Source organism: Aythya ferina (genome assembly GCF_964211825.1).
Source record: "Aythya ferina genome assembly, chromosome: 1".
NCBI classification, from domain to species: Eukaryota; Metazoa; Chordata; class Aves; order Anseriformes; family Anatidae; genus Aythya; species Aythya ferina.
Genome location: NC_140296.1, coordinates 3,183,737 through 3,325,874, shown reverse-complemented (window position 1 = coordinate 3,325,874; position 142,138 = coordinate 3,183,737). Strand labels below are relative to the sequence as shown.

The 142,138-nt window shown below is 46.8% G+C and overlaps 3 protein-coding genes and 4 long non-coding RNA genes across 9 annotated transcripts in view; 3 read left to right on the top strand and 4 right to left on the bottom strand.

Moving 5' to 3' along the window:
- Positions 1 to 22,491: 22,491 nt before the first annotated feature.
- Positions 22,492 to 64,409, bottom strand: CAPN5 (calpain 5). Its single transcript, XM_084505630.1, has 13 exons — positions 64,350 to 64,409; positions 54,284 to 54,460; positions 42,586 to 42,717; positions 33,672 to 33,880; positions 32,739 to 32,931; positions 32,025 to 32,218; positions 31,063 to 31,140; positions 30,116 to 30,311; positions 29,179 to 29,301; positions 28,459 to 28,655; positions 28,000 to 28,121; positions 25,475 to 25,611; positions 22,492 to 25,387 (listed from the first exon to the last, which is right to left on the bottom strand). The coding sequence occupies exons 2-13, from the start codon at positions 54,443 to 54,445 to the stop codon at positions 25,205 to 25,207; spliced, it is 1,926 nt and encodes a 641-aa protein (XP_084361756.1). The 5' UTR covers positions 54,446 to 54,460; positions 64,350 to 64,409; the 3' UTR covers positions 22,492 to 25,204.
- OMP (olfactory marker protein) lies at positions 36,719 to 42,272 on the bottom strand. Its single transcript, XM_084505631.1, has one exon. It carries the CDS (start codon positions 39,541 to 39,543, stop codon positions 38,896 to 38,898), a length of 648 nt encoding a protein of 215 aa, XP_084361757.1. The 5' UTR covers positions 39,544 to 42,272; the 3' UTR covers positions 36,719 to 38,895.
- Positions 64,410 to 68,252: 3,843 nt separating the features above from the next.
- On the bottom strand, positions 68,253 to 71,703 carry LOC311444304. Its single transcript, XR_014697805.1, has 3 exons — positions 70,082 to 71,703; positions 69,643 to 69,738; positions 68,253 to 68,884 (listed from the first exon to the last, which is right to left on the bottom strand). It is a non-coding gene; the product is annotated as an uncharacterized lncRNA (long non-coding RNA).
- A 4,237-nt stretch (positions 71,704 to 75,940) lies between these two features.
- ACER3 (alkaline ceramidase 3) lies at positions 75,941 to 128,639 on the bottom strand. 2 transcript variants are annotated; one of them, XM_084535327.1, is made up of 11 exons: positions 128,414 to 128,639; positions 110,904 to 111,014; positions 104,279 to 104,331; positions 100,894 to 100,946; positions 98,027 to 98,108; positions 96,873 to 96,908; positions 89,539 to 89,597; positions 86,360 to 86,461; positions 83,980 to 84,084; positions 82,545 to 82,590; positions 75,941 to 82,318 (listed from the first exon to the last, which is right to left on the bottom strand). In XM_084535327.1, the coding sequence occupies exons 1-11, from the start codon at positions 128,514 to 128,516 to the stop codon at positions 82,265 to 82,267; spliced, it is 804 nt and encodes a 267-aa protein (XP_084391453.1). In that variant the 5' UTR covers positions 128,517 to 128,639; the 3' UTR covers positions 75,941 to 82,264. The 2 variants fall into 2 exon arrangements, with proteins under 2 accessions (XP_084391453.1, XP_084391454.1); XM_084535328.1 differs by lacking the exon at positions 128,414 to 128,639 and adding an exon at positions 122,843 to 123,013.
- Positions 123,115 to 125,437, top strand: LOC311444310. The gene is made up of 2 exons (XR_014697806.1): positions 123,115 to 124,530; positions 124,994 to 125,437. It is a non-coding gene; the product is annotated as an uncharacterized lncRNA (long non-coding RNA).
- A 49-nt stretch (positions 128,640 to 128,688) lies between the features above and the next one.
- On the top strand, positions 128,689 to 130,388 carry LOC311444299. Its single transcript, XR_014697803.1, has 3 exons — positions 128,689 to 128,935; positions 129,282 to 129,353; positions 129,711 to 130,388. It is a non-coding gene; the product is annotated as an uncharacterized lncRNA (long non-coding RNA).
- Positions 130,389 to 138,236: 7,848 nt separating this feature from the next.
- LOC311433384 overlaps positions 138,237 to 142,138 on the top strand; it is an 11,456-nt gene continuing 7,554 nt past the window's right edge. Inside the window, exons 1-3 of one of the 2 annotated variants that reach the window (XR_014690727.1) lie at positions 138,237 to 139,424; positions 140,010 to 141,272; positions 141,870 to 142,138. The exon at positions 141,870 to 142,138 is cut by the window's right edge and continues 7,554 nt beyond it. This is a non-coding gene — a long non-coding RNA (uncharacterized lncRNA). Of the gene's footprint in view, positions 139,425 to 140,009; positions 141,273 to 141,527 lie in introns of both variants that reach the window. The other variant, XR_014690728.1, reaches the window with a different exon arrangement.

The following is a 142,138-nucleotide window of genomic DNA, read 5'->3' as shown; positions in this document are numbered from 1 at the left end:
CCTGTAGAGATACGGCTTTAAAACACTTTTCCAGCACAAGAATAAGGTGTTCCTAAATTAATTAGGAATTGGGAGTAAGAAATGAGTAGGAATTAGGTTCAGCACAAAGTGATGGAGGTGGATAGGACACCTGGAGAAGTAAGGAGTTTTTATAGGGTCCAGGGAAAACTGGGCAAGTAATTGGAAAAGTGTTGTGCTGGGGACTACTGACCAGGTAAATCACACCAGGGAAAATTCCCAAGCTGTAATGTTGTAGTTGGAGGCCAGGAAATCATCTGAAGGACAGGAACATGCTGGGAGGAGATTATATATCAGATACACTGACTTGTCCCTTGTTCACCAGCAGTTGGATTATGGAGACAGAATGCCCCATATCATACTGAACAAGTACGGGCATTTTATCTATGTTCCCAATTTCTACGCACTGTAACTCGGGAAATTTCTGTTCAGAAACAGAAATCCTCGAAATCCGCAGCTGGTGAAGTTTTCTCCTTTCATGAAATTGCCTAATGGAGGGTGAAATCCTTGTAAGCTGTTAAGATTGACCTTTCCCCAGGGCAGGAAAGCAGCAGCATTCCTCTGCCACTGCCACCTCCCTGCTGCCGACAGCAGCAAGGGTGGTTTGGGATAGGAAGGAGAAGGGGATCGATCCGTGATATCACCTTGTCATGTCCACAAAACTCATACGTAGACGTGGTCAACAAGGAAAAGGCAACTCCCCTCCATCCGTAATGTGACTTGATGTGGAATGTATGATTTTGATAAACTCATTGGACTTCTGTCTTCAAAGTCAACTTTTAAATCCAGTAAAATTATTGTATTTGTTGCCCGTACCATGACAGCTCAGTAGACATTCCCTGTGCTCCCACCTCACCTTATTTCTGAGAAAGAAATTCCGTTTTTCAGCTTGTGCTAGTGAAAAGGTCTGTTATTGCTTTCCTTCCCCTGGGCCCCAGGAGCTTTGCACAGCTTCTTGAATCTGATTGCAGGAAAGCCAGGCTGAAGCTGTCTTCTTTTTTAATGAAAACTGCTGGAAATCGACACTGTGCTAACAAACGCTGCTGCAGCTTGAAAAAATAAATGAATTTTGCACTGGGACAGCCAAATCTTTCACTAGAGTACATCAGCATCACTGATGTCTCTCTGACCCCAAACCCATGAAATATTGAAGGTTTGTTTTCTAATGTCTTGCTGCTGAACGCTTTTGAATTGTGCAAGAGGTATTTGATGAAGAGGAAGGCTGAGCAGGCAGCCATTTGTACCAAAACACATGGAAAGGACAGTCCCATGCCCCATCGGGGCTTGCCATATCACAAACATTTCCTACAGCAGCCTTGTAGGCTTAAATATCCTCCCTTCCCCCAGATCCCTCTGATTTCCAATCCCTATATCCCACCTGAGAACTCATCTTAGTTAAAAATAATAGGAGCATGTAGGGATGGGGATGGGATGGGGATGGGATGGGGACAGGAGCCTCTCACTCTGCTCTGTTGGCACCTCTGGGATGAAGATGCTTTTTCCCATCATGAACAGGAATCAGAGCCTCGATGGCTGGAGCAAGGACTGAGGGAAATCAACCCTCACATTGATCCCTACCCATGGGGTAAAGGGAAATGAAGGATTTCTGGCCTCCTGTCCCACCGTGCCAGCTGATGCCCCACAGCCACACGAGGTTCAAGATTCATTACAGGGCGTTTTCTTTTTATGAAAAGCTTATACAAGCAGTGAGACTTCCTCAGAGTCAGGCTGTGATGAATTGGAAGGCTTAAAAGAAAGAGCTGGCTTAAAGGAGGTGAATTTCTCTCTTCTTGCTTCAGACTCTATGTCTCAACAAGTTAAGTGACATCTTTAGGGGCTCTGACAGACATGGAGAAGTTGCCATCAGGCATGACAAGATATATTTCAAGAGCTGTCCCTGGGGATGTAGCTTTTCCCTGAGGAAACCTAAGCTCCCAATATTAACTCAGGATAAATTCTCTTATGGGGTGCTTCACAATTTCCTATGCCCTCAAACGGAGGTCCCATCAGCTGGGTATTTTGCTATCCCCTCTTGAAAAAGCAAAAGTAAACTCACTCACAGACATAACAGCTCTCCCTCCACGCTTTCCTTGCCTTGAGATCAAACAGAATAAGGTTTCCAGTGCTTATGGTTAGGGAAAGATGGGTGCTGGGAGCTTGTCTGAGTTATCAACAAGCAGGAAGGAGTATGTTCATGCAGGCTCTTGGAGGCTGGCTATCTCCACACCAGGACTGAGACTTTTTGCTGTACCTTTATTTGACATCCTGCGATTTATATTCTGCAGCCATAGCGCTGCGAGAGCATCTCCCTAGCCTGCAGCTTCATTTTCTGCACACATCCACCCGGGCGCTTTAATTGTCCCATAAATCTGACGGAAAGGATTTGATGCAGGGAGCTGTTAAAATGCCAAATGTCTTGAGCACAGCAACTAATGAATGGCTCCCAATGATTCATGTTTCAATCTATATGCAAATGTGCCCTTTGGTTGGCTTGTGCCGGACTTTTCATTGCTGCATTACGGCTATCCAGGGAAGCCTCAGACTCATAGATCAGACAGATACAAGGCATAAATGGGCGAAGACTTAAATTATTCAGTGTTTATGAGAAAAGGAATCCAAGCAGCGGGCTTACACTTTGCTTTTTATAATTACATGATTACAGATCAGCCCCGAGAAGACCTACAATAATGTTTGTTTTCCCCCCCGCCCCCTTCTTGCTATCAAAAAATACGGCACAATGAATCACTTAGAGATGCGAGGCTGAATGTGTGTTATCCGATATTACCCAGGGCCAGAAAAATGTGTGTCAGCTCCCGGAGCAAACAGCACTCGCAGAGCCCAGCTGAGAGATGTTTGTGAATGGATCGAAAGGTTTCAAAATCCCTCTGCTATTCTTCCTTCCAGGAAGGAAAACCATCTCCTGGAGCGTTGCAGGCAGTCTCTGCGAATGCTCTCCATCAGAAAATCTGTTCTTGCTCATTAATGAACTGCATGGATCCCTTTCATCCGCAGTGCTGTGTGCAGTTCTGGTGTTGGGAAGTATTAACTGAACCGGGGTGGGTGCTGAAAGAGCTGCCGCTGGCACAGGAGGGTTGGGAGTTTGTTTTATGAGTTTTAAAAAGCAGATTTTGGAGGATTTCAGTCAATCCCAAGGCTGGCAGGGAAAGTGACTGCTCTCTATCACCACTGGAGAAGTGGCAAGAAGGGGAAAGGGCAATTTTAGACAAAAAATGATGCTGGCACAACAACAGGTATCTGCCAGGAAGCCACATTTACCTTCAGAAAATATAGTTTTCTATGTCAAGGACAGCGTTATTCACGTAGGGCTTGTTTTGTGGGGTTTAAAGCTGGGTGTGGGTACAAGGTCTGGATTGCCAGCTTCCTGTGCCACCACTTTCCTTCTCTGCTGCTTCCCCAAGCTGCTCTAGATCCATTTCATCGCTCTCCAGAGCTCGAAAGCAGTCTCCAGCTCCATCTTCATGTGTCAGGCAAGGCGCTTGGCCTCCCTCAAGGGACCTATATGCTGTTAGAAATTATCAAGGGAACAATATCTGCCCTCCAAAGGTAACCCTGGCCAGACTGGAAAAGGGGAAGACTCAGGAATTCAATGATTCCAAAGGAAACATTAGATGTTTGGCTTCATTTCTTTAAAGTTGGCTTTCAATCCTATCTAAATCAAATCCTACAGTCAAAATGGGACTTTGGACTGAATCTATTCAAACACTTAAATATTAAAGCAAAGGGATCCTCTCAGAGGCCTTTGTGGTGTTGAGATTTCTCTGTTTTGTGCATTTAAGGCCCAGTTCTGGGTTTTATGCTCAAAGAACTGCCAGACCTGGCACCGACTTGGCACGGTGGATGGTTGCAGAGAAACTGGGAGGTTTTGGCATTGCCCCCAGGAACTGCCCACAGGCAGCACTGCTGAACCAGATGTACAGAGCTGAGGTTTCTGACCAAGCTTTTGCTCCTGGAAAGCTTCAGACTAGTTGGAGACACCTTCCCTACATGTCTGTCCCCCTGGTGTCAAACTAAACTAGAGCTTTATAGCAGGAGGCCTTTCCATGGTGCTTGGCCCATCAGGACCTTCATTTATTTCATTTACCTGGTTTTGTTAGGTCTCTGCTGTTTCTTTTTACTCGTAATTCTACTTCTCTGTCTGAAACCCCAAGAGTAGACATGTGGCAAGCAGCAGGTGCTTGCTCTTTGCCATCAGGACTGTCGTGGCCTTGGCAAACCCCTCGTTGAGGAGCAGAGATGTGCTGCTCACCAGGCCATCCGTGCTCCAGGCCACCTCACCCTCCTGGTCTCAGCTCCATCTCTTCTTTAAATAAAAGACAAACCATGCAGGAATGAGCTGCTGCTGTGCTGTGGAGCCAAACAAACTTGTCAGGCTGCCAGGACAGGAATTTGGGAAGCCCTTCTTTTATTTCTTCCCTTTCTTTGTGCATGGAAATGAACTTGCCATCAGTAATTTGCTAGCGACTAAAGCTGATAAGTTTGGCTCCCTGCAGGCCCCTGCTGGGGAACAATATTGGCTTTTCTTCTGAATTACTGAGTGGAAGGCACAGAGAACAGGGTAGGAGCCTTGTCTGTTGCCTTTTCCTTGCTGAGAGCCGTGCACTGTCCTCCACACTCAGCTGTCCAGAGCCAGCCCTCTAAGGGAGACATTCAAAAATCAAAAATCCTGAGTTATAGCTGGGCAAAAAATACCCACTTCAATACATATCTATTGCCTGATATTTGTCAGCAAAAAGCTGCTCAGCATCTGAACCGAAATCAGGGAGAGCTTAGTCTCAAAAATATTGAGAATAGCAGGAAATGGAAGACCTTTTTGAAAATTGCAGGTTGTTTCAAAGGTCTGGGGTTTTTTCTCATTTCGTAATGAGAAGTTGCAATCCTGAAGTAGTGCATCAAAAAGTGCTGATAACTTTTAGGAGTCCAGCTGGGGGTTCCTTATACACCTTCGACATACAGTCCTTGTGAACTAAGATGTTTGCAGGGAAAACAACTGACTATCTGCTCTAAAAAACCCTACAGGAGACTGAACTATCACACTGAATAGTCAGCAAGGCTTTACTATAATAGATTCTTGTAATTCCTACCTGAAGGTGATGGGCTTTGAACACTCAGGTGATACCAACACATCAGTTGCAAATGGCTCCAGGTTTTATTTTCCATCATCCAGCTTTCAGGACAAAGATATCAGCATGTTTTTCCTTTCATTATAAAATCCTATAAATGCTCCGTCACCTCCTGACATAGAGGCAGCATCACTCCTGCTCTGCTCCAGCTTTATTGCTGTACCACTGCAGGTAGGAGAGGTAAAAGCCCAAGAAATCAGCACTGGTTTCACACCAGATCCACTGCTTAGTGAGGTTTTAATGAGGAGCCAAGTCCCTGAATAGATCCCCAGGCTAATTGATGCCTGGTGTGGGGGCTATAAGGCATCAGGTGCCTTGATGATGTTATTGGAGCTGTTACTGCCACCCTTTGCTGTAACTTTCATGATAGCAGAGGGGACAGAAGAAGATAAGGAGGTTCCTGCACCTCAGCTCTCCATTCACAGCTGAGTCCACCTAATTGTCATAGGATAAATGCAGGATAAATGTAGATTTATCCTACAGTAGGAGAGGCAGGAGGGAAAAGACTTCAGAAACACCCCCCTAGACAAGATACCTTGTTTTTAGAGAAGTAGGAAGATAATCTATTTGATTAAAACTCTTCAAAGAGCAAATTTAGACACATACAGAAGACTAGGAGCTAGTAACTGAACCACAGCAGGGTGATCTGCAGCAGGAAGACATTACAGGCAGCCTGGAGTGACACCATCCTGAACAGAACTATTGTAGGGTATTTCTTAGAGCCACAGCTGCTCTTCCGAGCTTTCAGATCAGCATTTCAACTTACTTTGTTTTAATTTCCACACCTGTTTTCTTTGGCATCACAAACTCCATCTGTCTGAGTTTGCGACGTGAGGCCAATGCCTCTGCATCTTTTGGGAGGGGACTGAGCTCCTTATCTCTGATAACTGAAGCAGTCGTGCCCAGATGCAAGGAAAACTACAATCCGAAGCCCTAAATGATATCTTAGTCTACACCAGACTCTCCATGCAACTTAATGCATCAATTCTTTTTAAATGTGAAAAAAAAAAAAAAAACTGTTTTATTCTCCTGCATATCCAGGACTCACATGCAGCTCCTGGGCCACCCCAGATGAGAAAATAGAAGCAGAGCATTGCGTGAGGTTAATCTGGACTACACACACAAAGCAATGATTTCCTCTAAGCCAATCAAGGATTAAGGCTAATGAGTATCCCTGCATCTTGTAACAGTCCTTTTAGAGAAACAGAATGGGATGGAAATAGCTTGATGCGACCCTTCCCCCCAGAGAAGACTTGTATTAGTCCTTGGAGCGTCGGGGTAAAATTAGAAATGCTGAAGAGAGGAATGCTTCACCTACCTGTCGTAGAATGACCATGGTTCCTGTATAAACACATCAGCAATCACCAGGAATGGACCTAAAGCAAAAGAAATTGGTAATTAATGGACTGACAGCCCGACTCATAGACCCCCTCTTGACACCGAGGGGTCAGACCCAGCCCCTCGGTGTGGAGGAAGGATAAGAGCACTTTAACTCCCAACGCTTTCATAATATTAATTCCAGACAGTGTGAGACAATCCTCTAATACACCAGGATTAATGCCTGCACGGTGGTGAATGAGACAGGGACTGGAGGTTGCTTATGCAAGTGGTGTTTTGTAAACGGAGTCCTAGAAAGTTATCCAAAGATTAACTGGCAAACAGGCTGATGCTGATTTCTTGCACGTACCTCCCAAATCCCAGGCTACGAGTTAATGCATGTGAAGAGCTGTCCTGTCCTTACTGCTCACAAGGCTGGACGGACTGATCAACTTCTAAGCAAAACTGCTTTCAGGAGGGGAAAGGAAAGACCAAGCCCTTCACCGTAGCTCACAGATAATATCTGCATTAGGCAGAGCATCTCCACGCTCCGTCCTTGCCTGTTGTACGTGCTGTACCTTTGTGGGATTTGCATGTGCTTTATATAGGAAAATCCTATGTTTGTGCTTCCTGGGGTGTGGTGTCACCTCACAATGCTCCCAGTGTGAAATGGGTCTGGTCTCTGCAAGTGAAAAATGCTTTCAAGGAATTAAATTTCTGCAGCTTTTAATCTCCAAGTCACCCGCACTGCATGGCAATCAGCAATTGTTAAATTTATGATGCGCAACGTTTTCCATAATAGTAAAAACTCTCATGAAACACTCTTAGAAAGTCGGCAAAAAGGCACACTTTCTGAGAGCTGCGAGTCCCACGAGACACGGGGGATGTGAAAGCTGATGAAAGATGATCTTGCAGGACACAAGACATTTCCCTTACGGCGACAGAATGGTCCAGACAAGTCATACAAAACCAAGTATTTTGTATCGGGTTTCAGCCATATATTTATCTTTTGTGCTTTCCCAGCTAAAAGGAGAACATTTATGGGAGGACTGAAGAAAAAATAAACGTCTTTAGGGGGTTGGTCCCGATGATCTCTTGAGGTCCCTTCCAACCCCTACGATTCTGTGTGATTCTGTGTCTTTTCACCCCTCTCAACCATCCCCAGGGGAAACATCCCAAAGAGACACAATATGGGACAGACTCAATCCCACAAAACAAGGAGTTGCTTGGAAAACATCCAGACCAGCTACATGATCCCTCTGCCTTGTCTTTCCCTGGAGAAGGAACTGGTGTCCTGGTGCAGCCAAGGCATCACTGTTCGTCAGGAAATACACACTAGGCAGTTTAGCCAAATTTTGGCGGCAGGCCATATTTAATGAATTAATTTTGCTTTCTCTAGAAGACGGATGACTGGTGGAAAATCACGTGCCCACTTAATATCTGAAAGGTTGTGAGGCAGCTTTCCTAAATCTCTGTTTGAATCTTCTCTGTAGCACTTTAAATTATTCCTCTTTCCAGCAGCTGAGTTCCTAGGTTGTGGGATTTCCCTGTCCAAAAAAACAGAGATCTCACCCCACAAGGTAGCTCATAAGTATTCCAGTCATTACTGATGTGCATGTTAATTAGCCAAATGGCTATGTAAGGGGCAACCAGCTTTCCCCAGCAGGGAAAACCCCAAAAGGGAAGGGCAGGGCACGCAGCAGACTGCCCTCCCTGTTCTTCCCATGGGGGTCAGTAAGAAGGATTGGGCTTGTCTGAGCACCAGGGAGATCAGCAGCCCTCTAATTCATGGTGCAATGAAGCAGCCATCTGGACCCTCCGGCCCTCCCTGGCAGGTGAGGGTAGGGAACATCATTCCCACCCTTATCTCTGTGTATATTTCTCCACGATGGTGACCTCCTCCATGACTTTCTTGATGATTCGGAAGACATCCTGATTGCAAGAGCAAGGGGAACCCAACAGAGCTCAGCTCTGGAGGAGTCTGGACAAAGTTGCTCCCCTGCAATTGCAAAGAAGGGGATCGCTTTTCCAATCTGTTTAACTGGCATTTCTGCTCTCCTTTTTGGCACTTTAGGACCAGAATCCAGCCACATGACTGGCCACACTGCTTGGGGCATCGCTACATGATGCTAATCCTTCAGAGCAAATGAAGGATTAGCACTGGCTAGGAAAAATTCAGGTCTTTCCTTCTAAGTGCAAGTTCTGGTCCTTTCTCCTGAAGTCCCACATCTCACATCATTTTCCCACCTGCAAATGCAAAGAAGAAAATGAATAATGAATTTAAAGGGTTCACTGACGTTCAGTGACAGCCTGTCCTCTGCTCACCCAGCTTGGTGCAAAGCTTGATTTGGGGAACACCCCGGGCACCTAATAGTGTGAAAAGCCAAGAGAATTGGCTGTTGATTCACTGCCTTACTTCTACTTCACTTGACTGGCAGAAGTGTAATGTACCACCCCAGCTGAGCAAAGAGATTTAACACGCCAATGCTCTCTGCACACTGCTCCTTTCACCTCCTGCCCTCCAGCAAGGGATCTGAGAGGGATTAAAGATTTTGCAATGCTTTTTACTGTTCATCTGAGAAATAGTGAATAAAAAGAAGGTCAGACCTATGCCCTTGGAGACAAGTGACCTTGTCCTTACCAAAAGCAGGATTCAGATTGGAAAGAGAAATCATGGCTCTCGAATGAAGTTGAAGTAATAAATCCACCAGTCTGGGGGGTCTATAAGCATTGAGCCCTTCATCAGAACCAGGGCTTTGAGGTCAGAAGATGCTAGACCATGAAATTGAACACAGCAGCCATCCACCTTCTTCTTGGCTAACAAGTGTCTTCCCTGCTAGCTTGATCCAAACACATCAACAGACACAGTCCACCACTTCTCTAAGTAATTAGCTCCAAAGATCAAACCATCCTTTTTGTTTAAAATGAAGTATCTTCTCATTTGTGTCTGGGAAACTCTTCCCAAGAGGTATGTGCCCTTGTTTTGACGACATGCCATGTCCTCTCCGTTGTATGTCCTGTGTCTGTAGGTTGTTCAGAGTGTCAGCACCTGGTCTGTGCTCCTTGTGAAGGCACTTACCTCCTTCTCCCAGCCCTTCTCACTCTGCTTTTCAATGAACTGAACATCAGACTCTCGTAACAAAAACTCTGTGGATTCTGAGCCCACCTTGGATAGAAACTTAGCAACACAGAATGGTATGGGTTGGAAGGGACCTTAAGGATCATCTCATTCCAACCCCATGCCAGGTGCCCTGCCTGGGCACTGCCAGGGCTGGGGCACCCCCAGCTCCTCTGGGCAGCCTGGGCCAGGCCCTCAGCGCCCTCAGAGGGCAGAATTTCTTCCCAAGGCCTCCCCGAAGCCTCCCCCCTGCCAGGCTCCAGCTGCTGCCCCTCGTCCTGGCCCCCCAGCCCTGACCAAGAGTCCCTCCCCAGCTTTCCTGCCCCCGGGGCCTTCTCTTCCCCAGGCCCACCACCCCCAGCTCTCTCAGCCTGGCCCCACAGCAGAGCTGCTCCAGCCCCTGAGCCTCCTGGCTTTGGACTGATATGTTGATGGTAATGGCCATCCACTTATACCTCCCTCTCCCATGACGCAAATATCTTCATCCTCTGGGAGACTCACAAGCACTCCCTGAGCGAGCAAACACGATGAGATAAAACCTTTCTTGTGACGGAGACACGGTGAACAACACCTGGTCAGCAAACCACCTGCCGCCGTGCTGAGAAAGTTCCCTTCTTTGCATCTTAATTGCCGCCTCCGCACGAAGGGATCAGCCCGAGGTCAGGCTGACAGGTGACAAGAGGAATGTGAGGAAACCGTCACCTCAGCAAGGGAGGTCACAGCACCCACAAGGTGCAGAAAACACGGGAATTACCCACCTCACCATCTCACGTGAGCAGTGCATCCCTGATGCAAACTGTCTGCAGGCACTCGCATGCCCTGGGAGATGATTAGCACAGCGTTTCTTACTGGAAAAACCCTGATCCGAGTTCACTGAAAGGAAAAAAAAATGTCTTTCCTACAGATCAGACCTGAAGTGGCCACCAGATTTCCAGTTAACGCAGTAATGCTGATACTGGGAGGCAGAGGAACTGCTGCTTTGAACAAGAGGTGCATTTGGGTGGAAAGAATAAATTCCCCTTCAGTTGTGGGTCCTGCTGCATGGAAAATGGGGAAAAACTGAGGTTCAGACAGAGCTGCAAGGTGACACATGAAGGTCTATGTGACAATGAAGGGTAAAGACCCTTTGTGAAGCCTTGGGTCCCCACAAGGGCTCCCTATGTCTCTCTAGTCATCAGTGCAACATGATGCAACTAAACAACAGGCAGCATGGGCTGCAAGGGCTGTTTTAGGGAACACACAGCTTTTTCTATAGCTGCTTCTGTGGTGCTCAGCATTACAGCACTAAGAGTCACAGGATTAGCTCCTAATTAGATTTCAGGGTGCTCCCGTTGGGCTTCCGTGCTTCTCTTTCTGGTGTGGGTGGATGATGTTCCTAGGGAAGACCTGGTAAGCTTTTTTGTTGTTGTTGTTGTTACAAAAAGAGATGCTTTGGTCATCCCACAAAGATCAAATCTGGGATCTCCAAGCGCAGAAACTTCCAGCTACTAGAAGTAAAAATACCCTCTCTCCAGAGAAGAGAACAGTCTGCTAATCAACTAGCCAAATAACTTAAAGGAGAAAAGACTGCAGACACCAAGGTGGACTATTGCAGTAAAGTAGTCCAAGGGTGCGAGCAGAAGTGATGTATTATTTACATAGATAGTTTCCATTGCTGTAATTTATTTTTATTTTTATTTTTTCTCTTTCTGCAAGTAGCTCAAGAAAGAAAGTGCAAAGCCAATGCACACTGCAGTCTGTCATTCTGCAAGTGCAACTGAAACCCAAGGAAATGATTCTCGTAACTGAAACCACCAAGAAATAGGGTGTAATCTACTCAACACGAGTGACAGAGGGGTGTCAGGGGTTGGGCAGTAGGTAGAATTTCCAGCCAAAGACTTTAACAACCAAAACCAGGACCTGATTTTCAAGAGACTTCAGGCAGAACTGAAAGCTTCTAAAATATTTTGCTTTTCTCTAAAAATGAGCAGTTAAACCATGTCCCGAGCTCTTCACACTGGTTGTAGAATCAGACAATGGTTTGGGTTTGAAGGGACCTTAAAAGATACCTAGTCTGTTCCCCATGCCCTAGCAGGGACATCTTTCGCTGGTTGCCTGAAGGATAAACCTGGTCAGACTAAGGGTCAGCTAAAAATGTAAACAGGGTTGTTTGTGCTGACCCATATAAAAAACTCACTGGGCAGAGCCCCAGCAGTGCAAACTGTCAGAAACACAGTCAACTTCAGAGCAACTGTGTTATTTCCACAAGCTGACAATCAGGGCACCACGAGACACTGAGGTGGTGATATCTGGCTGTGAAGTGATTTAGAAGACAGCAGGTGAAAGGAATGTGATCCTCCGTGCCTTCCTCCACCAGGAGCTGCAGGAATTCATCCCCGCCCGTGACGACGGCTCCAGGCTGTGCCATCCTGTTCACTTCTGCAAAGCATTGAATCAGCGAGCAAAATGTCTGTGGGTGCTCAAATCCAGCTGCAGGACCTCCGAGCCTCCTTGGTGCTCTACATGTCGGTACTGATCTCCTCAGGGAGTTACCCAAACTCTTTCATATTTTGGATTAGTGCAAGCAAAAACATTCCCCAGAAAGCCTTAGATTATACATATGTTCAGCTGTGCTGAGGGGGCATGAGTGCAACACGAAGTTAACACCACATCCTCATAAAACATTTCTCACAGTATTAAAGGAAATAAAACTAATCCAAAGACATGTTTCTAACAGTATTAGAGGAAATAAAACTAATCCGAAGACACTGCAGGCATTAGGATGTGATTTTAAACAGAGCTCAAGACAAAAGCAAATGCTTCCCCTAAGCCAAGTGCCCATCCTATAATGAACTTTCTACCTAGGAATGGTGCAAACCAGTGCCTGAGCATTTCTTTGCCTGCCCCAGGCCATGTGCACAGATCACAAGAGTGCTGGGAACGAATTCTGGTGTCACCAGTGTTTATCCAGATTAGTTTGGGGTCCATCGAGTACAATAAAATCATGCAAAACCAAGAATGGGAGTTCATTAGTACACAGCCATGCCATGGCTTTCTGCACCAAATCAGCACACATCCTCCCCTCTGCTGTGATAATGTTGACATTTAGTTGATTTTGTGGTTCTCAATCTTTTTTTGTGTGTGTATGCTCCAAGTCCCATCTGAGAGCCAAAGGGATCGAGGTGTTTGGATGCTTCACTGCATTTCATCCCATCTGCGGAGATCACCTCCATGGCTATGGAGACAAATGGGTGCTTCCAAGGTCTGATTCACTCAATCTGCTGGAGAAGTCAACATCATTTCTCTCCATAACCTCCAGAGGAAGCCTGAGGCAGCTGGTTTTGTTTGGATGTCCCCTCTTCTGTCCCGTCCCTGTGCTCCCTGAGCATCTGGGAATATGTCAGAAGACATATTGAGCCCTATCACACTTAGCTGACCCTATGGGATTAATGTGGCCTTCAGACCACCACTTGAAGGGTCTCGGTAGCAGTACCCCACAGCAAGACACCTCATCTGAATGAGCCCCAGCCAAAAAAAAGGCTGCTTTAGAGCAAGAAACCAGAAAACTCCCTCCTCTGAAGAGTCAGAGAATCAGTACTCAGTCTCTGTTCTTCTGAGAGCAGTCGGGAAACGGGCATCAATTTTTTAAGCCTCCAGCAGGAAGCTGAATAGATTTGCCATGCATTCAATCCCTCCAACAAGCCCGGCAGGTAGAGGAGCTGAACAAAAGGCCTGACCTTTTCTCCACCCTATGCTTTCAAGAAGCTGGAGCAGAACAATGCCTTGCTGTGGCATCCGATCCCAGCTCGCCCCAGCCTCCCGAGGAGAGCAATTTCCCTTTGTGCACCAGCCTCTACCTGTGACTGAGTATTTTTCAACAGTAATGAATCAAATAAAGTATCCTTTGGCAAGGCAACCAGGTGTAATTTCAGCATAAGCCATTCCTAGCAGACTGGGTGAGTCTAGGCAAAATGCTGCACTTGCAGCTTGGCCTCAGGGTGTTTGCAATTTGTTTTCATCCCTTCTTTACGAACTCCCAGTCTTGCTAGGATCTCTAAGTGGGGCATAGCACTGGCCAAGAAGATATGAAGAATGAAGCCAGTATGTGAGCCTGAGGGTGATTCAGCCCACGAACACACGAGTCCTGCACGGTGCTGGCCCATATGGGAAGTCACAGACTCACACAATCATGAAGGTTGGAAAAGGCCTTCAAGATCATCCAGTCCAGCCACCCCCCTACCATCAATGTCACCACCAAGCCCTGTCCCCAAGCACCACGTCCAACCTCTCCTTGAACACCCCCAGGGACGGGGACTCCCCCACCTCCCTGGGCAACCCGTCCCAAGGCCTGACCGCTCTTGCTGAGCAGAAATGTCTCCTCATTGCCAACCTGAGCCTCCCCTGGCACAACTCGAGGCCGTTCCCTCTGCTCCTGGCCCTGGTTCCCTGTGAGCAGAGGCCGCCCCCCAGCTCCCCACCCCTTCCTTTCAGGCAGTTGCAGAGAGCAATAAGCTCTGTCCTGAGCCTCCTCTTCTCCGGCCCAAACCCCTCCAGGTCCCTCAGCCGCTCCTCACAGGACTTGTGTCCCAGGCCCCTTGCTGGTCCAGAGCACACAGGGACATCTGCAGACATGGTGGAGGTTGACTTCAGGTTATTGTTTATTGACACTGCAATGAACACATGGATCTGGGAGGAGACTCATGCGTAGCACATCCTGGTTTGCACCAGGCTGAGGAGGCAGAAACCTTCAGAGGTGCCTGGGCTCTGCCAACAGCTGAACCACAGCTGTTAGCCCTCAGCTCAAATAAAGGTTTAATCTTTTGGTGACATTGCTCAGGTATGACTAGGCCATGATATGAAGGATGAGAGACTGCATTATCTCCTTGGCCTTCCCAGCTTTACATTTTCGGAATGTGTAAGAGCAGAGGCCTTGCTCCACAACAGAGGGCAGGAGAAGGAGCAGAGCGTGGCAGACTGGCACCAGGGCCCCAGCATAACATTTGTGGGGTCTTAGATGAGTTGTCCTGTGGCACACCAGGAGCTGGTGTAGTTTTGGAGGGGTTTAAGTACTTGGGATCCTTCTAAGTCCCATGAAGTATTCCTTTTTAGAGCAGTCTCTATGTGATCTACCATATGTCAGAGTTAGGAGCTGAACGCCAGACGAATTGCAGTTCAATAATTTAATTACTGACCCACTGCTCTCTCTCTCTCTCTCTTTTTTTTTTTTTTTTTTTTCCTATAGAAAGGTTCATTAAAAAGAGTTTTTACTGCAGCCACTGTTGCAGTAATCACTCCAGCAAGCTGTGTTATTCACTCACAAATCCCAGGCTGTTTACAGAGGAGGAGATGCTGCTGTCCTCATTTCACACGGAGGGAAACTGAGGCACAGAGGGATGACGTGACTGTCCCCAAGGTCACACAGGAGGCCAAGGGCAGACCAGGAAGGCACATCGTGCTTCTTGTAGACGCCAAGTCTGTGCCTCCAACTCCAGATCAAAACGCCTTTAATAAAGGCAGCTTCCCTGCTCTTCTCTGTCCTTAAATTGTCCTAATAAGCTGCCACCTCACTCTTTACTCTTGCTGCTCCCTAAGACCTCCGAGGTCTCCAAGTCCAACCATCAACCTGACCTACTGAGTTTTGCTTGAACAAAGTGTCCAAACCAAGTGGAAACTCTGTTCTGCTCTTTCAGAGCGCCCTTGGTACAACCAACTTCACTAACAGCAATCGCCATCACATCCCTTGGGGCACCGTGAGGCAGCGCTGGAAACATCAGCCCTGTAATAGCCCCGCCGAGATGGGGACAGGAGGTTCCTGACTCATCGGCTGCACACGCAAGATGTCGTGTTCATTTTGCAGCTGGGGAATCTGAGTCACTGGTTTTTGCTCTGTCTTTTGCTCTTCTCATTTGGTGGGGCGTGCAGTCGCTGGCAGTGCTTGGGCACGTGGGCATCACCTGGCTGAGCTGATGCTGTGCTTGGATATCTTGGTCGTAACAAGGTTTAGACGACAAGGCACAAGTGCTAGGTGTCATGAAGGCACGTAGCAAAATTCAGTGCATCCCTGAGCAGCCTGGCTGAGCAAAAGAACTGGAGGCTACAAGACGTGAAGTGACTTTGTCCTATATGAAGTTCCCACATGGTGAAGAACAGAGCCAGAAACACTTCCAGAAGTCCCTCTTCCTGAAGCAGATCTGACAAAGCCTCATTTACAACCATAAAACTCCAATCTATTTTATTTCTTGATGGTCATGCAGGTGGGACATCCAGTTTTCACACCCCACTGGGGCTCTCTGGGTCTGACAAGAGCTGGCATCCCTCTGCAGGGCACCAATTTTCACCCATGCCTGCCTGCAGATTTTCACAAAGTGCCTAGGAACTCTCTTTCCTTGCAGCAGAGCTGTCAAATTTGGAGTGAACTTGGCCAAGAAACTCCCCTGTGATTACGTGACACATGGCAAGAGCCAGGCAGCGTGACCACAGAAGCCTCATTTCCTATGGAAATCAGACTAGATGAGCTAGTCAGCACTAATCAGGGACTTCATTTATTCCCCTTTTAACGAGCTGCTCCATTCCCACCCTTGTTTGCAGTACGTTGAGGTATCCCTTCGAGGAAAGAGGTGGCTGTTACTATTTACTATTTGCTCTCAGCTCCATGTAAGAAGTGGGTGTTGCTGGAGACAAGCCACTGTCCCTGCTCTGAGTTCAACATTTTTACCTAATATCTTCCTGGAGCTCTGTGATGGGAAGTCAGGGTCTGGTTTGCAGTAGTCTGCTACCAAACAGATATAACAGGACACTGGGTGACACCCAGAGGATTATTTCTAAGAGCAACAAGGCTGCTCAGGGGGCTTTCTCCCTCTGCTACCCACCACCCCAAACTATTAACAGGACTCATGACTTGCCCTATTGTGGTATCCCAAGCTCACATGGCTCTCACGGAGATTTGGCCAAGACAACTGGGTGCTTGCACGTCCCCTTTGGGTGCAGGCATGGCATTTAGCCACGGGGACAGCAGCATCCCCGTGCCTTGCTGGATTAACACAGCTCCACTCTTAGAAACTATCCTCAGCCAGCAGATTGGGCTGATCTGCTCATTAATTGTTTATAGGACGCCGTGTATTGCTTTACTGAATTACATAAAAGGTCTAATAGCTCGTGCCAGGGCTCTTGACCCCTGGGAAGGCTGTGCCAAAGCATCCCAAGTGCTCTGAAGTAGTTGCGAGCCCTGAAAGCCTGCAGAAACCAAAGGAATTTGCCCATTTATTATTTTCTGGGGGCTCGAGGTGATGCTGGGAGCTGTCGTGGTAACACTAGTAATTCCAGTGATATGAGCTCCAGGGCAGATGAAGATGGTCTTCTTCACTCCCTTTGTATGCAGCTCCTCAAAGGGGTTGAGAAAGGCTCTTGCATGGGGGTTATAACTAAAATAGCCACCCCATTTATTTCTTGCCCCATTTGTTTATCCAGACCAAAACCTTCTGCAGGCTGTAGGAGAGACAAACCTGGTGCACGCGGGTGCTGGGGCCTGTTTCAGCGCAGGGTAAATCTGCTGGCCTCGATGGCTCCGATCCAGCCAAGCCAAGGGATGAGAGGAAGCAGGACAAAAATAGCAGGGACAGCACAAAGCAGTGGCAGGCACCACTGGTGCTAGAAAACACCCTCAGACTCGGATGAAGGGGCAAAGGTTTGATGAATTTTAGCTGGGCTTGCAGGGCTGCTTCCAAGCAGTATCATTCTATGATACTGGTACCAAAGGGATGAGACTGACAACTGATCTCCTCTGAGACAGCTAGGCACGTGGAGGCAAATATCTCAAACGAATGGTTTCAAGGATCTAAGGGCATGAACAAACCTTTCTGAGTGAGACATGAGCTCAGGAAGCGCTCGCCTATGTAAAATGCCCCTACTGGATCCAGTCTATGGGCTGAATCTGTTGTGTTTCTCTGAGTGTGGCCAACAGAGGATGCCCAGGGCAAAAAATAAATGAAATGAAATGAAATGAAATGAAATGAAATGAAATGAAATGAAATAGAATAAAATAAAATAATAAAATAAAATAAAATAAAATAAAATAAAATAAAATAAAATAAAATAAAATAAAATAAAATTAAATTAAATTAAATTAAATTAAATTAAATTAAATTAAAAAAAAAAACAAACAAACACGCACAAAAAAACAAGGTGTTGATTCACTGGTACTTCTCCCTAATAACCCACCAAACCCTAATAATGCAGCTCAAGAACTTCTGGAGCCAGAGACGGGTGCCTTTTGTTTTTAATGCATATTTCATAGCTTTTGAAGGCCTTTTCACTGATGAATTTGTCCAGCTGCTTTTTAACCCACGAATGCTTTTAGGATCCACAACATCTTGTGTTAAGGACTGCCACAGATGCCGGGTTGGGTAAACTTTTTTTTTTTTTTTTTTTTTTGCTTTCAGCCTGGTCCCTGTTATTTTTTTTTCTGATACTTCCTTCTTTTTATATTACATAGGATCGTTAAGAAAACTAGGGGAAATCCTTCCTTTCTCTAAACCCTCTCTAACCAACCTACATCATTTTGGGAACGGAGGGACGAGAACAGTACTCCATAGTGCAGTGGGCTCACAGGTGCACAACGCCAGCTCACTTTCCATTCCTCTCCTCTACCATCTGATCTGCTTTTTTTTTTTTTTTTTTTAATTTATTATTATTTCTACTAGAAGTGAGATACGTCAACAGAGGAGTGAAATGTGCTCTCTGGATAACATACAACAGCTTGGTCCCACGAGTTGGGCCTTGGTCCCAAGTCTAGCCCAGCCCAGGCAGGGCTCATAGCAGATTTCCCCCATGCCCCAGTACCTTGGGCAGGTGAGTCCCACTCAGCATTTGCAAAGCCCTCTGAGATGGAAGTTATTTCACAGCTGTAACCTGCAAGCCTGACAAGACTAAAGCATAATATTTCTAAAAGTCTTCGTATTTTCTTCTTGTCATTGATGGTTACCTTAATCCAGGTGCTGTAGATACCCACTGCTTTCTGTTTATTCCCTTTTCCCACTCTTTGCCTTGTGCCCATCCTCTCTCCAAGCATCCTAGCTTCATCCTGCCCTTTTCACAGCCAGGAATGGCTTTGCCTCCAGGGGCACAGCTCCCATCACACAACCTGGTGTCCCATCAGGTGGAGAGAGAAGGTTTGTGCTTATGGCAAGACCAGGACTCATGGGTCTCAGCTCTGTTGACACTCAGAACAACTCAGGCACATCCTCCTGCAAGCCTTTCTTCCTCCACACAGCTAAAATTTGGAGGCCAGGCTGCTTGGGCAGCAGCAACAGCAGTGGGAACCTCCACCCAAGGCAACCTATAAAGTCTGCAATCAACTTAAAGCATAATTTTTTACTCCATGCACATGGAAACTGTTTTCAGGTCTTCTGCGCCCTGGCCAAGCACTGGGTTGGTACAGCAGGTTAAACGTGGGGTAGGGGATGGATGGCAGCTGGGAACGAGAAGTTTCCTGGCGTGGGGACCTGACAGTCCCAAAGAAACCATCCTGTCCCATAGCAGGCTCTCCTCTCCCTTGCTGAGCAGAGCATTTCCCAGCACAAAGCTCTCCTCCCCGCCGCCCGCACATCCTGCCAGCCCCTTGGTATGGTGACACTCGTCCCACTGAGCTTCGGGAGCAAGAAACCCGTGGCAGGTTTTAATTTCTTTTATTATTTTTTTAAGGTGAAGAGCGAAAGTCACTGTTTCTCCTTCCACCCTCAAAAAGGACCAGCAGGGATGATCTGTCAGGGAGCCGAGGCAGCAGCTGCTACCTGGCGGCGCGATTTTTGGTGGAGAAAACCAAAAACGTGCCTGGAGCTGCAGCTTCCTCTCCCTCTGCCCCTTTCGGCCGCTCTGCAGCTCCAGGAAAGGCTTTGAAAACAACCTACGGGAGCTGACAATGCCTTCATTAATCACGGCGTAATCCTTTCCATGGCAACCCGAGGATTGCGAAGTCACAAGTTAGCCAGCACAAGAGAGAAACACTGTGCAACAGCCCCTGCTCCACGGAAACTTAAGAGGGGGCAAGAAGGATTGGCTGCATGGGGTGGGGGAGAAATGGGACAGAAATAAGGGTGCCGTGGTAAAGGGGTTCATCCCTCGGCCTCTTTCGGATCTCCTCTAAATTTTGGTGTCAGTGAGGGGATGCTGTAGCTTGATGGGGATATCCAGCTGCACCCCACAAAGCCCCAGAGCAGCCTCTGGCCCTAAATGTCCATCATGTAGAAGCACAAAGCCCTCAGTAAGAGTCAGGCGTGTTAAGCACTGTTTGGACACGTATTTTTGGCAATCAGCAGGCTCAGAAAGTGCGAAGCAACAGGTTAAATCCACTTGAGCATCAGTCAAGGGGAGGGAAGAGCTGTCCTGGTTCTGCCCTGGGTTGTCCCTGCGGGACAGAACTGAGGTGCAGGACAGGGTTTAGGTGCAGAGGGTCTCACGGGGAAGCAGATTGGGGCTGAAGATTTGCCAAAAGCTCCTTCCCATACCTTCACCCCACCACCTCTGGGACCCTGCGGTCCCTCTTCTTATGGGGACGGAGATAAGACCCACAGCATCCTACAGAGCTCCTGATATCTTGAAGCAAGGCACAGATTAACCCCACAAGGCTGGTCCTTGCACATCCTTTCCCCTGGACTATGAAAAGAGGCGCACACAACCTTGGGGCCATGGAAATACCACCCTCAGCTCCTGCAGGACCCTTTTACTATTACAGAGACCACCAGGCAACCTTAAACCCACGGACCTGTTGCCCCTTAAACTCCCCCTGCGTGTTTTTTGGTACCAAACTCAGCCGGTGCAGCCCAGCCCCTGAGTGTCCCAAACCAGGCAGCGAAATGCAAGCTGCTTTGTGGGAATCCCTGTCCCGTGCTGGCTCTCAGTCCTTGCCCAGGGATGGCCCTAAATAATTTAAACACCCTGCAAAGGTGCTTAGCAGCAGCGGTGTGACCCAGGGGACAAAACGCAACCTGGATCTGTGTCGGGCAGCTTCCCGAGCAATTGAAGGGGCTGAGGATGGAAGGGGAGGGTCCTTCGTTCCCCAGCACAGTGGGGAAATAGCCCCCATCCCATGCCCTCGCTCACTGCTAGGTGACCCAAACCCAATTAAGCTGGAAATTAGCGAGGCGCTAATCCATGCTGCAGGAGCCGAGCTGCCGGCCATTCCGGGCAGGTCTGGGGGTTCCCCAGCTACTCCCAGCCCCTTCCCCGGGTTTGATTTGGGTTATGGGGTGGGCTGGCCGCCAAGCGGACCCCTCTGCAGCCCCCCCCCCCCCCCCCCCAGCGCACCCCACCCACCCCATCGCAATCCCAGCCGCGGCATCCCCAACCTTCAGCCGGGTTTCTCCCGGTTGCGCACCTATGGGTGCCCTTCTCCTTACCTTAACGGGGCATGGCCGGGGCCGGGGGTCGCCTTTGGGGCTGGGGAAGGGGCTCGGGTGCGCTACACCGAGCTGCTCTGCCTGCGGGAGGGAGCCAGGGCAGCGGCCGCCCTGCCCGCTGAGCTTCTTAGCAGGGGAGGAGCCGGCTTACAGCCAGCCCCTGGTGTGTGTGTGAGTGCCTACGTGTGTGTGTGGACGTGTGTAAGATCCCTCCAGCTCGGGGAGAAATCCCTGATCACGTTCCCAAGCATCCCCGCATCCCAAACGCGCACCCCGATGAGCCCCTGGGGGCTGCGCCCATCCTGGGGGGGCTACGAGCCTTGCGTCTTGGAGACCTCGATGTGCGGAGCCCTGCTGGATTTTAGGGCAAAGGTGTGGCTGGGAACAGCTCCCAGCCCCATTCTGGGGGCTCAGGGGTGTGCAAAGCAAGAGGACAGCGTCCTGGTCCCCCAGGATGGAGCCAGGAGCTGGCAGGTGCTCTGGTTTGAATGAAAAAGCCTAAATTGTAAATGTGGAAATCAGGAGAGAGAAAATAATAAAGATTGGGAAACGGTGCTGAGGCTCTGCCTGCAAGCTGAACTCTGCCCCTGCCCAAATCTGGGGTAATATCCTTCCCTCCTCCTGCTCAGAAAGATGGGACTGGCTTTTATTTGTGCCATAAAACATCACCAGTGTCCCTTGCTCTGCGTTTTGGCTAGGGGATGTTGCAAAACCACACCTCGGGGTGTTAACACGAGGTGTTTCTAAGCTTTGCCCACCTGGAGCGTGCTTTGGCTTTGCTTTTCCAGAGGTTTGTGTGGGCTTCGGCACAGGAAGGGCTACGGGAGCCTGGAAATTAATCGGGGAGGGGGAGTGATGAGATTTCCTTCCCCAGAAATCTCTTGTTCCAGCCCAAAGTGTGAGAGATAGCACCTGAAACAGCATCTCCTCCTGGGGATAGGGAGAGCCAAATTTTTGGTGATGCTGCAGAAGTAAGGGGTGGTGTGAGGGAGCCTCCGTCCCTAAAGGTGCACCGGGAACTCTGCTGAGAAGGGGGGAAAAGCCACATCACGGCCACCCCATCCCTTCCCCAGCCCTTAGGAACTCCCTGCTGCCTCCTGGCAGGAGCCAGCTCTGACCATATGGCTGGTTGGAAGCCCAGCACCGATGAATTATTTATGGCCACACACCTGGGGCCGTGCCCAGCATCACTCAAGCCCTGCTCGGGGTGTTTGTGGGGTCTGCCTGTGGGTATTGGGGTGGGGAGCTGCAGGAATAGAGGGGAGAAGGGCTCCAGCCCCATCTCGTGGCCATGCTGGGTTGTTCCACCTCCGAGATGCTTTTGCAGGTGAAAAGGAGGCCCTATAATGCGAATTTTGGTAGTTTAATGTTAACAAACAGAAATTCCTAGCAGGTTGCAGTGCAGGAGGGGTGAGGAGATGCTGCAGGACCCTTGGGGAGCCTGGGCTGGGTCCAGTGAAAAAAGTTCATGAATAAAACCCTGCAGGGCCACCTTGCGCCCATCCAAAGGACTCGGAGGCAGGGATTCTGAATAAAATATACCCAATTTATTTATAGGAGGTTTACAGCTGTACAACGTTGGCTTTCTGTTTGGCCCGCTCTCTGCTCTTGTGCAGCGTGACACATCAGTGCCTGTGGAGGTGAAGACAAGTCATAGCCTGGTTTAAGACGCTCACAACACGAAAAATAAAACGGATTTCACGGAGTGCAACGGCAGGCTACTTGCAATCAATGAAATGATTCATAAAAAAAATGGAAGATAAATCAGAGATACGTCCTACGCCATCCCGGGGGGACTGGAAAGTGCTTAGCAGGCTTATTGAGAAACCTTAAATATTTCCATTTGCTTCATTCAAAGAGAAAAGGCATCAACAATCACAATGGCATTTCAGTAAGTGCCCTCCCCAGTCCACTCTGCAAACAAACAAACAAAAAGGTAATTTTTGTCATTCCCTTGGAAATGAAGGGGAAAAGAAGGCTTCTAACTTAATATTTTCAAAAAGAAAAAAAAAAAGAAAAAAAGAACAGAACTATTACTAATATTAAAAAGTTTTGGTCCTGATATGGCATGATGATGATGATGATTTTTTTCTGAAGAAGGTATTAAAAAGCTGCCTTTCTTTATGGCTTGATTCTCTGTAGAAGGAAGGAGACTGGCCATGAATGTCAGGGCAGTGCTGCCCCCCAGCAAGCTTTTTTTTGGGCACCCCGGCCAAAAGGCTGAAGCAATGGGCAGCCTGATTTCCTGAGAAAACGAGGCTCAAGCGGGCACGCCGGCTGTCCCCACTGTCTGCTGATGGTGCAAAGCTCCCGTGATGTTCCCTTGATGTTTTCCTCCAGCTCAGTGGCTCTTCTCCCTCCTCTCCTGGGTATTTCCAGGCATCCCAAATCCTCTCCTAAGACCTAAAGCAGACTTTCTGGCCCCGCAGCGCTGCTTCCACTTATTTTCAGTGATGAATCCCACGCACAATCCCAGGATCAAATCGGAATAACCCTCAATCATGCTGCCCAAAATCCAGTTCGTGCCCTTAGGAGCCTGGCAGCTAATGATGAGGAAAGGAGAACAGCCTTAGAAGCTGGCACCTAACTTGTCTTTGGGAAACAATTTAGCATGTTACAGACTTAGCAGATCTTTAGGGACTTTAAAAAATTACAGCTTTACAGCACAAACACGGGCATTTTGCAGGATAGAAAGAAATCCTACTTGCTGTAGCAATAGAGGGTTTGCTTGTTCACTTGTCCTTGCAGCCAGAGGACTCTGCTCAGGCCAGGATTTATCATGATTGCCTTGTACCTATTTAAAAAAAAAATCCCATTTGCAGGAAGCATTGCATCGTGTGTGTTCCCTTCCCCTTGCATCATGTGTGTTCCCTTCCCCTTGCGCGGAGGTGACTGCAAAAGATCTGCGTGTTAAAAAAATCATGTGAAGTTCACAGAAACACCCTTAACTCTCACCATTTTGAAAGGCACGTAAAAAACCCTACACCTAAACAACAGAAGAAAAAATGCTTTGCAATGTGCCGTGATCAGATGGGGCAGACGAGGGCTTGTTTTCCTTCAGCTGGGATGGTTTAAATGAAGCCGGATTCTGCCACCCAGTGGAACAGGGAAGGTAAACCCAGGGTTCACGGCGAACAGGGGCAGAGCACGATCCTGCACACTGCAGGACCATGCTTAGACCCCTGAAAATGTGTTTGGGTTGTGCTTGTGGGACTGACTTTAGCCCTGTGCAACTCATCCTCCAGGCCAGCAGATGGAAATTAAAGGAGGGAGATGGGCGTTGGTTTGCACGAAATATTTCTAGCATTTTCAGGCTGTGCTGGGAGCAGTGCTCCTCTCCTTTAGCACAAGATAAAATCCCACGGCTTTGAAAAAGAATTTGGGAAAGTGAAGCACTGAGAAATGATGCGATGGAGATCTGTATGCAGCAGTAAAGCTGATGCCCATTGAGCAAAGCTCCTCATCCATCAGACCTGATGCTCTGGTCTTGGGGGGAGCTGTTCTCCTCTTACCTAAATGTTGATATCCGTCAGACAACCCAACCCCACTCAGCCAAAAGCCAAATTCAAGCTCTAGAGACAGGGACTGCACGAAGCAATGGAGACAGCAGGCACCACGGCAGTTTGAGAGGCACACACAGGAGGTGAGACCAGACCGGCTCAAAAACCCTGGCTCTGGAGAACAACTGTCCCACCACGCTCCTTGGCATCTTTGCATCCTTCAGAAACCCGGAAAACAACCCAAAAGCCCCAATCTATTTTTCCACTTCTGCTTTGCTGACGTGGCCTCCTCTTCGGATAAGCGATTAAATGGCAATTCGCAGGGAGAGGACTCCCCGCGCCCTACTCTACACCCAAGCAGAGACACTGAAGAGGCGTTGAAGCGGCTGGTGGCACCACGGCAGCCACACGTGTGCACGGTGGCACGTGCGTGCCAGCCCCGTGTAAACAAAGAGCACCCGGGCATCGTGCTCTGGCTGTCGGGACACGCGGAGATGCCCCGGGGTGCACGGCGGTGATGGGGCTGCAGAGGACGCCGGCAGAAGGATCGTTGCGGTTCCCCCAAAAGGCACCGTTTTGAACACTGAGAACACAAATTTGGCTCCTTTGAGTGGAATGCATGCATCGTTCCTACACACTTGCAGGTGGTAGAGAGGCTGGGTGTATATATATGTGTGTGTGTGCACGTCTGTATATATATATATACATATGTGGCACCAGAGAAGAGTCCCTGAGGGCTCAGACGTTGGTGAGCACGTTGCTGCTGAGCAGCCTCACGGCGATGGTTCCAGGCAGATCATTTGATCTCCTGTTCCCTTTGTCCTGGAGGTGCAGCGTGTGCACGGCCTGCAGGTCGCTGGGGTCTCCCGTGAGTGCCACCTGGCCCAAGAACTCGTCACTTATCAAGTTGTGGTTCCAGATCTGGAGAAAACAGAACAGGTAAGGGAGGATCCTTGAGGGACACAACCAACCTTCCCACGTCGGGGAGGAGAAGGGGTTTGCTGGTACCTGAACTATGATGGGTTGTCCTGGCTTCTTGCGGTAGAAGAGGCCTTTCACATCAAACTCTGGAGACACCGTGTCCTTCTTCACCGGGGAGCGAACCTTTTGCCCTTCGCACTTTATGATCACGTAAGGGTCAGCTCCTGGTGAGAGAAAAGGGAATTTATCCTTTTTATTTTTTATTATTTTTTTGTATCTCCTGCCTTTTCTCAGAGACCTTTTCCAGGGACTGCATGCAGCAATTTTCCTCCACACCCCACCAGAGGAGATGGATATCCTTTGGATATCTCCAAATATGATGTCCATGAAGCTCTGCTGCTGGGCTTGGGGTTTCCCCTGTTAGGATGGTCACCCGATGGGATGGTGACAGACTGCTGTGATGTGGCCACCTCTTCCGTGATCCCATATTCTACTGAAGCCCTCCTTCCTCACTCTGAATGCTCCTTGCCTTTGGGATTAACCTTTCATGGAAGACACTGTCATGCATATGTCTCCCTTAAAGGATTTGCTGAAGGTAGGTGGAAATAAAGCAATGGGGAAGAGAGCTGGGCTCACAGATCTTGTTTCATGCAAGGAGACACCAAGAAGAACCAAAAGTGCCTGCAAAAAACCATTTGCTCCTACTGCAGCTCATTAACTCTGGAACCAGGCTTGGTGTTAATTTAAGGGGAGGACAAGCTAGCTCAGCAGGGCATATGTTTTTCACCTCTGTGCACAAATCATTGGCACATCTTAAATTCCTCCCAGATTGAATGAGACTCAAATGCCTTTCAGGATAAGAACTAATGCTGGGGTAAGAAAAACGCTGGGTGATCAAGGTGATGAGAGACAGCACAAGGCTGGGCCAAAATTACGTGCCAAGATGTGCTAAGCTATGAGATCCAAGAAGGATCTGGGCACTGATGGGGAACCAGTGACAGAATGTGGAGCCTGAGGATGGAAATATATTTAAAAGGTTTTTAAAATGGTGAAGACAGCTCTCAGAGTATTGGTTGTGAGCAAGAATTCCAGGAAAAGATTAAAAGGACAAAAAAAGGAAAGATCGTTGGTGGTAGCAAGAAACATGAGGAAGAGAAAAATTGGGCACTGAGGGGAAAACAGGGAAAATGAGTGGGATCCAGGGGAGATTAAACTGGTGGGTGGGAAGCCAGGAGAGAGATTCATGAAGGATGTGTACCAGGTCAGTGGGAAAGGAAGGTTATGGCAATATCCCAGCTGGAACAAGGCACTCGTGGGGAACAAGTAGGCTACAAAGATGGGGAGAGGAGTTACCAAGTTCAGAGACTACCAGCTCACAGCCTGAGCTTCTAGGAGAAAGGAAGAGTCCCTCATCAGACAACACTTTTCCCTTCTGAAACCAGTGCAGGTTCTGGGAATTTCAGTAGAGATTGAGTTACTGCTGTGGAAATTTAGCTGCCAGATGCATTTTCTCACCATGGGCTTTAGTGGCTATGATGGAAACATAGGCCAGGTGAACGTGTTTTCTTGTCCAAGGGAATGAAGAGAAACAAACCAGCCCCTACTGAGGGCCAGGGATTTAAGAGTCACCTCTTCGATTGCCAGACCACCTCTTCACCTTTTTTCTGTTTGCAAGGTCCCGGCTCCCCTGGTAGGACACAGCTGCTTGATTTCACAGCTGTTTTCCCAAACTGACCTTGCTTTTGGGACATCTCATAAAATCCTTGTATTCCATCATAGCTGGAGCCAAATTCCAGTCTGTAAATCACTGTTTCCAAAGCAGTGTAAAAAGGACTGGGCTGGGAGTTAGGAGAGGTATCATTGCACTGGAAATCACCAAACCAGCCGGCTGCTGGCGGTGGGAGCTGAGCAGCTGGAAGACAGCTGGGAAAAGCCATTCCCAGGGGCATCTTGCTGAAAAAAATGTTTTATGGCTCCATAATCTGCTTATACCCATGTCTGAAGGACTCTTGTTTCTGTGAACAGCTCAGGAACTTTTGGCTGCAGATTTCCCTGCATTGCCACAGGCACACTGCGAGTAAACTGAGAAAAAAAAACAGCCTACTTTGGGTAAAATTCCCTCCCTGAACACTTTTATAGGAATACTTCCTCTGTGTCATGTGATAAATGAGGTGAAGCCTCCCCCAGAACATCAGCCTGTACCATTGCTTGTCTGTTCTTCCTACTAACAGGTCTTTAAACATGATTCCTGACTTTTACAACTGCTTGTACTCAGGAGGAAAGCCTGGAAGATTACAGAACCACCGCCAAGGGCTTGTTTTGGGGAAGCTCTCCCAAGAATCCTAGCCAACAGCTTAAATAAAACAGCTCCCAGATCATGTTGACAGTAAGAAGTGAGATTGATTCTCCATGGAGATTCTCCACGGACTTTCTCTTCCTCTGGCGTCCAAACCAGACAATTTCACTGAAAAATGATGTGAGGATTGTGTATCCCATATGGATATTTAGCCATATCATAAATCCCAGCTACCTCCCACCTGTGTCTTCTCTCCCTGAAACCACCACCTCCCAGCTGCTCTGGGACTACACGACAGGCAGAGAAAGGCCATTACCTCCTTGGGAGTCCTGGTTCTTGAGCCCAGCTGCAGCAAGGACGTGGATCTGGGACACCACCTGCGGGTAGCCGCACATCCCACTCCAGCAGGTGTGTGGTGGCTCATCTAGCGTCAGCTCTCTGTTTTGGAGAAATGTGTAGCCTTTGAGACGTGTCCAGCCTCACCTGATGGCAAAGCCAAGGAGTTGTCTCTAGCAGGATGGAAGGAGTATGAACCAACCACTCTGCTCTCTACTCTGACCTCCCTCTCATCCCAGGGTTGAGAAGCTCTCTCAAGTCATGCTTAGAAGCAGAGTGGGAACTTCTCTGTAAAGAGAGCAGTAAAGATGCCCTTTCTGTTGGCCACCATTGGAAGGAAGCCAAGCAGCAGCTCTGGGCAAGGCTTTGGCCAATTCCTGCTGTAAAAAGCACAAGGCTCTCTCCAAATTGCCAGTTCCTCCCCATCGCTGCTCCTTACCGGCAATCTGAAGGCACATCTGTGAAAACCCTGAGGAGGAACTCGCCCTCGTGCCCAGGGTCAAACGTGGTGGGGATGATAACGTAGCGGCCTTCCTTCAGGTCCGTCCTCAGGAAGACGCTGCGGGAATTGATGTAGATGGAGCTGGCCACCTTCTGCTGCAGGGTGTGCATGCGGTAGTTCCTGTTCAGCTCCACCTGGGCAGAGATCACAGTGGGACAGTCAGCAGGGAAAACATCCCGGTGTCCAACCAAGGGGCAGACAGCAAGGGCTGATCCCACAGGGCTGGAATGGCTGGAATTAAGAGAAACAGCAAAATGGTGCCAAATAACTGGATGGAAAGTAGGCTTTGATATGGCTTTCACAGTTCTCATGGCACATGAACTCATTCTTGTTCATTCCAGCTTGACACTGGAGGCCCAGCAAGCCAAGATCCTTCCAAGAGGATCAGTCTGGCAAATTTCAGCATTCAGAGGTGACAGACTAACCATTGCCTTTAGCACGGAGAACCTTTCTGTGCTGTCACTACTCACTTCTAAAATCTCTTCTAAAATCTCTCACCATCACTGGAGGGGGGCAGGCTGTGCTGAGGACACTCATGGAGGCACACGGAGTAATAATTAAAAATTACACCAGTGCTCATGAAACACTGGGGTAACACTCAGCTACTAACAAATTTACTGAGAGGATTTGGGTTAACATGTAGGATTCATGGTGTACCTTATGAATATCGAAGCCTATGGCCAAGTTCTCTCCTTTGCCTTCTTTGCGACTGGTCCTTTTTGGCTTCTGCTGGATGGAGATCAGCACTTCATCTTCTGCCTTCTTCACATCAAACACGTACTGGAAGCAAAGAGAGGAAGGTGAGGAAGGACACTAAGACAGAAGCACTGGGCATGGGTGGGAGTAAGCCCATCTTTGAATTGTTCAGCAGAATCCAAGGTGTCACAATGAAGTCTTATACCAGAGCATTTCATCCCTTGCAGTCTGCCACAAGTCCTCATACGAGGCATGGAAGCAGGAATTATGTTCACAGAGACCTAAAAGAAAGGTTAATAAAGAGCTAGGGGCTGAAAACAACTCTCTCACATCCTTGATGACAGCTCCTGCAATGGACAACAGCATCCTTTACCTTTGTGTTAGATGAAGGACTTAAAAAGTCTCATGTTGCTAAGAATACCAGTTCAGAGCAGGACAGAAAAGCTTATGCCAGGAGATTAACCACACAGCAGAGACTTTTCTGAAAGCCCAGTTAGAAGAAAGTGGCCATATAGACTGCATCTGTCTGAGGAAATTTAACAGTGCCAAGGTTTGAGGAAAGAAAATGGGATTTGATCATTCAGGCATCCAAACAGTTGGAAAAGGTTCCTGGCCTTGTTTAACTGGCATCAGCTGCCACCACTACCCTGTGGCACAGTTTGCTGGTTGTTTGTGCCAAGCCCTTGGATGTAGCTTCCCTATTAAGAGGGATAAGGTTAAAAGAGTTGGCCTGGATGCTGATCATACTGTGCCCAGGGGTCTCAGCCCCAGAAAGGTCATGAGCACATTAAATCATAAAGGTCTGGCAGCTGTTTTGGCCCCCTAGGTCCCTGTAGGACCTTTCAACCCTTGGAAGCATGTGTGAAAGCTCCAGAAGGTCCAAGGGTACATGACTCACTTGGGGGTTCTGCAAAAAGGTGTTCTTGTGGTTGATACAGCCTCCGCTGCGGTTCTTCAAGGGGTCTTCACTTCTGGTCCACGCCCCACGGAGCACTGCCTCCTCCCAGGTCTTATGGATGCTGAGGTAGGATGTGTTGATGAGACGGCACTTGATGATGTCCGTGAAGTATTTGCAGAAGTCTTCGAAGGTCATCCTAAGTCAGAAAGGACAAAGCTGGGTTGTGCTGCTTTGTTCCCCTCAGCAGTATGCTGCAGGGAGTTTCCTGATCACCTGTTAGAGAGTGTGTGTGGGTAGCCTCGGATGGCTGACACCAACAAAGAGTGGAGATACCTTTCCCCATGCACACAGCAAACAGTTCTTTGGTTCACACAGAGGAATTACATGTTTTGGAGCGGTGGAAGCAGAGCAGTTCTTCCTCCATGGATGGATACACGTGGCATTGAAATGTGTATCTGGTGAGACTGTTATGTTCAACACGTTTAGAGTACCCTACTGAAATTGTTTGGAACCAGCATGGTCACAGCCGCTCAAAGCTAATACCCATGGGCTCATCAGGAGGTCCCACTAAAGATTCTGTGGCTTGGAAGGCCTTTTGCTCTGGATGACTGGTTGCATGGAAATGAAAATTGTGTTCAGCTTTGGGCCCCTCACTCCCAGAAGGACATCGAGGTCCTGGAGCATGGCCAGAGAAGGGCTCCGAAGCTGGGGAAGGGCCTGGGACACAAGTCCTGTGAGGAGCGGCTGAGGGACCTGTGGGGGGTTTGGGCTGGAGAAGAGGAGGCTCAGGGCAGAGCTTATTGCTCTCTGCAACTGCCTGAAAGGAAGGGGTGGGGAGCTGGGGGTCAGCCTCTTCTATGATTTTAAGATTCTGTGACTCAGATGCTTCACGGAGTGGGAGGACTCTGCGAGCATAGCCCATGGCAGTAACCCCAGGAGGGACTCACCAGAACTCTCCATCATCTTCCACTGTCATCCCCATCTTCTCTCTTTCACTTTTGCTCACTTTCTGCCACTCCTCAGAGCTGTGGGACGAGAGCAGAATCATTACTGCGAGGGCAAGGGGACACAGGAATTCAAAGGGCTACTTGGCGTCAGAAGGATCTGAGGGGCACGAAGCATATATAAAGCTCCAGCCATTCAACCAGTCCCCACACTGCTCTGGTTAGCTTGTCTCCCAGATGTGGGGGGAGTGCAGGATGGCTCGGAGAAGCAGAGGACCACAGAATCATTAGGGTTGGAACAGACCCCCAAGATCATCCGGTCCAAACATCACCCTACTACCAATGTCACCCACTGAACCATGGCCCTAAACTTTTACTTCCTTCCTGACGAGTGGAGCTGAATCCAGCTGGGTGAGACTTTGGATAACAAACAAAAAAAAAAAAAAAAAAAAAAAAAAAGGATAACAAAATGGATAACACCAACCACAGTCTAGGGTTACACCAACCCTTAGTTATCCATCCCATCCCATCCCATCCCATCCCATCCCATCCCATCCCATCCCATCCCATCCCATCCCATCCCATCCCCAGACAACACAGCAGTCAGTAGACTGACTCTGCTGGGTGTTAGTTTGGCTGGAACAAGACTGGGAGTGGAAAGGTGAGGTAAAACCATCCTTAACAAGAGTGAAAATGCCAATGATTTCACCACAACACCCATCAGAGCCTCAGTGAGGTCTTCCAAGTTCATCCACCCTCCTCTTGTGCTCTTCAGGGACCTCAGGGCAAAAAATACCACCACCCCATTGAAATAGTAGGTTTAGGACATTGGTTGAAGCAGCATCCCACAGCTGCTTGTACAATATTATGGGTGTAGATATAGCCAAATTGCCTCATGCCTCAGGGCCTACTCTAACCCAGCTTCTACCAACAAAAAAGGTGCTACTGCTGCCTGTCCCACTCACGTGTCACTCCAAGGGCCGTTCCACTCCCGTTCACCCCACGGGTTCCGCATGCGGATCATGTCCAGCTTCTCCGACTTGAAGAAGGAGAGCAGACCATGACCCAGGCGGACCTTCCTCACGTCTGTCACTGCGTACGCGTGGCCCTTCACCAGCCCACAGGCCAGGCGGGCCTCCATGTCAGCCGCCGATGTGGCCTGGGCAGGGGGACACAAGGAGAAGACATCAATGCTCAGGGAGAGAGATAATTGCCTCTGCAGAAGTATCAGATGTTGTGTTAGGTACTAGATCCTTTCTTGTCTTCACCTGTAGTGTGAGGTTTCTGAGCTCCCTTGATGTCAACCAATAAAGCTCATTTTACTGGTTATATTGGGACAACTGGCACCCAGTGTTTGTGGAGAAGTCTGCACACAGACAACAAAATGCTTTTTTTTCTTTTTTTTCTGGAAGTGAATCTTAAATTTAAAGTATTTCATTGGTAATTTAATGGTAAGTATTTAAATGGTAATGGGATAAACCTGGGCTCTTGGACACAGCAATGAGGACTACATATAGTTGGATCCAGTTTTGAGTCTCTTTGTCATCTACAGGAAAAAGTAGGACCCCTTGGCCACAGTTTTTCTGATCTAATTTAGATGTCTCCAACAGGGTAAGACAAACAGCACCCTAAAATACCTATTCCCATGAGAACATGACCATGCAGGCAATGTTGCTTACTTTGATGGAGCAGCTGATGAGGCCTCCCCGGTTGTGCACCTTCAACACACGCTCAAACAGGAGGTTTCGCTTGGCTTCATCGGTGATGTAGTCCCCTTCGGTCAGGTCAATCGGTTCAGAGACCCCACCAGTAAAGTCTACCAGGGCATCTGCTGTGTTGCCTCCATCCAGGGCCTCATAACAGCCTGACAGCCTGAAAGAGGGTGAGAGGAATGGCACAACAGCACTGGCATTTTGAGAGACCTACGACAATTCTTGAGGCAGTGTGAAGAACAGAAATTTGTAGGAAATCTTTCAGTAGGTGGAGACAGCAAAAAAAAAAAAAGAAGAAAAATAGGATCTGTGCTGTTTGCAGTGCTTTTGAAATCCTGGGGATAGGTGTTATTTAATCAAAGTGGAGTTGGAGGATATTTTGCTCTGAGGCTCAATCAAGGCTAGTGAAGGGTTTTTCTTCCAATTTCTGTCTACCTGAGAGATGTCCCACTCCTCCCCAGGAAAGCTGCTGTATTGAAAAGACATCTGTTCCATTTGAGGCTAAAGCAACCTCAAATTGTTAAGTTCTAGATTTTGACTAGACCTTATACACAGAAGGGGAGGGGATGAGGCTGGATGTGGAGACCATGATCACAAATATGCCCTGACAGCCTTTGGTCTGCTTCTGATCTAAAAACTGATACATCCCCTTGAAGAAAATATTAACCTTCAAACAGAAGCAGGAAAAATCACATTGTCACATCTGACACCTTGTTAACTAATGAACCAAACTCAGAGATAACCACCTACAACTCGTAGTTGGCATCTGACACCCATGGAGCCCACAACATTTTGTCACTAGAACCATTTTCCACTGGTATAAGCCAAGTGATGAACGAACTGAGAGGAAAACCATGGTGTGCAGGTCCCAGTTTGCCCTGCAACTGCCCAGGTACCTACTTGGCATAAGCCTTCTCCACCAAGGCACACCAGAACTCATTCCTGGAGTTGGAGTGGCAGTAGATGAGCTGGTTGTGGAGCGTGGGCAGGCGGTCATCTATCACCACGTCCAGCCACTGCCCGAAGCGCCAGAATTGGAAGTGGAAGATCCCTGCGTAGCTCTCCGGTTTCTCAGGGTTCCACTCCTGCTCCTTCCAGTCCGGGATGACCTGCGTTCAGCACGGGGAGGAGACAGAGAGGAGACGTGCACCCAGGTTAATCCCTTTTTTGCTAGGTTTAGTTCCCATCCCACACCTAATGAAGACAATATCAAAGATAAGGAAGAATATGAGGGAGGTGGGCTTGCTTACAGCCCATCTGGGCAAGATTCTGGGCCTGGCTCTTCCAAGGCAGACTAGATTTGCAGCTAAGGATCTCTCACAGCTGTTTCTGTTATACCTCTCCTTGACCTTGTTCTTATCATTTTACCCTGGAAATCTGCTGCCATCTACTGCTGCAGACAGGCTTTTGGAACAGCAACCTTTTTTTGTCCTTGATCTGACTCGCGATGTCTATTCTTGGGAAAGTTTTTACAATAGAATTGAACAGATCAGTTGGAAGGGACCTACAAAGATCATCAAGTCCAACTGCCTGGCCACTTTAGGGCTACCCAAAAGTTAAAGCATACTATTGAGGACATTATCCAGATGCCTCTAGAACATGGACTGGCATGATCTCATTGATGGCTATTCTTATGACTGAATGTTTGTGAATTTTAGTGTCAGAAGGGTACCGTTAAAATTCTTCTTCGGTCCTTTTTCTTGATTCTGGTGTGATTGGACTGTCTCCAAAGCAAGTATTGTACTCATCTACTGGGTGGTAATGAACAGGGAGCATCACTCTTTGTACGTCTGCTCTACTAAAGAAAAGTGGGAGAAAACGAGATCCCCATCACTGTAGGGTCCCCATTCATCCCTGGCAAGAGCTGCCATGGTTATCCAAGCAAGCACAGGGAGATGGCTTGATGAAAGGAGGAAAAGATGGACTGAGGTGACAGAAACACTGAAGCAGTTGAGAGGTTGAGGTAGTACAGGTTTGGTGTCACGGCTATCGGCACTGTCAGTGGGACAAACCAAAAGTGATGGGTAATGGCCATAGTCTTTCATGTCTGTGAGCATCATCAGATGGAAAATCCACCCAAAAGCTGGGCCAGAAATGGATACAACCATGCACAGCTGCTACTTTTCAGAGGAGCTGCATTTTGTTTAAAAACAGGACAGAGGCACACGACAAAGAGTTTTCAGGGAGGGTCAACATAACATGGTCCTACGTCATGGCCAGGGTGGGCTGTGAGGCCCTGTGCATGGGGTCGACAATTAACAAGTAAAGACTGATGCAGGTGTGACCGACTGTCCACTCCTTCACTTTTCGACTTCACAGAATCACAGAATCACAGGATTGTAGGGGTTGGAAGGGCCCTCAAGAGATCATTGGGTCCAACCCCCAACTTAACTGCTTCCCAAGTGTCGTGACCTAAGAGAGGAAAAGCCCCATTGTGCCCATGGGGACAATAATGACCAGGGCATGCTCCAGCATACCTAAATAATCACTGCCTGTCCTGTGGGGACAAGCTGTAAGTGTTGGGGTGGGACAGGACGGGACACAGCTATGGGAAGAGGCTCTTTAGGAAGTCCTGGGCCATGCTGTGACCCCAGCACCAGGCCTTGGCCCTGGTCCAGCTGCTGGAGCCTTGTGCTTTTTGGTGGTTGCTGCCACAAATCTGTAGCACTGCAGAGAGACCTCTCTCTGGACAACCCCCCCAGCTCCTTAAATACCAGAAATGATCCAGCCCAGGCCTTTTATTGCTTCTCGGAATTAAAGACAATTGAAATATTAACGACGCCATCAGCTCCCTGAGCTCACTGGCACTCTTGAGTGGTCTGGATCAATAGAAGCGGAGCAGACAGAGCCATGAAAAAGAGCCGCTTTTGGAGGGTTTGGTGTTTTCCAGGAGTGCTAATAAAAGATGCCCCAGACTCCCCCTGGGATGCTGCCAGGGAAGGTCAGACCATCAGTCCCCATCAATTCCCTCCTGACTGGTGCTCATGCTAATGAATTGTCATAGAGGACCATTGTGCTAATCAACTCGCTATTAATGTGGGCTTAGAAGTGATTACAGCATTGATTAAAGGCAGCTACCGAGCCAAAGCTGGTAGCTGCCACTTCCAGCTGGATGGTTCTGAGGGCTGGCACTGCCATCAGCGGTGGCATGAGATGTCCTCCTCCACCTTCATCTGGGGACAATGCTGAGAGCATTCTCTGCTGCTGGTGGCATCAGGAGCTGTGGTTGCAGTTTTTACGTTGACCAGAGGGATGATGAGGGTCCCTCCATCTCCTCCACCCACTGACAAGGGTGTCTGTGGCCATGGACTGGCACGGTAGGGCAGATATCTCCCCAGATATCTCCATCCTTTCTCAGAGGACTCTGGAGAGCATGGCCTGGACCGCCCACCCAGGGGTCCTGCTGAGTTGTGGTCTCAACCTGAGTTGTGTTGAGGCACTGAAGGTGGCATCTCATTCACAACTGTGCTGCTTTTTGCTTAGGGGCTCCCAAAATCTGGAGCTGTGACACTTTTGTAGGATAAATTTACAGGGAAAGGGCGCAGAGACAGGTAAATTGGGGACCCAGAAATACCAGATTCCAATTTGTAACATTTCCCTACACCGGTTTAGGGTTTTTCTTATTTTTATTAGGAGTGGCTAATTAAAAGAAAAGGCACCTGTGACCCTGGAGAGACATCTGTGACTAGAAGAGGAATTTGTAGATGCTGACTCCTCCAAGCAGGGGTTTTTCTGCTGGGAGCTTAGGGATATGGTTTAGTGGGGACTGCTAGCGTTAGGTCAGAGGTTGGACTCGATGATCTTGAGGTCTCTTCCAACCTAGAAATTCTGTGATTCTGTGATTCTGTGAATTTGCCAGCTGAGGAAGGGGAGGGAGGGACCCTGCTGTGCTGAACAAACCGAGACGAAATTCCCCTAGGAGATGGGACAGAGTGGAGTACCTGAAAGCCTTTACGGGCTGCTGAAACTGTGTGGGGTGAGTTTCAGTGAGTGTTATAACGTGGATCATCTGCCCTATGGGAGAGAGAAATCAGAGTGCCCCACTCACCTCCCACCCTCAGCTCGGGCAGAAAGATGAGATCCACCCGAGGAGCATTTCTCCTCCTCTGCCCAGCTTCAAACCCTTCCAGAGACCAACCACAAAATGCTCCAATAAAGCTCAAAGAAAGAAAAAGGTAAAAGCTCTTTTCACAAGACAAAAAGGTGCTTGGAAATACCAACAGTAACCTGGACATTGGTGAGTTCTGCTTTGCTGCATGCAGGACTGGGGCAGCTACCAAGAAGGGCATGAAGAAAACACACACAGCCTCAGTCCTTGTGGGGAACCCTGTTGACTAGGCTTTTATTTACTCTGGTACATCAATACCAAGCAAGGGACCTGCTGCAGGAACTCTACCCAAGCAACCAGCAACGTAGCAATGGCATGTTTTGAGACCTGGCATGCAAAAACCATTTTGGAGGTTGGCAGTGAGTCCTGTTATTGGGTCTGATGTGGTTTGCAGACAGGAGCTCTGCTCTGGGATGTACGAGGAGGGGTCTCCTGTAAGAAGGTCTTCTGGGACCCCAAAAACTGGGTTTGGCTCGCAGTTTGTCCATGTTATTGCCAAGCAGAGATGGATCCCCTTTTACCTCTCCTCTTTGGGTCCAGCATTTTGGGGTTTAAAAAGCAATATCAGCTCCTCCAGCAGAGCCCATGGCGTGGTTGTGGGATCCAGTGGTTGCTGAACTTTGTCTGCAGGAGAGACTCAAGGCTCCCACCATTTCTCCAGCAAGTAGCTTGCTGAAATCTTCCTGTTTGCCTTCCCCTCTCTGTCTGACACAGCTGGTGCCTACCATTTAATATGCTATCAGTGGGCTGGGGGGCTCAGAAGAAGAGCTCGGACTCTTTTTGGGATGGCCCCCACAAATCAGTAGGGCATGGGTATGAAGCCTTCTCATCCTGGCTTTCCCATCACTGCCCTCTCCTTATACACACCAGGAAAATTTCCGTCCAGACCTTAAGGAGTGCTCGCTCACATTTGGGTGCAATCCTAGCAAAAACTGCTGGAACAATCATAATAACACTTTTTCAAAGCACATTTTCATCTCTAGAAGCTCCACCAAAGTATCCTCCGCTTTCTGGTGGAAGGAAAAAAGGATGTCCAAACTTAGCAGTTCATTCACAGTCACGGGACAAGCCAGGCACATCTCCTGCTCCTAAATTTCCAGAGGTACTCTCTACCTGCTCTGCTCCCACCACCACCCAGGCACCAGTCCCTGCCTTGGCATTCGGAGAGAGGAGGAGGAGATGTGTGCCTTTGGAGGACAGCAGCAGCAGGTTCCTAATTTGTGGTCTGTGAAGCGCTCTGCAGCCTCGCTGCTCTCCATAGATGCTCGAGGATAAATATATTCCTGGGTGTTTTGAGGCCACAACGATGCACAAATTGGCTTTGCTGCAGGCGACTCCCTGCTGGCTCAGACCTACAGCCTGCTCTGAGCTGCTGGCTCGCTTGCCCGGCTCTGCACACACATTCCTGCTCCAACCCTTCCCGTTTCCAAAAATCCCCAGGCAGCACAAGGTGGGCAACAAGATGAATCCCACCTCCCCTCTTGGGCTTGACGGCACGGTGAGCTTCCACAGGACCGGTCTTTGGAGACATTGAGCAGCCACAGCCACTGCAAGCACTCAGCATCCTTGCAAGAAGTTCTCCATCTCCAACAAGCCCCCTCTTTTGGATGGTTGGGGTGGAAACTGGAAGCCAGGGCTCTCTCCAGGTTTGTATCGTGGCAGGTTCTTATTTTTCCATCAGGCTTTTTGTATCCAGGTGCCGTGGTTGGAGAGGTTAGGGAGCCAAATATTTCCAAGCCCTGTCAGTCAGGCTTGGTGAATCCCAGCTGAATTCACTTAGGCAAATACAGCATGGCTCATCCTCCCTCTTCCCCATCGCTCAGACAGGCGGGAGCACATTTTGGGAACGTTTCTCAGGGGTGAGGGGCTCCCCAGGCACCACGCTGTTCTCCGCTTTTTTTGTGACGCCATCCATCAATGAAGAACCCCGTAAAAGCAACGAAGAACTGAACGGAAGAGAGAAAATAAACAAAGACAGAAGCATAGCTGGAGCGAGGAGGGCCAGGCAAAAGGGAGTCAGGCTTTAAAAACGATGGAGCCCTTCAGCTGAGCAGGTTCAAGGCCGTCGGTGAAAGCGAGGAGGAAATACATCACCTTGCGGATCCTGGCCAACTCCACGAGCCGCTCCCCAAACTCCTGGGCATCGGCCTCGTTGCACTCCACTTCCTTGGCCCCTGGCTTCTTCCAGAAGATGCCCACGGGCTCCAGCAGCTGCCGGTTCATGAGGTGGGTGAGATCGGGAGTCCAGTGCTGGGAGGTGCCGGTCACCGTCACCTTCCCACATTTCTCCAGCTGTATGTCCCAGCGGAGGAAGCGCAGGTTGTGCTGCCGGAGGAAATCCACCCGGTAGACGTGCTCGTTGGGCTGCAGCAGCTTCTCGCCGTCCTGGGGCCTGCCTTTTTTCTGCTGCAGGCTCTGGACCCTCAGTCGCATGCAGCGGGTGAGCTGGTCATCGTGGACGAAGGGCACCTTGAGCTCTCCAGCTTCTTCTGCCATCTCCTCCGTGGCTCCTCTGCTCTGTCCCCGGCACTGTTTGGCTCCCAGATAGGACACGCAGGGGGGAAAAAAAATCTGGTGGCCCTTCTCCACGGTCCCAGCGGTGCTAGGCAACCCGGGCTGGTGACGCAAAATGCCCTCGGGGGCTTCCTCTGGGTGCCCTCCCATCTTCCAGCAGGAACCGATGGTGCCGCTGTGCGCGATAATCTATAGGGAAGGGACATCTGATGTCAGCCTCCCTGGCAACCTCCCTGACAACCGCTCCGGCAAGCTGGAGCAAGGCTCGTTAGCCCTAAACGAAGGTGCACAGCCAGGGCAACCATCCTGCAGAGCTCGGTGGCCGTGGCTTTCTCAGAAGACTGATTTATGGGATAATCCGGGGTGTAGAGCCTCTGGAGGGGTCTGGTCCAACCCTCTGCTCAAAGCAAGACTTGGCGGTTAAATCAGTGTCAGACCGTGAGATGCTGGAGATATTTCTTTTTCCCCTTTATTTCTCATAAAGGGAAAATAATAAATATTTCTATTTCCCATGCTACAGCTCATGCTGTTGAGGTGTGCCCTGTGATTGCTCTCTGATCTGGCTCTGCTGGTGGGTCCTCCAGGCAGAGGATGGGATGAAGAGGGGTTCTGGGGAACATGTTCCTCATTGCAGGGTGTCTCCAAGAAGCTGTGGATCCCAAAGAGACTGCAAGCGTGAGGTGGTATCTTTGGGGTAAAATCACTGGTTTAGACTCTCAGAGAGTCCGGGGTTTCAGCACAAAGCTTCAGAGGGAACAATTTATGGTGCTGCATCTTTTGGTTCTCCCCATCCTATTTGTGAGTCGCATTGGCTTCTGCCACAGGATGTGTTTGCAGGGCCCTTTGGAAGCTCAAGCTGTGTTAAATGAACTCCAGGAAAGAGCTTTCCTAAACTATTTTTACGAAAGGCACTGCCACCACTTGGGCTATGTCACATAATTCAACTTCCAGAAGAAGTTCCCCAAAAAGACCATCAGAAGCTGCCCTTGGCCAGAGAAACCCCAGGCACCAAGAACCCAAGGTGGGACATTTTCCTGGGATTTGTCCTGAATTCACCAGTCCCCTATCACTCCTTAAGACCCTGAGAACAGAGACAAGGAAGCTAAGGGTTACTATTTGAAGGGGCAAAAGAGAGGTCTGAGGAAACCAGCCCCTTCTTGCTGCCCTCTGAGCTTTTGCCTCACTTGTTTACGAGCTGTAAAACACCTTCAGCACCAGCTATCGAACCAACCCTTGGGTTTTACAAGTTAAAAATGCCTTCAGGTAATCCTGGAGGCCTTTCTGAGCTGAGGTGCGTGTGGCAGTGCCTCGTGGTCCTCGGTTTGTTGGATCTTTTACCCTCAGATCCAAAACTGCCCTGGAAATATGTGGGAAAGGAGCAGGAGAGCAGGCAAGCTGGTGGAGATGTAGGGTGTCCAAATCGCTTGGTCTGGTTCCTATCCCTCTGCTTTGATTTATTTTTGTAAGAGCTAGATGTCTCTGAAAGACCACAGATGACGTCCAAAACCATGTTGAGGCAGCCAAGGCTCAGGAAATAGAAAACTGCTCGCAATTCACTTCCAGCCCCTAAGTCCCACCCAGTGACTCAAACAGCATGGGCTTGATGGGGAGGAGGGACACTGAGGGAGAATTGGAGTGAAATGGGTGAATAATATCATCTCTTGGTAAACATCGGGATGTGTTGGCTTGTCCTGTTCCCTGGAAGAAATCCTCCCTCCCTGCACTTGCTCACGTTGGGAGGAAGAGTTTCACTGCATGCAGTGGAGCAAGGGACACACAGAGCAAGTTACATCCTGGTGTAAATCAGGATTACATTTTCTAGCAGCAGTGGGAGACCTGGACTGATATTTCAGTGATATTAACACCTGCATCAGCGTCTTTCAGCTCCCCTTGAACTCTGAACCAGAAATATTTTGGTGTCTAATGACAGCTGGAGAATTTAGCGTTTGGCTAAAGGGGTTAATCTGTGCACTTGACTTCTCCCGTTGTGCTCTAAAAGTTGCTGCTGCTGCAGTTTATAGCCACACTCGCTCCTTGCAGGGCAATGCTCATCATGAGCTCTTAAAGCACCTTGAAAAGGATGAGTGAGGGCCCTAACTAATTCAGAAGTAACCAAAACCAGAGCCCTGTAGTGAATGCCACAGCAAAGTGAACATCCCTGGGCTCGGGGAGAGGATGGCAGCTTTTGTTTTTGCTGGAAAACAAACCTTTCTGAAAGAGCGGGATGCAAGGCGGCAGGTAAAGAAGATCCTCTGAGGGTTAAGGGCATGGAAAATGAGAAGTCACAAACACCCACAGCAAAATCACCAAGGGAGGAAGAGCAGTGCTGCCGGCAAACTGAAATAATGAGGTGTCCAAAGGGACCTGGCTCCTGTTTGGTTGGCACCTCCAGGGCTGGAGGTGAATGGTGAGCAGGGAGGACAACCTGCCCTGGGGAGGAACAACCCAAACAAGGCCTCACACCACGCCAGTGCTTATCCAGGAGCTGACAACAGCCATCCTCTTCCCACGTACAGGAAAAACTTGGTTTTAACAGAAAACAGGGATTCTGCAACAAATTCCCAAGGCAGAGCTCACAAAAGCCACCTGCAGCAGCAGAGCCGATGCACGAGGTGGAGGCAAAACCTTTGGGTCTGTTGCAGTAGGAGGCTGTAGGTGACCCTGCCAACCCTACAGGGCTTTGGTGGCTGCCTTTTTTTTTGCAGTAAAAGCTAGGAAAAGGGGCTTGCAACTTGCTGGTCTCTTGTGCTAGGATGAGACTCACCTGTACCAGGGGCTGAGGGCTACGTTTGCTTTCCCTTTCATGGGATTTACTTCTTCTGCCACAGAAGACGTGGTAGAAATGAGCACAGGCTGGCCAAGACGTGGCACTGAGCACCTCCTGATTTATGTATTTATTTATTTTTAGGTTATTCTGGAGCGGAGAGGGTCAGATTTAGGATCTGGAAGGGCAGGACGGGGCTCGATTCTCCCTTGGTGATGGATAAAATGGCCACACGTGTGGCTTAAGTGTGATGTGGCTGCAGTCATGACCACTGAATTCCCCTTGAAAAATACTCTTTTCAGAGAATTTTTTCACCTGAACGGCTTTTCAGGGCCTGAGGAGTTCCCGAAAATGCAGTTTTTGAGCCAGGCAAACACAACACGAGGGTGTTTCAGGCCAGCTTTCCCCTGGCGTGGGGCACCGCTTACCTTCTGCCACAGAGACTCGCGGGACGCCAGGGAGGAGCAGGCGGCCACGAACCAGCAGTTCCCCACCTGGCCCTGGTGTAAGTCGTGGGAGCTGATCCCGTCCACGAAGAGACGGGGATCGTCGCAGATTTCCTGCAGGAAAGGAGAAAAACACGGGGGAAATGAGGAAATGGGGTAATTTGGAGCAAGGATGCCTGGCAGAGGACCTCGTGCTCTCCACAGGACACGGGCGCAGCACCAGACCCCCCTCCCCGGGGTGGTTGTTCTGCTCCAGCATCAGCACATTTCTGCTATAATTATCCGGAAAATTGTACATTTTCACATCATTGCAGCCCTAGTGACCCATCTCCTCCTGTAAGGCCGCTTGTTGTTCCTGCAAACCCTTCAGCGGCTGATGTCCGAGCTTCTTCCCCTCTCATTTTGCTCCGGGGACTTTCTGGTGGAAGGTACTGGGAGCTGAGAGCATCACCCACAGCCATGGTCTCAAACACTAGGGCTTGGGGATCCACCCAAAAATGAACCCCAGCAGAACTAGGGAAGAACCGAGAATTTAGAGGAAGAATTACAATGCCCGACCCAAGCAGTTCACCCAAAAAAAAGCTCAACACAGAGGGTGGGCTCAGCCATGGGACCCAGCCAGCACTGCACACCTTAAAAAATAACTCTATTTTTTAAGATAAAATCTCTGAAAAATAACTCTGGACACGAACTGGGCAGGATCACGCCCAAGGGCTGGTTCCCTCCAGGCTGCAGAGTTGCAGGAGGTTGGGATAAGCACTAGAGGGAGGCAATAGCCAAGAGGCACTTGTGCTTTATTTTTCAGCATCCCTGAATGCAGAGTGGGGTGGGAGAGGAGTGCTGGTGTTTAATATCAGGATTAAGAGGAGTTATCCTGCATTACACCACCGAGGAAGCAGCAGGGGATGCCTCTGCCCTGCCTGATGGTGGTGGGGGTGTCTGGGATCAGCTCTCAGTGGTCCTCAGGGGGCAGAGGCACCACGGCTGAGGACCACGGCTGCTCTCCCCACCCTTGGGTGAATCCGTGGTGTACAAAAAGGGGGTCGTTTGGTGTTGTGTGGGTGGGGAGAACATGAAATTGGGGGAACAGAGGCTGCTTGGCAGACGTGAGCAGAGGGTAAGGGGTGTTGGATGCTCTCCCCCAGGAGCAGAGCTGCCAGCTAGCGGTGATTTCCCCATCGCCAGGCAAGAGATGGCAAATGAAAAGACTCATCCACGGGTCAGCCTCCCTGAAAAACCTCCTGAGGTTTCCCAAATCCCTCAAACCGGAACTTCCCAGCATTAATTCACCTGGGTTTTGGTTTTTCAGTCCCCAGAGAAGCTGCTGAGGTCCCACTCACAACACACGGCCCTGGTCGTGCCCATGTAGCCCGTGACTCATGGGGACCAGCAGGAACTGGGTCAAAAAAAAAAAAAAAAAAAAAACACACAAAAAAAACAGGGCAGGCATTGAACTTTGCTTCCCTGTTCCTGCCGATGAAGCGGAAAGAGATAAAGGGCTTGTCCTGCAGATAGGTGGAAATACAGGGCCTGGCGTTTGTGTGTGCAGAGGGAGGAGAGAGGCAGGGATGCTGTGGCCACAGAAGGTCACCACCTTGCTTTCATCCCCTCCCTTCCTCGCAGGAGGTGGAAACCAGGTGAAGAATAACATTTACACAGGCAGGGGCTTCTCCCAAAAGCAAACACGGAACCCTGAAAAAAACAAGGCAGCACACCCCCACGCGCACCCTGGGGACTGAAATCCATTAGGGGGGAGAAAAAAATCCAGATCATTGCACTTATCTTGCATTTGGTGGTGTAATGTTGCCTCCCACCAAAAAGCATGCGGTTTTTTCCTCTGCTCTCCCTTTTAGTACTATTTCCCCCAAAACAGGCGTTTTCTTTCTGGCTGCAATTAAACCAGAAAATGTAATTCCTGTCTCCAGCTAGCCCAACCCCACAAAAAGGGCAGCAGTGAGCAAATTGCCCTCTAATTGGTTTTATAATTGGCGACTGCCTTATCATAAATGCTTCCTGCTGCAGATTTCTGAGCTTTAGGCTCACTGGGGGTCTGGAGCATGTCAAGCCAGCTGCAGGGAGGGAAAAAAAAAAAAAAATGGGAGGAGGGGATGACAACCAAGTGAGATGCAACATCTGCTGCGCGCCAGGATAGGTTTCTGCTAACGAGATTTTGCAAGGAGCAGCCTAATTGCATTGCAGGGCCGGGGCGAGAGAGGCTGGCTGTGTCGGGAACAATGCTTTCACTCAGACCTGCAAAATCAGCAGGATAATCTATTAGTGTGGCTGTGCTTTCCCCTCCCGGGTGATGGGGAACCAAAGGGACCTTGTGCCACGAGTGTCGCTCCCGCAGCCATCCCGGCACAGCAGGCAGCTGACACTGAGGTCCTTTTGGTTCCCTTCGGGTACCCGTCCTGGGATGTGATTTTTCAAGAGGGCAGTGACAGAGATTCAACAAGACTGGCACCAGGAAAGGGAATGGGGTGAGTTTAGAGCCCCACGAGTCTGTGTTTTCGTAGGGATTATCATTTTCTCAATGGTTCAGCTTCACGCACACCGCAGGGTAGGCTTGGCTGGCAATATTTACACCCCATAAATCTGTTCTGGGGTGGTTTTTACTGCTTCAGTCAGACATCCCTAATCCCCTGGGAGTGTCCGAACCTGTACATATTTGTTATCAGCTCCCACCCCACACGAAGGGAGCACCTGCAGCAAACAGGGACGTGCTTGCCAAGGGAGGCACCAGAACACCGCGCTCCCTGCCAGCCCCATGACTCTGCCCGTGCACCTCTGCTCCGAGCCTTCTGTTCTGGCAACAAAAAGGGTTTCAAACGGGAGCTAAAGGTCAGTTTGCAGGCTTAACAGCCTGGTGGGGCTCCCCAGTGTTTGTTTTTTTTTTCTCAGGATCCAAAGTACAAAGCCAGCAAGGAGATCTCTGTTGAAGCAGGGAGATGCAGAGCGATGCGATGCGCTGTGAGCGTGCCGCCCCTCCCGGGAGCAGATAGAGATGGAGAAGGAGCTCGGTGATGGGAAGGAGACTGAAACAAGTGCAGCATCCTCTGATCCTATTCCTGCCAAGATCCCTCTTGGTCCCTCTGGGTCCCTCTTGGTCCTTCTGGGTCCCTGTTGGTTTCAAGTCCCAGAAAATTTTTGTCCATGGAGAACACACTGGTGGGACATGCTGGTGGGAGGGAGGAAGCAATTCAAGAGAACTTTACTGTGAGAAAACACAAGATTTGGGGAAAAATGATCCAAAAAGGCCCACTCGTTCCAACACTGTTGTGAAATCCTGGGATGAGCTAGTGTGGCCATGAGCTCAGCGGCACCGTTTCTGCCTCCAAGGGACATAATTCTTGTTGGGCACATGTTGTCTGCCCAACCCTATCCTGCCTGAATCCCAGTTGTAGGGACTCACTGAAAGCCCATCCTCTAAAACACTATTTAGAGATCTAAATCACGTAGTTTTTTGTTTTAATTATCTTAAGAGCCAAGAGATGGAAAAAGAGCGAACCCAAAGCTGCAAAGGAAAATTACCTCCGCAGTGGATATCTCAGATCAAAACCTCTTAGTTTTATTTCAGCAGGGACACCTCCCACACTGTCCCAGGGCTAGGAACTGCCCCGTGGTTTGTGGCTGTGTCATTTTTATGAGACCTTGATCCAAGAGCAGGGCTTGATCCCACCACAGTCCAAATGAATCACTAACCGGGGCGATGACGACGAAGGAGGTTATCGCGAGTTGAAGCTATTTAAAGAAGTGATTTCTAGCCCACACCTATTCTGGTTATTCATCCTCTGGGTGTAGCTTTGCAAACACAGAAACCTGCCCCGTGTGAAAGCCATCCTCCAGAAGCACAGACTGTATTTAACGACCCGAGTGACTCAGCAGAGACTTTCCTGCGAGGCCACAGCCAGGTCATGAAACCAGCAGAGTTCGCAGGGCTGCCAAACCCCAGCAAACCTCATCTCCACTCAGCGACACCAGGGTTTTCCTCGCGAGCTGCTCGGTATTCCCAGCGCAGACAACCCAAAGCATTTCCAGGTGAGACTTTGAAGCCACCAGCAGCTCCAAGACCTTGGCCAAGCCCTCCTGGTGATGGGTGAGCCTCCACCCAGCCTCACGCTGGGGTTTACACGGGCTGTAAACGAGCTGAACATGCCTGTGGTTTGACTTTAAGCTGGTTTCTCCCATCATGAAGCACTCTGTTGACATTTTCCACCAGTAATTCTGGTTGTTTACATTTTCCACCAGTAATTCTGGTGTAACTCCTTCGGTGATGTTTGCACCAAGGCACAGCAGAGCTCTGAGCATCCATGATCACTCTCCATTAAGATTTGTGTGTGCTTTTCCTTCTGGAAGGGGAACGGGGAGGAACACACCACCAAATGGGGGCTCCTTGCCAAAAAAAAAAAAAAAAAAAAAAAACAGAAATATGGGAGATGTGAGATGCTTTGTTTGGCAGAAATAAGGCACCAAGCCCCAAACCTGCACGTGGCAGCACGCCAGGTGGGGAAGGATGGGCACTTGGGATGGGCAGCTCCAACCCAAGCAGTCCATCCCCCCTTTGACAGTGTTTCACACAGGTCTAAAGGATTTCCTTGAGCTTGGTACCTTTCCCTGGGACAAAACATCCACCCAACCAAGCTTCCCTGCACTGGACATTTCACTGTTTTAATCCCTGCAGGGCTCTGGGGCAGCGTTTGCAGAGTCTCTGCGATAAATAATGTGTACCAGAGGAGAAACGGTGCCGTGCCACTTACTGACAAATTGTGCCGGGGTTTTATTTTAAAAAGGGACAACTTGGAGACCTCAATCCTCTGCACAAATCATTCAGACGGCGTCAGTCCTTTGGCAGCAAGGGAAGGACAAGCCCTTGCCCTGGGGTGTTGACGGAGACAGATGCTTTTATTCATCCCTGGTCAACCCCTCGATGCTCCTGGATCCAAGAGTCCCGGGTACACTGAGCAAGGCAAGAAGGAGAGATGACGGAGAGAGGGTTTGTACCTGCTTCCTTACGGGCTTAGGTATCCCTCTGCACCGACCACAGATGCTTTACAGGGTTTCCATGAATTAAAACAGGACAGAAATGCAGAAGCATGATTTTCTCAGCACACACAAGACCCGGGGGGTGGCTGCTGAAGCCAACCCACCTCTCACACTCACAGGTTCAAACCCAGAGGTTGGGGCTGGTCTTTACAGCCAGCGACCCTGAGTTGTGGTGTATTTTCTTCTCCTGGAAGTGCTTTAAATAAATCTGGCTGGTGCCCAGAGGAAGCGGCTCTGCTTTAGCTCAGTGGGAAGTTAATTCGAGGAAGTCCCGTGACCTCTCGCCGGGCAGAAATTCAGCCAGCACATCGCCTGCAGGTCCCCCTGGCTCCTTCTCTGCTCCAGCTGCGGGGTTTCATCCTCCCACCCATGCTTCCTTTTATTTGTTTCTCTCTTTAATCGCTTGCAGCAGCAGCTGATGTCAGTTTTGCCGCACCCAGGGTTTGATTTTCCTTCTGCGCTATTCAGCACCAAGCCGCTTTGCAAGGGCTTCAGTGAAAGGGTCAGCAGGACCTGGAGATGGAGCCCCCTGAAGCCCCATCCCCTCCGAGGATGCTCAGAGGAGCAGCAGCAGCTCGTGGAGAGGCTGTGAGCAAGGAATTACCCTCGAGGAGGACAGCAATGGGGGCAAGGGTTGCCGTCAGAGCACAGCATCAGTGCCGAGTGGCTTTGCTCCCCCCTTAGCATCTGCCCGGCTTTGGAAACGCACGATCAGGATGAACTCTGGCATCCAGCTCTGAAGCTGCCTTATCAGCCGCCTGCAAGGCACCAAGGGCTGGTAATTTGAGGAGTTTCATGCATGGATGGAAGCTGGGAGGAGGACGGAGGGGAGATGAATTGGCATCAGCACTGAAGCTACCGCCTGGAAGGGCTCGTGATGCTGGCGGAGGCAGGCTGGGTGGGAACTGTCATGCTCCTCCACACCCTGGTGCTCCAGGATGGTGTTTAGCTACAAAATCTCCCCAGAAAAGCTCCCTGTCCTCTTGCAAGGAGAGCCACCTGCCCTTTGCTGCCCCAAATCCTCAGAAACCAGGCTGGGTGAGGCCTCGAGAGCTCAGCAAACAAGGTCCCCTTCTCCCACGGCTCACCAGCACCTCTGAGCTTGCACCGAGATAAAAAGCTTGGGATTACCCAGGGCACAGCCAGCTCCGTACCTGCTCCACAGACCAAGCGTGCCTTTTGTGCTCCCCAGAGCCAAATCTGCGAGGATTTGCACCATTTCCTCGCAGGGAGCCCAGAGAGGGCAGCAGATGCCCAGGGCTCCTTTCCGTGCCACCCTCTGCTACCGTCCTCTTCTCCATCACAGCTGTGATAACGTCTAGCTTCTGCAGACATGCAATTGCATTAAAATGCAGGCGATGAATCTAATCTACTGATTTTACCATCGGTTTTGCATTTATGACCGCGTCCTTCTGAGGCCGAGGAAGGAGCAGACTCGCTGGCTGCTTTCTTATCGAGCCGGGCAGCTTAGCAGGGGGGCGAAGAGGGGGAGAGCGTTTGTGCAGAGCCCGGCACCACGGGAGGATGTGGTGAGATCTGCTGGAACGGGTCCAGGGTCAGCATCGAGTTCGGAGAGAACTGAGAGCTCTTCATCATAAATAACAGCAGAAATGATCTCAGCCTGCCTCGGCGGAGTCAGCGAACGGCGCTGACTTAAAGCTTACAAAAAAAAAATAAAAAATAAATGAGGGAAGTGCAGAGAGCACATTAAAAGGTGACCAAACCTTTTGCTGGCGTGGAGCAACCAGACTGGCAAGCAGCTCCTGGCTTTACAACCCGCAGCAGATAAATGAACAGGGGAGCAGCTCATAAATCCCTAAGCTGGGAAAGGCAAAGATCTGGAAGGACTCCGGCTCCCGTGATGGGCTGCAGACAGACAGACTCCCAGTGAGAGGAGACGGTGCCTTCACCTGTCTGGTGGCTGTGAGCATCCCCAGCCTCCTTCGGGCAGGACCAAAACTGAATGAGGCAGACCATAAAGCAGCAGAAAGCTGAGCAGAGACGTCCTTTGAGCACCAGTACCTGGGGATAGTATTTTTGGATGGAGGGGGACCGAGAGGGATACAGGAGGCCAAAAGGTTCGTGCTCTGAGTATTTAGTGGCCTCCATGCACCCCATGCCACTGCTTCAGGTGAGCTCTTGGAGAGAAGCACTGCAAGGATTTAACCCCTGGCTTCCCTCTTATCAGCACCCTTGTGCTTTTGACAGCTTCCCAGCCTGTGCTGTGCACCGGGGGAAAGACCTTTTAATGCAGAAACTTGCGGCTGCTCCTGCTTTTAGTGAATCTGTTCATTGTCTCCCATTTCAGGAAAAGCCCGGAGGGATGGGTTGTGTAACCCTCACCCAGCAGCAGAAAGGAGCTAAGTACTTCATAACACAGGGAAGAAGGGGATCTGAGCGATGCTCTTCCCCCCTGCAGCATCTCCTCCTCATCCAAACGCAGGAGCACTGAAGTCAGGAGACAATGGCTAAAACTATACCCAAAATCAAGCAAGATATACGCCAGGCTGACACAGCAGTAGCTACTGAAAAAAACGGTTATTTCCTACTTTACAAAACAAGATTTCTCTTGTCTGGCTGGAAGCAAAACATAAGAATAGAAAGGACTGTGAATGAGAGCATCTCTCCCCGGTGCCAAAGCAGGAGTGAAAATGCCACGGCCCTGCTGCTGCCCAAGCTCCAGCTGCATGTAACCCTGCCCAAAACACCTGAACCCCCCCAAACTAACCTGACTCTCAGCTTTTCTCCTCCAAATATTGCCTGCACTCAGACAATATTGCCGTTTAGCAAGAGCCTGTGCCAGTGCCTGAGCACCCTCATGGTAAAGAAACTTCTGATGTCCAGGCTGAGCCTCCCCTGGCACAGCTCTGTGCCATTCCCACATATCCGGATGGCTGTGCCCAGGGAGCAGAGGCTGGTGCTTTCCCTGGCTCCCAAAAACCTGGGTTATCTCACTCGGTTCACAGACAAACCGCTGCTCCTGTGCTGCACTGCAGCATCCGTGTCTCAAACGGGGAGTGAAGAACTCAGAGCCTGAGGATCAGGCACCACGTGCCCGAATTACAGACATCTCCCTCGCCTTCAGAGCAGGGGGAGGAGGAGCTGTAAGCACTGGGCTCTGTGCTCAGCCCAAACCCCTAAAAAAAAGTTAGATTTCTATCGCAACAGCCAAGGTTTCTGACAAAAATTAAAAAAAAAAAAAAAAAGGAACAAAAGGAACCCCTGATGCTGTCCCAGCCAGCTCCAACATCAGCTTTGTCTCAGTGACGAGCAGCCGGTCCCATTTTCACATGGCTGCACAAAATCAGAGCTCTTTGGGATCCCCTTCCCGGTACACCTTCCCTTTCCCCGCCACATCTGAGCAATTAGCTTTCTGGCTAATTTCTGTGCTGAAAGATGTCCGAAGCCAAAGCCTGATTCGAGGCTCACCCAGCTGTGCACAGAGCTGGCATCCCGAGCAGGGCTGGAAGCCAGGGGGAGCAAGGAGGGAGGGAGGGAGGATGCTCCGCTGGGGAAAAGAAGGCTGAGCCCCTTCCAGGAAACTCTGCAAGGCCAGATGTGGGAGGAAATTGAAGCAAATCTCAGCCTGATTGGGACGGGCTATTCACCAGCTGCTCCAGCAAAAACTTTTTTTTGATTTTTTTTTGGCCAAAGCGGCCCCAGGTTTTTGGGAGGAGACGGAGGAGCAGAAAGGATCTGGGTGCTGGGAAGGAAGGACGTGCACACACGATGGGCTGTTTAGATCACTCCGAGTGCCGTGTAAACACACAGGGATGAGATCCTGCCTCTGCCCAAGTTAATTCCCAGCGAGTTCAGTAGTTCCTTTTCACGCAGGGGTGAAAACTGTGGCTCCTGCGTGTCGCTTCTCTGCACAGATTGTAAGTGCCACCCTTTCTGCGAAAGCAAACAGTTGTTTTTAACAGCTGATGCTTTTTGTTCCCACTCTCCACCCACTCTGCTTTCGCAGCAAAGCCCGGGGCATGGTGAACTCTGGCGCTTTGTCGTACAGCTGTAGCTGAAACTCTCCAAAACAAACCATGGCCACGGTCCTGGGAGATAACAGAGGTGCACACACAGCATCCCTTGCCTGCAGGCAGCGTCCCAGAGACTGGTGGACGTCATTTCTGGGTCAGGAAGTTCCTAAAGCACTCTGCTTGTTTTCTAAATAAGAATTAAAAAAAGATTGCACAAGGAATGATTTGCTGGTTGCGATAGAAAGAGGATACTGGAAGGACTTTTTGGTGCTAAATACCCATTCTGCGCAATCACTGCACGAGCAGGGCAGTCGATTTGACCTTCATGGACATTTTGGACCCTACTAAATGCTGAATTGAATTGGAGAAACCCATGGGTTTCCCTGTGAAGGCTCTACCCCGTCTCTCCCAACCTTTTCTTCATGCTGGGCAGGCAGCAAGACCCATTGCAGTGGGTGTCAGGTTGTTTCAGAGCAAAGTGGGATTTTTTGCTGTGCCATTTGTGCAGTTTCTTACACCTTCTCCCAGCTACCCTGCAAAGCGACAATATCAGTATCAAGATCCCTGACACCCAGACTCATTGAGTTTGCCTTCATGCAGAAGATGCTGACCCTTTTTGCTGGGCTGTCTCCTTTCCAAAGCAGTATGAATTCAGGCAGAATTGGGGCCAGTAATGAGGAACGTCACTTTGCATTGCTTGGCACAAAGCAGTTCTTCTCCCCACAAAATTCAGTCACTTTTCCCAACATGGACAACTGCAAGGAAAAAACTGGAGAAGTGCTTTAGAGAAAGAGGCTTCTGGAAACTTCAGCAGTAGCCAGAGCAGATGTGAGCCCAAATTCTTCATTTTTTAATGCCAACTTTGTGGTCAGGGCAGCTAGTCTGTTCGGATCCTGCCAGACAACGACATCAAGGAGACATTGAGGTTTCTTAGTGTGGGCTTCAAACTTTTTTTTGGTGAAACTCCCTTCATTTGGTGCAAAGGCAGTGAAGGAGGCACCACTGCCTCCTACCTTGCTGGCTGAGCTCACGGCTCCCTCAGCAAGGGTGCTACGAGCCTGGCCACCAAGAGCCGCAAGCGAGCCAAAAGCCAGAAAACCAAGGGAGAAAATTGGGCCACCCATTCAGAAAAGGTCTCCATTCTCCCTGAGAAGAAGCTCCAGCAAGTCTGTGCATTATAAATCCTGAATACCCACAGACATCTGTGGCTCCAGCAACAAGCTCTGAGACACAGATGCTCGGCAAAAGATGTGCTTTGGCCACCTACACCGGCACCCAGCCCTCTGCCATCAGATGTGGGGCAAGCGTCAGACGTTTCCCTTCCCTTTAGTCCCAAAGAAAGTTGTTTAGAAAGACTCGGGCATCACCCATCTGCTATCTCTTTTTACGTGCAAGACGATTTTGTGATTCATTTCGAGTCACCATCCCTAGAGTCAAGACATGTGTAGATGTAGAACTTAGTAGATTGGCTCAGTGGTGGGCTTTAGGACTAGGTTAAAGGCTAGATGAGATGATTTTAGAGATCTTTTCCAACCTGAATGCTTCTGTGATTTTATATTGTCTCCAGCCATGAGACTAAATCATGGTGACCTATCTTCAGAAGGCAGCAGAAGGGTAGAGCAGAGGGAACTGAGATCTTCTATGACGAGCCTTCCTTGGGGGCTCAGCCCTGCCTGCCACACAGAAGGAGCCAGCTCCTCCCGTCACACAAAGCCTTTTTGTCCCCCCTCCGTGTGACTGCCCTCACTCAGACAGACACAGCACTGTCTCATGGAAGGCCAGCTGATATTTCGGGCTGCTGTGTGGACGAGGAGGTCATCGGCTCCTTGGGCAGCCTGTGCCAGGGCTCCGGCACCCACCCAGCCCAGCAGTGCTTCCTGAGGGGCAGAGGGCACCTCCTGGGCTCCAGGCTGGGCCCGGGCCTCTGGGACTGGCCCTGGGCACCCCTGAGCAGAGCCTGGCCTTTCAGATATTTATACACACTGATACCATCCCCCCTTTGAGCCTTCTCGTCTCAAGGCCTTAGGCCTTGCTCAAGTCCTTCATCATCCTTGTAGCCCTTTGCTGGTCTCCCCCCAGCAGCGAGGACACATGAAGGACCTTTTGCAGAGGGCACACAGATGGACGTGGGCTCTGCGTGAGCAGCAGTGGCATGGTTTTGCTCAGGAGAGAAGGGATGGATTTGATTTTGCCCCTACAGCTGTCGCTGTGGGTCCAGGCCTGCGCATCCCTTTCCCCTCCAGCATTTCGGCACTGCCAGATGAAGAGTTAAGGGGAAGGAGGACAGCAGTGCCCAACACCATCGAAAGCTCTGTGGGTGCTGGCAGCTGCTGAGCAACTCACCAGTAGGTCATGGCTGCAGTGAGGACCCAGCATCACTACACTCAGCCCCCAAACCCCACATCCCAAAGACCCCTAAAACACCTCTTTTACCCATCAATATTTTCTTTCCCATTTCTTGGATGAGGAAGAACATTCAAAGACATGTCTTTGCTCTGCCAGAGCCACCAGCCTTCACAGCATCATCCAGTGGTCAGGCTGCAAACCATTTTTTATCCATGGGGAAACTGAGTCACGGAGAAGCCAAGGGGCTCCTTTGCTCCTGGGGCTCATTGAGGGCAGAGCAGCCTGGTGTTATGGGGCAAGGGGACAGGCACACTTACTTTTGGCCGCTTCCACTGGATGCCCTGGATCCTCGACTTGTAGAAGAGAGAGTCATCGTTGGCGGGGAAGAGCGGGTCCTCGAAGAGCTGCTTCCTCCGCAGGCACTCCTTCTTCAGGGAGGCGTAGCGCTGGTTCTCGTACGGCTTCACCGAGGAAAACATCCTTCCCCACCGGCCCTAGGAGGACAGCAGAGCAGGAGTGAGATCTGTAGGGTCTGGCCAGGGACACCCACTTCTCCTGGACCAAAAAGTTATGGCCGGAGACCCAAAAGTGATGGCTAAGCCCAAGTGCACCTTACTGGGTATGGGACTCCCATTTCCCCCAGAGTTGGCCAAACACCACCAAAACACCACCACCAACACCAAAGGAGATGACAACCTGCCTTTTAGTGAATTAAGAACCTATTTAGGAAAAATGCATCCTGTGGGGCTAATGTCCCCAGCGAGCTGGATATGAGCATGTTTTATGGTGGCTGAGCCCCTACCCTGGGCTTCACCAACACAGGTCACATTCTCAGCCCAATGTCAATGTTAATATTAAATATTTAGAATCTTGACTGTCCCCTTCAAAGACTGCAGGAAACAACCCTCTGTTGCCATGAAGCGATGGTCATGTATCTGCTCGGAAAGCAGCAATGAGTGCAGAGCCAGTGCTTCAAGAATCACCTTCTGCCCCCGCCATGCAGCCCCAAATTACACACACACACACACAGTTCATGGCTCCATCAGAGACGCCAGCTTCTCAGTAGACTTGATCGGGTCTGTTTTTAATTAAAAACAGCCTCTTGGCAGCGCACCATGTGTTTTTGGATTAATTATTCTGTCTTGACAAGCGTCTAGCTTCTAGGGCAGAGAGATGAATTTAGCAATCCAGGAGACAGCAGGAAACCATTGCCCAAACGCCTCTGAGAGAGAGCAGCTCCTCTGCATCATCACCCCAACATCTCTGTGGCTTGGTCATTGGGTACCAACCCCTTTGCTCCGGTTTTCATCCCTCTGCCCCACAGGTCGAATCACCTTGGCCCCACAGCAGGTCCAAGGGTAGGAGGACCTCTCTGTTGCTCCCCTCTGCTAAATCACAGACCTTTCAAAGCTACTTCCCTATCCCTACCCCGTATTTATCCATGAATGAGCCGTCTTTCTCCTCAAAATGGGATGCCCTGTTGAATCCATGACAATTAGTGAGCCTAAAGCAATGCACTTTCTGATCAGAGCAATCCTATGAGAGCATCCCTCACCCAGCCAGCCTCCTCTCTCCTGGGCCAGACAAAACCACTTCACCTCTGCAAAACCGAAGAGCAAAACATAGGTTTTAATTATTTATCAGCCTGATTAGCAGTACAAGTGCTCATCACCCAGGGCCTAAGTGAACCCAAATTATCCCCCTTAGTTGTGGTTCCCTGCTACTGAGGAGTGGTTGCTAGAGCATCTTGTGGTGCTTTCCCTCCCATATTTCCCACCCAGCCAGCGACCCACCTACCCCAATGCAGACATAATGAGCATTTAGTGACGATCCTACAGGACTATGGATTTGGGATTTTGTAGTTTATAACATCTTATTTTATGTGCCAAAGACAGGGAGAGGAGTCCCAGCTCTGCCTTTGGTGCAGCGCGTGACCTGCTGTATTTGGAGACCAAGGCTAGGACTCAGCTGCATGGGGTTGGTTAAAAAAAGGATTAATTCATACAAAAGCCTTTGAAGGCAGCCCAGAAAAAGCAGTGGGATGCTGTGGTTAAAGGGCTCCTAGTGACGCTGATGTTTCAGGGAGTTTCTCCTTGCTTTCAGGACAGGCTCCCAGGTGCTACAAAGAGCCCCAGATGCATCACCTGCCCTTAGAAAAGCCTTAAAATAAATGGCCTGGTATCAAGAGCTCAATAGTACACCAGATTTACCCTTTCAGGAGAGCAAACAGCCTCACTGAGCAGGGAATGTGCTCAGAAGACAAAACCTACACCCAGGCTGCCAAGAGGGCCAGGACACAAGCTAGCCTCCAGATCTCCAGCAGAAGAAGGGGATGAGATGGGAGAAAACATGACCTCCCTGGGGACATCCCAACAATGAATGAGCTCCTTTCGAGTGACAACCAGGCAGGACTTTGGCAGTGACAGCACTCAGTGCTGCAGAAAGCCACAGGCCAAGCAGCAGCCCCAGGAGGGGACGGTTGGCAGCCACCTCCTGCACGAAAACTTCGGGCTGGGAGAGAAGGATGCTGCCCATGGAAGGGACATTTCCATGAGAAGCTGTGCAGAAAGAACTTGTGAGATTTAGAAAGGGAACCTGGAGGGAAGTCTGGTGGCTTTTGGAGAGCCAGGATCATGTTAAACCAGGAGCTGCGGGTTTGCTAAAGGTGATGCTGGACGCCACTCCACAGCCTGTCCTGTGGCCAAGGGCTGGCACTTGGCTGCTCCTCCATAAAATTGCTCTGCAACCGCAGCTTGGAGCCACGTTTTTCAAGGCCCCTTGCAGTGCTGACTTCCGTGAGAAGCCCTGAGAGATGTCCATCCCCATGTCCTAGCCCTCTTGGCCAAGGATCCCCAGCTTTCCTGCCATCCAAATTCACTCAGGAGAAGGGGGCTGACTCCTGGCCCTGCTGTCCCACCTCGGGGTGACTGCACCCCTTGGTCGACAGGGTGGAAACAGATTTGAGTTGCTAAGGAAGAGCCTTATGTAAGCTAAATGTAAAAGGATACTGCTCAGGGTCATTTAAAAACCCTGCAAAATAATCAAAAGCAAGGGGGGAGGGAGGCAGGGAGAAGGATGTTCTCGGGGCAGTGTTAAAATTCATTACTGTCTTTAATTTGCAGCATTTCATGCTTACCAGACCGAACCTCAGATCTGCGACTTTAACATGCTCAAGGGCTGCCTAATTACTTCTTGCCTTCTTGCACGAAGCGGGGATGCTCCAGGAGCAGGGGAACCGGGCATTTTCATGCATGAATTAGCAAAACTACAAGCACAGGCATTTGTGTGTTTGGGTAGGGAGCGAAATCCGCGCTTCTGACCCCCTTTGCAGAGCTAAAATTTTGGAAACTGGTCTGAGCCTGACCTTGGATCAGTCACGAAGCAGTTAAGCAGGAAACTGTGATTCGAGGAAGGAGCCAAAGACATGACTCAGGGCTGCTGTGGGCTCCCCCTTCCACCCCCAGCATCGCCCAGGTGTAGAGCTCCCGGCCAGCTGGTAGCGATCACTGCAAGGGGGATAAGTAATGACAGTGCCAGAGCTGGCCAGGACCAAATACTGCCTGAAAGTCTTTTCCTTTCTCTCTCTGAAACCAATTTCTCTCCTTCCCTTCCAGCCCATAGCCTCCGTGCCACAAGCAGCTGGCACGGGCTCGCCGCATCCACGTTATCACAAGGCTGCGCCCCAGCCAGGAGCAAAGGGCTCCTTGCTTGCAGATCCCACAGCTTTTATTTGTCTGCCTCCGAGTCAGACTAAACAGTTTACTCTCAGAGGACGGGATCTGCGTCCTCGCTGAGCAGGAGATATTTGATATCACGTTGCAAAGGTGTGGGATCGGTCAAGGGGAAGATGAGGCGGGGACCTCGTCTTTGGTTGCCCGAATCCCAACCAGGTGAAGTTATGGGCAGCCAGGCTCTGGCTAAAATGTTTATTTAAATCATTATTTTGCCTCCTGGGGTGTTTCTATTGATGTGAAACATTGGGATGGGACAGTGCTGGGGTTGCTCACCCTCCTGCCAACACAAAAATCCATCCCTGCAGAGGAAACGTTGCCGATGCAAGGACAGCTTCATGCACACATTACCTACAACCCGCAAAAGAAGCAATCAAACCATGGATCCCTTTCTATACTAAAGGTGAGATAAGCACTCCACACCTCCTAGCCAAGGTTTCTACAACCAAAAAAGCCTCTAGCCTCAGGCTACAAAGTCTCAGTCCCACTTAAGGGTCATAGGGACTGGCAGTGGAGCTGGCAGCAGGTCCGAGCCGCGATCCCAAACCCTTTTCCCATTCCCACGGGGCCGCCTGCCGTCGCTCTGCTGGACTCCAAGCGGTGTGGCCCAGAGCCAGCAGGACCGCAGAGCATCCTGCCCGCACCCGCCGTGCCCGCAGGGACCGGGAGGCGAAGCCACACCGGCGAAAATCAGAAAACATCAAAGGCATCATCTCCCCGCAAATTGACGGCGGTAAACCGGGGAGGCTAATTCCCATGGGAAGCCGAAGGTTCTTCAGCTCCAGATGTTCCTCAGCTGCTGGGCATCTTTTTTTTTTTTTTTTTTTAAGTAGGTGCTTTAGCTAAAATGCACATTACTGGGAATTTACAGCTGTTAACTCGTTGAAACAAAGCTGGTGAAGAACGGAAGGTTGGACGTCCCTTTTTTGGCATTTATCTAGATAAAAAAGTTTCTCGGTTCTCATCTAACAGCTAAAAGCCCCCCCAGGCTAAAGCTAAAGCAACCCTTTTTACTCTTAATGACATTTTATCCAGCTCTGGCTTTTGTCAGCAGCACAGCTGGGGTCTGGATCCGCACCCCTGAGCACAGCACCTTTTGGTGGTATTAGTTAGGTTTAGTTGTACGTGCCCACACAGGGACAAGCTACCCCCAAAAAAAATGGGTGTAGACAGAGTGGATTTAGTCTTTCCAAAAATTCCTGATGGGATTCAGACTGTCTTTTTGGAGTGAATAAGCTTTTTACAAGCACCTAACTACGGCAAGTGCTCCCTGATGAAACCTCGTGGTGGGACTGGGGCAGGGACCCTGAGAACCCACCGATGGCTTTGCACGGAGCTGCAGCTTCCAGGTCTGGTTTTAATGGGAAAACCTGGGATTAACGGGTCAGGACAACCACCCACAAACACGTGTTTTTCCGCCCTGGTGCCAGCAGGTCATTAGGGTGCACAGCAGTGCAGGGTTGCCCTCTCTTCCTGCAGCACTTTGCAAGCGGTGACTCACCTGGAAAGGAATGAGGAAAGGCGGTCCTGCTGTGAGTGATCCCAGCTCCTGGCTGTCACACCCTGCCTGGTTCCTACAAATAACCATCTGGGGATGCCCCAACCCGTTAACCTGTTGCTGGAGCTCCTCTCTCAGCCCCAGCTTGCTGAGCTGCCACGGTCGAGCTCTGCCTGGCCAGAGATGCTTTTGTGGCCCCGGCCAGCCCAACCCTTCTGCTCACTGCAGACTTTAAGGGCAGATGGGATCAGGACATGCCCAGGCTGCCAGTTTTGTCTGAGGGATGGAGAGAGGAGCAGGAGAAATTCACTGCTCAGGGTGCAGCTCATCCTAACCCACTCGTGGGCTGGGGAGGATGGAGGAGCTCAATTTTGGGTACCCCACCAGGGCCACATGTCCCCAGGAGCCCCACCACTGCTGGCTTTATATCAGGGTTGTGTCCCATGCCACAGCAGGGTTAAAAACCCTCAGAGAGTGGCTAAGGCCAGCACTGAAAGATGAATTCGTGAGTTTTGCCAGTGCCCAGCCCGTGGATGTAGCGATCACCTCGCCACCGAGCTGTGACCCTGGTTAATGATTACTGGGAGCAGCACGAGGAAGGGAAAGGCCACGTCTGAGCTCGCCTGGCACTTCCCAACAAATCCCTGCCAGGGAGCTCCTCCGGGGCCATGTGGAGCATCCTCAGCCCAGGAAGACACAACGGGCATCACCCCACGAGCATGGTGCTGGCCACACGCTGCCCACCCCATCAGGTTACAGGAGCATCCCTTTTCCGCATCCCTTTTGATCACCATTCATTCAAAAATAAGTCAATCCAGGGATGTTTTCTGTGCAGGGCCAGGCTGAATGCATATTTCTATTATTTATTCAGGGCTTCTAATTGAACGTCTGGAGCAGGCTCTTGGAAATCTGCTCACACCGGCTCCCCTGGACGCCGTGCACCGCTACAATACGCTCAGGCCGATTTTCTTGCCAGCTGGACAAAACCGTGGCCCAAGGGCAGACCTGTGCCCCCATCACATCCCTGCAGAGGGAAAGGCAGAGGAGTCACGGGGCATTGCCTGAGGCAGCGCAGCCAGCCTCGTGCTCGGGCGTTCGGGGCCGCAGCGAGGCTTCTTGAAGAGGTTTTGGGGAAATTCATTCAGAAAACCCATCATTAAGCACAGATAAAATGCGGCACGTCTCCACGCAAATGCTCAGCCTTCAATTGCTTCTGCAGCCGCTGGGATAATTAAAGCAATTGAACTCCGAGCGATGCAGAGACGCGTGCCCGAGAAGCAGGAGAGATAACGGGACTGCAGCTGCTCCAACAGAGCTGGAGGGAGGCAGGCGGGTGCTACGGGATCAGCCCCGGCACAGAAACACCACGGCACTCTGCCTTCCTCCCCCTTGGTGCCCCTCTTTTTGTTTTTCCCCTTCCATAGGGTCTTAATCCCCTCGGGAGCCCCTTCCTGAGCCCCATCCTACAAATCCCCAAACCCCAGAGCGCAGCTGGGTGCTGCCTGACTGCAGAAGGGCATTCCCCTTGACCTCCCCAAAATGCAGGACATCTCCATCCACCAAGAGGACGTAACCTTTTGTAGGGTCTCCTGCCCAAATGCAGCACTCATCCTCGGTCGCTTTGGCTTCCCAGCAGAAGCCACAAGCCCAAACAGGGAGCCCGAGCCCCTGCTCCTCAAGCTGCGAGTCCCACCTCCTGCGTGGGGGTGAAATCCCAAATCCTCGCCCCTCTAAGAGCATCCACCCCCATGAATACCCCCCATGGACATTCAGCAGCATCACCAGGAGAGACCCTACACAGACTGGGTAGAAAGGAGCCACCCATCCAGCTCTAAAGGCTCCTTCTGGAGGAGGATTTTTCCTCTCCAGATGCTGGGATGGGGACCAAGCCCCTGCCTCCTCCCCCAGAGCCAGCAGGGAAACACCACAGGAACACTGAAGGGCTGATCCCATTGGTAAATCCAGGGGAAATGCCACTTTTAGGGGCACTGCGGCACCAAATGTGGGACATCAGGCACAGGGGCTAGGAAAGGAGGCTGCAGGTACGCGGCGCTTGGCTCCCCTGACCGCGAGCCACCAGCAGAGCACCGATATCCATCTGGGCGGATTAAAACCTTGCTCTCCCAACCCAAAAACCCTCCCAAAGTCCCTTTATGCTGCTGGGAGTCCTTGAAATCCTTGGAAGAGCTTCGCTTCCCAGCAAGAAACCCGCTGTCGGCTGCAGGCGCAATAACTCCTCCCGCGCAAGGAGCTCCGACGCAAGAGCTGGCACCTGGCGGCTTGCACAAGGAGGGTTGGCGGCTTCACCTTTTATCCGTGCGAGATTTCCCTTGGTTTTCACCCCAGGAATCACCCCGGAGCGATCCTTGCAGTGTTTAAGCAAGCTCGGGTGGCAGGACCGGCTTTGCAGGGCTTCGGGAGCTGCCAGCCTGCCAAGACTCAGTGGGAAGCTCTCGCTTTACCAAGGTGTGGCTTCCAAAAATAAATAATAAATATTTTTTTTTAAAACAAAACAACCAAACAGGCACGATTCCTTCTTCTCTGTGTGAGCAGGGGAAAAGGGAGCAGCTCGGACAGCCCAGAAGGACTGACACCAAGGGCAAACCGAGGGGCAAGGAGCTTTTTTTCCGTGCCGGAGAGTATTTTAAGGTGAAATGTGTCAAAGCACCGCTGATCTGGGCCATACCCCATCAAACACATGAAAGCTGCCCACGGGATGCACAAACAGGTCCAGCCCCCTCAGAAGGGCTGGATGAGGCTCAGAGGGGCTAGATCCCTGCCCTACAAGCCCCAAAACCTGAGGCTCCCAGCAAGGATCTGCATCTGCCACGTCTCCGGCACAGCCCCGGAGCACAAAGCTCTGCAATTGCGCTGCTGAGCACGGAAAATAAAGGTTTTATTTTACCTAGAAAAGGCAAAAAGCTCAGTGGCACCATTTCCACTGGCCCCTCAAGGAGCTACCTCTACGCTGAGGCACTAAGCGGGGTCTCTTCCACCCCACAAACCCATTTAGCACAAGCAACCCGTGGATGGAAAGGCTCCAGGGTGCTGGGGGGAGACCCGAGAGCAGGGGAAGGGTTAACATTGGGGCCAGGCAGCCACCCCGCTGGTGCACAGCAGAGCAGCCCCGATGAAGGCGATGGGTTTGTGTCCATTTTATGGCCGAGCTCGGCCCTTTCTCCCTGGGTAATCAGCTGGAAGCGAGCAGAGCCGGAGCAACGCGCCCGGCCCCATCCGTGCTGCTGCCCCTGGGGATGGAGCAGGGACGGGAGGTGGAGGGGCATCACCTGGCCCCGCACATGAAACAGGTCAATGAAAACCTGTTCTTGAGCTTTTGTGCTCCAAAAGAGGCTCAGAAGAGTGGGTGAAGGCTCAGCCCTGAAGATATCAGCAAATAAACTGTGTCCAAGGGTGTCCCACCACGGGTAAAGGAGGAGCAGGCACCTCCCCAGAGGCCAAGGAGCTGCCATCTCAAGGGACTTGTGAGGAGGAGGAGGGAAAGGGCCTGATCCCAGAACCCCAGGATCCCAAATCTCCAAGTATCTGGTGGTGTTGGGCAGCTGTGGGTCCCTGTGGTGCCAGCCCTGCTCCAGCAGGGCCACCCCGAGCAGGGGGCCCAGCCCCATGGCCCCAGCCCTCAGGTGCATCCTTCTCAAATGAGCCTGCTTGGACTAAGCCAGGAAAGGGATTTTGGCACCTCTGGACCAGCCAGAAGCACTTGGTGATGAGTTCACAAGCATGAGCAGCTTTAGAGGATGCTCCCATTCTTAGCATCACCAGCCTCGAGCACAAACACTGTCTAAATCTGCTCTTGGGATCAGGTCCAAAGCCTTCTTAAAGCATCGATGCTTTGTTATTAATCTGTGCAGCAAGCAGGCAAGGGAGACCAGGATTTATTTTTTCCTTTTTTTCCCTTTTTTTTTTTTTTTTTCTTTTTTTTTTTCTTTTTATTGTTTTGTGGCATAATCGAGGAGGTTCCCCTGACCAGTTCTGGTTCCCTGATTTCGCTCTTCACCCCGTCCCCGATGGGAAGCCATCACCAAGCCTCTGGAGAAGTCTCCCCATCTCAACTGCCCTGGGATGAATTCACCCCCATTTTTCTCACTTCCAACCCCGTCCCCTGGATCAGGTATCTCCCCATGTTCACCCCTCGGATGTCCTTAGCAGCAATCCCATCCCCTCTCCGCCTTTGCTGGGCTTTTACAGCCTCCATACAACATCTCAGCCAGCCTCGCAGCCCTGCTCCAGGCTCCCCAAACACTACGTGGGGCCAGATGGAGGAGACCTGTAGCGTCTCCTCTCCCTAAAATCCTCCAGTCCCTGCTGGGGAGGGACCAGCAATGGATGAGGAAAGGGGAAAGCCTCGATCCGCAGCGATGCTGCCACCAGGCTGAGCCCAGGAGGAGGAACCAGCACCTGGGGCAAGAGGTGGGAGTGGATGGAGGGGAAAAACTGCAGCCTGGTCCTTGAGGGAGAAAAGGATCGTGCCTCCTGCTAGTGGGATACGGGAAATCCAAGCTCAAATCCCTGCTCGGGAAGGCGGGGAACATCAGCTCCCTTCTTCCCAGCAGCCTGGGCTGCCCGAGCTCTCTCGCCCTAACTTTCCACGCGACTTCCTAAAAGCCTTTGGGTTTGTCCCAAAAAAACGGAACAAAGCACAATACCGAAACCTCCAATTTTTTTTTTTTTTTTTTTTTTTTTTTCTCCCAGCGCAAAAATCCTGCTCTCCAGCCAGCGGCGAGGCCTCGCTGCTCAAACTTTGTGCCGGCAGCAGGCAGCGAGGGGAGCAGCTGCGGGGTTTCGCCCTCCCCCTCCCCAACTTTCGGGCACCCCAAAACTTGCCGCAAACCCCCCCAAAATCTCAGCCTCCCCCAGCGCTTTGCCGACACCGCTCGCTACCCACACGGACAGCGGGATGCTCCTCCCAAAGAGGGTCTGCGTGCCTTAATTACCCCAAAAACAATCCTTCCCTCACCCCCCAGCACCGCGCCACCCTCCCCAGCGCCCTTCCCAAAGCCACAGGTGCCCGGAGCATCCCCCGAGGGGGCGGCAGCTCCTCGGGGCTGGGCTCCGAGCTGCGGCCCTGAGGTGGGGGTGACAGCTCGGGGGGGACAAGGAGAAGCCCCCCCAGGTTGTCCCGGGGTTTATTTTTACCTGCTCGGTGCCCGGTGCCCGGTGCACGATCGCGCTCCGCCGCCCGCTGCGCTCCGCGTCCCCAAGCGCCGCCCCGACGGGGCGGGCAGCGGCCGCGCCTGCGCTGGGGCCCCGGGATCGGGCAGCGGGGAACTGGGAAAAGAGCCTTTTTTTTACTGGGGTGGACTGGTCCCGAGCTGGGCTTGCCGGCTGGGAGCTGGGGGTTTGGGGAAGGGGGTGAGGGTGAAGCCGGAGATGGGAAAGGGGAGCGGGGATGGGCGCTGGGGGCGCGCAGGGTGCGGGTCCCGAGGGGTTGGGTGACCCGCTGTAGGGTCAGCCAGGCACGGGGCGGTGTGGGATTGGGGTAGCTGTCCCCTAAAAGTGAGGGATCATCCTGAAGGAGCCGCGTTTACCAGCCCCGGAGCCCCTGCTCGGTTTTGCAGGAGGGAAACTGAGGCAGCGAGGAGGGGGCTTGGAGTTTGGTGGGGGGGTTTTGGTGATCCCCCTGTGCCATGGGGACCGGGCAGCCCCCCCCCGTTGTGACCCCACAGTGGAAAACAATAAGACTAACCCAAAAATGGGCAAAAGGAGTACATCCCATCCCAAATCACGTCCCCATGAGGGGAAAGGAGCTGGGGGCTTTATGGGTTTGTCCTGGGGGCTCCAAGCTGGCACGGACACGCTTGTGGGGTGAGCTGTAACTTGGGACAAAAAGGGGAGACCCCTTCAAGACAACACTTATAAACAGGGAATCCTGGTCTTTCCATATCTGGGATTGTTTTATTTCCCTGTTAATGTCACATTAATTTCATTATGAATTCAAACCGGGCAGTATTTGTGTTACAGCTCCTTCATTTGTTTGCCAGAGCCTCTGGTTCCACGCGTGGTGGTTTCTCCTTCAGCAAAAGCCATTTCTTCATGTTCTCCTCCCCATTTCTTCATGTTCTCCTCCTCCTCCTTTCCCTTTCTGCCCTGCAGGCCTGGGGGCTGCCAGTGTCTGGCTGTGCTCAGAACCAGGTCAGTGGAATGACCCCATTCCGTGCCATTTCCTTCCCTTACCCCAACAAAAATTGCAGAGGGAAAACGTAGAGGGGAAAAAAAAAAAACCTATTTAGGATCCCATATTAGGTCCAGAGCCTGAGCACTGCCCCCCAGTGTGGCAGAAAACTCAGCACCAAAAGGATTAAAATAAAATAAATAAATAAATAAATACAAATAAATAAAAATAATATAAAAAATAAAGGTGAAAGCTATTTCTGAAGGCTTGAGACCCTTACATGGAATAGACCCTATGTACATCTCCAACCCCAAATCTTCAGTAATGGCCCTAAAACCAGGGCAGGGAGATAATGAAGCCCATCCTGACTTGCGATGTGCTTTAATTGGCACCCATCAGTGTTAATTGGTGGGGGGCATTCCAACATTAATTAACTGCATTATGATCCCAGTGCTGTGCCCAGCTCCTGCCCCGTCACCTTGTTGTAATGGCAGTGGAGGCAAAGAGGCATTTTTCACCTCTTTAACCCCAAATAGTGGTTCTAGGGTTTCGATTAAGGGGTTATAGGATCAGGGATCAGTGGGGACAGGGGAGCCAGGGGACGCTGTACGAAGGGAAGGAATAAAGAATCAGCAACAGAAGAGCGAGGGGAAAAAAATAAATGAGAGAACAGGGACTCTCCTGGGACAAGTCAGCAACAGGAGCCGGGTTTTTATTCTGTTAAGAGGCTGGAAAGCTTTAGGGAAAAACTCCTGCGCCGAATTAGGGTCCCCAAGCGCTCCCTTCTCCTCCCCCCAGGGACGAGGAGCCCGAGCCTGCTCTTGTCGCCACCCCGAGCTCGCCGAGGGTTCAGCTGTGCTTTCAATTTCAGCCTCAGCAGGGGAAGGAAAATGATGTAAAGAACAATTAATGGCAACGCACGAGGCTGTGGGGTGAGGGATGTGCGAGGGGGAAGGAAGAAATGCCCAGGCTTTAAAATTAAAGGAAGAATAAGGAAAAGGCAAAGCGCAGCCAGAGGTTCCTTCAGTGTGCAGAGGCATCGCCCGGTCCCTGTGGGATCCCAAAGCAGGCTGATTAATGAGGTTTTCTGCCCTTCTGGGAAGGGGTTGTCGCACACCCCGTGGTCCTGGGGTGGGTTAGGGCGAGGGTCTGCCCACCCTGTAGTGGAAGGTGGGTCAGGGCTTGTGCTTCCCCCTGCCCCAGGGGCACATCTTAGGGAGAAAAGGGAGAAAAGAGTGGCAGGGGCAGGCAGCTGGCACCCTTATCCTCATTTTCACCCTATAAAAAAGCAGGGAGAGGCTTCTGTAAGCCCCAGCCCCTGTGCAGGAGCTGCTGGTGAGGGCGAGCCGAGCATCTTCTCCTCTCTGAAGGCACCAACACGACTCCTCCAGCGGTCCAGGAGCATTTGGATGAAGCAGCATCCTTCCGAATTTGCCAACGCCGCTCACCGCCTCTGGAATGCCAGTAATGTATTCTCTCCTTTTCCCCTCCACATGATTGCAGCATCATCTCCTCCTCACTTGATTTATTTAAGCAGGCCTTCAGATGCTCCAGTAATGGGAGTCATTTAGGTCCCTCTGCAGATATGTATTTATTTATTGCTGTTCGTTGACACTGCAGAGCCAGTTGGCAGGAGAGAGACAAGGCCGGGGTCACGAGGACGTTCAATTATTCGCTCGTCGAAAAGAGCTGGTCGAGAAAAGTTGAATTAAGCAAGGTCGTTCAAGGTCACACTCCATCACTGGTGGGAGGAGAAGGGTGTTAATTAGCTGCTTTATTTATGGGGGTCAGCGGGACCAAAGGGTTGGTGGCAAAAAAAGGGGAAACTCCAGCAGCTCCTCTTGCTTTTTGGCACGGGCAGCCCCTGGGGTTTGAAGCCAGATTGCTGTCCTTGCCCGGGATGGAAACGTGCAGCCTAATTCAAGTCTGGTTTGGGAGTGAATTTGGTGATGCCTCTTCCATGAAGATGCTCCTGGGGTGGCTGGGGAGGTGCTCAGCAGAGGGAGGAAGAGCAGTGAACTGGATATGTAAAACCTGCAGGGAGTGGGAGCCAACAAACCTTGTACTTACTGCAGGGCCCTCCATAGGAAAGCAGAACCACGACGACCAGATCTTCAGTGCCAGGCCAGAAAAAACCTTTCCATCCAAGGATCCGTGTCAAAAAGATGTTTTTTTCCCTGTTCTTTCTGCAAAAAGTGAAAGGTAGAAAGCGTAACACGTGGAAAACTCTGCTGAAACCCACCCCCCTGCCTCGCTGCCCCATCAAAGGCATCGGCCGTGACTTCTGGTGGTGCTGGCTGGAAACGAGCTGGTGCTAATTGGGATCTCTGCCGGGAAATCCACACCACTGTGTTCAGCTCTCACTTGTCCATATCGGTGCAACCCCAAGGGAAAGGAGCGTGTGGTTTTATCTACAGAAGGTGAGTCAGGTAGCACAAACCCAGCATGGGGCTGCTGGAGCATTTACTCTCACCCTAAATCCCAAATCCTGGTGGGTGAAACCATATCCCACAAGCGTGGGGAGCCAGGCTCAGGTCCCCAGCCCTGTGCCCTGGCTGTCTGAGCAGCTTTTTGCTCAGCAGGGTGTAATTAGAGGAGAGCTGGGCTTGCTCTAACAGCTTTCCTACCCGGCATCGATCTGATCTCCTGATCAAGCGCTCGCCTGCTTATGAATAAGCCACCTCAGGAGAAAAAAACCCGAGTGCTGAAAAAAAAAAAAAAAAAAAAAAAGGTGGCGTTGCAAAGCCTGGTCTAGGGACGTGCTGCAATATTAGCAGATAAAGGCTGAGAAACCACCTTGCTGGGGTTTCTCAGGGCACAAGCACTGAGAAGCCAATGCCATCTCCTGGCCACAAACCCTCCAGGACTTTGGCAGGGCCGGACCTCTGCAGGGGAGCAGACAGCGTTATAAGAAGGGCTCCAGGCAATGACCTTGATTTTTTATTTTATTTTTTTTCCATGGGGTTTTCCATGCCGAGAAACAAGACAGTCTGGAAAACGAGCGGCTTGCCAACAAGCCCATGTTCCTTGGAGCAGAGGAAGGAAAGGAGCAAACGGCACCGCTGCGCTTTTTATGGCAGGCCAGAAGCAGCCCCAACAAATGCTGACTCCAAACGGTCCTGCCAAGAGCTTTTGAGGCAATTTTCCTGCTGAGTCTCTTCACCCCAGAGCCAAAAAACATTGAGTTGTGATTTTTTTTTTCCCTTTGCCATCTCTGCCTTCAGCTCTGAGCAGGCAGATGTCTGAGGATGCCATTTCCAGCAGCTCCCAAAAGAATGCGGAGAGCTGACAAAGGCAGAGCTCTTGGCATCAGGGGATGCCAACTTTGGATGTACGCTGGCATAACTGAGTCCAAACTCTTCCTTGGTAGCAGCATCCTTCTGCTTCAAGTCATTTGGAGATATATCAAGCACTACCTGGTAGTAGAGACTTTGTCCTTCCACGTGGTGACCCTCAGGAAGCACTTGTGGGTTGTCCTCCGTGCCCAAATCCTTGCTGTCGTGCACGTAGAGCAAAGCTCCTGGAAGAAGACGGGGATGAAGATAACTCAGAGGATCCCCTGCAACACAAGACAGTGAGCTGAGTAGCCAGTGGCTCCGAAAGGACACATTTCCCCAGGGGTTTACTCATTTTCTTCAATGTATTTCTGACCTAGCTACCTCTAACACCCACCAGGGTGTTGGCCACTTGCATCTGTTGCATTTCCATCATGCTCACCCCACAAGAACTCGTCATTTGGGATTTTCCTCCCCATTTCCGAAGGGGATGGTTTTACAGAATGAGGTATTTTTTCAAGAAGCACTTCTAGGACGTCTCCTGGAGGCTCCTAGGGCATCTCCTCGTACCCTGTCAGCCCAACATCAGCACGTACAGCCCCAGCACTCATGCTGACTCCTGCACTCGGTGAGGAAGCCAGCTCCAACCTCTCTTCCCGGGGCCTGTCTAGGATTACAGAGCTCAGGGGCAGGTTGCCTGGGTGTTAATTAGAGAGGTCACCTCTACATCTCAGCCTCATCAGCTTAGCTGCAAACAGGAGGCGAGCATAAAAGCGTTAGCGCAATCGAGATTGATGTGCTGCAGCCAGGCTGGCTGCGAAGGTGGAGCCCAGGGTGTGGGGAAAGCTACAGCGATGTGATTCTTATATCCTCATATCCACATATCCTCAGCTCAGCACCCTCATCTGACCCCTCAGCAGGAATTGTAAGGACCTGGGAGCCTCCCCGAGCCTTGCCTTGGGTTCAGCCCCCAAATGCACACTCAGAAATCCTGCTGTGTCTACAAATTGGCTTCTGCCCTGTGCTCCTCCACGAGTCTTACCTTTTAGGGGAAAATACTGCACTGAAGCCAACATGAGCATGTAGATGTTCCCGAATGTACTTTTGCAGAGATCTTTGACATGGCAGTTTCTCATTGCTACCTGTTTGGGAAACAGACACGAACATCATTTTAAGAGCTCAAAAGACACTGAAAGCCTGGAGATGAGGCCCCTAAACCTTCAGAGAGTCCCTGGGAAGGTTTCTCCAACAACCTCCAGACTAAGACGTGCTCCATGCCTGAGCTCCAGCAGACCCTGCTGAATTAGCTCTGTTTTTCAGAAGCCTTCTCATGTACTCAGCACTTCAGACAGCTTTCCCCTCTCTTTTTCACAACACGACTGCATTAGTCAAGTAAATGAATAATGATACAGCTTCTGAGCAGCCTGTGGCGCTGCCAGGAAGCTGTTGCCTCATTAAATCTGTGTCATATCCACTTTCACTCGCACAAGGACGCATGTCGTGGCTGCCGGGCAGTGGACACGAGGTGAGAATTTGGCCTTTTTGGGGTTTCAGTTTCATTAAGGGAGGCTGGTTCACAGCTCACTGGCAGAACAACGGGCAAGGAACCCTCTGATCCTGTAAAAAACATAAAAATAAAAATTGTTAATTGGCATAAAGAGGAAAATATCACCTGGTTGCAGGCAGCATTTCCTGCTTTGCAATGTGGAAGGAAGAGCAGTTACTCGAACTCTCTCCCGACTCTGCAACCCTCCCTGGCTCGTGCTGCAATTAAGCCTGATCACATTAACGAGACGCTGCCAGAGCTGGCTGGGATTTGGAGAGGAGATCTAGGGAAAAGGCAGGTGTTGCAAGAAGTGGCAGGGCTGATTCAGAGCTTGGCTACCTTCCCTCTGAATCAGCATGAAAATAATTAATATCCCAGGCTAGCAGTAGGGGACAGCAGCCAGCTAGCTAATTATATGGTCCTCCTTATAATCCCAAATCCTCCCCACTTTTAATAATTCAAGTGATCTCGCTCATTTGCCAGCCGAAAAGAAAGGGCTGGATTAATTAGCAAACAAGTGCGTAGGGCAGAGCACTCGGTAAGGGAAAGCTGAGACAAAATGATTAGCTTTGCCTTAAATTCTCGGAAAAAAAGGGAAAAAAGAAGAGAGAAAAAACAGACCCAGCAGTGCTCCCACAGCACAGAAAGTCCCGTTGCTGTGTCTGATGCTGAGAAATCATCCTGCCCAAGGATATAAATCCACCCCAAGGATGTAATCCATCCCAATGCATCCAAATTGTTTCCTCCCTGCACATGGCGTTTTATTAGGGCTAGTAATGGATTCGGCCCATGAAATGTCTTTTCATCACTATCCGTCTGTGCCAGCAAGAGGCCACAGGTGCCAAAAAGAGAGGGTAAAAAGGGTTTCAGAAGTGCAGAGCTGGTTTCACTTTGAAGACAGGAAAAAAACACAACAAATCCAGTTCAGTGACACTGATAGTTTAGGGAAAAATAAAGAGAAAATCTCTTAGAGCTCAGCTTCTTACAAGGAGAGAAGCTTCAGGACTTGTAACTAACTCAGATATTGGGGACAACTTCCCAAATCTAGCTTTGGAGCATGCAGCTGGAGGAGACTGTGGCAACCTGGAGGTTTCAGGCCTCATCCTGGGAAGGCTGTGTTGTGCTAGGGCATGGCAGCTTGGGGGCTGCGGCTGGGGAATGGGGCATCGTGCTGGCCTGAAGAGGCTCAACCCTATATATGGCCGAGGGGACACCTAGTCTGTGTCCCTCTTGTTAGCAGGGGAACAAGCAGGGCCCTGTTATCACCCATTTTTGGTACTCCTGCTGTATGCCTGAGATCTTCCAAAGCATTACCAGCTCTGAAAGCATCCCTGTGTGGTGCAGCTCATGGAAGAAGAGGGATTCCCTTGCTCGCTGTCCCCATTCCCACCCCTGCCCCAAAAGCAAAGCAGCCTGGGCTCGACCTTTCAGCCAAAGTCACAGGCAACCTTTGTGAAACGAATCCCAAAGGCTCCCGCTTGCCTGCTGCAGTTGTGCTGATATGCAGGAGGTGGCAGCATCCTTCCAAAACGCAGCACTGCAGCTAACAGAGCCTGGTGGCAGCCAGAGCCCGGTTTTTACCTGGAGGGTGAGTTAATTGTGAAACAGCTCGGTTTGGGACGCAGGGCTCGAATCGATGAGGTGTTGCTCCAGTTGTAGATGAGGATTTGGTGTCAAACCAGGCTCTGCTGGGGGGAATCCCACAGCCTAATATCTGGGGCAGGGCAGGCGACTGCAGAAATTGCATCTCCAGTGCTTCTCAGCAGCCTAGAAAACAAGAAGCGAGGCCTTTAATGCGAATGCAGCAGGGTTACACGCTTCCCATCGACAGGGACCAGAGCTTCACAGCTCGTATAGATGCACATTTCTTTCTGAGAGCAACGTGTGAGGCTTCCAACCACTGTCACACCTCTGGTGGGTAACACTCGAGGTTCCTTCTGCTCTCCCTAATTTGCTGACTCCTGATTTCAAGCTGCTCGCAACAGGAACAATCTCTGATCTCATCAGGCTCTTTCTACACATGTATTTAAGATACAGCTTGGCTGTCAGTGAGTGTTTTCCTATGTTGCTCTCTCCCTGAGCCCAGATCTCGAAGCTCAAACAGCCAGGCTGGGCATGGATTCAGGCAGAACACCATTTAGGGACGCTCTCCACCACCTCCAGCCTTCCCACTTGAGGATGTTTCTGCTCCAGATACTCAGCACCACCCCTGCACAAAGTTCTTGCTTCCACCACTCTGTCCACAACTGGTAAATCTGCTCAAGGCAAGAACGGCCAGGTCTGTTCACCCAGATGATTAAATCAGCCAGACCTTGAGCTGGCAGAGCAAGGTCGTGCTCATAAGCATCAGTTTGCTCTGGAAACACCTCTCTGCAGTCTCACAGCTCCTTGTTCTCAACCCCAGATCCCTCAGGAGACCCCAGGCATAAAATTATCATAGAGTCACCGAACAGTTTGGGTTGGAAAGGACTTTAAAGCCCATCCAGTTCCAACATCCTGCCATAGGCAGGGATGCCACCCACTATTTCAGGTTGCCCAGAGCTTCATCTAACCTGACCCTGAACACCTCCAGGGATGGGGCACCCACAACCTTTCTGGGCAACCCAATCCAGTGCCTCACCACCCTCTGAGTGAAGAAATTCCTCCTGACCTGTAATCTAAATCTCCCCTCGTTCAGTTTAAAACCATTCCCCCTTGTCCTATCATTGTCTGCCTGAGCAAAAAGTTACTCTCTCTTTTCCATGATCCCCTTTCAAGTACTGAAAAGCTGCAATAAGGTCACCCCAAAACCTTCTCTTCTTCAGGCTGAAGGTGGCACCCCAATCACTGCACATTTTTTCCATCCCTTGTCTACAAGGTGCTGTTTCTAAATGCTTTTCTACACTGATTTGGGGTCCTCTTGTTAAAGAGACGTCCTGAGTGCTGTTTAAACACTGATTTTGCCAAAGACCTGGTCTGTACCAGGATTTCAGTGCGGGGTTGGGCTGGAGTGGCTGTGATGGGCGTACAGACCTGATGTGGAGCTGCTGACCTGTCACGTGCTGGTAGCTGATGAGGATGAGTCCTCTTGGTCCGTGGTCCACAAAAGGGGCTTCCACTCCATCCTGACCACGAACACCACGGGATGTGAGCGTATGGACAAACCCACTGAGCTGTACAGCAGCTGCAAAGCAAATTGAGAGCAAACAGTCAAAAATTCAGGCGAATGTGGCAGAGAGATCTTCAGCAGCAAGCCGTTAATCAGCCCTCCCACTTCAATTAATGCCAGCAGCACGAAAACCCAGCTGGAGTTTGTTTGCTTTTCAAATAAGCTGTATAAAAATATCCCTCCTGCGACAGCTCTGCTTTGCTGTCGGGGCTCGCAGGTTCATTGCTGGTTTTAATCTTCTAACTAGCTCTTAATCTTGTTTTCATTCCAGCCTAGGCGGGATGTTAAAAACAAGAAGATTAGAGAAAAGCCTTGAACAAATAGGAAAAAAAAATAAAAGGAAACAGCAACAACAAAAAAACTTGAAGACTTCAGACTAACAAAATGCTGTTAAGCAGTGACTCATGGGTGCCAGGACAGGTCTGCCCAGGTGCAGAGTGGATTTGGCTGCGGTGTTTGCTGCTTCTCTTACCGGAGAAATTGGACTTGTCCCCAGGTTTACACAACGCTGTGATATTTTAACCAATTTCCTCCGTTCCGCTGCCCGGCAGTGAGTCAACACGGCAGCTACGAGGAAAAAAGCACTGCTAAAGTTAGGCATCCCCATAAATCACCGCAGCAACGATGCTCTGCAGCCGGCCTATAAATATTAGGGGTCTGACATCAGTTTACATCAGCAGGGTAACTCAATTAATTCCGTTTCTGCAGGTTTGTGCGAGCTGTTGCTCATTAACATTCACCCACCTGAGCTCGGTGATGAGGAGCCACTGAATCAGAGCCCTCGGTGGCTCAAGTGTCACCGGGTGCTGTGCTGTGGGTGCACGGTCCCCCGGAGCCGCATGCACCGAGCTCTGGTGGTGTTAATTACTGCTAATTCCATTAAGCCAGCGTGTGCCTCCCGCATGCAAATTAGGGAGCCCGTCTCAGAGTGAAGCAGGTTAATCAGGGTGGGTGTTTTTCAGTGGTTTACTTGGATTACAGAGGGTGTTGTGTGGGAGCCAGGTGAGAAACCCAGTGTGCAGAACCCAAAATCCTGGCAAAGATTTAGGAACCAGGGTGCTGGCTGAACTGGGCTGCTTGCAAAATGGGTCCACGGTAAATTTGGGAGGTTTCTGCTTGTAGGTCGGGATGTTTTCTCCATCACACGTGGTGCTCCACATGCTATCAGTTCCCTGTTGCTGAACGTGGGGTCCCATCATGGGCACAAGGTGAACGACGATGACTTCCCAGCCCTGCTCCTGCTCTGGGTGCAAAGAGCCTCCCACCACTTCAGGCAACTTAACTCCTATCAGCCTCAACATCACCATCCACAGAGCACCAAAAGTCCCCTGCCAAGCTGGCAGTGACCATCTCCATCGTGAGCCCCTGGTTAGGAGCACAGGGGTTGAAGTATTGCAAATAAATAGCTTCAATTTTAGCATTTTAACAGGCTGAGTAAAGAGAAGCAAGGGGAAAAAAAAAAAAGAGGGGGGGTTGAACATTAAGAAAGCTGCAAGTAAATTTGCAGGTTTGTAAGCGAATTGTCAAGCTTGAAATTGAATATTCTGGCTGGGAGGAGGTCTTTGATAGAACCACGATGTTCTTTTTTTTCCCCAGGGAAATTTCAAAGTACTTCCCAGTTCTGGGCTAGTGCAAAACTGTGCTTCACCCAGGCTGGCACTCAGGCAAAGTTGGGCTTTATTTTGGATGCGCACCAATGAAGCAAAGCCAAGGTGACCCATCCAACACGGTTCCTGGTCTATGTCAGATCTGCTAATCGGATGGGTTGCAGGAGAAATATTGGAGCTCCAAAGGCTGGGACAAAAAACTTAAAAGGCAGAATTCACACCTGGAGATTTGGGGCACGCACCTCCAATCCTCCAGGCTCTCTATGCTCTGAACTGCAGGGAGCAGTGTCATGGGAAGCGAGGTTCCCCATGGCATTTACCCCACTGCTATGAGGTTTCCTGCTCTGTGGTTTGACCCCCAAGTATCTAATTCAAGGCTGTTCCTAAAAGAGACGCAGCTGCAGAGATGTGAGCAGGAAGAAATGGGTCCTCTGAGTAGGATGGGCCAGAATTGGGGGAAATATCCCAAATCTGTACCTGATTCTGGCTGCTGGGCTGTGCTGTCTTGCTGGTAAGTGCTACTGGTCCACGACTTCTGCTTGGAGAGGTCCTGCCGTGCTGCGATTCTCCTCCTCTGCCACTGAAAAAGAAAGAGGAAAAGGGTGAGGTTGAGGAGTGCCCTGCATCAGCCAAAATGTGAGCTCTAAGCTGCCAACACATTCGCCTGCCTCCCATCTCCTGCTCTCCCACCCGTGTCAGGCACCTGAAATCCCCTTTTAATGGGTTGGGTTTTGAGGGAGAGAAGGTTCTGTACTGCCCGCAGGCAGCACCACGCCTCCGAGCAAGGTGCTGTGCTTTTATTTGTGCGTTTTATTTCTGCACCACGGGAGCAGAACTGCCAAAAACGAGCTGGCATAACCACAGAGATGAGCTAACGTTAACTGGGGCTTTGTGAAAAATGTAATTTTTTTTTCATTGGACATACAAAAGAGGATGCTTGGTGGGGGCTTCCAATCTAACCCGAGGCACCCGGCCACCCACCAGCATCCAACCAACCAGCCCCGCATAACCCAAAAGCCAAAAAACCACCCAGGACAAGTTGTATTTAAAACAAATTTCTTTAATAATTTTGAACTATAAAGACACAAATTAGTGCTCGACTGCAGCATGAGTAACAAATGAAACACATTAAATATCCAAAGCTACCGTGTTCGCAAAACAAGACGGGCTGATACAGAGAAGCCTAACGTTAGTTACCCAGTTGCTCTGGTACAAAGAAGCAGTTCAGGATTATCAAAATTGTCAATAAACGTTGCTGGATGCAGCTGTGTTTTACCAGCCAACTGCTCTTCACCTCTCACAGTGTATTTCTCCATCTCGGCAACGATATGCTGAATTTCGGGACAAAAATATCACAGCTGATAGTGTCGACGTTAAAAAGTTTGGTCACATAACGCGCCGGGAATTTCTCATTCTCTTAGAGGCGGGCAGATGTTATGTGCTACAACAGTACACAAGGCATCAGTGCACAAAGCTGAGCTCAATGGTCAACATCAGAGAGTCAATGTCAGTTTGGAAGATCAAGAGGAGAAAAAAAAAAAACAGTTCCTGATCAGTCTGAGGAGTAACTACTGCTTATGCTACTTGCAATTCTCTTCCAGAGCCCAGGGAGTAATATTTAGTCTTCTGCAGGGATTGACCAAGGCGTTAATTTAGCAAATCATGCTACCGAAGTGATTTCTATGAGCACATTTCTATGAGCCCATCTCTATACAATGTTGGTTTTAAGAAATAGATCTACGTTGTTCCAGGGCTTTGGGGAAAGAAGGGTGAACCTCGGATTGTGCTTACAGCTTTTCCCATGTCCTGGTGAGGAAGGACGAGCAATGGGAAAAGCCTTTGGTCAAGATTTATTCACAAAATCTCAACCACCTGCTCTGAGCACATGGACTCAACCTGTGCGAGGTGTGCGCTCAATGTTGTGCAGGCACTGGTTTAGGGTCATGCAGCAGCTGGGTTCTCACCTTGATTTGTCTTAAATCTGCCCTCAGGTGCTTACTCCAAGCTAGATGCCTTCAGCACCTGTAAATGGAGAGGTCTGAAGGAAAGCGTGAGATTCAGGCACCGATCCTGCCCTCAAAATTGTCAGGCAGGGAGCTCCAGTAAGCAAATGGGGCGCTGCATAAAGCGCTCATTTGACTGCCGTGCCTTCACGTTGCCTGTCAGTGATGTAAAATGAAGGGGCAGCTGTGGGGCTAAATCCAGCAGGCAGCTTTCAGAGTAGGGAATGAGCCACCAGCATCAGGGACATGGGGATGGGAGGCACGTGGTGGCAGCCAGGAAGGGCAGAGCTACGTTTCTGCAAAGCAATTAGAAATAGGAGCACTCCGACTCCTGCATTAGAAGAGTATTTCATGAAATACAAACCTACCAAGGACCTTGTCTGCAGACCCTGGGGAAAAACACAGCCTCAGCTCTCGGACAAGACTTGCAAAAGAGAGGTCAGGCACTTGGCAACAGCAGGCAGCGGCTGGGCGAGAAAAACCAACAAACCCCAACTCCATCTTAATGGTTACCCAGTTTGAGCTCTGCAGTTACCTTACAGGATCCCAAAACAAAAAGCATTTTCGTTCGTGTTTGAAACAACTCGTGTCACGTTCCAGCCTCATAAAGCAGCTGAAAAATCTCTAACAAACTGAATGTAACATCATTCCATCACCTCTGCAGCAAGGACTGCAGGCAGCATGAAGAGCTACATGTAAAAACAGCAAAACATTCGAGCTTGTTACACAAGTGTCTAAAGTGCAGATACCAAGAGGGTGGTTGACGTAATACTATGGGATTCTGTGCTTAATCTTTTGTTATTCTCTTTCCACGCACAATTTCTTAATCTCCTTCTGGCTTTCGCTTCTCCTGGGTAATAAAGTCTCCATCATTTATCCCTTTTCCTAAGAAAGCCTCACAGTTAATCAGTGCTTTGCAGTTAAAGCCTCCCATTGCCTACTTGAAACGTGCAGATGGGAAGATCAGGTTTCTTTAAGGGAAAGTAACTTTTTTTTTTACCTGGATATGTCAATTAAAATTATGGGGCACACAGCCCACTGAAGTGCTAGCGTGCTCCTGGCTTCTGAGGTGTCCTGGAGGAAAACAGCAGTGCTGCTTCACTACAGCTTGTCTTCCACTCCCAGGCATTACACTCAATTGTTACCACCTGATATTAAATTAAAAAAAAAAAAAAAAAAAACAAACACTGGGAGAAATAGGTTTTAAAAAGTTGTATTACTGGAATTTTGGAAAACAAGCTAAAAAACGTGGTGGTGGCAGTGAGAAACACAAGTTGATACTGGAAGGACACTCTTGTTATGAGTTTCAGATGGATGAATTTGCTGAAAAACTCCTTCAGCTGCTAGAAACCAGGTGCAGGGAGCAAACTACGGCCAAAGAATCAAACATTTTGAGTCACACAGTTTCCCTTCAGCCAAACAAGGCAGGCTGGGGATGAACACAGCCCAATATCAGATTAGAAGAGAATTAAAACTAATTACAGAACAGTATTTCCTATCACATCTCTTCCAAAGTCACGCCGAAGAAGTTGTACACGTTATTTTAGCTTGAAGCGTAACAATACGGTGCCAAAAAGGTTTCACTTCACCTGTCTGCACTGAAGTCCTCCTACTCACATCCCCTTCTAAACCAGACTCCTGGGAGCAGAGGCAGAGCAGACAGAGCAAAACCTCGGAGCCTGACAGCCACCAAATGTGTCAGGACATCTCTGCAGTGTGAGCAGGCAGCCACAGATCCACAAAACACTGCTGCAAGCCTCAGGGACCCCAGGCTGCTCGAGCACCTGCACTGTCAGGCAGGCATAATTAAGGGCACAGGCATTGAACAATACACCACAGAGGTAGATTGGCAAGTGACAGACTGCATAATCCAATTCTGACTACGGGGTAGTCTTCGAAACACTTGCTGGTAGCACAACTTCCTTGTGCTAAAAGGAAAAGCAACAGGATGAGGTCCGGAGATGACTAATACTGCGAGCCAGCTTCAAAAACCACCTCCAAAACGCAGACAAGGTGCCTCCTGGTGGCAGATTTCTCTTTCTCACGTCTCCTCTTTAGAGCTGGATCCAGAGAACCTTGATTCCCAGCAACAAGCATGGAGTTGATCTGTATTGGGAGAGTTATTTTGACATTTTTCTACTACTTGCAAGGAAGAAGTTCTCAGCTGCTAATCTGTGCCAAGCTGATGGTCTCAAGGCGATAATTTCCTGGTTCTTCATAGATGCTGAAGAACTGAGGAGTTTATCACTGTCATTAAGTCTGTCCAACACAGCCTGCACGATTCATTTTAAAGCCACCTGCTATTTCTGCAATCCCCTTTAAAGTAGCTGCTGTCTGAATCCTCCTCAAAAGGCCAGGATCAAAGCTGACCCACCTTTTAAGTTGTAGTGCAAGAAAAGTTTGGGATATGCTGCTCTTAAGACTGTAGGGAAAAAAAACTCAGCATGTAATACAAGTGATGGAAATAAAAAGCAGCCTAACAGACATCTAACAAGTGACAGTCGTGAAGACTTCTGTCTTTCCAGGCACTAGAAAAGTTATTCTGAGTTGCAGTGACACAAAGCTAGAACTGGCTTGCCGTTTTCAACATCACAATAAGGCAGTCAACCCAAAGCACCCATAATTTTAGATTACTTATGCTCAGAAGGATATGCATATAAATTACATTCTTCAGGGTCTAACAGAACCTGAAAGAAAGGCTACTGGGAGGGGGTGGCCCTCGGTCATTTGGAATGAAAGAAGAACACAATTTGCACAAGCTTTTAAGATAAAAACCATCCGTGACAAAGGATATCTGAATGAAAAGCTAACAGCAGCATAAAATTAAGAGCTTTTCCATTTATTCTTTTTTGTTTTTTTTAATCCTAACAATTCAACAGGACCTGAAAAAAAAAACCATCACTGTATACTTCCTTGTTCCGAGCGTGTGGGAGAATCCACAAATTTTTTTAAAATATGCCATAAGAGAGATGCCTCATCACTAAGAAAGTGGCTTTTTAGAAGACTGTGACTTCTGCAGTTATGAAAAAGTTAAAAGCAGAGCCCCTCAGATCCTCCAAAAACAAAACTAAGGGCGATAAAATACAGGTTTTGTTCATTGTCTTAAAAATAATACCGCGTCGAGCAGATGTCACTTGTGATTGCTGATGCATCTAGTTGCTGCACCGCTCCTTTTACAGGATGTTTTCCCTAATTTATGGGAGCACGTAAACATACTAAACAAGAAAATAAGATACAGGGTGCAGAAACACGCTTGAAAGAGCCTGGAGGTGGAAAGGCAGGCACTTATTTTTAAGCTACGTTTTAGAAATGGCTCTCAAATCTCTTTACAACAAAAAAAAAAAGCCTGCTGGGTAATTACAGACACCTGGTCCAAACCAGCATTTTCCTCCCTCTGTGCTAGTTGTTCTTCAAACCTTTTGGTTTGAAGACCCCTCAAATTTCCTAGCGCTGATGTGAGCCTCATCTACGGAGCTGGAGCCTACTGACAACAGATTTGTTTAAAAATTTTGTTCAGGAATTTTATAGCGGTTTGCTGATTACAGGTTGCAAATATACTGCTTTCAGCATGTGCTTAAACCTTGCTGAAGCCATTCAAGGTCTTGTTCCAGCCCTGAGTTTGGGTCTGCATGATCCCAGGAGTTCAGGGCCAGTCACCAGAACTAAAAGCAATGGTTTTGTTTGGAGACGTGCGCCAGCAGAGGTGCTACTGATGGACACTGAGGATGCAGCTAAGTCACAAGCAGGAAAAAAAAAATATTAAAAGGGAAAAGACTATTTTAGTTATCACTGATTGTACAACACAGATTTCGGTCTCACTTCTTCCACTAGTCAGAGCAAGGAAGCTTACATTAGCCAGAATTTTGTGATCCTGGAGACAGCTTTATAGCTACTGAACCATGCCTTGCTGCTGCCTGCAGGTTTTAAATCAATACCTAACAGGAGGTCCAATCAGTCCGAGCATTTCCCTTTTTCCTTCACGGCAAGAAGGACAAATCCCTCAGAGCATCAGAAATTGCATAGCATGGCAGCCAGGAGGCCTGGAGACAAACTCCAGTCATCGCCCCAAGATCTGGGGAGACAAAACAAGAGCCTCCAGTATGAGGTATATTTCGAGAAACTGTTAGTTCAATGTTTTCTTTATGCTTACTGACGAACTTTGATCAGCTGAGTAGATAAGAGCTGCAGAAATCAGAGGGTTTGTACCCGATTAAGAGCCAAAGGTTGGTTTAAAAAAAGTATTCAACTTCCAAAAAAAAAAAAAAAAAAAAAAGTGTGCTGGAAAGATTAAGAGCAAGCAATCAAAATACTGCCAATTATATTTTGGGGGTTCCTCAATGTAAATCTTGTTCTTTAACTCTTTCTTCATTATTTCTGAATACGAAGATGATTCTGAAAGTCAGACTAATATTTAAGACTCGTTAAATAGGAAAGGCATGAATTCGAAGCTGATCTAGCACACATATGTGGTGCTGGTCAACCTGTATGAAGAACGGAACACAGGGAATGAAAAGCAGGGAGAGAAAAGGAAGGCATGTAAATAATGAAACGTTTTAAAAAGTGTTTCTTGTGGTTATACAGTCATCCTGCAGTCTCCTGATGGATCATTGGTCAACCAAAACAGGATTTCTGTTCCCATACACAAACAAGAACCCTTATAATGCTTCACCACTGTAAGTGTCTTCTCCTGGTCACACCCTGGAACATCCTCCAGGATGCACCTCAGCTGGACTAAAGAGAAAATGGAAACTTGGTACAAAATCACCTAAATGGCACATGTATCCCAACCTTTTCTGCTTAAAACTTAAACAGCAAAGGAGGCTGTGGAGAAGCAAGGCTAGAATAAAGCCAGAAATCAACCATTACAGACTTCATTAATTGTATAAAAGTGCAAGATTAAAGTAGTTCAGGTTAAGCATTCAGCTCACTATAGGCCACACAGATACTTAGCTTGGCCATCAATGACCTGTTTGTTTCTTTTTTTTATCATTCAGTTACTAATATTAGTTTAAACCACAGAAAGAACAACAACTGAATGAAAAACTTACTCAACCCACTCCAAAAATGGTTAGTTTTCTGTGACCAGCACGAAATATTAGCTCAGTATCATCAGCTATACAATATATACAGAAAAATATTGTGTCTTAAACTTTGTTTTAACAACTTAGAATAAAGCTGTACTAAACGTTATCTCCCTAGCGTGCCAGCACCTCGCTCTGCTCTGGCTGGCAGGCCTAGTAACACCGAGAAGTCCTTTGATAGCAACGATACTCGAACAGATCCATGATTTTGACAATCCAGCCATGGCAATTGTTGAATCGCTTTATTCAGGTGGTTGCGTGGGGCTGCCTGGGCCTCGGTCAGAGCTTCTTGGGTGGCTCCACGAGAAGAACAGGCCATATCCCGAACACAAACTGTTAAAAGAAAAACACAAAAAAGTGGAAAGATTTCTTGGAATACCACCTCTCCCAGAACAGAAAGCCAACTGTTAACAATATTTTAGCTGCTTTTCTCAGAATGCAACTAGATATTGAAGACGATACCCTAAAGAGGCACAAAAAGCAAGTCTCAGTGCATGTTCAGGCCCAAGACACCTGAATGCTGCATCTCATGAACAGACACAAAACGCTGGTTGCTTACCTTCACCTTTGGCCTGTGTTTCAGGAAAAGTGTCCTTGTGTATAAACTGAGGGAAAGAAGGAGAGCGTGCTTGAAATTTGATGCATAAAACAGCATACAAAGTAATAATTACGTCCCGATCCCGGTTTTATTTTCCAGCTAGAAAATAATTGCTTCTGGGACTGCAGAACTACCCATTCTGCCTAAGTTTATGCAAAATAGGGGGTATTAGCCTATGGTGAATCCCAGTGTGCTAGATTCCTAGTAGAAACTGATCTACACTACCACCTATGTGTGTCTAGTCAGAGAGAAACCAGAGAAGTCAATTCTCTCAGCTAAAGAAAAGACTGAATAGGGGTTAGAGCCTGTCAGTTTGGAAGGGTGTAATTTCACCAGTGCATCACAAAATATAGCAGATATCAATAAAAAGAATAAAAAAGCACGGCTGGGTTCTGTATCTCATTTCTGTTCTGACCTATCCTCTTTTTCTCAGCAGACCTGAGCCTGACCTCACTTTTTACATGGATGTTTCCCCAGGTACATAAGCGATGCCACAGTGTGGCTGAGAAAAAAACAGGGAAACGATTGCAGAGAAAGCACACGGTTCCTTGGGTTGGCATAGACATCAGGCATCTGTGCATTCCCCAAGGAAAGAGAAAACAAATTGTTTTCTCTGTGCAGCACGCTGGGAAAACTTTGGCTATGGTGTTCAAACTATGTGATCATGTTTTCTCAACTATGTAGAATGTACCTGCTAGAGATTCTCTTACAGTTAAGTGGTAAAAAATTATTTAGATATTGAACATACTACACACGTCCTCCGGATTCCAGCTTACATTCTGCTCTCATTCTTGCTTCCAGTAGATGGTGGTATAGAGCAAAAAAAAAAAAAAAAAAAAAAACAGACAAAAATCTGCTGGCTGCAGACTTGCTAATTTAGGCTCTTAAACATTTGAAGATTTCTTCTACAGCTAACATCCTGCACTTCTGGGAAGAGCTCTGCTCCAACCACTCCAGCTGTCACCCCTTCTGCACTACAGCATGATGCCTGCTTGTTTTCGGGAGTGACAGTGCTTATCAGAAAGACGAGTTACATTTCTAAAATTAAACCTTATTTAAACACTTGAGGATTGCTGCAGAAGAACAGAAAGATATTAATAGCTTTTATTTCTGAAATATACTGTCAAATCCTTTTGCAGTTTAACTGCTAGAGCTCCCATTTGTCAACTGCATTTTCCTGAAGAATCACGGCTATTTAAAGACTGATGATTATATTTTGAAGAACATACATTACTTCTGCAGAGTTTACAGATCAGTTACAAAAAAGGAAAGGAAAGCTCACACTGGTTAAGCAAGGAATCATTTGCCTGCTCTTCTGATCGATACATGTTGAAATAAATATGAACCTTGGAAACCTCCTGAAATATGATCAACCAGTTCAGAAAACATTTCCTACCTTAGCAGGATGTGAAGGTAAGAGCCCAGGCCTGTGAGAATATGCCACCATGCATGAAACTGTGTCACGGCTCCCACGACAGGAGGCATCTTCTCTCGTAGTGCCCTGGAAGAAAGAAATGCCACACAATTGGTTTTTCCAAACTAAGCAATCTCAGGTCTGAGTGATCAGTTACCTCCGGACTGAAGCGTTGGAGAACTTATTTATGGCATCCCACAGCCTCAAATGAGTTCTATCACCTTTCCACCCCACAACCCTGCCAATTACTGTCCATAATGAAGAAACGCTGAGGATAAGGTCAGAGAGAAGAATGTGACATCCCTGCTTCGCCTTTGGCAACCACTCCCTCTATTCTCCAGCTCCACAGGGGCTTAGCTTGGCCATCTGTGGTTTATTATAAAACAGGGACAGAACGGGTGTTTAGTGAGGAAGCAATGAAAGTGGAGGATCTGAAACACTCTGCCAACATGCTCTGTGTTTTGAACAGTTCTGAGGCATGAGCTACTTGGAAAGAGGCTAAATGGAGACAGAGAAAGAAAGGGAAAGAACTAAGTTGCCCTTTCCTTTCTCCTGCTCACTGGGCTTCTGCAGGTAACGCCTGTTTGGTTGCTGGTGAAGCAACATTTACCCCTGCCTGGCTTCTTTTTTGACTTCTATTTCACATTCAGTCAAAACAAAAAGGGAAAATAGTAACCAGTGCAGGTGTGAAGGAAGAAAAAACCTGCAGCTTCTGTAATACTTATTTACTGCATGATGTTACGGTGTCTAGTGCCCCGGACTAAATGCTAATCCCTGAGCTACTGCTTAGGTTTCCAGAGCCACTCAGCCACGAACGTGAACACAGCTTCAGTTCAGTGAGGAACACCCAAACCATCACCCTGGCACAGCCTGAGAGACAGAGATGGCAAGAAATCACAAAGCTCAAATTCAAAAACTCCTGGTTTATTTATTTATTTTTTTAAGTCAGCTCCAGACTAAATGAAATAAGGAAAAAACAAAAACTGAATCAAACCACAATTTTCAACATTAAAGCCCAAAAGAGCAGGTGGGTGGATGATTCACACGTTAAATCTTTATTGAATAAAAAATTACAAGGAACTAAAATGTATTTTTTTTTTCCAAAGGTTAGAGTTATAATACCACCTGCACAACTCAAAGGCTCTGCAGACATCTGATTAAAGCTATTCAATAAGCTTTTTTTTTTTTTTTTCCAGCACCATAACCGAACAAGTGTAGCAGCAAACATGCTAACGTTTTTTTTTCCCTTTGCAAAACGAGGATGGAAAAAAGTGCTTAAGCAGCTGCTGCAACCTTTGAGCCTAGGAGGAAGTTCCAAAGCCCCACGGAGCTCCAGCTGCAGCTCAGCAGGCTCAGAGAGCTAGGGGGTTGTGATCTCACCAGCAATGTGATGCAGCTGATTTAAATTGATTTAAAACAGGTCTACAGAGCCAAACAGGACAGAAGGAAGACACTGGATTTCTTTACAGCATGTTACAAGCTGAGCCTGACAAAGCAACCTACTAGGAGCTCTGTGCACCACAGATTCAAGCCTCTAACAGTGTGTCAGAGAGTCAGGATGGGATTTTCTAGACGCTGGCATCAAGCTCTCCATCTCCACCAGCACTAAGAAAAGGAGAGGGGCTGCTATGAAGCTGCTCAGCTCCAGGGAACTACATTCAGATAACGTGTTGGGCTGGTGTTCTTTCCTGCACGAACAGAGTATGTAGCCTTACAACACGGTGGGTTTGTCTGGAATACTTTTTTTAAATAAAAAAAGGCAACATTTGGCAATAGACTAAACAGAAATGAAGTCTTTCCCAGCCTCCTCTAAGTGCTAAGACTTCAGGCTTAATGATGACAGCCAAGCACAATGCACTGGCTCACAGAGTTACTGCTCTTTCTCAGACACTCCAACAGCTGCTGTTGACTGGTGACAGATAGATTGCAGCAGGTATTTCTGTAGCTTGCAGAACTGCTGCTCTTGATATTTTCCCGGGAAACAGAAACCAAAAAAAAAAAAAAAAAGCAGGATTGAAATCTCATTCAGATGAAATCAAGTGTGAAGAGCAGACTTTTGAATGCCACAGATCCTCAAAATTACTTCAGTGACATTAACTTCAATTTAAATTGAGGGAAAGTAAAGAGAAATATCAATTATAAAAAAATAAAAGGAATCTATTCATGGAAAAGAAAACCTTTAAAAGAACTGTTCAGTGTTGAATTCAGTCACGAGCAAACTGCATAAAAACACTTGTGAATGTTTGAATGTTTTGTAGGCATTGTTATCATATGTACCATCAGATGGAGACTTGAACATGCACCACAGAAAAAAACAAAGCTTTATGCTAAAATATTATTAAGACAAAGCGAAAGTGCTCACCTCAATTTATCACAGAAAATGTTGTCCACATTCCAGAGAAAAAATCCCATTAAAAATACAGTTAAAGATGTATAGCCTAGACCTCTAAGCCATGGGTATACCCTAGAGAGAGAGAGGAAAAAAATGTAGTATTAAGTTCAAGATGCTTTAAAGGCAGCTTGTAACATACATAAATATTATTACATACAAGTAAAGTGATTAATTTAGGAAGATACCTTTCCCAAAAGGAAAAAATATATTAAATTCTAATTTTATCTATTTAACTATTGTATTTTACCTCCTCTGCTTCTCATGAATTAGCATTCTCTAGGATTGGTCTTTCAGAGGCTTTACTTCTCCATTACTAGTTGTTCTGCTAAGTGGGAAAGCTGAAGTTGTCTAAAAGGTATCTGTCAGTCCTATGTACAATCTTCTAGTTAAAAATTAACCACGTTACAAATTAGGACTCTCCCAAGAGAAGAGGCTCATTTACGATGCAGGATATATCTCTAGGAGGGGACTCATTCAAATAAGGTCTTTCAGAATGGCTGTAGTCTTTTGTGAGTGAAGACCACCACGATCAACAACTAACCAAATAAATGCTTTTAGAGAACAATAATTTCATATCGAATTTTATCATTAGCTGTCCTTGGCAATGGAAAAATGATAACTGCATTTTAAGAAAAATTAGTCCTATTGAGGATCTAAAAACCATCCTGAAGACTGAGCTACAAAAAAGAGCATCATTAATAAGTTCACCCTCACTACCTGCATTCAGGCTGGACCATGGAACTGCCAACTTCCTACACGAAGCTGCTGGCATTTGCTCCTTTCCCACTAGCAAATCCAAAACAAAGCCCAATTCCAACCCCAAGAAGCTGCCATGAAACACCCTTCAAGCGTTTTTTAACCCTTATAAACGCACAGCGTAGATATTTTGGTTAAAATGCATTCCTGAGTTGCTTCTCCTCCACTGTGCTGTGCAAGGATTTATTTCAGAGCTGTGAGCACTGGCGACTGCCATGTCCAAATGGAACGAGCCAGATACAAGTTACACACGTTAACAACAAACCAATATAATAATCAGCAAAATCATAATTTATTTAGTCTAATAAATGCACGGAGCTCTGCATGGTGCATGGCAGAGAGCACTGTGATACTCCCAACTCAGTGCTCTAGAGACACAAGGAAGCCCAGGACATGAAAGAGCACTAAATGGTATGTTATACACGCTGGTAATTAGGTAATTATAGCTAGAATTGTTCAGGGAATTAATGAGGGGGTTCTGTGAGGGAATATGAGAGAGGCTGGCATCATTCATTAACAGGGAACTCGCTTTGTGAACAAAGAGCAACATTTGCCAAGTCATAATCTTGGGAAGGAAGAGGATCCAAGAAAGAGACAAAAAGCTGGGGGAAACAGGCAGGAATGACAACAAGTGGCAAGGATGAGAGGAGGGAAGAGCCTGCTAGGAATTACATTCTGCCCTTCGAGGTATTAATGCTGAGCTCAGGGTGACTTCCAAGCCTGTACTAAAAAAGACGAGTGGTAAAAAGTTAACGCATATTAAGGAAATAAAACAGAAAAGCAGAAGTTATGTATGAGTTAAAGCAGGCTTGGACAAGTGCTAGAGCTACGAACAGGAAGAGAGAAATGCATTTCAGCAATGCAGAAGTAAATCTAAAAGTATACTCAGGGCTGGCTTGAAGAAGAGAAAGGGCACCAGCAGGTCAGCACAGCTTCCCTACCGGGACATCTTTCCCCATCCCAACCTTCTAACCACAATTTGCAGCAGTACAGCTTATGGAGAGTGATGTTTCAATGAAGTGATCTAACTAATTAACAAAATATATCCTCAAACCTCTAAAATTGAAGGGGAAAAAAACAGGTAGAACTTCATAGACTTTACTGGAAGAAAACAAGTGATGATACCTTGGGAGGATGGTGGTGTTATTGATAGTGACAGGAAGCAACAAATTTTTGCAGAAATAATGCAAAAAAGTGGAATTTGCAGAGCTGGAGAAAGAGCAGGCCCAAGGGCTTGTATACACTAAAATAAAGAAATTCAATCTAAATGGCCAAAGCTACAAGAACAGAATTAGAACTCCTTAAACTTGATTCAACTTCGCTCCCCTTGGAAGTAATTTAAGGCAATACCCCTTTAGATCTCTAGGTTAGGATTAAAATTTCCATGTTTATGGGTTTGAAAAGTTTCTTTAAATGGGTTATGGTTCTACAGCTGCAAGCAAATGCAATCAGCTCTAAGTTTTTCTTGCTCAATAGCAGCCTGTGAACATTTATGCTTGGCTTGTGGCGATTTCTTGGGGGAAAGTCAAACTAAATTAACTGAAATTGCGATTGAAAGGTGATTCAATGAATCCACTTTAAGTTCACACCTTTTGTTGCATTCCTCCTTGTGTTCCTGAACAGTCCCGTGTATAACTCAAAGGTTAACAAAAGGCAGATTTAGCCTGAAGACACCGTAGAAAGAAATCAGCGACTTCCAAAGGCAAGCCCCAAATCCATAAAAAAACCAACTCTTCACAGGGGAGAGACAGAGCCCCTGAGAGCTGAAGGAATATATTTATCCCAGTACTGATTCAACTCCTTTTTCTTCAGTTTTATACACCAACTCTGTGCTCTGAAGCCTCTCAATGTGTCCCAATACTCAATTCCTTTTGTACGGTGTATCTGTGACTAAAATTTCCATTACATATACCTAATTTTACTTATTCAAAACTGTAGCAAAAACTATCATTTAATTTTTTTGTTTTTTATCTTTTACATTTGAATTTTAGATACTTGAGATGGAACGAGGAAAGGAAAACACATACTAATGGCTCAGCTCTGCAGAGCTCAGCTCTTACCTGCCTCCAAGAATCAAAAGTCGAGTTTGGACACTTGCAAGGTCTCACATTTTATCCAGCTCTGTGAGGACAAAACCTCTGTCCCCCTTGAAGTCCCAGGCTGACCACAAGTGCAGAGATAGCAACTTTGCTTAATGATAACCCCCTGGCTTCAAGAAAATTTGGGGAGGTGAGGCAGTTCCTTTTAACCAAGGAGAGCACGTGAGCTAGCATCATGTACCCAGTTAAAGAAAGTTCGCCACTGCTCATTTCTCTTGTTAAACCCACAAAAAAAGACACAAATGTTAAGTAATATCTTATAATGGGTTAATAATAATATAGAATGATACTTACCATAATACTATATAAACAGACCGTAGAACTATAATGGAAACTAGTGTCCCATACATGATCTGCAAATAAAAACAGAGACAAAATTCAGCAGTGGTAGTCAAGAGACTTTATCAAACGCTACAGGAATAACATTTTTTGCAGACTGGTTTTTATTTCTTAGCCTCAAAAAAATAACACCCCTGCTATATTCCTATCCATGGCTTTCACAGAAGTTTCAAATAAAAATACAATTATAACCACGCTGTTTATGCGATCACGAGAAAAGTCAGTGTAAAACCACAGCTACGTTCCTTTGAATCAGAAAGCAAACGCTAGATGGCACTCGGTAAACATCCTGCAATCAAACTGCTAAGTAAATCCTATTATTTCTTCTCTATCTGTACATTTCAACCCTGGGATGCATAAACACCAGCTGAAAACACTTTTAAAAGTTATTAATCAAATATTAAGTGAAGGAAGTGTATTTTTTTTTCCTGAAAGCAAACACTGCATTCTGCCCACACCGAGCACCAGCATGGAAGAGCCTTTGCAGGAAGCATTTAAATTGACTACTCCGCATTGCTGGGATTCAATCTAAGCACACAGCGAGGAGGCTGCGTGCTCCGAAAAGCTCCACGAGCAGAAGCTGGCTCACTGTAGGCTCCATGAAGCTGAATGCAACAGCCTGGCTTATAGAAAAGGTCGAGGTAATTATTTATTTTCTGCCTCATGATCTTTAAATCACTCTCCGTTTGTTTTCTGGCAAGCTTTGGATGCACCCAACACCATCTCCAAGACACACAGACTAAAGATGAGCATCGTGCCTGACTGATGAAGGGATGAGGATTATCTGACACCAACACCATCGCTTCACTGCCCATCCTTTTTATTCTCTAAGCCTTCTTCCTGCCAAAAAGCAGCTTGTTCCGAGCAGCCCTGCCCTGCTCTTTGCCCCTCTCCAGTGACCCACGAGGGCCTTGCTGTTTTTCGCTTTGCTCGTTCCCTGACCTTCCTGATCTCAGTTTTGCTTTTAGTGAGCTTCCACCTAACTCTGCCTTGTTTTTACATGACCCAGAAGAATGAGGAACCTTTGCTGTGTATTTTCAAACGCTGAAGCTCGCAGAGTACTGGATTGCAAACCAGGGTCCTTACCACGTTGTATCAACTTCCTAATCCCTTTCTTTTAGATGATATTGTCTTCAAGGCAAGGAACACCTCCTGCTCTGCTGTAACCAGGGCATTATTGCCCTGCAAGCACATGCATGCAAGTCATTTGACACAAAACAGGTTCCTGTGAAAGAAAACCTACCTTCCAGCAAGTCCGTAAAGGCAAATTTCCGAATTTGTTTTCGCTCTAAAGGACGAGGTTAGCAGCGCACACCGCGTTATCAGCGCGTATATAAGGAACCTGACAGATAAGGGAGCCTTTCTGTTTGGCAACAGGTAAAAGTCAGCTCCAGTATTGACTATGTAAAGTCGCTCAGCACAGCAGCTCTTTATTTGCATTCAGCGAGAGAGCAAATAACTTCAGTAACCGAACCGCTGCTGCTCTGTGTTCTGTTCGAGAGCGAAACAAAGCAAAAATTATTTGAAAGGCTAATTAGTCCTGGCTTGTACTTTACACAAAAACTGTCAACTCATTCCAGTTCCCTTGCCTGGGGTACGGCACAGAAATTAGAAAAAAAATCCTGCTCAACATGGAGAGAGTATCGAGTGCTGAGCAGTCCCAGGTGAAGCTGGAAAGGGGACGTGGTGCTGGGGCTGCTCATGGGCTCAGTGTTTCACCAATTCCTCAGCATTGGGGGAGTTCTCCCTAAAAAGACACCTCCATATGACAAATACAGATTTAAAATTATGAGTTAAATGCCATTTTACTCTATCAGTCTCATTTAAAAGAGCCTGGTGTGCTTTCCTAATCAAATCCGGTAATTTATTCTAAGAGAGGGAAGGAAAGAAGGAAGAATCTCACAGAAAGGCTCCTCAGTTCAACCTCATTTCCTCCCTGTTCTCTTCTCACCTGCATTTTCCATTGCTGTAACATTCCTCTGCAGCACAGACACAGAAAAAACGTACTCACGAAGTGAGAGACTGCTATCGTACTGGTTTAGAGCATGACCATGCTCAAGCTTTTATCATTTCACTCATTTGCTCTCAGCTTCTTTGTACGAGGAGCTAAACAGCGCCAGATTATGTCTAGAGTAATGCAGCCCAAAGCCCAGGTAAAACACTGGCTAAAAATGTGATTTTTTTGCAGCTGCTAAAAGCAGAGAAAAGCAAAAGCTAGGAAAAGCTTTTTTTTTTTTTTTTTTTCAGAGCCACTGGCTCGGTATCTCCTAGCGGAGTTGCTTAATGGCTTGTAAAAGAGGTCAGGCTGAAGTGTTAATGGAAGGAGTGGAGGGGAAAGAAAGAAAAGAAAAAAAAAAAAGGGAACCTTGCAGTGACTGAAGAAAAACTTGCCCAGAGTTGACACTTCCATTTCTTGCCGTTTCCGCTCCCCCACGCAAATAGGTTGTTAGCAGGAAAACACATCCGTGTTTAAAAGCCTGTGAAAGGCTGGAACAACAAACCGTTCTGCTCTGCGTGCTCCAATCCCCCGTGCACCGGAGGCAGACATCGAGGAGGTGATGCTGTGACAGTCTCCCTAAGCTGCTCCTCACCAGACGCCTGTAAACGGAGCTACGTAACCTCATTCATGCTTTGGGGAGCAGCGTTTTATTTGTATTCCTTTACCACCCATCGGGTTTACTAGTTTAGCCACGCCAAAAATGCATCAGGCATCATCTGTCCACCCAAAGAAAGGTAAAGTAGCAAATAAAACACAAAACGTCTCCCTTATTGAAGTCTGCTCAAGTTTTTCAATTCCTTTAGTCCCCTTTGTTGTTGTTCTTTAACTAATAAATTACTTCAGTGACACATGAAAACCCAAGCATCAAGTGCCTGCTACTTCCCCTTCCATTTCTTCTGATTCTGCCCACTCTTTGTTAATAAAGCCAATTCATTAGCCTCAAATATGAGTGCACACTTTGGGAACCACATAGATTTTAGTTTCCTGATGGCCACTACTTCTCTACCAATATACAAACCATCTATCAAGAAATAGCTATCTTTTTACTTGAAGATGAAAGCTGTATTTGAATTTTACAACCAAGAACACAGACTTCTACACGTCCTTTCCTAGGAAAGAAGTCTGAGCAGAGGTAAAAAAGGCAGGGATAGCCTCAGAATAACACGACTCTGCACAGTGTTATGGCTGTTCAGCACTACGCGCTGCCCTGACAGCTCATACCTGAGCTCATCCAGATTCACCTGCCTTGGTCTTGTTTGGATGCATGCACGTGATGGCCAAGTGACATCCAAGTCCCTGCAGCTGCACGGTGCTCTGCAGCTTTCCAGAGCTTCTAGGACACGGTCTGCAGCTGGAAATTTTTTTTTTTTGTTCCTCTTCAATGACTTGTAGCACTGGTCCTTTGCAGAGCCTGAACGTCTTTCCACATTCCCTAAGCTATTGTGCAGGTAGAGGTAAGAGCCAGAGCGAAAGCAGTAATGGCTTTTTGGAAGCAAGGCTGTGTAACCAAAATTTCACTCAAATTTTCCACCTGGTCTTCAGCAGGGCAGTGTCGAAGTATAAAAAGCTCTGGGGTGAAGCCATGTCCTGAAAAAACACAGTTTTTAACAGACTCTTTGACACCCTGGGAATGCAGAAAGAAAGCACCAAGTTCCACTAAGAGGCACAATGGGTTAAGCCAAAACAGGAGGGACTCTGGAAAGCTGCAGGACACTGAGTGCTGCCCACAGATATTCCCCAGAACAGGGAGTCCTGCAAGTTTCAGGGGGTCCTGTACGTTTGAACAAGCTGTGCTCTGCCACAACATATTTTTCATGCAGCTTCAGGCTCCCAAGTGCACTTCAAAATACAGGTTTTGTTCTACCCCAAGTCCTCCCGCTGCCTTCTTTTAATTTGTACGATTAAAACACCACTAAGGTCAATTTCACTCATTTAGGCAAATGAAATACCTTTTCCTCCAACACTCGCTCTCTCCCTCTTACCTAAAGTCACCTTAACTGGTAAATCTGATCTGAATTGTTGCAGAGAATTCACTGGCCATGTTATTATGCTGTCATCAGCAAATGCATTCCTCCTGTTTGTCATTCCTCCCGTTTGTCCCGTTAGTCCTCCAGGTCTCTCACTTCTCTCTTTATCCTCCTCTGGACTTTGTATCTTCACAACTTTCATCAGGAGGCGAGTCTTTTTCCAGCTACGTGTCACTAAATAAAAACACTTCTACTACTAATCCCGAGGAAGTCCAGACTGAGACTGCCTTTCATCATCTCCCGCAGTCATGTTCCCTTAGTCACTCCCTTACCTGATTTGCAATTTCATCCCACTCTACTTTTCCAGCTTGCTTAGTTTCTCATGGGAGAACACATCAACACTTCTGTCACGTCTATACAAAAGATGTTTTTTTTTTTTAAACTGCATTTCTTAACGTAGAGAAAGCAGCCAGCAGAAAAAGCTAGCAGGTTAACCTGAACATTTTGTCTATTTTTCTAATTACCTTCTAATTATCCCTGTTTAAATCTTCCTTCAAACTCTTGCAGCAGATGACTATGCAAATGAAAAAGATTTTTAGATGGATTTCATTATTTCTATAACTTGGCCCATCAGCTAAATGAGGTTTTTGACCATATAGGCAGCATATGGTATGTAGCAGGTAAATAAATCCAGATGGAAAACCACACTTTGCAGATGACAGCTTTCTAGGCCATGTCATATTAGAAGGAAGGCCACCTGTAAGACATGACTCTAAAAATTTAACTCTCCAGGTTGTTTCTTCTACTTGCAGGACAGCAGCCAATCTTCCCCCACCCCTTTCCTCCTATAAGCGCAAATATACACGTGGTAAACAGGGATGAGAAACTAATCTGATTTAAGACTAATTCTGGAAAGCTTTAACCTGTTCAGTTCCCCAGTAAAATTCTCATCAGAGAGTAGATTTGTGTGCTAGAAGGAAAAAAAAGGGAGAGGCCACAGCTGTTTTCCTTGACAATCGTGCTGGCTTGAGAATGATTGGGTCCTCTGTCTGTTTAGCACTATGGAAATTAGGTAAGAACAGTGCTTTAGCCCCAGAGATTTTGACAAAAGCAAGCTGATACAAGCTTGTAAAGACCAGTGCAATCTTTTGTTTGATTAATTGATGAAACTGAAAAAAAAAAAGATCAGTTGTCTGGCAGACAAGTGTTTTCTTCTAACAATGTGCAGTGTCCAACTGACCAAAATGTGCATCTCCTTCCTCCTAAGGGTCTCGGTGCTTCACCTTACAGACCTGCAACATCTGAATGGAGAAAGAGAAGCTGGTCTCTGTTGCCACTGTGCCATGAATAATAAACTGAAATCCCCTTCATGCCTTGCTGGCAATATGCAATTGCTGAGACCAAGATGGGAAGGAAAGTGGAAAGCAATCCACTGAGAAGTAAGGCTTGGATCCTGGCTACAAAATGTAATAGGATCCTTTTCCATTCTTGTTGCTCACCTTTTGGGGAAAAAACACGCTGTAACAATGGAGAATATAACTGTCCAGGTAATTATTCCCCTTTTTGCAAGGCTGACAATGAGGACAATCACAAACACCTAGCGGAATCAAGTGCTGTTTTATGTCCTAATGCTGCTTTCCAATACAGCCAGGGACTGAGACCACGAGTTAAAACTGTGATTTCATGAACGTATTTAACCTTACTTCAAGTCTGTGCAATCCATTTGGTTGGAAAACACTTACTGAAATTATATAGAGGACAAATATTAAGAGAAATAACCTTGCTTAGCTGTGCAGAGAAATGTTTCCTCCGGATTTACAACACATTTGGCAAAGGGTAGGAAAAAGTAAGCGCAGTACTTGGACATTTGATATTTGGCCATAATTGTATGTTCTCCATAAAAATCAATTTAGAAAGAGTTGTTGTAATAAGTCCAGCACTTTTATGGGCCTCAATCTGTCCTACATTGCCTTCTTATGTATAAATTACAACAAGGAATTCATATTCGGAACCTAAAAGAAACCAGATGCAAAATATTAATGGTCTGTGGCAATGGGTTAAAGTTTCCCTATTTCTCTCTTTCCAGAGAAGTCATAATATTTAGCTTCTTAATATCTGGCACATCAAACAATACCTATACGAATGCCTCAAACAGGGAAGCTGCGATCTACTTTTGCAATAACAACAGGTTGAGTAGATGAATTAAAGAAATACAGTCCAACGTAGGTAGAAAATTCTGCCATTATTACCCAAAATATTTTAAATCACTTCAATCAAAACCAGTTACAACTAGCTCAAGAAAAGCATCAGAAAATGCCTTTTTCACCTTGGCTAACATCTTCCTGCCAAAAATGTAAGCAGGGGGCGGGTGGGTGGAATTTAATAAATATGATCAAAAACCCTGCAAGTTTCTCTTTTTATCTAGAGGTAGAGTCTCAATTCCTGTTTCTAGGAGAGATTGTTCGGAGCAGTTGTGAATTTATTTTATTCATCATCGGTTTACTAATCCAACAGCCAGAAACATGCATCATTTTTATGACCGCTGATGCAGCAGGCACGTTTTGACAGGCGATGGCACTACCAATTGCAGAAAATGAGGCTTTAAAGCTCTGTCCTGCGAAGAGCTGAGCTTTTGCTTGGCAATTTTTCAGCTGTTATCCCTAATCAAAAAGTCGTAAAAGAAGGAAAGCTACTCGTGGCATAGATAAGCAAGCATGACTTCTAACCTCCTGTGAGCAGGCAAGTGGTACAAATCCTATTCCCACTGGCAGCGGATGCACATTAATACTGTTGGACAGCGTTGCTACTAAAAAAACCTGTACTAAACATGCCATTAATCCTCTATGGCCATAACAACAAGCCTGCCACATAACCCTGTAAGTCATTTTCCATTTAAATTCAGCTTGGATTTATAAAAAGTAAAATTAAGTAGTTAAAAAAAAATGTTTTATGTATAAAAAGGGAGAGAAGAACATGGGGTTAAGTTGCCCAAGCCATGTTATGATGTCAGGTCATAGCTTCACAGCAGCCACTAATGTAATAAAACACACAAGGGCTCATTAAGGCCTCCCTCTCGTTACACTTGTCACTGATGAAAAAAACCTAGACTATTAGGTCAAATACTAAACCACCACAGAAACCATTCCAGTTTTTCAGGTCACCAAGTAACAGGATGGCGATGTGACAGAGAGCAGTACTGCTTAAAGAAAAAGCGAAAGACAAATGGGGTTTGCCTTCTCTTCTTCCTTCCAGCTACAGCATCCTATAAAGCACTCTGCTAAACCAGCACAGTTTAAACAAAACTTCTCCAGAGCAACACTCACCTGGTGGAATACAGGCTCTTTCAAATTTAAATAAACCTGCAAAGATTAGAAAGAGAGAAATAATTTGCAATGGAGAACAATCATAACGTCATTAATTTAAATATTGCCGAGGCTTGTTCTGTCAGAATAAAGACACAAGCACCTATCCATATAATGTTAAACTTGATTAAACAGTTGCAGTTTCCTTTGGCAAAACCTGAGGGCTCTTCAACAGATTTTAACTGTGGAATTATTTAAAATTCAGAAGCACAAATAGCAATATCAACAGCTAAGAGCTCCTCATTTAACAGAGTTGCAACACAACATGAACAATTACAATGCAGAAATTACCAGACACATTCTTGATATGCATTGCAAGAAGAAAGTGTACCCTGCTAAGATTTGCTATTATTAATGTTTTTGATGATAACATTTCAATTCATTTTACCAAAAGCTAGTAGTTAAGATGCATAACATGCATGTTAGGCATAACGTGCCATAGGTATAAAAAATAAACTTTAGGAGGCACAGGAAAGATGAGACTTAAAGGCAGAAGACCTCTAATGCTACATAATAAGAAATGTTTATTGATAAAAATAATGAAAGATGTTCCAACTGTGGCTGATGGCCAGTACAAAACTAATTTTGTTCACACAGGCAGCATGCTGCCTTGAGAAAGGGAACTACATGTAAGTTAGCTATGACACAGTTTAAACTCTTCTAATTTTTTAAACTGATAGGTTCCTTTCTTATTCTGCCTGGTGTTTGAAAAAACAGTCAATATACAGGACCGCATCACAGCTCCCTTTTTGCATCCTGTTGAGCAGGATTATTTTCATTTCTGTCGACAAGTTAAGGTGAAGCCCAGAGGGAGAAGACAGCTTGTCCAGGGTCTCATAACATGTCACAGCCGGAGGCACAGCCGGAGGACACTCTTTTCTTCACATTCATAGCAACTGCATTACTGTGTTTCTTTCTTCTTCATTTATCCTGTATAGTGCTTTACATCGAAAAATTTCAGGTTTCTCAAGCCAGCACATCGTTTTCCCACCCCAAAAAAACAATTTCTCCTTGACTGGAACTGTGTAGACTCAGGACTGCCTGTGCAATGTTCCATCACTGGCAAGAAACTGTCAATACACGGGTGAAAATGCCAAATTAGAAAAGTTACTTACTATGCTGACTACGAAGCTGTATGTTATTAACAAGAAAAGCAGTGGATAATTGACTGTGTTCTTGTACTTGAAACATTCATACCTGGAACAGAACATAAAGGAGAGTGATAACATTCATCACTTAGCACGTAAAGGCTGTGTTTTTCAAGGTGTATTATCACAGAATTTGTGAGAAAATTGATCTAAATGAGTCTCAGGCCCTTCAAGGAATTGTAGCTGCTCCAATAAAGATGTCATTTTAATATGAAAACCCCACAGTTCTAATAAACGTTTTTCAAGAAGTCTATTGCAAAAATAAAAACCAATAAGCTTATGCATATAAAAAAAACCTAAGCCAGTCAGTGGAAAGAAACTGGTAAGCAGAAGCATTTTTCAAAGGTGCTTAAGGGGTGCTAATGGATGACAAATTAGAAACAAGTTCAAAATGCAATACAGCTGCCAAAAAACATGACATCTGTGAGGAAAGTCAGTGTGGGAAAGGGACTGCCTTACAAAACAGCAAACTCTGGAGATCTGGTACAATTCAGGCTGTTTATAGCTTTACCACAGCCACAGCGCAGTGAACTTACTGGGTCAGGTACTGGAGGAAGTGGGAAGTAAAAACAGCTTATCGCTGCTAGTATTAATTAAAATTAGCTTCATTATCTCTGTGCTGCACTTCAGGTCTAACTGTGCTGGAATTACCAGACACATCCCAAAATCACAGGGCGGTGGAGGTTGGAAGGGGCCTCTGGAGGTGACCAGGGCCAACCCCAGGTGGGTTGTGACTATGTCCAGAAGGGACTCGTGAGGTGGGAGACCTCTCCCAGAGCTCTGTCACCCTCACAGTGAAGTCTTTTCTCGCTTTCAGCTGGAACTTCTTGTGTTTTAGCTCGTTCTCGTTGCCTCTTGGCCAAAAGAGTCTGGCCACATCCTCTTAACGCCCTCCCTTCAGATATTTATACACCACGCTGAGATCTCCTCTCAGCCTTCTCTTCTCCAGGCTGAACAGGCCCAGCTCTCACAGCCTCTCCTCACATGAGGGATGCTCCAGTCCCCTAATTGTCTTTGTAGCTCTGTGCTGGGCTCTCCCCAGTATGCCCAGCTCTGTCTTGTACTGGGGAGCCCAGTGCTGGACCCAGCACTCCACAAAAACAAAGTTTTTCTCACAGTGTTGAGTAGAAGAGGAGGATCACCTCCCTTGGCCTGCTACCAACACTACTACTGATGGCTTCTTGGCCACAAGAGCACATTAATGCCTTGTGGTTAATTCGCTGTCCACCACGACTCCAGATCCTCCTCCACAGAGCTGCTCTTTAGACCATAACTTCATCAGAAAAGAAAAAAAGTGAAGAAAACAAGCAACAATCTCACTCTGTGCTTCCCAAAGTCACCACATCATTAGGGCTGGAGGAAGATGTCTGTATAGCTACGAGTGACATCTGACTACTATTAGCTCCTAAGAAACAGACATCATCAGGGATGAATAAAAGGAAAAAAAGATGTGCAGGAATATCTGGAGAAAATCATCAGGACAGCACATTGCAAAATGGATGGCCTAAGTAATTGCAGAGCTCGAGAACCACTAGGACTGCATGATGTATGAGGGCATGTCCTGGGCAGAACCACCCCACCACCTACCTTCAAGAAAACCATAATGATTATTAAAGGCCTCCCAAGCTAAACATGAGCCTAAACATGAGCTCATTCTTCAGAGCATTTTAATTACTACCAAACAAACACACGTAGAATCTTATTAGGGCTAGAAATACACTAACAGGCTGCAGTGCTTTTGAAGATGATAGAGTAACTGCTGCACAAAATGAGCATGATTATTTTTTCAAATCGTTTTTTAAAGCCTCTTCTCATCCTTTCCCCGATCACATTCAAATCAGACAAAAAATGCAAAGGCAATTTCAAGGAGATGGGGAGCTACGATGGAAATATTTCCACTAACAGAGGCATTATTATTCCGGTCCTGAGCTTGCACAAATCATCCTAACAGATGAATCACAAACGGATGGTAATTTCCACAGATGGAGGTTCAGTCCTGTAGCATCCCATCTCCACTGCAAGCTACCAGTAATCTTCACCAAAGATGCTCCAATTTGTAACAGCTGAATATTTGATCATATGTTCAAAAGCAAAATGACAATTATTTTCTGTCTTGAACGGGTTGTTTTTTTTTTTTAATCATTTGGACTTTCCAAGTGACAGAACAAATTGTGTTAAAGCCAGGCCTTGCAGCAACAGGTAAAAAAAAAGATAACTTACTGTACCTTTACAGTCACCAAACACTACATTGTTCCTGAAATTAAATGGTAGAACACATCTTGGCACAGCATTAAGTAGTGATGCATGTTCTGAGACACTCTCCACATGCACTCAACTCTTCAGAAAATCTTTTAATTTTTCAGATGAGCGGAGAGCAGGTTTAACCAGAAATCTGAAATTTGCATTTGGCGTCAGACTACATCACAGAACCATAGCTAAAATACCAATCAATTACCACATTGATAATTTTGTAGGCATTACTGAAGTGATTTTATTATGTCAGCTGTTTATCCACCAAGTAACACTAAGCTCTGGTTGTATACAACACAGCTCTTTAATGAGAGGGTTTTCTGTTGTTTTTGTTTATTTGTTTTACTGCTAAACAAACAGTGGTAAAACATCTCTAAATTAGCAAAAACTAGGACTAAAGCCAGCCTGGTGCTCTAATGGCCAAGTCACAAAGCTGTGCTGCTGGCAAAACTGAGATCTCATTGAAATGAACAGAAGCTTCAGTGTCAGCCTCACTACACACTACATTGGGCTACACATATTCTATAAAACCAAAGTTAGTATTTCAAAAATATTCAGAAAAAAAACATTTAACAAGTACTTACAGGCAGTAGACAAACACACAACAACTGTATATCATTGGCAGCTCATCCAACAGCTACAAAAAGCAGAGACATCAAAACATGAAAACTACTTTTAACTGACACACTTGTGAAAGTTAATTAAGGAGAGAAGTCTTAAGAAAACAGGAGTTTAAGTCACTTGGATATCCACTTTCTTGATTATACTTTCAGGACATGGCAGCGTCAAATCCCATTCAGCTACTGAAATTTTGCTGCTTTAACAAGCTTATTACAATGAATTTTTTGAATATTATGTTTGATAAAAGCTATGCCTTTAAAGAATCACGCCATTTTCACTGTTCATACCTCTTTAAGCATTTATAATAATTAGTTTTTAAAAGTCAATTTGAATATGACCACACCATTTACAGCCTGCTCAATGCAACCAGTCACATTTTCTTGCTTCTATACAAGCTTCACACAAAGAAACTCTTTACAATATCTTTTTTCCATAACGTAAAAGAGAACTTTAACCCTTTTAGGAAGCACCTTGTAATGTGCTTGAATGTTTACTTCCTGATTTTGGACATTTCTTACACGGATGAGTGAAGACCCGCTGCTTGTGATTTCTAATACATCCAGCAAATGTTGATGCCGAGACACTTTGAATTGTTACTCCCCCCCATGATCGCCTCTTTTCCAAGACAATCAAGAACCGGATGCAAAGAGATTTTGATCTCGTTCCTCCATCCTGCTGGAAGTTGTTGATGGCCATGTTTGTACAGCAACTTCTTTCCCAGCACTGGTAAAGGGTGCTTAACGAGTTCACAGTCATGTTTTTCTGACTAATGAGACAAATTAAGAGCAATACCAGCTTACGAAAACCCTCTTACAGAGCCAGCCTGATTCTGTCCCAGTTGGCAGCACTGGTCTGCACAGGCAAAAACCTCTGTTTAGTTTTGAGCATTCACACTGAGGAAAAAAAAAGTGAGCTACAGAAGCAGAGAGATGAATTATTCCAAGCTTGAACTATTAGCTTTTCTCAAATTTGGTCCCAAACTTCAGGAAATATTTCACAATGCAGCTAAACAGATCTAATGACCAGCTGCCACTGCAGGACAGGGCTTAATTCTTCACCCACACCCTGGCTGCTTCTCCTGAGCTAGCGGTCCCGCTTGTCTGACCCACAGCGAGCCATTTCCAACAGGTGACCCAGCACACATCTAACCTTGCAGAAAAAAAAAAAAAAAAAAAAAGAGGTTTAAATCCATGAATTTGTGTGTTATATTGTCAGGGGCTGCAATAGGTAGCACGAAAAAGTATCAGGGAGACAAACGGCAGATGAGGCTGTCAGGCATGTTTGGTGGCGCTTTGCCATCAGATTAGTTCATCTGTGCTGTGCTGCCTTAGAGAGGAAAAACAAGCAGGGGATGAATTCGGCTTTATACTAATAATTATTATTTAGAAATTGAGCAATGTTCTTACTGAGCCCGACAGGAATTAGCTGCAGGATTAATTCATGCGTCTCTTGAAGAGCGGGAGTGATTTATAGTCTCAAATCAGAAAGAGAAGGCAAAAAATACGAAATATAGTAAATATTTTCAAATTTAGACAGCTGTGCACACACTGCATATACTGACAGCTTCTTGGGGACTTTACATTAACAGCAAAAAGAGTCTTAACAAATCCTAGCTAAAATTTGCTTGCGGAATACAATGGCTTCTGTAGCAAAAGGAATTCATCCCTCCAGAAACCCTGTCAACAGGATGTCTGAGACATGTATAGGAGGAAATTTGGTGTGCTGATTTAGCTGGTTAAATAAGCATTTTGGATCCCTCGAGCCACAATCAAGTAATACTCCCATCAAAATAAAACTAGATTAAAAAAGGTGATAAATTCAGAAAAAATGTTCCCAGCAACTGCTTTTAAGAACAGAAGCTTTCGCATTTCTCCTAATTAAGCTATCTGCACGCTGAACACTTACAGTATTAAGACTGAAGCAAATGTCAAGAAACTCTCTTCAAACAGCTATCAATGCTGACTTTGAATCATAACGAGACAACGTGAGTGAAAAAAGGATTATTTACTGGTTGAAATATTTCCTCCGAGGTGATTCATCAGTCAGCAATCAGTGTTACGGGCCACAGATCTAGCTTGGCTGCCAAAATAATGTGTGCGCTTTCTCTATCTCACACGAAGCCTTTTACTCCAGTGGGAAAAAAAATGATGTAAAAGCTTGCTGCTCCCCTCTCCTCTGCTTCTGTTTGCCCTTAAAATACCACAGATCTCAGCAGCTGTGGTTGTTCTGAAGCAACACTGCAACTGTGTGGTGAGCAGCACCAGTCATCTGGATTAAAAAAAAATCCTCTAAACATAGGAAAAAAAAGGTGTTTTAAGTCTGGGTTATTTTAATGATCCAGGGTTCAGTGTGGCTTTGCTCACCTGCATCAGTGCAAGAGAGAGGATGTGCCCAATGCTCTCTGAGATGCCCTGGGGTCTCCAGTACAACCGTTCAAGACTGGTGGATGTGATGTGGGGCCTAAGGGACCTGCAGCTTTGTGGGATGGCAGCTGGAGGCCAGGCAGAATACTCCTGTGGTCTCAAATGGCACTGAACACACCTCTCTTTAGGAAAATTTAGGAAAACTGATATTATTCAAGCAAAGACTGCCTGGAGAATGCCTCAGCCCAGCTGCCAGGTTCCCTGAACTCCACTGACTATGGTAGGAACACAGATTCCTGGCACGTGTTTGTCTATGAAGGCTTCTTCATTTTGAACCGAATGCCACTTCTTCCTTTTGTTGATACAAGGCTGAATTTCCTTCATCTTCTGAGCCCGAAAACAGGACAAGATACTTCGTGTCCTTTAGGAAACCCGATAATACCAGAAACAAATTCCTACATGATTCCAGGACAAGTTCCTGTGATTTATTGCTGAATATCTTCTGCTTGAGAGCAGGAGAGAAAAGGAGACTCAACTACTCCTAATCAGAAGATACTGACCTCAGTATCTGTGCTCCAGGTAGATCTAGATCAACACAAAATGTAAGAGAAAAAAATGAGATGAAAAAAAGCCTAACAATAGTCTGTGCTGCTTGCTGTCAAACCACAGCTGCAGGAATTTTGAAGTAACAGCGTGACTAAGAAGATAACTGTGATTTCCCAAAGGATAAAGTGTTGTCTGCTAAAGTACGCAATAGATTAGAGCTTTATTTTAGGAATCCATACAAGTGCATATTTCTCTACATCTATTGGTGAAAAATATCTAATGAAATGAAACCATGCGAGTTTTCTGCTAAGAGCAGGAGTTGTACAGATGATATTTGAGGTAATTAACTCCTGTTACACAGGTTTCATCTAGACCAGAAATGGCAATATGACTATAAAGTGAGATACACCACGATTTACAGCGATTTAGCAGTACTCACCTGCATTTCATACTTCAGGGTCATGTGGAAGCACCAAGATCCCAATCCCACGGCTGAAAACAAACCAAGACCGTGGTTATAACACAAGTCTACGTAGAAAAATTTCAGGTGAATTAAACTAAAAACAAAATTTACCAAAAAAAATTAACCATCGGCATCCCACCTCCAGAAAACAAATCCAATTTTCCTTGGCTGCCTGCTTTATACTTGTCACCAGTGATATACTTGGATTTTGGGGGGAAGGGGAAGGTTTCCCTGTCTCCTACAAACTAGAATGATCTCAGTTGAGAGTAGGAGTGGAGGGAACTAAGAATGAATGGAGTATTTTTATTCTACCTCCTTTTTTTAGTACATTAAGATTTATTTGCCTCAAACCTTCTCTAATGGAAAGCATCGCTCATACACAGTAGTCCTGAAAGTCTGTGATATTTCTGCTTTTTGTACAGCTTTAAAATGTACATTTTACAAGCAGCTTTTGGTCAGTGATAGAGGCAGAACCGAATTGTTACTAGAGCTCAGAGAATCAGAAATTCTGCATACACAAAAGCCATGCAGTATGGTTTCATTTTGTGAAATGAGATCACCATTTCCAAGCTTTCTTCTCAGAAACTCAACCTTCTATATGCTGCATTTTATCTGAAGTACGTTCAACTCTGAATTTATCCTGAAATTAATTTATGAGATGTATACTTCACCTATAGAGAGTTGTTTTTTTCAGTTAGACAAAGACAGTATGTTTTGAAAGTTAGATTTCATTATTTAGAGCAAAGCTGGTTGAGTATTTAATGTATCCTTCATTACTTTGAAATGTGAACAATTAAACACACTCATTAGGCAGTAGCTCGTTTCTATTTTTGCAGGAGTAAGTACATTAACTTGATGTCTTCTCTTCCTTCAAGAAATTAGGCTTTACCTCGGACTAATTTCAGCAAAAAGCCGAGCATTTCCCACTCAGTCCTTGATGGCTGGGCAGTGCTGCTGTGCTCTGAGATGTTTCTTTAGATGATTTTAGACGATGACTGTGATTATACACACTCAACCAACTTATTTAAAAAAGCACGTACCATATAAAATATTTCCAAACAATAAGCAATGTCTGTTTTCACCTTCATTAAGGTTTTAATGAGAAATTCTCCTAGCTCTATTCCTAGGTAAACACAACAGATGACGACCATTATTCACTCTGAAGAAAAACCACATTAAGATCATCATTAAAACAGCACCACCCATTACATTACCCTGGCTGTCACTGTGATTTCAATATCTTCATGATATAAACCCTTGCAATTTTTAACAACTATAATGCTCAAATATGGACAAAATCATTGCAACTCACAGAAGCTGCGATTCGTTTTAAATTAACAAAACATCTCGTTAGGTTTCTTTTGTTTCTGTTGTCACTTTTTAATGCTATTGGGGATATAAATCTCAACAAGCTGTTGCTGAGCACACTCCTCCCCTTCCTGCTACATGATTAGCAGCAGTTATTTCTGGCTTGTTTTTCCTCTCCAGTCTTTGTAAAAATCAAGAACGCTGCAGATATTAAGTGTTTCAGGTCATTAATCCCGGGACTACAAATAATCTCTAGAAATTGTTGATCAAGAAACTGCTGTGTCTGTGTCCTGATCACACCAAGTTCCTTCTTCTTTCTGAAAGTTTGCTATGCACTGGAGAGCTACGCATAAAATAGTTATCTAAAACAAAGAAAAGTTTAAAGGGAACCATCACAAGGCCATCCTTAAAATAAAAACCTTTACTGGAAATGGCTGTAATTCTGCTCGCAGCAGTCTTGATGGAGCATTAAGAACATCTCCTCCAACCCTGCTGGAACTGGGCACAGCAGCATCTTTACGGAGAGATGGTTTAAATGATGCCTAAAGAACGAAATGTGGTTCTTCACTTACCCATTTATACCTGCTTACTGCAGAATAACGTAAAAAGGCTAAAGTTGAACGAGCTAAGAGCCAAATTTCTGATTTTCTACCTTTGGCTTATCTGCTGGCTTAACACAGAACTGTGAAGAGCTTCATGAATCTGGTCAAAATTTTAAAAAATAAAAAGGGAAACGCATTAAGAGAGGATGAACCACACTGTAGCATTGAAGTAGGTGATGCTCTGCCTCACTGACACTACCATGCAACTTCCAAGCTTCAGCAGAAGGCAAATAATGTCTTAAACCACACACACTGTGCTGAGTTGCTGTTTCGTGGCTCAGTGTATCCGAGTTCAGTGCTGAAACTTTTCAAAAAGGGAAAAGAGGAAACACCTATAACATGCCAAGTGTTGCAAGGAAATCTGCACTTCCTCTGATACGCTCAGAACACATCACCTCTATCTTCCAGGCTTAAAGCAAGCTTACAAGGGGCTTGACCTGTATTTCTCTCCAATAAATAGTGGTTTATTGCTTAAGCCTGGGTGTCTTTGTGTGCAGCTTCTACGTGCAGATCTACCGGAATGCAGCTATCTGCAGACAGACTTTTTATCACATAATAACTTCAGGATCAAGGCATTTCCAGGGAGCGTTGGCTTCACAAAACCACTGCTGCCTTGAGATGTTCTACCAGCTTTGTAGTTTTCACAATACAAGTGCTCACGATCACAGCAATTCCAGTGGTTTTCAACATAAGCAGCTTCCCCATATAGTTTCTGACAAGCTGAGCAACAGATTTTATCCTTATCTTGTAAGCAGAAGTTACCATTTTTCTCTCCTTTTATTTCCTTTTGGAAAGGAGCTCAACCCACTAAAAACTTCCTAGCAATTGGGAAGTTTAACACCATTTGAAGCAACACCGTTTATGACAAAGAGGTCACTGATGAACCACTCCAGTTATGAGGGATACATGTAAATAAATGCATATGTATTTTACTGTGCTCAAAACACCGAGATTTCAAGGCAATATCCATACTAGAAATACTTATGCCTGAGATCCAACTCCAGATACACACCAAGTAAACTCTCAGGATTTGAATCTGAGAGTGACCTTAATAAATCTGAAGTTTTCAATCGTTTGAGGAAGAATTAGAGGTGTCTTAATTAACTGCCATTCATTTTTGATATAAGACTGTCCATCAGCATTCAGAATTATTCAATCACAAGCCTACGCTTTTATAGAAAAATCAGTTTGTTAGGATTTCATAGATGTGAATTTAAGCTGTACAGGTCCTACACTAAACATTATTAAGGGCAGGGTGGATGTTAAGGGCAGGCTCCAGATATAAACACATTTATTTTGGTATCTACACGTGTACTAGATATCAAAACTACACAGAGCTGACTGAATCTGGAGCTGAATCCCAAATACAGTTTCTTAAAATAATGGAGCTGAACTGAAGAGGAGCAACATGCTGCACCATGAACAGCCAAGGAATGAAACAAGAAGAAAAAGCAGAGTTCAATGAATTATTTTTATTGAATTATTTTGTTTTCTACACTTAAAAATCATTTCCCCTTCACTGCCTGAGAGACAGGAGTGACCCTGAGCAGCTCCCAGGCACCATCCAGCAGCCAGAGGAGCTCTGACAGTGAATTTGTACACGGTCACCTCATCTGGGAGGCTAAAATGAACAGACACGGGGCTGTTCCACGCTGCTTGGCTTCAGCACTCAGGAATGTCCCCAAGCACGTCTGATTTACAAACACTGACATGGCCCGTGCACCTCCTCTTTGGCTCTTAGGTAACAATAAGGGAATTAATTTCGGGTGAAGGACTTCTAACAACTCATCTTGCAGATAGAGAATTTCAATGGAAATAAAGTTCAGAAATAAATACAAATATATTTAAATTAAGACCCTCGTAGAATATAAACCATTTGGGAACCACAAAGGTGGAACCTGCTAAAATGCCACAGCACCAAAATCCCAAACATCTGCACATGCTTTGAGGCAGCAACAGTCTGATTTGTCCTACCTGCTTTGCGAGATGCAAAATGCTAAAGGAATTGCTTAAGATTATTCTTAGTAATTTTAGCTTGGTTATTTTCTACAGTTCTCCAAAGCTTAAAAATCTGATCCAGCTTGTGCTGAGTTCACTGACAATATGCCCTTTGAGCTGAAGTGCAGCAGAAACGAGGGCTGGGAACAGCGTGCTGGATCTCAAAGAACTTGCTGAAAAGCACAACTCAGCCTTGGCACCAGCACGAACAAGGAATTCATTTAAATAGTTACTTAGAAATCCCCCTTCTTGTCCTGCCAGTTTGGGATCTTAGCACGTACGTGAAACAAACAGTGCCCTCCTAATTCAATAGGCACTCGGTTCAAAGAGGAAAATTGTAGGGTATGAAGTGAAGCACTGAGCACAGCGTGCTAAGACACAAAGGAGCTGACAATCAGCTAAATGTCTGGATGCATCCAAATGAAACAGCTGATTTGGATCACAACAATGTCTAGAAACAACACGTCTTATGTTCTCAAACGCCAACAGATGGAACTGCAGCGGCCGCTTTGACAGCTGCCTCAACTTCTTGTAAAATTCTCAGTAATCAAAGTTGTTAAAACCTAACTAAAGTGTCCACCTCCATCTTCGTAGCAGAATCGTGGAAGATTTTCTGCTTTAACAGAACAACCCACAGGCGTTATTAGCTAGTTAGCAGTTCTACCCTGTGGTCTTTTAACGAAGCCTGAAGTGAAATCAGCAGTTTTGTGCTAAATTCACTGTTCCTTTATGGATTCAGTCTATTTCTTTGTAAGAAATTACTTACACAGAGGGAAATCTGCTAAATGAAATTGTTGTAAGGAAAAGGTATTCTCTTGCAGTTTCTCACAAAAATATATTTCTGTACGCTTGCCCTCTCTTCTCACTCATTCACATGCAGAGAATGCTAACGGTCTTGGCACGTTTCAACTATATTTAAAATTCTATTTAGCTACTCATTTGCTGCTTTATTCGATAGTAGAACACATGTTAAGAGGCTTGTGATTCCAAAGCATCCTTATCCTGTTCCTGTTTTTCCACTGAAAAATGATAAAGCTGCCTACATTCCTTTACATTTTTTTAACTGCTGTGAAACACTCCACTGAAGCAGAGACAAAACAGGAGAGAAACTTTTTGAAGACTGACCTGCAACGTTAGGTCCAAATACAAGAAATGAAAGTCAAGCTATTATCATTACAGACAGAAGCCAAAGGCTTCTGCCCAGCTAAAGAGGAGCAGAGCTCAGCTGGAGCTCAGGACTGCCTAGCAGCACTGCTACCAAGTCTGGATGCTGAGCTCCCCTTCCCAAAAACGAAGAACAGTACAAAAAAAATGTTTAAAAAATTATCATAAACAAAGACTTCTTTTAAACAGTCACGTTAAATGGTACACCAGAAGCCCATTGAGGGCTGGAAATCCTTCTGGCAGTCTTGGTGTGACATCCTGATGTTCTGTTCAAATACTGGCATATTTTACCCATCACAAAGCATTACTGGTGGAGGCAGCCACTATTTATAGTAAATACTGAGACTGAAATGCAGTTGTTTTTTTTCCATTTTTCTGTTTAAAAAAATGGTAGTATAGGATACTTTGGTTCAAGAATAAGGGAAAAGTCAACTTCAGCAAGTGCTTAGTTTCATTCTGTCTTTTAAGAAGGAAACTTTGACCCTCAGAAACTCCTTCTACCAAACTATTTTATACTGGGACAAAAATGAATAACCATAAAACGCCTACAAATGGCTACTTGGAAAGCGGTCAGAAACTTCCACGGCTGTACATTGCTGCTGCTTTTCTTTATTATTATTTTTTTTATTATCAAAGCTGAGCTGGGTCTCCAAGAAATTGAAAAAAACCCTGAAGTTGTACCTAGCGTATGTTACAGCTTCATTGGCACCAAGAGTATGTTTAGCATATGGGTATCTGCTTTTCAGCAGTGTTTTATCAAAATACATGGTTATGCCAGTCGTAGAAGTAACATTTACAGTAAACCAGTCTCTCACCACTGAGAAGACTGAAGGAGATTGCTCCCCCAAAGACGGGAGCTACAGCAAACACAGAAATCCCGTGAAACACAAATTCTGTGAAATCCACTTCTCAAGACCAACTGCCAAGTCTGAATCATCTTAAAACACCTCCTTTCCGCATAAGGAACATGTTTTTTAAGTTATATGAGTGAGATTCTAAAGGGAGACGTTTCTTTTCTGTATTTTGCCATTATAGGAAGCAGTTCACAATGTCAGGTTGTTCTTCCATCCCTGCAAAGCTTTCTAAATACGATGGCAGTCAGGTTGTTGGGTGGTATGTGCCAAAGAACTGAACGCAAATTCCAACTCATGAAAGAATGCCTCTCCAATTCCTTTAAGATCTTTCCCATTTGTTGTATTACTTTCCCATAGAAGTGTTAAAACCCACACTAATACAGCATTAAACTGTTTGAGAGCAGGACCACATACCCTCTGTAAACCATCAGAGAGCACAGATGCCAGAAACGGATCACTTTAAAACCTCATGAAGTTATTTAGTGAACTCTAACTTCACGCCTCTCCAACAAATGCCACTTCCCTGTTAACACAAACCTCAATTTTATTAAACAGTTAAAGTTTACCACACGCAGTATTTGGATTCTAGTACTCGGTTTATTCACATTTGGATACTGTTCATTGCACATTTGGGCTCTCTTTAGAATGAAAAAGCAAATTAAGTGTTACACATACCTGTAAGACACAAATAGGCAGCTAAATACCGTTTTTCAAGGCCATCTTTATAGGTCTGAATCGCACCATAGATTGGAGGTAGAATGAAAATCAGGTTACTCACTGTGTTCCCTGTAGGACAGAAACAAAAAGCAGAGGTTTAGAACTGGGTACTGGGCATTTTAAATAAGCACAGCTACGTTCATTCATTAAAGGCTGCTTCTACAGTTCCCATCCAGAACGCTGCCCCTTTTTGAAACTGTCTTCTGCTTTCATATGTAACACGTGGTTAAATTTTGGTACAACGTGGTTAACTATTTGAAGGCTAAATGGTTCTCTTTTGTCCTTTTACACATGTTTGGAGAGCAATAAAAAAATAAATTAAGTGGAAAGATTGGCTTAGATGGTGGTAGGGTTACCTGATTGAACGGCACATGAATTAAAACCCAACTCCTTAAGGATATAAAAGCCCCAAATACAGTTTTCAGTGGTTTTCCTTCCCTTAGCTCTCTCCTCCACACCACCTTCAAGATGCTTTAAGGTCACAAAGTGACTCGTTCCTCAACAAAAGCTGTTCGGTCTTCCCAGAGCACGCAGAACAAACCTGAGGTGGAGCTGCATCACAGATCACAATGCAAGATCAAGGACTGCAAGAGGGCACGATAAGGACCAGCAAAAAGCAGCACCTAATGCTCAGCATGGCAGGCAAGTGCCAAAGCTTATCAAGAGCTCCAATACCAGAGGGTAGGATGATGCTTCCAACACTGGGAAAGACGAAGAAACCTTTCTTTCCTCTTGTTTTCTCATTTCAAGACCACTCTTCCACTCTGACAGGTTTTCAAACTGTCGAGGCCATCGCAAAAGCGCAATGAAATGGTAAGAAATGTAAGTGAGGCAAAAGGAAATGTAAATTTTGCAGCAGAAGGGGTGCAGATTCAGCTTCTGAGCCCAATCACAAATTTAATTTCAAGAATTAAGACTTTGTAACAGGAATGAGACGAATGAGACAAACTTGGGCAAGAGCTGGTATAGAAAAAGGCAGAACGCCGTTTACATCAATTAAGCTGCAAATTTTCACATGCCATCAGTTAAATAGATACAGTTAAAATTTTAACTGATTTCCAAATATCTCCATGACAAGCATGATGCATGAGGATACGGAGAGGCCAAGAACAATTATTTCTGCCTTTTGTGTTTGGCAGAAACTCCTGGAAGCATGTCACTATGTGAAACACAGAATGAGAGTGAGCAGACCACGTCTGAGCACATCCAAGCACCTGCTCTTCAGATCTACCCTCCAAGATCCATACCAGAGAGAAGTGGTAACTGCCAGACTACGATCATAAAACGCCACGGTATTACAGCACCTCTGGGAACAGAAATCCCTATTTTACAGGTTTACAGAAAATTTAACCCCTGGCAGAAGTGGTTATTTCAGGACCCATGGTAAGAAGCGCACCCAGTCAGCCTTAATAAGTTAGCTTTGTAGAGCCAACAAATTAAATCCAAATCTCAGTTTGAGACGCTCTTCTTGACCAAATAAGCATCCCATCCAACACGAACCCTTCTTTACTGATTTAACATCACCTCCTGAACAACCACCAGCCTCACCAACTTATGACAACCACGCCAGAGATGTCACTCCTCAGGGCAGCTCTGCAGAGAGGTTCCCCCACAGAACAGAAACCCAGCTGAAATCAAACCAGCTCTGTAAATACGTTCAGGTTTGTACCAAGCCAGAGGTTTTTCGTGCCTTGTTTCTTGGGGGAAGCATTAACCTCTCGCAGAGTTCCTGCAGGGATGCAATGGGCAGGGATTCGTTCTCTCCAGAGACCAGGCTTGGCAGAAAGCTGCTGCAAACCAGGGTCCATCGCTGCCTCCTCCCACAAACCACACAAAAACATCATTAAAACGATGTTTTAATCTTAAAAATCTTAAAAAACAAAGTAAAGGCTACACCCAGACCAGGCAGCAAGTCTGTTGCTTTCAGGAGGAGCTCTCAAACGCACCCATTTCACGGAGATCTTATTAGACATCACATAAACATCATTGTTTTAGGTCGTTTTATTATGCAATGGGCAAAAAGCTGGCAAAAACCCAAACCTGCAAGTGCTGAACAAAAGAAATCCCGTGCTGCTTGTCCCTGGGTGGGAGGGAAGGCACATGACAGCCATGGAGATCTGCAGCAGGCTAACGAGCCTAAATGGACGCAGGAACGCAGCAAAGAGATGCCTCCGTAGGAAAGCAAAGGTCTCGACACTTCCTGCAAAGCTGTAATTAGGTTAAATTACGGGCAATTTATGAGCATTTAATCTAGGAGCATCTTGCTGGGAGAGGAAATACCGGGGGCCTAATGTAGCTGTAAATCCCTGCCGCTCCTTCTCGGCGCTTTCTGGCCCGTATTGTTCAGTCCGTTTGCAGCACGGATTAGGCATGCCTATTTGCAAAACATTTATTGAAAACTGGGCTTATTTTAAATTTTAAATAAAGGAATTGGGGGTGGGAGAACAATGAATGAAGTACTCGGGCATGCTGCTAGGAAAATTACTTCTTTCAAGAAGAAAAATTGCAAGGCCGCTGTTAAACCTAAGGTCCCCCGGAGTGGAGATTTCCTAGAAGTCCTGATAGTCTTTGCAGGATTATCCTCACAGAATAGCTCAAATTAAAGGGGATTTTTAAAAATTTCTTAACTAATTCCATCAAGAACGGCAGCGAGACATGCCCAGAGATTAGCAAACACCACCAAGAAAGAAGGAAAAGGTGACACAAGTAACTGTGGCCCTATTACTCCCAAGTTAATTAGCGAACAAGGACATGAAAGAAGCTTTGAAGGAAATGGATATGGAAGTTGAAAATGGGGAAAAAAAAGAGCAGACAAAAGAGCTGGCTTTGGGTTTAACTCTGTACTGAACTCTTAAATTTCAGTACTGGATTCCTCGGGTACTGGACCAGTACTTGAAATATTGTGACCGAGAACATGCCTTGCCATATGAAGGTGAATCCTTATTCCAGACATAGGATTGATTTATTTGAAGAGGCAGAAAAGAGAACAGAGACTGTACGGTGACAACCGTAAGCCATCACTGGAAGGCACCTAAAATTTAAGGCGCCTAAAAGGCACCCCCAAATTTATTTCCAGGATAGGCAGGGAAATAGCAAAGTCTTCACGAAAGCCGGCAGTGGAAAATGATGTTCTGTTTTTACCAATAAATGGAAAATTACATCAGGAGCATCTCTCAGCTGCGAGGGTAAGGTGGGAACCTACAGTATGGGAAGGGACAAAAATGGTTTAGCTCACCTAGCCCAACAAAGGCTGGAGGGAATGAAACCACGCTCTGCAAACACACCATGGATAAATGCCAAGGAACCACGGGAGCTGTTTGAACTACAGGAATACTGCCAAAGGAAGAAATGAACTAACCTTTAATAAATGTAGAATAGAGCTGTATCTGTGTTTCACACACCTGCACGCTGTGATACCAACGCAAGAGTAAAAGCCACCAAGCTTTTTGTTTTGTTTTACTATGCATGTTCATTCAATCATCCTCAGGTCTTAAAAAAAATATATATATACAGTACCATAAATGCACAAAGATCTGTACAAGGACTGAAATCACATCACAGTCCAAAATTACAAGCAAAAACTTGGAGAGGAAACAGTATTTACAAGCTAACATGGGCACAATATATTACTTACTCTCACATGAAAAGCTTGACAGAGCTGGAGTACACAAATTTGAAGGATCCTACTTTCATAACCTTTCTATTTCCCCCAAAAATGTAGTTACTTCTACATTAGTAAGTCATTTCTGCAATAAATGTGGATGAGAAGTCAAAAGGATAAAACAAGCTACGTTGTAGATACGTCAAGTGATAACAGAAGGTGGTCATAAAGAAAATACCTCGCAGGATGTAGAAGCATCAGGAGCACTGCACATGGAGCTAGGATGCAGGAGATGTTTTCAGCAAAGGAGGAAAAGTGGTGTTTAAAAGCAGCAGCAAAAATTATCACCTCCTGCTCTGTGACAGCCAAAAGTTGGTGTGTTATCAGCATTATTCTCATCCCAAATCCCAAGCACTGCACCGTGTGAGCCCTTACGGAGAAAATTCCCTTGATCCCAGCCAAAACCCTGACAGAGATCCTTCCTTCCTCCTGTTCAGTTTTATGAACTGGCATTGACCTTTTCAAACATAAAAGTGTTTTCAGTCTCTTGCTCACTCGCACACTTTGGATTCCTGTATGGTTTCTACAAGACCCAAACCCCAACAGAAATAACTGTTACCTCCAGACAGCAAAGAATTATTATTTTTTTTCCAGTTTAAAAAGCTGGCTATATATTAAAAGCTCTTTTAAGATCAGAACTTATATTGATGATATTTATCACAGGCTTTCAGCCTTCCCTTACAGACAACTGCAGCTCACGGTGAAACACAAGAGAGGGCAGGGGCTGCTAATTCCTAAAAGATACACACCTAAGCTCCTATAAAGCCAAAGTGTCCCCTTGTAATTACAAATTAAATGAGATTTTGAGGCTGATAAAGTCTGTTCCATTGCACGTGAGTCACAATGCACGGCACAGTCAGTTTTAGGGCACTACCTGGCTCCTGGAGCTTTCCCTTTTTCCATCCCTGTATGAAAAAACAGAACTGATGTTAACAAACAAAGCCTGTCAGATGGTTTCATGACACACGCAGAACTTGAATCATCCTTCTAGAGGCTTTCAGATGCGAGTTCTCTCTCACTGCTCATGTTTCTGGCATCATCTCTGGCAGCTCTGGTGCAAATTGCAGGGTTTACCAGACGTAAAGAGCTTGGGAAGCAACACGGTGGTGTGGACGTGTAGGCAACCACCTACCATGGGAACACCTTCCCTAAAAGAAGGCTTCTCGTGGAAGGATCTCCAGGGATACGAAACCAAAGATGAGCACACTCAGAGAATATCAGCAAAAGAACAGCACAAAAAGAGCAGTCCTGGGGCCCTGAGCACCAGGAAGCAACAAGACAGAAAGGTTTTGGGGAAATGAGATTCAAATCTTCACCTCCACCAGCCTTTTTTAATATCTGCCTCTTCCAAGTCCACAATAACCGTGCTTTGGAGGGTCAGGAAATGAATCTCCCGTCTCCATTTGATATTTCTAAAGGACCTCGAGGGGAGAAAGACGAGTCATCCCGACGGGAGCTTTGCCAGGAGGTGATTACCGAGCTCCCTGCTGCATGATGCGCGTGAGATCGATGTCAGCTTCGCAGATCTATCCTTAAAGGAAAAAAGGGAAGCGGGGAATGCTTTTAAGTGATGAGATCTGATTCCTGCCTCTTGTAATTCCTCTGGTCTCCTTACCAAACCCTAAGCAAGCCTTGATTTCGTTTACCTGGCCCTTAACTGAAGTTGCAGCTTGTGTTAGCCACCACATCTCGAACAACAAAATGAGAAAACACCACCCGAGGAAACAGCAAGGCAATTACTGAACCGTATAGCTACGTATGAAAACTTCCTGAAGAACCATAAAAACAGGGACAGAAAAATAACAACTCAAACTAAGGGGTTATCAGAGAGACCGTATGTCCCTAAGTGTTTAAAAAAATAGAAATCTAAAGATCAATTTTTGTATAAATCACCAGAATTGTAACAGTGAGCTCTGTAGGAAGACAAAACACAATAGGAAAATGTGATAGCGTAAGCACATCACAGAAGAACACTGTATTAACCCAGCTCTGTATAGACCTTGGCAATGTGAAATCCCCAAAATGGGATACCTTGGCATACCACTGGGAGAAAATACAGCAGGGAGAAGCCAGAGGGCTTCAGATAAGACCAACGCAGAGCCCTACAAGGGAAAAGAAAGATTTGGAGAGAAAAAAAACAGCTACCTAAATGCTGGCCAGGCAGCAGCTACAAGCAAGGGACACAGAAGTCAGCAGATTTACAGGGTGCAAGGATTGAATAAACAAAAACAAAAACACATTTGTATTACTAAAAAAGAGCCATTTGATCAGCATTGACAAGGAAAAGGGAAATTCAGGTGGAACACCCAGAAGGTCAGTTTATTTGGAAACCAGGTTTTCTCCCCAGAAGAAGCCACGGGTCCTGGAGCAGTTTCAAACGAGCCTGGACAACACGCCACAAGGCTGCAGATGAAGATGAAGCAGATGCAGTTGAAGTCCAGGAGTTGGATGATCCTTGTAGGTCCCTTCCAGTTCGGGATATTCTCTGATTCCATGAATGCAGCACCCAGAACCTGTGCTTTGAGGTCTCCTAGGCTGCTTCCCCCTTGCTGGGTCTCCATTTCTTCAGGATACATGGATGTAGGCTGGCAGCCTTCCAGACAAAACGTGCCAAGGTGAAGCATTTCAGTGATTTAGTGGCTCTGGGAGAGGCAAAGAGGTAATTTTAGGGGGAAAAAAGCGATTAATTATTAACAAGGCAATTTGATTTTTATTCCCCGTGCTCCTTTCCGAGCGGTTCCAACATGCTGGGTCAAGCAACACGTCCTGATTTACGGCCTTCCACGCTTCCTGCCCCACAACTCGCTCCCTTGGCATTCGCCAGGCACCTTCAGCCAATATTTTTGCAGACTTCTTTACCCCGATCGCGGCATTTCGTGTTACATTTGTGCTCTTCACAGCAATCAGAGCACGGGAGGTAATTAGGAGAAAAAGCTCTCAACGCCCCTGACTAACACTGCACGCAGGAGAACGCTCGGTTCGAACCTGTGAAGCGTGGGTGGATTTTCTAAAGGCACAAGCCTCTCTTTGGTATGCAGGGCTTACAAAAGCACTTGTTATTAAACTGCTTCGGGATCGCCCTGGGTTACAATCAAGCCATCCTTTGCTTTCCCCTCACCTCTCTGCCAAGTGCTTCGCTGCCGTGTAGTGCAGAAAATTAGGCTCTAATTGGCCCGGCACCCACCTTGCTTCTCACGGATGTTATACTAAAAATAAAACAAATGCATGCCAGTTAATGCTACACGAAAGGAAATCTTACAACTCTGTGCATTTCTTCACCAGAATCCAGCATCTGTGCAATCCCACAAGTACAACATTCAAGTTCATAGTGAAGATTTCATCTCACATTGTGAAACATCCATTGCTGGGCTACGAAGTTTTAGATCTGAGAGTGAAAACCAAAAACAGATCCATCACCTGTTTGGTTTCTGTTACTGCAATGCCTGAGCCACTCCAGCCTCCTGTGTGCTTATCCTCAACACCCCTGCAAGAGGAAGACGGGTTAAAAGAGGGTGTTTGAGCCCCAAAACCAAAGCCAGGCAGGGCTTTCAAACACCAAAGTGTTTCTCTGACCACTAGACAATCCTCACCTACCACAATAAAAATGAGTTAATTTACAAGAGGTGACGTGGTTAAGTTTTAGAGTGAAGGGTCTGAAAGAGTAAGGACTGTACCCTTTCCAGAAACATTTTTATGAGCAGTTCTTACAACAAGTAGCATAAGAGTCCTCCTCCTCCTGGAATTTTATTGCAAAAAGAAGAAAAAGTGTCTGACAACCAAGAACCTGGAATGGCGATTCTTCTGAGGAAGGATGACTGATTTTTCTTTTTTTAGGGGTTTGCTTGAAGCCCTTCATGACACCAGTCTGAGATCTGCACGAGATGTTCCTTCTGTTCCTCAGAAAAAGTTCAAGAACAGCTTTGGAGGGCAGAGGACAAAATGTGGGGGACCAACTGTGAAGTCTACCAGAAAATTAGGAATGCAACTGCAAGGAGAATGGTCTGAGGTGTGGAATAAAGACAGCTGCTAGAGCTAAATCAGAACAGCCACGCTTCTCAAAGCCCAGCTCTGCTAATTGTCTTACTACGGCTGTAACGATGTCGATGCCACCTAGGCCTGCCACAAGCACAGGGTATTCTGAAGCCCTAATAAGTGTTTTGGGGGTTTTGAAGGGACCACTTCACTAAATGTAACTGTATTTGAGAAAACCAGATCACCAGAATCTACCCTTGGTCATTTTTGGAGTTTGCAAGAAGAAACCTGGACGTACAGGGCAATGCAAACCTCCTTTACAGTATATTTTCCTTTCCAATCCAAGATACCCACAGATAAGTAGTCTACGAGAAATAAATTCGCATCCCAATTAGCCTCTGTACCACCCTGTCACCTCTGAATGTTGCTTTCCTGGAACATGGGAAGCCTCGTGGCAAAGAGAACAGAATTTCCCTGGGAAATGTGCACCTGAGATGACAGCGAGCAGACCAATTAGGCTGAGGTACACCTGGAAGGATTTTGCCAGTAAATCTGAAGTTAAAACAGTTGACACAGACACATCATCTAAGAAAAAAATCAATCTATGAAGTGCACCAAAAGCAAGTGCTTACAGCTGGAAAACGCAATCAAAGTCAGGAGAGATTAGGCTGAGATGATGTCAAGTCAGAGCATTACATGCAATAAGCTCGTTGCTGAAGGGCAGATTTGCTTCTATTACAGCCTTGAGTGGGAAACAAAACGTCTCTTAAATGTTATTTTAAGCCAGGCTGCTGATGTCAAGCTGGAAGGAAACAAGGAAGAAGAGCAGGCTTGCTCCTGAGCCAGTCCTAAAACCAGAGACCAATATGTTACAGGTATCATCTGTGGCATTTCCATCACTTCACTTTTCTCCTACCGTGCTGGTTTCAACCTCCCAGCTCCATGTCCAGGGTCTGCACCGGTTCCTCCAAGCCTGGGGCTGCGCCCAGAGCAGAAAACACAGCTCTTGGCAGCTGGCATCTGTCTGTCCTCACCCAGACAGCGCCTGGAGGCACCGTAGCTGCTCCCTGAACGGTGAGTGGCAGAGAACAACTCGGATTAGTGCTCTTTGCCAGCCAGTTGTAGCTTTAATTTAAGCAGCCTTGCTTCAAAATCCAAATCCTCTTCCTTTCCTTCTTTTCTTCCTACCGCTGTGGATTTCCCCTGGGTGCTCAGCATGACCGAAGTCTCTCCTGCTGGTTTTTCACACAATTCTGCTGCATTTTGCCCCGGATGGATGGTGGAGAATTAAGAAGAAAATGGTAGGTGACAAAGGTAAAAACAGAGCACATCGAGATGATGAAACCAGTGCACAGCAGCCTTCACAGCCCTGGTTGGTGGCATTCCCTCTCTCACCAGTAAACCAGGAGAATTCTCATCTCTACATTAATTTTTCACAGGGTTGCCTCAAATTAAAAATCCCAGCACTTAGCACAATGTATGATTCAAAACAAAAAGGCAAAAAGGGATCTGACCTCAGAAATGGCTTTAACTCTCCTTCTTCAGGCCTAAATACCCAACTTTGTCTCTTTTACACATGCACTCCTCTTCTTTGTGCCACCTGTGAAGCCTGCATCACCTTTTCCAATTAACACAAAGACCTAGTAAGGACTTTCAGCTGTACTTAACTCACTAACCCAGGACTTGAACTATTTCTAATTCCAACTCTATTTTTCACTGCCCAGCTGTCATTTTGAGAAAACTTCCAGGTTCTCGCTTGAAAAATGAGAAGAATAAAAGAACAGCAGCTGCCTATTAGCCCTCAAACATCAGCAAAAGCTATTTATCTACGTGCAAATGAAGCTTCTCCACAAGGACAGCAAGATCCAAGCTCAGATCTTGAAGTATCTCACGATCTAAAGCAAATACAGGAAGAGGTACACAACATATTGAAGGTTCAAGCTTTAGGCAACCCTCTTTTTAGTTACACCAGCTCCAGTTCATGCCTGGGGTGGTGAGCATTCAGGCCCACAAAAAGTTCTGGTGCGTAAGGATGTGAAACAGTTGAAAACCAAACAAAATGAATGATGTCTCCAGCACAAATGGCAGCCTGAAGACTGCCAGAGGAAGCTTTCAGAGGGCAGAAGAAAAGAGAAATTAACACAGAAGTCATATGGAGATCAGCACAGAAGAGTTTAAAGGCAAGAATTTAAGAGCTTGGAATGGGGTACGTTTAAGAAAAGGAACTAGGAAACATTCCTCTACAGCCTAAAACAGAGAAAGAAGGAAAACAAGGAAAAGTTAAATCAGGATGGACGCAGTTTTAGCATTCAAATACCGTGCTGATGTTGGACATTGTGCTGCAGACAACGCTAAAACGTGGGCCTTGAAAGATTTAACAGCCACCAAGTCCCAAATGCCTGGGAGGAAAACAACAGCGCTACCGCAGATCACCAAGCCGTGGCAGCTTGTTGAAGTGAAGGCAAACAACAGCTGCTGTATGATTTCACCACCCCGGCGCACTTCTCTGCTACCTCCCGAGGCATCTCCACGAGTCAACGGAGCTGATTCTTCTCAGCAACTCCACTCAGCAGTTGGAAAGAGGGACGAGGGATACAAACTGGTGAAGCTCGGCTGGTTTTCACACCCTGCTGCTTCCCAGGAAAAGCAGGAATTTTCAGCTGATGGCAGCTTGCTGCAGCTTTATGGAGATGGCATCAGCTGCACCCAGCTGCAGGGGGCAGACCTGCAGGTGCCGGGGGCTGCGAACAGCAGCACTTTGCTTCTGTTCTCTTTTTGAGCTTCTGAGAGCAAATCCAAAGTTTAAAGGGAAGCGTTTGCTTCTCCTGGCTGTTTATGCACGCACTGCTCAGAGCACTGTGGGGTTTTTGTTCTCTCTGCTCGCATGGGTCATTTCCACAGCTGCAAAGAGGACTTGGGGGGGGAAAAAAAAGAGAAAAGATAAAGGCATCAGCTTTTACTCACGAGCAAAATATCGTCTAGAGCAACTCTGTACATATACCTCTAAGATTTAACACTTGAAGAGCCTGTGAGTAGCCTCAGTGCTGGAGCTTGGGGCCAGCACCAGAGCTGGCAGCCACCAGCAGGGCTCCGAGGAAGCCAGACTTGCAGATCCTATTTCTCAAAGGCAAGGAATTCTTCAGGTATCCCTGGGTTTCTCCCCAGCGAGGTCAAAACACCAGTTGGAAGGGACCAGAGCAGCGTGCTTTGCAGCTGGGAAGCTGCCCTCCACCTAACCACACAGATGGCACGGACTTGGGAGGATGGAAAAACCCAAAAACAAGTGACAGGTCTAATAGAGCAGGCAGAAATACTCTGTCCCGAGATCATCAGAGCTCCAGGCTACGCTAACCCTGCTGCAACAGCCCTACAGACACCTCCTTTGACTGACTTCTGAGTCCTGGATCTCCAGCTCACCCCCGGCACCTTGATTTTTCTCTAATTCTGCTCTCCTGCCTAAAGCAGAGCGAGCCATGCCTCCTCCTCAAAGCCAAAAGTCAAAAATCTGTAGCTCGTGAGTCATTAGGTTGAGTCAGGTCTCAAACTAATGGCCTGGACCTTGCCCAGCTGAGCCAGCTCCCACTCCTGTCTTCCTCCCCGGCTCCTCTGGGTTGCGAGGAGAATCAGGACAATGTTTCTTGGACTAGGTTTAAGAGGAAAATACCCTCCTCTGTCACAGAGACCACTGGAGATCCTTCAGGAGACACACACCACGCATTGCTGGGTCACCCCAAGGACGCTGGGTTCTGGAAATAAGCCCAAAGGAACCGAGGAACAACGCCTCCCCAGCAAAACCAGTACCAACAGGAGAAAAGAATAAAAGAAACTTAACACCCCAGGGCACAGCTGGGAAACAGATTCCCCGCTGGATGTTAATCTCTATTCCGAAATCAAGATTGGAATTTCCCCCAGGAAGCTCTGCAACGGTTGAGTCACCAGTTGCTGGAAATGCAAAGAGCTGGACAGGATCCTGGTGAGGTTGGGGGGCACCCAGGGTGCTTTTCCCAGTGAGAATGAGAGGCAGAGGGGTTGCTCCTGCCTCTTGAGCTGCAGGCACGCTGAGCTCCTGCTCCACCAGGGATTTGCAGGTATGCAGAATGCTTCCTCAGAGGAACTAAGTTAATAAAAAAAAAAAAATAAGTTAGCCTGGTCAGCAACTCTGGATTTTTGAGCTAGCACCTGGAACCTGAGTATTTTCTGTGTACATTTTCAGTTGCAAAAGGGGTCTGTGCCCAAACCAAAATGCTGCCCATGGGAACCTTGCCTGTACGGGGATCTTCAGATGCTCCCATCAGCTCATCATAAGAAAACGGATGCTAGAACAACATTTCTCTGTTTTTCGGGGCTGTAACATTCTCCAGAAACTTCTTGCTTCTCAACACCTTCTGGCTTTGTACTGCTTCCACAGCACAGCCGAGCACCTTTAATTCATGCAGCAGCTTTGCTTCTTCACTGAGGCTGAAAACCATCTGTAATTAACGAGGCAGGAGTAACGAGGCCCACACACCCAAACTCAAAGCCATCACAGGTGGGCAGCTTTGCCCTGAAAATCCTTTCAAAGAGGGATCTCTGCTAGCATTATAAATCTTACTTCAAAATATGTATAAAAAAGTAAAACTCTTTGCATTTTCTTAACCTTTTGCGATCTGTGAAGCTTTCTGTGAGCCTTTTTAGGCTTGTGAGAGAGGGAAACAGCCACATGAACAGTGCTTGCACGCGCTGCACGATGAAATGACCATATACTGCTGAGCTGTGGGGACTGAAGACAGCTCCCAGGGTTCCTCTGCGCAGTTTTGCCACGATTCTTAAATCTTGCTTTTGTTTCGAAAGCATCTTCCCCACTGTTCTGCAAAAGGCTCGAGTAAATATGGAAAATACATTACATAAATAGCAGTTTCAAAAAAATAAATAAATAAAAAAGGACAAATCCCAAACAGCCTAAGGACATTTTTGTCTTTCAGCTGTAACAACTGTCACTACAGGCTCCTTTAAAGGCATCCAGAAGTCAGCAGCGCTCCTTTACCATGATTTATTTCGCTTTAATCTCCCAATTCCGAGCTCCAAATAGATGCTCTGTAAATTCACATCGTGCGGTTGGTAAGCCTCTCTGCCTTCGTTTGCACATTGCCAAATTAAATTGTAGAAACGCCACTGCTCTGTTCCCCTTTGGAGTGGCAGATGTCCAACTGCCAGCTGTACAAGCACTGAGTACGGAGCACTAATTACGGAGTAATCAAACGCGGTGTTAATCCATACACGGGAATTTTATTGTCACTTAATGAGTGCGCAACCATTAGCAGATAAACACACGTGCGGCGCGTTACCGCTGCATCCATCGAGCTTTAAGCGTTTCCATACGGTGGTGGAGAAAGGAGAGCTGGGTAACTGGGCAAATTTGGGCTTTCCAGAAGATTTTGGCTCCGAAAGCTCTCGTGAAAACAGGAAGTCGAGCTGTCACGGGGTGACAGGTAGAGCTGCTTCATGGATTAGAAGCTGGCAAAGAGACACGAAAGAATTCAAACATTAATTGTGGCAAAACGCTTCCTGCACCTGGGTCAGGGAAGTTACACGCTCAGATCCATTTCAGTCTTACAGACCGTGAGGCTGTGGCATTGTCTCCTTTTAAATCACACTTTAGAAATCATCAGTGTCACCATGTCTTTAAATAATTCAGCTGCAGCCAGGCAGTGGGGCTGATCACACCCAATTAATCCTCCCTTCTTCCTTCACCTGCCACTTTATTATTGAAAGGACAGGCAGAGCTCTTGTAAGCCCTTGAAGGCAGACACAGCTGGCATTATTTCAGGTTTTTATTTGGCCTCACATGGATTGTACCTAGCTCAACAGTCCTTCTCCGAAGCCTGTGGAGAAGGAAGCAGGATGTCCATGAGGCCCAGGTGACAGCGGATGTGGCAGTCAGCATCCAATCCTGATGACATTTTCTAACTTTAAGTAAGTTTAGCTAGTTGGCAAGCTCCAAAGTAACGATCCTCATGCAGAAACAGAGATCCAAGTATCTTTGTTGACAGCTCAGCTACTGTTTTTGTAACTTTGCTCAGAAAAGAGTGGTATTTTTGTGTCACTGTTTACAATGCTGGGAGTTCTCTCACGGTGCTGTGTCTCTCTCCCACCTAACCACACAAATAACAGCCATCTTACCCCTTGTCTAGATCAGAAATAGGAAAGATTTAAGAAACACTACCAGAAGTGGCGAGAAACGTGGGCAGATTCTTATGATTTGCTTTTTTTTTTTTTTTCCCCTGAAATATGGGTTCCATAAGGCAAGGAAAGTTATGGAAATACGATAAACAAAAAGCAACAGGTTTGAGTGAGGATTACAAACCCCTAGGTACCACAGAGGGCTCTTTTCAGCTTAAAGCATCCGTTTAAATCACGCTGCTCTCCACGTTTACAGCAATGCAAGTCCACGAACACCGGATCTGTCCACTTGTTGCCATGCACAGGATGAATGCTTCCCAGAACGATGACAGTGAACACAAAAAAAAGGATGAAGCACTTATCACAGAGACATTCAAATCAAAACAGACCCAAAAACTTAACACCACGTGGGCTAAACTGACCTGAAACATCACCCCCGCCAAAATACGTAACGATTTTGCCCTTAAACAGCAGGACTCACATCCTGTTGTTGGGGTGGGAGGGTGTTTTCCTTGCTTATTATTTGGAGCACAGAAGCTGGGGTAACTCAGCAGCCAGGCACTGGGAGGTGGAAAGGATTAGCTCAAAACAAATGCACCTGTACTGCGTGCCCTCCAGCACACGGGAGTCGATCCAAAGCTCCCGAGGAACCCTGATGAGTGAATTACTCCACCACGCAATAAATTTCATCAGCGAGGGATATGAGAGTCATTTTGGTGCTTAACACAGGTTGGCACGGTAATTCTTTACATCTGTGTTTTTTTTCCATTTCAATCCGTTTAATATCCTAAGGAAGGACACGGAGCAGTTAGTCATCCTCCTCCACAAGGCAGGAAAATTGGCAAAGTGTAGACCCAAGGCAAGAAAACGCATTTTTTTTTTTTTGTTGTTATTAAAAAAAAAAAAAAAGACTGTAAATACAAGTCATTGTGTTTGGAGAGAATGCAAATATGAAGTGCTATAGAAACAACGCTGCCCCACGTTACCTCACCTTCACTTCTCTGGTTACGCACAACTGATTAGCTGCCACCATTTAGTAATTCTTGAAGGAGTGAATGGCAAAGAACAGCACGCAGGCTTCTGGAACACAGCGTAGTAATTTTGGTACAAAATGTTAAATACCACACAGACTTAATTTGCAAACCAAGCTTTCAGTTTGACTCTTCAGCACGCTTTAAAAGAAGATCTAAAGAAAACACAGTATTCGTTCTGGAACTACCAGTACCCTTCAAGCTTTGGGCCTCCAATAATTTCTTATAGATTATTGTTATAAATTATTTACAACAAGCATTCAAAGCAAAAATTTTAAGTATGCCACCAACTCAGCTGGGTCATATCAAGACAGCAAGAGGTCAGAAACTGATTTTCACTATTCTGGAAGGTAAGTAACACAAGCTGTGAGTTTTTAAAGCAATATCTTCAACACCAAGATCAAGAATTACCACAACGAGAGCTTTGAGCGAGATAAGAAAAATATTTTTGTACTTTCTGGTTTGTTTGCTCTCTGAATTTGAGTTTTTGTTAAGAGCAATGAGGCCATAAAGGCACAGCAACTAACAACAGGCAGTTGGGTCACAGAGACCCCAAATACACTCTCAGCTCTTCTGTTAAAGCATCAAGACTTCAGGACAGCATCTCTCTGATCTTCCAAAATAATTAGCTTCAAATTACGTATTTCAGAATCAGTTGGGAAAGACCCTTCAGCTGCTTTACAAAAGACACGTTGCCAACCCACTTTTGCTGGCTAAGGCTTTATTTAATTACAGTGAATCCACATCCTCAAAAAACAAACACGTATTTCCTCTGACCCTCACAGTGCAGCTACAGAATTATTGCTGAATAAGATCTAAACCATTGTGACTTCTCCACTGACATCATCCGCTGTTAAGCCAGCCCTAAAATACAGCGGGTTTATTTACTGTTCTGCTTTTTAAATTTGGTCCATTTAAATGCTCTAAATTACAGCACAGCTCTTATATGCAGTTGTTTCAGCACAATTGTGCTGAAAAAAATTGTGGTCCCAAACACCAAAACCATCAGCAGGGACCAGACCTTCTATAATTGGTCCCTTTTTCTTCCAAACACACACCTTTTCACTTCCCACTATTAATCCCATCTTCTTTCTCCTGCATAATCCAGAAGCGGATGAAAAATACCAGTTCACGCATCTGACAGCCAGGAGATTATTTCCAAATTTACATGCTAGTCAAATTTATCCTCGCATGGGTGAAGGAGCAGCACTTCCTCTTCCCTATGCAGATTATCTCACAGGCTACTTTTCACCACAAGGAAAACACAAAAATACATACTCTGCAAAAGCATCAGTCTATTTAAGAACTTCCCACTTTGTCCCATTTTAGCATATGAAGTTCCCTCTTGAGCAGCCATAAAACTACGCGCCAACTTCCCTTTTCCCCCCCGAGTTTCTATGCCGTTTGTGCTAGCGTTTTTCACTCTTTTCCCATTCCCACACTCTGCAACCTCTTTCACAACTATTTCTGGTGGTTCCTCACCCCTGTGTTTGTCACCAGGAGTCCCAGAGCCTTCCCTCCCCTGCCTGCCAAGCTCTTCCAAAGCGCTGCAGAAGCATCCCAGCTATGTGAGAGGCATTCTCGGACTGCCTGCTCCAAGCACTTCAGGAGAGGAGAGCCTGTTTAATATTTTTTTTCCTAGGATCTTAATGCTTCAAAAGCAGCCTCTTACCTTATAGGTGTGAAGGGTTTGTTTTGCAGGGCAGGGAGTCTGCCTGGTGGCAGCACTACAACTCCTGGTGGTAGTGCTACAATTACTACACCCTTTAAAGTCACAAGACACAAAAACACTGCATTTTTTGGCAAAATATCAGTGACAGAGGGCTTGACCCCTTACCCACTACTGCAACATACCATGTCTCAAGCACCATGCAGCCCTGCTGGATGACCCTGGAGTTGAAGAACCTCCTTCTTTCTCTAAAGCACGCTTATATACGTACACATAAATCCCTGACTGCCCTGAATAACATAAGTTTGAGGTCAAAACAACAAACTGAAGGACTCCTGAGGTTCCTCATGGTTATTGTAACAGGTAAGGCCCACCACCTGCAGCAAAAGCAGCCCTGAGGAACTGGTGGAGAGCAAGGCGCCTGTCGGCTACAAGGACACCTTCTCCCTCCCCAAACTATTTTGGTGTCATCCTGCAGAGCTGTGTGGCCTCATGGCACCGTGCCCTGAGTAATTTCCCAAAGAGGGGACCCTCTAGAAATGGGTCTGTGCTGTAAAACCAACTTTATTCCAGCACCAAGCCCCCCCAAGACCCACCTCACCCCTAAGATGTCTCCCCCTCCTCCTGCCCCACCGCCGCTCGGGGCGCAGCCTGAGGGGAGAGTTTTGGGACAGCGGGTGCCCAAACACCACAGCGAGCTGTGGGAGGAACCATTCAGACGGATATTTTGAGGCAAAAAGGTCAGGAAAAAAGGAAAAATCCCTGCTTCCACACAGCACGGCTGGCTGAGGGGCCTCCGGCCACCGCTACCCCGCCATCTAAAGGGGCTATGGAGGAAGATGGGGAGGGGGGGGGGGGAAATCCCTTCAGCGGGGCTTCGTGAGTGGGGCGAGGACCCCTCAAAACACCCGTGGGGATAGAGGAGAGGGGGAATAATGGGGTGAAAAAGCCGGGGCTGGGGTCGGCGGCCACTCACAGAACTCGGCGATGTAGTAGGAGACGGCGTAGTTCTCCTCGCACCACTCCAGGGTGGAGGTCGGGGGGCCCCAATAACCCTCCCGGTCAGCGGCCGGGGCCATGGCGGTGACCGCTCCAGGCCACGGAGGAGCCGGGGGAAGGAGAAGGGAAGGAAAAGAAGGGAAGGAAAAGAGGGGAAGGAAGGTGGCCAGGGCCCGGAGCAAGGCGGCTGGAGGGCGGGAGCCGCCGCTGGGCCCGCCCGGCCGAAGGCGGAGCTGGAAGGGAGGGGGGGAGCGAGAATAAAAATAAAAAGGGGGAGAAAAATGGGGAGTTGTCATGGCGACCGGCCTGCCGAGCGGCACTCTGAGGGGGGAACCGTGGCGGCGAGGCAAATTTTGGGGTGGAAAAGGGAAATTTGGGGAAATGCTGAGGGGAAAGGGCGGCTGGGCGCGGGCAGCGACATGGCCTTGTTGTGCTGCTCTCTCCTCACCCCCTTCTGAGTCCCAAACATCCCCCTCAGGGTCGCTGTGGTGGCATAAAGGTGGTTTTCCCCCTTTCTGTTCTTTATTATAAAAAATAAAGGCTCTTCATGTGCTGGTGTCTTGTTTTTAAATGAAGAGGAGAGCGGTTCTCGTAGTCGTGGGCCGGGAGGAAGGAGGCAGGGAGGTTTTTTATAGCGCTGCCTACTACACGGGGGTTTTCTCTCAGCTGATGCCTTTATTTAGTTCCTCACTCTTACTACGTGTACTATACTTACACCAGGAATATGCAAAGTGAATATGCAGAGTTCATTTCCAAAGGCAAATGCAAGCTAGAAAGTCTTGAAATGGGGGGAAAGAAATGCAAAACTGAAGGCCTGATAATGCGGCGTGCTTTTTGTGTTTCAGGGAAAGGTCCTGAGATGTAACGAGAAGCTTCAGGCAGACCTTGAGTGCTCTACCCAGTTGTTACACCTACTGGTCAGTACAATTTATTCTATAAAAACACACAAACTTCTTTTGCCACGTCTTATTTCTTCTCGCCTCCCCTTCCGTAAGCTAAAAAACCCCTCCGGTCTAAATACTGACCTTTCCTAGTGTAAATGCAAGTGCTCCACAATACATGCATCTGTCCTGAAGAGTAACCTCCCTTCTTTGGTTCAACATGTACTTTCAGCATCATGCAGAAACGTGTTTTAACATTTTCTGTAATGATATAATGCCTTCAAAGCAAAATTAATTTTACTGTTTGCAACGATAAAATATTTAGGCTGTCAAAACATCATCAAAATCGCTGTGCATTTTTTTTTATGCAGACCTGTCCTTTTCTTTTTTCAGAACCAGATTATCTTCCCCATATTCAGACTTTTGAGATTGAGGTCTGGCAGAGCAGCAAGCCGATTCAAAAGCATAACACTGGTTGTGAATTTTGAGGAGGAATCTAGTCTGGTTGATGCACGGTAGCTTTTTGGACTTTTGAATGTTCGTTTCTTATAGTAAGGAAGTTGCTAGGGCTCTGATCTATCTTTTCTTATCATGGTTAACCATATTAAGATTAAAAACTCTTAACAGGAAAATAACTCAAAGTTTGAAATTACAGTTCAGAAACTGAAGAAAGAAATATCCCCCTGACACAGCAGGAGCACAAAATGGGAACAAACAATATGTACCATATTCAGTTACAATTGGTTTTAAATAATTTAAAATATTGATGGTTGTTTCTGTTCTCATCTAATATGCATGCCGGACATGACAAGGTTTGTAACTGCAATAGGAAAAAGAAAGCCAGACACAAAACTAGCTGTATAACTAGGAGGATAAATTAATGAAAGATTTTATGGGGTGGGTAATAACTACATGGATTGTTATTCTTTCTATTTTTTTTTTCTAGGTAAGAGAGAGAAAGATAAGCTCAAATGTATAGCTAGCCCTTAATTTGAATCATGGGGAAAATTTTATTTGTTTGATGTGTTTCGTTAGTATTCTTCATTTTAATAAACATTTATTTCTGACTTATTTTGTGGTTTGGATCTCTGCTTTTGAACTCTGGCAAACCTTTCAGTTATTGCACTCAAAGAAGGATAGCATTTAAGAGACAGCCACAAACCATTATAATACATGCTTTTCTTTCTAAAACTGTTTTTTAAAGGTAAATCCATTTTCTACAAACACGACTTTCACTGTCTCAGCTGCTACGTTAATACATATTAAAAGCAGTACGTTTCCTCTGTAATGCTTAACTATGCTTTGTAGTGTAGATTGCCACACTGGATATAATGTGACAGCCTGAAGTTATTTGCATCTAAATGCGTTTTCTCTAACTAGATAGTCAAACCTACTTGTGTCCAGGTGTTATATTTTCTTTGTCTAATCTGTAAGATACACCGAGGGAATATCTCATTTTTGAAGTAACAAGTAGAGAAGCTAACACGGAGCTCACAAAGTCCTTATTTTCAGTATCACTAAAAATTTACCTCACATGCCAGTGGAGTAATTTCCCGTGGCTCCTCCTGGTTGCACATGGCAAAGGATCCTCTTTCCACACTGTTTTGTGTCACCCTAAACCTCATGGCCTAAGTGAAAACTAGCGGATCAGTTAATCGAGTCATGTCAGTTTACACCACTAGAGGGATATGCCCTGTAAATTTAGCATGTGGATCCAGTAGTGTTCTTGGGTCTGGGAAAGGGCTGCAGTTCCAAAATTGCACAGGTTCAGCTGTTTCTCTACGTGGTCCATGAAATTCAGAAAATGACACCTGAATGTTAAAGAACTTTTTTTCTCAATCCCTTCACTATGCAGACACTTTATCATGGCTTGTTCTGCTGGTTGTTTAATTTCTGTATAAAATGAGTCCTAACAAACAGATTGATTAGAACTCATTAGAGCTGCATATGCTGGAGGAGACTGTACATATTCCTTCTCATCAGTAATCGCATGCAAAGGAGGAGATAAAATTGACGCAAAATCTTGAAGATGTTTTCACTACTTGGTTCAAACAATGTTAAAATAAAGGTATCAGTCGCTGGTTCAGAAATAAAACTGAATTTTGTGCTGCAAATTGCCTGGTCTTTTTTTTTTTTTTTTTTTTTTTTTTTTTTTTTTTTTGTTAGTTATGAGCCTGTGCATCTTCTAGTATTGTATTTTAATGGGTCATAGCATATACAACATCTTAGGCATGGAATCCTGAGACAGGCTTCTCAGCTCAAAAAGTTCACGTCCCATGAACACGTCAGCTTCCAAATACTTCAGCTCAAAATGCTGTTTTTGGCAGCTTTCTGGCAATTGTCTGCTCTGTACGGAAGGTCATTAACACCTTTACATCCCTCGAGCCTGATCCTGTGTAACATGTAATTTATCCCATTGATTTAAATGCAAATAGCATGAGTAAGATGCTAAAAGCAGGATTGAAGAAGACTGAATCAGACTCTTTGTAAAGTGCTTTGAAGTTTAAGGGCACTTTATAAGCACTGTTGTTAGGCTGATGATAATTATGCCTGAAGCAATATCACAGAAACTATCAGCACGTGAATGAATGAAAAAGAAAAGACGTTTCCTAACACGACGAAGGATCTGGTCCAAGAAACTTCAGCAGACTTTAGCAGAACTGATTCCCTATTCATAGCTAGGTAAAGCAGGTAAGTCTCCTGAAGTTAAATGGAGCGATGCATTTGTGAAGCTTCATCGAAGTCCTACAGCCGTATAAATATTCATGAATTTGCCAGTGCAATATGACTGCTCTTAGTCATATTTTGTGGGGTATTGTGTGCATTTTGGCAAGTGGCTGTGGTAGTGGGTGACAGCGTCACAGATTTTCGCTCTGGATCCTGTGAGCACCAAGCTCTGACAGGATCAGATATAACTGCAACCACTTGAATAGTGTTGGTGAAAACAGGAACTGCTGAGCACAGCTACTTAGGAAAGGGGGTGCAGCCTACCAAGGAGCCACATTCTCAGTTACATCCACAGTAACTCCTCTGAGGGCAGTGAATTCAATAGAAATATGTGATGGTGTCAGAGGTGAAGTTCAGCTTTGGATTCCCCCACTTCCTGCCAGCCTTCAGTTCTCGGGTCGCCTATGACCCCAACAACCCTCTCGCAGATGGTTTTTCAGTTCTGTATCCAATCCTCAAAACATTTTTCCTCTTCATCCTTTTCCTTGTACAAACTTATCTGACGGGGTCTAGCACAGACACATCCCAAAGGCTTTCGAATCAAAAGCTGAGGCAGATGGTCACGTCCAAAGCAGGTCCCGTTTTGCTAAAATCAGGATGTTTGCTTACTCCTAGCAAGGGATTAAACTAAAGCTTATCTGCACCCAGGTTACTACCCAGAAGGTAGACAGCATGTGTAGGTATCTCCAAGCACCTGCAGCTTTTCCGTGCATTAAGCAAGAGATAAAAATTATGTCGATTTGCACTAATTTGCAGGTCTGAAATTGGTATGGGAGAAGGTAAACCTGCTGTTCAGCCACTCCTCTGGGAGAAGCAGCTGGCGCTGGGAAAAGTGCAAAAGGAGAGCTCAGCTTGGTAACTTTTCCACTCATCTGAGCTTAATTCACCCCTAGATGTGAATCAGAACCCTTATCGGCTGCAAAACATCTCTGCTAAATGTACACCAATTTCAGCTGAAATACGAAGTGATGATCTATCAAGGGAGGGAGACTTTCTGAAAGCACAAATGGCAGGTGCCTCGGTCTCATTGACTTTCAAAGGAATCCAGGAATCATTCTGCTTTTGTTCTTTGGAAGTCTTCTCATGCTTTAAAAAAGCAAAAGCAAATGCCATAATGATTCATTGGTTACACTTGTAAACAGCCTTCTCCTTAGAAAAAAATAAGGCAAGCTATCTTCTTCTGTGCACCCATTTACACCGAGCTCAGTCTGAGACACACGTGAACCCTGTAAGCATTTAAGCCTGTTAACCTTAACTCGGATCCTGCCTTAAAGTCCACGTTCACTTCCTTAAGTGCTGGCATCTGTTGCCACTTGAGATCCTTTCGGAACAGCAGCTGAAGGCCAGGCAGGATGCCCTGGGGTCACTGGATATTTCCTAGATCCAGTGTCGTAGCACATATGGCTCTCAGCTGCTCTGCATCCACGAGCACAAAACGTTTGTGTTTTGGGGACTGAATTGACCATAGGTGTCTGGCATTTTTGGAGAGCAGAAGTTGAGGGCTCGAATCCCATTTATACTGTGCTGCAAAGCCCTCCGCTCTGCTTTGAGGTCTGTAAGCCTCCTGCTATGTTTTCTGGGATCTCTAATGGACTCTTGGAATTGCTTTGGCCTCAGTTGGCTGCAGTTCAGGCATTCATGGCAAGCAGCCTCACTTTTACGTATTGCACCACTCAGTGGAGCATGCTATCCTTAGGACAACTTCGAAACTTCCTATATCAAACCTAGAAGGAGAGAGAGACCAGAGGATGAGAGCCACAAAATGTTGGCTCTCTCCAGGGCTTGAACAGGCAGAACCGAGTCCATCTGGGACTGAAAAACTTGGAGAAGCCCTGGCACCACAGGCTTGAAGTCCTGGCTTATCCATCCTTCCCCCTCTGTCCAGTTTTGGTCTATGGTCAGATGGAGACTGAGCAGAGGCTGATCTGTGACCACTTTAATGCAGGAATTGAAGTCCCAAAAATGGACTTAAGGTGAATTTTGAAGGCAAAATACTGTTGAGCAAACCGCCTGTGAGGCAGGGAGAGGCTAATCTAAAGTCTGTGAGGGATAAGGGCTGAAGCTTTTCTACCCCAAATCATCGTGGGGATAGAGTTAGAAGAACTAGTTATTACCAGCATCTCACCCTTTTTTTTTCTATAATTTTCAATTTGTGGGCAAAAAAGCACCCACAGACCATTTGTTCACTGTATCTTGTATAATGAATCAATTAGTGCCTGAAGATCCCACCCCATCCTCTGCAGAAGCCTTGTCCACCCAATTGTGCGCTGCTCCGCATTCAGTTTCATTTTTAGGGAAGGCAATTTCCCTGCATTGCTACTCTTGAAAACCTCTGGAAAAGGGGAAAACCATGAGGAGCAAGCAGCAAGCCTCAGTGCTAAGCAGATACAGCTACATTAAAACGTCAAATGTTAGAAGAATTAAAAAAAAAAAGAAAGAAAGAACACTAGAGATATCTTCAGTTACACTGCACCTACAGTAGGAAAGGCAGCTGCTATTTTCTTCCTTGATCTCATGAAAAATGACATGCATATTTACCCCGAGCTTATGCAAATTTTTCTATCTTGCCTGGAAATGAAGCACGTTCTGCTCATCTAAAGCAGCCATTGTTATATTTCCTTCATTTGCTGCAGGAAGGAGGAGGAGAGGAAAGAGATCGAGTAATTATTTACTTGGCAAAAAATCCTTTGTTACCTTTCTGGATATCAGCTAATTACCAGTGAGCTAATCAACTTACACCTCAGCCAAATTCTTTCTTTTAACAAGTCCTTAATAAAGGAGACTGCTCAGACAGTTCACATTGAATTTATTAGCATAGCTTGAATAATTCAGAGCTGTGAACTCAAAGGGGGAGAAAAGGAAACGCGAGGAAATCCAATAACGCATTTCCACTTGCAACTTTCTTCTGGGGTAACGTCTGTCCCGTGGTCATTCCCACAGGAACCGTTTGATGATCAACCTCAATAGGGTTCGTTACTAGGCAGGGAAGGAAAAAAGTTTCTTGGAGCTTTTGTGCCACTTTGCTGGTGGCATCAGCTCCTGAGAATCTTGTGCTGTTGAAAGCCAAAGCTTCAGCCACCTTGGTGAAGCCCTCACCCTTCCCATATTGATGTGGACAAGAGCTGGCTTCCAGGCATGGCAGTGCCCAGGGGTTTGACATCCTGAACCTAATACATGTGTCCTAACAAAGCTGTAGAGAGCTGGCCCATCACGACACACTTTAGGGGAAAGCGTGGTCCAGAGGTTTGACATAATTATTTGATTACAATGTGAGTGGCTTAATTACAAGACACAAAGCTACATGATGCGTATGAATCACATTCTGCACTCGTTTTGACGTCATTATGGCTACAATAGTAACTCTGATATAATGCTGAATTACGGTGTCAGGCAACTTGCGTTCAGGCCAGGCTGAATCACTCAGTGGGTTCCTGGGTTCAAATGCCACAGCAGTTGTGATCTAAAAGTTAGGTGATGTTAATATATGACTTAAATACAGCCCGATATGCTTAGCACAAGCCCTAGGGCACCTGCTGCGAACACTGGGTGATTTCTGTGACCTGGATTAATGGTTTTGTAGGAATTGGAGTGTGACCATCTCGGGTGAGGGATGCAGCGACTGCCCCTTGCAAGCTGATCTTCAAAATCCAAGCCTAGGTTTGTCACCTACCAAATAAGAAAAGGACCTGGGGAAGAAGCCCTGCTGGTCCAGAGTGGGCTTTCTTTATGAGCTTTGCCAGCCCAGGCTGATAGACTGTCCTACTGGAGGTCTGAATTGTCTGCAGCAGCTCTGCTACACGAGGCCATATGCCCTAGATATGACTGATGCAGGTTAGGGGACTGCTGATGCTTAAAGGGATGGGAAATAAAATTCAGCAAGTCTCCAGCTCAGTCTGGTTTCAGTCTCATGCCCAGAGAAAACTGTGATGCGCTTAGAGATCAGTGCTCTACATCAGCCCGTTGATCAAAGTCCAAGCACCGTTTCTGGATGAATTAATCGTTTATTTATTTTTAATGCCATCAGAGTAAATATACGCTGTACTATCCAGTGCTCTGCTGCCTTCCTGACACACCGGATCCAGCCAGAAACAACCCAACACCTTCCTTCTTGTATTCCTTCTTAAAAGGAACATTTCCACACCCTGCATCCATCTCCAGGGACGCTGCCCTATTCACATGGCCACCTCCTTTTTGGAAGCCAACGCTCTCTCAAAGCTTTGGAGGCCAGGCTGCTAATCTCTCGACAAGCAAGGGTATTTCTTGACAGTGTGATCGGTGCTGGCCCATCGCCCTTACCGGCTTGGCCCTCTGACAGCTGGCAGTGATTTTCTGACGACTAGAGCCCCAGTCACATGCCCCCTGACAGCAGCAGAATAATATTCTCATGCCTGCGATAATGGCAAACGCATTCGGAAGGCTCATGAATAAAATTCCCTTCTCTGTCTCTTTTTATAACTCTGACATGCTTCTCTGTTGCCCAGTTTCTCCTCGTTCTTCCCCCTCCCTCCCCTCCGCCGTTATTTCTCCCACTCTATTATTATTCCTCCTGTTATCGGACTGGCGGAGACAGACACTTCTAATTTCTTCCCTGCTCGAGGCTCAATGCTCTTTCTTTTGGTCTCTGAGCAATATTCCCCAGATATTGTTGGCAGGAGGCTCTGTCGGTGCTGAGGCCTGTGTGAAACTGCCTTGCAGAACCCCTCTTATTTCGCTCCTACCAGCTTCCAACAATGCCAGCTCCGTCTTTTCGTGGGCCTCGCTTGCCAGCTTTGATATTTATTTTCAAAACATGCTTTCGACTCCTCTGTTTTCTCAGGGAAGTTTGGGCTTGGTTCCACAAGCCTGACATACCTCCTAATTCAAAGACCTCAGACGCAGGGAGGCAGGGGGAAGGGGGAGCCGCGGTGTAAAAGCTGCTTTCTTTAATTAATTAATTAATTTTCTCACGGAAAATCTTGTTTGCCCTCAGCTGAGCAGAAGATAGCTGTGGCTTATAGCTCAGCTACGTGTCGGAGCAGGCGCCAAGGAAGTGGAGTCTGGAGATTTTCTTAATGTGACATATTTATTCTCCTAGAGAAACTGGTCGTGGGAGGGAGGGGGTTGTTGTCAGCACATGGGAGATCTCCCACTTCAGCAATCTCAGGTGAAAGATTAATGTCTCATTCTCTAGGGGTTTGGGTAGGATAGCAAGATAAATTATTCTGTTGTTTGGAATTCCCCTCCTCAGAAAGAATGCGTGTCACTGAATGAGCAATCCTAAAACCAAAGCTGTGTGGTGAGGTTGATACAACAGAAGGAAAAGGATGCCAACCAAAGGGACCTGGACAAGCTTGGGAAGGTGGGCCTGTAACCTAATGGGGTTTGAGAAGGCCAAGTGCATGTTGCTACACCTCAACCAGACTGGGAGGAGAACTCCTTGAGAGCAGCCCTGAGGAGAGGGAGCTGGGGGTGGTTTGGGGTGAGAAGCTGGACCCTGCTGTGGGGCCAGGCTGAGAGAGCTGGGGGTGGTGGGCCTGGGGAAGAGAAGGCCCTGGGGAGACCTTACAGAGGCATTCTAGTACCTAAATGGGGCCTAGAGGAAAGCTGGGGAAGGACTCTTGGTCAGGGCTGGGGGGCCAGGATGAGGGGCAGCAGCTGGAGCCTGGCAGGGGGGAGGCTTCGGGGAGGCCTTGGGAAGAAATTCTGCCCTCTGAGCGTGCCTGTAGCAGAAATTCAAAACCTCCACCGAGCTGAGAAAACTGCACCCTTGTCAGCTCCCACATGCTCCTCTGGATAACGTGAAGAAGAGCTGGACCCTGCACGATAACACCCAAAATGAGCTCAGGCCTTTCTTTCCACGCAGGTCTCAGAGCTGTGCCCCAGTCTGTGCGCACTGTGAGGAACACGGGCATCAACCTGGTCCTGAAAATAACCTTAAACCCCAGCAACCCAACCGGAGTCTGGGGCTATTTATACACAGGACAAGAGCAACACGTATCAAGACAAGATCTTCAGTATTCCTAAACCTTGCTGATGTATGAAACTATTTTCCTCACAAAGATAGGTCAGAAATAGCTATTTTAGGTGTTAGCTGAATAACTTGGGTGTAGAACCACCATAAGGGAAAAGGGCACGAGGCTCCTGCATTGAATGAGCTGTTCTGAGCCCAGCTGTGATTTCTCTTAGTCCTATCTCCTGCTTAGTAGGGACATGAGCTCCTCCAGCTTTGTGCTGGTGCAGGAGGATGATATGCCACCTTTGTGTCCCCCCTGAGTCTAGTTCAGCCCTGGCAGCACTTCCATGCCCAGCAAGAAGACTTTTTCTGGGGTTCATGAGCAAAAACTATGAGATGCTGTAGCCTGAGCTCTTTCAAAAGCAAGAATATGCTTTCCAGAAGTGCTTGGAGGAGCTCCAGGAGAAGAGCTTCTTTTGGAGGCAAGGAAATGACTGCAGCTACCCGTTCAGCCAGGTGGGCAAGCTGAAACAAGTGGCTCCCTGGAGCCCCCCATCATTGCTCTCAGGAGAGCAGTTAGGACAAGCTTTTGTTCTGCGTTGCGTGGGTGTCTCAAAGCAGGAAAAACACCCTGCAGCTTCCTTCCACTGCTGCACTATGCTGCTGCTAGTTAGGGACCATCACAAGAGATTTATCTTCATTTTATAACGAGACTTCCACAGAAGCTGTCTTCCAAAACCCTGGGAGTTAACCCGAGGGTGTTTTAACTGTGTGTTTGTGAAATACTCTCTGGAGCACTTACTGGTGGTCCAGGAAGATGATCTCGCTCTTCAGGGGGCCTCAATCCACCTTAGTTTTCTGTACTCTGATGTTTGAGATGTTTTAGGATGAAGCAGAATGAAGCTCAGTGCTCTTCTGAACTGTGGGTGTCACGGTGCCACTGGGGTTTCTTGTCTTCTGTAAGTGTGCTCTGTGATCCTGTATTGCTTTTGGTCGTAATAGATCACAATCTTTTCCCTGTGTTTAGGATTTACCAGGACTGAGCCTTGCCAATTTTGCTTTGTCTGAACTTTTCTTGCCCTGCCTGAGCTTAATGTTACTTGGTTTAGCCATGAGAGCAATTACTCCAATTGTCCAGGTGTCTATGGCTAATTTGCTTCTCTTTCATTTATTTTTGTGTGTTATGACCATTAGAACAGCAGCAACAAGCAGCTGTTCTGTGAAGAATGAGATATAACTCTAACACAGTGATGTTGTGTAGAGAAATACAGGCCTGGCGTGATAGCAGAGACCTTGAGAAGTGCAGACACAGGAGCCTTGAGCAGATACAGGAGGCGGCGCAGAAGACTGCTGGCGTGGGATGAGAAGAGACGAGGCACAGGCTGGTGCCGGAGACTTGCCCATGCTCAGTTAAAGAAATGCAGACCTGGAGCTGGACAAAACTAGAGGTAGTAAAGAGAGCAAAGAAATACAGTCTGATGTACGTACAGGGCATCATACCTAGTAAATTTGGATGCGAATGGATCTGTAGACTCCTGAAGAAAGAAAAAAGTGTAAAAGAATATCAGCAAGCACATGAAAATGACCCAAAGTGGATCTCAGAGTGAGGAAGGATAAACCAGTAACATAAGTTGTATTTTTAATTGTGTTATTACTATTTTTTGAAATATTTTCTGTATTATATATGGAACTTTAATTATTTATTTTTCTATAATAATTAGATCAAATAGTGATTCTTGAATTAGACAATTAACATTTCAGTTATACTAACAATAACTTCTAGGGTATAGTTACATATATAGTGCGTTTCCTCTGCCCATGCACAACATTTTTATCGTAACACTTCGGAGGCTGAATTTTTTGGACAAAATACAAATTTTTACGGAGTAGATGTTTCCACCCAAGTTAGATACCACAGATGCCCATTACTGTCAGCAGAGGCTATAATTTCATCTTAAAGTAGAAGTCTAAAAAAGGGTCAGATGAATCACTCTGTAGGACTACCCACATTTTTTTTCCTGCTAATTTTACAGAGAACCCAGGCTGACTGGCTTAGACAGAATTGGTGAAAAGCTTCAGACGCCTCGAAATTATATGAATCCACCCCAGATGTCCTCGCTGTTCTGACCACATGATTTTGTGTGCAGACACGAGACACCCTTGAGATCCTGGAAACCCTTCTGAGAAGGATCCAACGCTCACACTGTGCTGCTGCTGGGGCACAAGGGACACGCAGAAGGAGCTGACCAGGCAGCTGACAAGTGGGTTCAGGTCCCATTTGGGCAGCTAGGATTTCCCTAATGTTTTCTCACCGGAGCATTAATGCATGCCGTTCCAGGGAAGGACATGATACGTGTGGCTTGGCTTTGACAATCATTTCCTACCAGGTTGAAACATCTTTCACTGAATGTATCAGTATTAATTTATTTGGTGTATCAGTATTAATTTATTTGGTTCATTTACTTTACCAAAGGGTTCCCTTTGTTGGTAAGATCTCCTGCTCTGTCTCTGATTCAGACTTTGCAGCACTTCTCTAGGACCTCTGGTGGGCCAGAAAGGGCTTACTTTTCATGCAGCGACTCCATGTGCCTCGTCAGAAGAAAGCAAGTGGAATAAAGACCCCTGCAGCAAACACAGATGAAGTAAACATTATTCAGCCCTGAGATCAGGCTTTGTGTCCTGCCACCATCCACATCCCAAGAGATCTTCCATGTGCATTACTCTACAGGCAGATGGCAGATTCCTCTGTGTTGGAGATGCTAGCGATGGAAAACAGCCCCACTGCACCTCCTCCACCAGTGCAACCAGGCAGGGAGAACCAAAAGTCCTTTTCTCCAAGAAAATTTATTTGCATGAAAAGGCAACTGTTCGCTGAAACAGGAAAACCTCTGACTTTTCCTTTGCTTTTCAATTTGAAATTGAAATTTGCAGCCATCTCACAATGCAGCCTGTGTTAATCAATTGTCCCACGTGTCACCTTTAATTAAACAGACAACTGGAGTGAATTATGGCAGGGACAGCCACACAGGGAAATTTGGATTGCAGATGATCGTGGGGCAACGCAGTGAACACTGGCAGGCAGGAGTGCTTGAGTCTGCCACTGTCTCTGCCACAAAGCCTCCTGTTTGATTTTGGACACATTCGAAGACTTGAATCTGTTCCTCTTCATGTATCCTTTGCCTACACCATCTGTAGGTCTTCAGGTGCTGCAGTGATGAAAGGAGATGCTGCAAGAACCCCGAAACACTGCAGCTATAGAAATGTTCTGTGTGCACAGATAAAGCATGCTGGATCAGGTTTGTTTGTGGTTTACGGATAAATTGATCTCTACCCTTCTGAACCGGGGGGTGTTCACTTAGTTCATCTTGCTTCAAAGAAAAGTTCCTTTGTGATGCCTGGGAATGCGTTTTTGCTAGTGTTAGATCAGAAATAGGTTAGCCGTAAATACAAAAGAGTTGCAAATAGGAGCAATTCGGCAATAAAAACCCTGCGTTGGGTCAGGACCACTTGTGAAGGTGATAGTAATGATGTGGTATTGCTGTTTTTTACAGATTATTGGACATCAGCCTGCGAATCCCAAAGGCTGGTGCGGATTCCTGAACAAACACTTATTCATCTAAAAACGCGTAACATTTCTTAGAACCATTTTTTATTCGCACTGAAAAACAGCATCTGTGGCTCAGCTCAACGTCTTACTGAGCTGGACAAAGCACAGGCAGTCCCTCCTGCCAAAAAGAGGTGGTTTGGCAGAAAAGGCAGAGGGGGACAGGACACCACGAGGATGGGGTTATCCACCCCTGTGCTATAAGGCAAGCCCAGGGACCAAGAGACCGGTGCTTTTGGCCATGATGCTGTCTCATCCGAATGATGACACAGATTTTGTGTGCTTTCAGGACGATCTGTTGGGGCCACCCTATGCACCCCAGGTCCTGGGACACCACCTTTATCTGTAAGGAGCTGGCACCGATGACCCACACTGAAGAAGAGCTGGATGAGCAGGGATTTTGCTGCATGCCATGTAAGCTGTCGAAACGTATTTAAAAATTCAGACTGAGAATGCCCTGAATCACACAATCACCCCCTTCCAGCCCTGCCTCCTCACCTTCCCACTGTACAGGATGCACAGAGGAAGAGGAACACGGTGAAAGGCTCAATAGACGGT

What these genes read in the sequence shown, in the direction of transcription:
- OMP (XM_084505631.1), bottom strand. Translation starts at nt 39,543, where the DNA reads ATGGGAGGGCACCCAGAGGAAGCCCCCGAGGGCATTTTGCGTCACCAG.
- CAPN5 (XM_084505630.1), bottom strand. Translation starts at nt 54,445, where the DNA reads ATGTTTTCCTCGGTGAAGCCGTACGAGAACCAGCGCTACGCCTCCCTG. An exon ending in GCGAGTCTCTGTGGCAGAAG is followed by an intron (nt 33,881 to 42,585) that starts GTAAGCGGTGCC and finishes TGCTGAACGCAG; the next exon opens with GTCATCCCGGACTGGAAGGA. An exon ending in TAGGCTTCGATATTCATAAG is followed by an intron (nt 28,656 to 29,178) that starts GTACACCATGAA and finishes ATCTCTGCCCAG; the next exon opens with GTGGAGCTGAACAGGAACTA.
- ACER3 (XM_084535327.1), bottom strand. Translation starts at nt 128,516, where the DNA reads ATGGCCCCGGCCGCTGACCGGGAGGGTTATTGGGGCCCCCCGACCTCC. An exon ending in TGTGTGTTTGTCTACTGCCT is followed by an intron (nt 98,109 to 100,893) that starts GTAAGTACTTGT and finishes GTTCTGTTCCAG; the next exon opens with GTATGAATGTTTCAAGTACA. An exon ending in AACACAGGCCAAAGGTGAAG is followed by an intron (nt 82,319 to 82,544) that starts GTAAGCAACCAG and finishes TTCTTTTAACAG; the next exon opens with TTTGTGTTCGGGATATGGCC.